Source organism: Micrasema longulum, unplaced genomic scaffold (genome assembly GCF_059751315.1).
Source record: "Micrasema longulum isolate JH-2025_06_02 unplaced genomic scaffold, ASM5975131v1 h1tg000348l, whole genome shotgun sequence".
Lineage (NCBI taxonomy): Eukaryota > Metazoa > Arthropoda > Insecta > Trichoptera > Brachycentridae > Micrasema > Micrasema longulum.
In genome coordinates this window covers 222,766-366,944 of record NW_028277551.1, presented here as the reverse complement: position 1 = coordinate 366,944, position 144,179 = coordinate 222,766, and the positions used below count along the sequence as shown (strand labels likewise).

General features: G+C 34.2%; 3 protein-coding genes and 1 long non-coding RNA gene across 5 annotated transcripts; 3 read left to right on the top strand and 1 right to left on the bottom strand.

Annotated features, from left to right (window-relative positions):
* The first annotated feature begins 4,634 nt into the window (after positions 1-4,634).
* On the top strand, positions 4,635-24,670 carry LOC148282262 (lysosome-associated membrane glycoprotein 5). Its single transcript, XM_088225370.1, has 6 exons — positions 4,635-4,932; positions 16,585-16,685; positions 17,732-17,887; positions 19,500-19,616; positions 21,141-21,343; positions 24,286-24,670. The coding sequence occupies exons 1-6, from the start codon at positions 4,878-4,880 to the stop codon at positions 24,527-24,529; spliced, it is 876 nt and encodes a 291-aa protein (XP_088081496.1). The 5' UTR covers positions 4,635-4,877; the 3' UTR covers positions 24,530-24,670.
* Positions 24,671-69,981: 45,311 nt separating this feature from the next.
* Positions 69,982-110,285, bottom strand: LOC148282261 (uncharacterized). Its single transcript, XM_088225365.1, has 10 exons — positions 110,079-110,285; positions 94,889-95,035; positions 87,324-87,659; positions 84,691-84,799; positions 83,130-83,346; positions 81,579-81,761; positions 79,750-79,975; positions 78,857-79,002; positions 74,999-75,259; positions 69,982-71,203 (listed from the first exon to the last, which is right to left on the bottom strand). The coding sequence occupies exons 2-10, from the start codon at positions 94,986-94,988 to the stop codon at positions 71,006-71,008; spliced, it is 1,776 nt and encodes a 591-aa protein (XP_088081491.1). The 5' UTR covers positions 94,989-95,035; positions 110,079-110,285; the 3' UTR covers positions 69,982-71,005.
* A 295-nt stretch (positions 110,286-110,580) lies between these two features.
* On the top strand, positions 110,581-132,747 carry hrg (poly(A) polymerase hiiragi). Its single transcript, XM_088225364.1, has 13 exons — positions 110,581-110,863; positions 113,917-114,152; positions 116,082-116,311; positions 118,144-118,363; positions 119,502-119,660; positions 120,406-120,617; positions 120,930-121,050; positions 121,897-122,073; positions 123,209-123,313; positions 124,478-124,596; positions 126,036-126,200; positions 127,438-127,614; positions 130,533-132,747. The coding sequence occupies exons 2-13, from the start codon at positions 114,035-114,037 to the stop codon at positions 130,836-130,838; spliced, it is 2,109 nt and encodes a 702-aa protein (XP_088081490.1). The 5' UTR covers positions 110,581-110,863; positions 113,917-114,034; the 3' UTR covers positions 130,839-132,747.
* Positions 132,748-138,640: 5,893 nt separating this feature from the next.
* On the top strand, positions 138,641-142,515 carry LOC148282259 (uncharacterized). Of its 2 annotated transcripts, none has more exons than XR_015822137.1 (3): positions 138,641-138,845; positions 139,216-139,306; positions 140,139-142,515. It is a non-coding gene; the product is annotated as an uncharacterized LOC148282259 (long non-coding RNA). The 2 variants fall into 2 exon arrangements; XR_015822138.1 differs by having other exon boundaries at positions 139,216-139,396.
* The last annotated feature ends 1,664 nt before the right edge of the window (positions 142,516-144,179 follow it).

Sequence of the window (144,179 nt, the reverse complement as noted above, 5' to 3'; positions counted from 1 at the left end):
ACTTACATAACATGTAAGTAATGTAATTAAAAATGACTATTTTTTTGTAATTCTGTGAAAATCAACTCAAACAACAATTATTATTAACCACGCGATAAACGCAGTTTTATTCTACACTATTTTAATACAATACTTGCACAAAAGTTTATTAACAAATACCACAACAATGACATTCCGCAGATATTTCCATTATGATCTGTCATTGACAGTACTGTCAAGACTTGAGCACTGGCCGCTTTCTTTTAAAATGAATAATGCCTAAAACGGCCACTGCGAACGCCATCTGTCCCATGTGATACATAATATGTCAACGGTATCCCATCGAAGAAAAATAGTCCTTCGGAAATAATGTTCGAAATACTAGTTTCCAAATAGAGAATCTTCTAAAAATATTTGTAATCTGCAAGTTTGTTTTAGTACTAAAAAAGCCGACTTGGGTTAAAGACGCAAAATACAGTGTACTTTTTTGTATGGAAGAATAAGCTGAGGTAATCGGCTATTTTCATCGTTCAGTAAGAATGGGCTGGGCGCGCTTCATAGATATTTTTTTGTAGAAAGATATAAACGGTGATTTATAATAAATGACAACTTTATTTTTTTGCCCGTAAACATGGTTACTATAATTTATTATTATTTAAAGTCAAATATAATGGTAAGCTGTGCATAATCGCTTACTTTGACGATTCGCCCCTGATATATATATTGCTCACTTGTTCGTCCTCTTTTAGAATAAGCCTCCGTGATCTGGTCTCCCTTCGATGTAGGCCGGATAAATCATATCGAATCGGTGCAACATCGTTTGCTAAGAAAAGTAGCATGGATGATTGGCCTCGAGAGGGGGGACTACACTTACGGAGAAATGGAGTCAATGTTAAAAATCTTAAGTCTTCAAAAACGTAGAAATAACATTTTTTTTTTGCATGTATTAAATTACATATTTTATACATTATATTTATTAAACATTAGAAGAGAAAAAGAGAAAAAATACATATTCTAAAATAAACATAGCCTTAAATTTGGAAAAAATGCCCACAAAGACTTAAACGTCTGAGCGTGGGCCATTCCTTTTTTATTGTTTTTGGTGAATTTTTTGGTATACAAACACAAATATGACAATGCCATTAAAAATCATACAGAAATAACAGGAAAATGACATAAACAATGTAATTAAGACATCAAAGTTTAGAATATGCTGTTGTACGACTCTTTCACAATAGGTGTATATCTGTATTTTCCATGCTGATCCAAGTCCTCAAAGCCGCTTTAAACTTTGGAAGGGATTCTATATTTTGTATTTCCTTGGGTAGGAGATTAAAAGATCTTGGACCAACATGGAAAGAGTGTCTCTGTGCGAACTTAGTTCTGCATCCTGGAACCGACAGTACACTTTCTGATCTGCTACTAGTCCTATTTAAATTATTGCCAAACAATTCCCTGTTTTTGTGTACATATTTTAAGCATTGTAATAAATATAACTTTTTTAAATTAAGGAGTCCGCTCTCTATGTATAATTCGTTACTAGGAAATAGTCCATGCTTTTTGTACATTATCTTAACTATACTCTTCTGTGCGATTTCTACAGGGTGACTATGTGCGTCCAAAACTCCACCCCATCCAATTATGCCGTATGTAACAGAAGACTGAATTAGAGCGTACATTGTACATTGACTCCATATTTATGTTTAATTTGCTGAATGGATTTATTGATGTACCATCGTTACTGGAACAGGTGGCATTCAATGTTCCGATCCGCCGTTGCGAAATAATAATGTGCTGTTCCTTTATCAACACAGCACAAACTATGGCTTGCATGCACCAATGTCCCGATTGTGTCGTATTGTAAACTCGAGATAAGAACTGGACTTTTTTTATGTAAGCCTTTATAGATGTAAAAAATCACTAAGATAGACCGGACCTTGTCTTGAAATAGTAATTTTTTGTCCAATGGTTAGTTTTATTTGATTAGTACCTGTATTTATTATAAGAAATTGTATTTACCATTGTTAGAATGGACTGCATAAGTCCGTCAATAAATAAATAATAAAAATACATGTTCAAGTAGCGTATCTGGGACTACTGATGTTTTTTTTTTGCATTAAAACAAAGTGGACATTAGATTTTTATTTCAACTTAAAAAAGCATTTTTATGACGTAAGTAGACTTCGGTGTTTTATTTCCGTATAAAATAGCTTGTTGCGATAATTTCTGCACTTTTAACTTCAAAGCGGTAAAAAGTGGACTCTGGAAAAAGTAACGAGAAAATGTTCAAAAAGGCTATAAAAAATGGATAATGGAGCTGAGAGAAGTAAAATGGATTGCCGCATTCGCTCAAACCAATATTCAATCAACTGCTCCACAAATGTTTATTTTATGTAAAGTTTTTGTTCTTTTATTGTGCGTTTTATAATATAAATAATAAAGGTATAAAGAAATTAAATATAAAAATAACTACGTAGTGTCGGAACATTTTGTTATTTCTCTCTGTATATTAAGTCTTCTTTGTATATTCTCACATGTAAAAATATTTTTAAAAAAAAGTATATTGTTAAGTGTCCTCAGCACGGGTAATCAGTAAGGTCGCATTTTTTTTTTTGAAATTTTTTTATGTGTAAAGTAAAATGAATGAATTAATAAATTCAATTGAAACTTTAATTTTTTTTAAATGTTTTGATTTTACATGAGTACTAATGTACCTTAGTTAAGTCTAAACTTCATGGGGCGTAATCTTTCTGCCCAAACGTAATTAAATTTTAGTTCTGTAAAACTTTTAAGTACCCATATTTTTTTTATCAGAAATACCTTAAAAAAGGTTTTATCAAAAATGTTTTTTGTTAATTGTGCAATTTTGAGAGACCGGCGTTTTAACCGGTCAAGTGCCAGAAGCGCATAAGCGCGTAAACGCGCTTTCCGTTCCCGCGCTCGGAGGGCCGGCCATACAAAAAGAGCGCGTAAAGGCTCGTGCGTTTGTATGCGCCTAACGCGTCACGGTCAAGAATTCCGAACGATTTTTGATATCGTACTTTCGGAGACATCCATTAGAAGCTTAATGAAACACTAGGACTCGAGAAATTATTAAAATTATAGGCCCGACAGCGCAACGGTTCAAATGAGAGTTTCTAAAAATTACCAAAAATTTCCAAATCTGATCGACCAAAGAAAGCCTCGCTTTCGGTTTAGGCGGAACTTTCCGCTTGGTCGGGATGTATCGGATTACGTTCGGCTATACTCGGGTGCATCTTTTGGGCCTTTTATTGAATTGTGTATTTAATTTAACATTTATTTCAATAAACTTGTAAGATTAACAACGAAAACGCCTAATTTCGAACGTTTTGTAGTGACCTTTAAACTTTTTTATTTTATTTTTTATTTTTTATTTAAACCCTTACGGGTTACATACATTTAACAAAATGTTTATATTAGCAAGTCTTTATTTAACATGAAAAAAAACATAAATAAATAAAAAATAACAATTTAGGTTGAAAAGCCAAAAAAGAGTTAGGCTTTAAAGTTGCATGTGTACAAAATAATATAAAAAGAAACAAAACGCTTTTTTTCTTCATTTTTTGACATTGTGTAATGGATAGAAAACTATAATTAGCCTATAGTTTTGGTTTATTTGTGAATATTAATTTTTTTGTTTTCTTTTAATAAATAAATAAAATAAAATAAAAATAAAATAAAAACGCATAACAAAGAAAAAAAAAATTAACAGATTACAACCGAGATGAAGAACATTTTAAAGAAGGAAATTTAGAAGTCTAGGCATCCACAAGGCTTATGACCTGTCATTGACTGGTTTAAGTGGACACTTTACACACTGTGTAACATTCACCATTCTGCCCATATTTGAACATCTATATTCCTCCAACCCTTTCATCTGTTGATGTTTGTGAAGTTAAAGAGCTGAAACCTGTATTTACGCGGGCATGTTTTATCTAATTGAATTATTTCACCTACATACTAGGCAACGCCTGTAATGATTTTTTTCAATTTATATTTTTCATCTTTAACTTTTTAACTTCACAAGCATCAACAGATGAAATAATTTAAGGAATATAGACGTTCAAATATGGGCAGAATAGTGACTGTTTCTAAGCCCTGTAGATGCCTGCAATCCCATATTACTTTCTCTAAAATGTTCTTCATCTCTGTTGCAATATGTTAATGTTAACGGCTCCCCAGGGAGTTAAATCCTGCCCTTGTCTACAAAAATTTGGACAAACTTAAAATATTGTTAAATAAAAAAACACTTAAATAAAATACATTTTTACCGTGTAAAGTGTACACTTATAAAATAAATTGTAAAAATATAACACTTAAAAAAAACAATTTAAATAAGTTGGCAAATCTAGCAGATATCAGAACAGTAGCTGAAATTCAGTTATATTTTTAACTGAAAATCTTTTTTCAGTCTTTAACAACTGATTTCCTAATTTTTATCAGACTACAGCCTTAAACCTGTCTAAAAATTCACTATAGCAATTTTACGATTAAAAGTGTTTAAAAAAACAATTTAAGTTCTATTTTTGTAGGTAAATACCGAAATCGAATGAAAATTACATTTTCACCACCCTTAAAATGAAAGGAAAAACCACCCGTGCGCGCGCCGCTAGGTTCGCTAGTGTACGGAAATCACTAGAAGGCTGCCGAGGAGTATTATCGCTGGCAGGCGAATTTTCGCGTGGGTTTTGCGAAAGCTTTGTCCAAGGAAATCTTGCAAAATATCGCAATCAAAAGCAAGAGGTTTTTCTCTCAACACACAATCCGAAATGCGCGTCGTTTAGTGATTTTTCCGCCGCGGTTCACACGATTGTCAAAAGATTGACAATTTAGGTCAATTAAAATAGTAACTATCGGATTTCTCTGATTTATTGAAAATGCTTGTTCAGAAATGTTCCGGGGTGCGGTGTATTATCAAATTCTTCCTGTGCGGTGAGTGTAAAATGCAATATTTATTTTTCATGGTAAACATATTCGGAATAAAAAATAACTATTTCGCCATCAGAGCGACATCCTTCAAGCGACAGCTTTTGACGTGTGAATACTGTAAATTATTTTATTTATTAATTAATACTTTTCGCTTACAAACTATAATTAATAATAAAAAAAATGTGACCTCACTTGGGTGTCCCGTGCCGAGGACACTTAACAATATATTTTTTTGACTACAATATTTGAGTTTGTCTACAAGTTCGTAGAAGAATTGAAGAAATATGGATGTTCAAACATAGGCAAAATGGTGAATGTTACACAGTGTGTAAAATGGCCACTTAAACCAGCCAATGACAGGTCATTAGCCCTGTAGATGCCTAGACTTCCATGTTCCCTTATTTAAAATATTCTCCATCCCTGTTGTAATTTGTTAATACTTCTTTGAGATTATATTTGAGAATAAACAAAGAAGACTAACTTAAAAAACAAACGTAATTAACAAATATTCAGACAGTTTAAAAAACAAGGTATTTATGTCTATCTACGAGTATATTATTTATATTACAAAACACACAATGAAAATAACAAAAACCTAACATAAGTTATACATTTGTGGAGCAGTTTTTATTTTTTTTTTTTTTTTAAAATTATTTCTTAAGTTAGCTTATATTAAAACTAATATAAACTAATATTTACATTTACATCATCTATATATATTTACATTTCTTTACAGTAACTTATACATTTATTTTAAAATTCTTTCAGACACTTTTCATTCTTCATACATTCAGGCATCTCATCATACATTTTTAAACCCTTATACATCAAACAATTTTGCGACTCAGCTCTTTTCAATAATGGTAGTCTTATTTTATCCTTTTGTCTAGTAGCATATTCATGACAATTTTTGTTTAAGACAACTTTATCCTTAAAATATTTTGGTAATTTATCGTGGAAAAATTTATTTATAAATATCAACATATTAAATTTAAGTCTCCTTCTTACAGATAACCATTTTAGTTCATCTCTCATTTTTTTTACATTGCTATATTTATTTTTCTTAAGAACTATTCTCATCGCTTTATTTTGTAAAATTGCTAGTTTATTTAAATTTCCTTTGTTTGCTAAAAATAATATTGTTGAGCAGTTGATTCAATATTGGTATGGGCGAATGAGACAATCCATTTTACTTCTACCTAGCTCCACTATCCACTTTTTTATAGCCTTTTTAAACATTTTCTCGTTACTAATTGTTTTAATACATAGTGAAAGTAGGTTATAGATTTTAATTGAATAATACTCAAAATCCCTTTGTCCGAAAGTGGTATTAGTTTGTATTTGTTTAAGTTGTTGTTTATAATTTACTTACACAATTTGTCTTGTCACTAGATTTCGTAAGTTCTATTACGTATTATACGTGTCTGTGTCCAGGCAAATGAAGAATACAATTCTGTGAGAAATGGTGAAAATTTTCAACCACTTCGTTATTATCATCAAAGCCTCTTAATTTTTTTTTGTTTAATTTTATTACAAAAATAATAACGTATCCCTTACTCTATGAGGCCAAGAGCCCTGTGTTGAGTTGGGATACAACATAATGGAATAAAGAGGCATGTATATTATTAAAGAATACAATAAATAGGCCTACAATAATGTTTGGATAATTCATATAGCGCCATTTTTGTGAAAATCACCTCAAGGGCGCTGTACAATAAATAAATATCCCAGCACGTCTTGCAGCTACAGAGCGCATGGACGGTTGGGATTCTAGTTCCTCGTCTCCAATCATGATATACAGGAGCTAGATAACAGCACGTCTTGCAGCTACAGAGCGCATGGGCAGTAAGAAATCTGGCCCCTATTTACATTTTTATTTTTAAAATTTTTATTTGACAATGAAGTTTAGAGTTTAGGAGTTACGAAATAAAAAACAAATTTATAAAATTAGAAGTTAGATAACAACAAGTCTTGCAGCTGCAGAGCGCATGGACGGTTGAAATTCTAGACCCCATTTACTAAATTTAGATATTTGATAGTTGATAATATTACACAAAAATAAAATATATAAGTTAGATACTTTACCTATTATTTTATTTTATTTTATTTTATTCAGAAAACATATAGTCATACATAATAGTATGCAAGAAAAGCGATTTGCTTATGATGAAAATATAACTAAATGTGAGATCAGTGTGAACGGAGATATTCTGAATCAGGTAGAAGAATTTGTGTATCTGGGAAGTATGCTTACTAGGGATGGAACGACCGAGAAAGATATTGAAAGGAGGGTGAGTGCCGGGAACAGGGTGAACGGTGCACTGAAATCTACTTTGGCAAACAAATGTTTATAGCAGGAGGCTAAACTAGCAACTCTAATGTATGGGAGCGAAGTATGGAATTTAAAAAATAACGATGATAAAAGCAGGTTGAATGCTGTCGGAATGCAATCCCTCAGGCGAATGTGTGGTAAAACGATGTATGATAGGCGCAAATGTCGAGATCCGTGTAGTGTGTAAGGCTGAGACATGCATAATAATTTAAATCACGCCTGAAGAAACATCTTCTTTCTCTTCCCTAATCTCTCCTTCTTTTCTTTTCCCTCTTTTTTCCTTTTTCCCATTGAGTAATAGTTTTGATTTAATGTAATTTATTAACAAATACGTTAAATTCTATTTTCTTATATCTTTAACTTTTTAATATTTTTTATCTATTAAATATGTTCTGTAACTTGAATTATAAAAGTAAAACTTTTATTTTATTGGTTGGTTGGAAGAAATTGCCGTTTGGCAATAAGCCCGCTAATGTACAAATAACATTATGCACAAAAAGTTGAATGAATAAATAAATTATCGACAGAATCAAGAAGGGGTGCTGCGTTGGTTTGGACATGTAGAGCGAATGGACAGCGAAAGAGCGGCTAAAAGGATCTACGATGCGAATGTTGATGGATGCAGAAAACGAGGAAGACCGAGAAAGACATGCCACGATAGAGTCCATCTAATACTTGAAGATGGAAATGTCAAAAGTAGGAATAATCGGAATGCGTGCATGATAAGATGTAGAGGAAGCGAGGTCTGTATGTCAAGACAATATGATGTGGCGTTATTTATTCTCTGCCTACCCCTACGGCGAAAGGTGTGACGGTTTATTTGTATAATGTTGTATTAAGTTAAATTTTAATTATGGGTTAGATTGCGTCTTCGCTAAAAAACTATAGGCTTTTCTATTTACATGTTTTGAAAACGCTAAAGAACAAAAAAGCAAAAATCCGGTTTATAATTAATTTGCAAACACATCATTATGTATGTCAAGATAGAGTGATATGGTCTATGCCTACCCCTACGGAGAAACGGCGTGATGGTTTGTTTGTTTTGTTTGTTTGTACTATAAATCAAAATGATTAATAAACATTCATTTTAAAAAACATCTGGGTCACGCTTACGACGTACTATTTTAATCCTCGTAAGCAAATAAAACAATACAGTACGGAATAATCGGATGGGGTGGTGCTTTTAAAACAAATATTCAACAGGTCAGAAAAATACAAAAATTAATTATAAAAGTTATTTTGAAAAAAAACATCTACTTTTCCCACTGTTCAATTATTAAAAAAAAAAAGGTTTTAGATATGAAATTGGGGCATAAAAAGAATTGTTTGGTTCAAATACATAAGGACAAAATAAATAGTAGCGTTTCTAGGTCACAAAACATTAGTACGCGACCTAGAACAGGTGGTAATATCTTAATTACCAAATTAAAAACAACTACAGCACAACATCGTTATACTTACAGAGGAATATTTTTATTTAATGAAATGAACAAAGATACTAAAAAGTACAGTCAGGAATACAATATATTTAAAAAAGAAGTGAAAAGGTACATTTATTATTCTTCTTTATGTAGCACTGATTAAAAACACCGTTTATATATTTTTTTGGAATTTATATATGTTATCCTAAATATATTTATTTATTTGAATGGGTGTTTTCACATTGGAATATTTAACACTGAAAACATAAAATAAAATATAAAAGAATTCATTAGTTAAGTAAACCTTGAGAAAGAAGCTTGTTTAGCTTTGAAACCGGCCGGTGGAGAAAAAAAAATAGTGCTTAAGAACAAAGTTGTTTTATTTATTTTATTATAAATTTTAATGTTTACATATTACAACAAAGACGGAGAACATTTTAGAGAAGGGAATATAAAATTATAGGCATTTACAGGGCTTATGATCTGTGATTGGCTGGTTTGAGTGGCCACTTTACACACTGTGTTACATTTACCGTCCTGTTTATGTTTGAACATTCTGGCATCGGACAAACTTAAAACATCGTTGATAGATGTTAATGTGTAAAGTAACGACTTAAACCAGCCAATGACAGGCCATAAGCCCTGTAAATGCCTGGACTTCTGTATTTCTTTCTCGGAAATGTTGCAATAAATTTAACATTATTATCATTTGTCGGCCTCGTGGTGTAATGGTCAGTGCATTTGCCTACCATGCAAGAGGTCTCGTGTTTGATTCCCGACATGGTTGATATGAAAAATTATTTAAAAGGGTGTTTTTACACTAGAACATTTCATAGTCCGAGGACTGGCACCTGAAGCGTAAGACTGATCATCTTACCTCCATGTAACAAAAAATGATCAAGATACGCTGCGATTGGTGTACCAATGCAGTGCCCTATGCACCATTAGGTGCGGAAAGGGAACGACGATGATGATGATGATGAAAAATATTTATAATTAAATTTTTAAAAAACCCTTGTAAGACGTCACTCCCCATTATGTACACAAGAATTGTTTATTTCTTTTACGTAATGGAAACTTTAATGTAACTATATGTATTTAATTCATGTAAATAATTGCATATAGTAATAATATTGTATTTTTATTTGTTATCTGAATAAAAAAAAGTGTGTAACTGAAAATCAAAACCAAAGTGGATACGATAACTTCTTACCTAGTCAGCGTACATTTTGGCAATACGCAACCGGCTCAAGTTTCAATATCATTCTTGAATCCTGATAATTCATATCATTTTAATTTGTGACCCATTTCAATTAAAATTCTTGTAAAAACCCAAATTAATATGAGCTTTTAAGAACGGTTTTTAATGATGTTATTCTACAGGGTTTATGACCTGTCATAGGCTGGTTTAAGTGGCCACTTTACGCACTGTGTAACATTCACCATTCTGCCCATATTTGAACATCTACATTCCTTCAATTCTTTCATCTGTTGATGTTTGTGAAGTTAAAGAGCAGAAACCTTTATTTATGCGGGTGAGATTCATCTAATTGAATTATTTCACCTACATACTAGGCAACGCCTGAAAATGTTATTTTTTTCAATTTCTATACTTCTTCATGGAGCAGGTGGATTTATCAACAATATTTTGAGTTTGTCCAAAAAGAAGTTCATGAAGAAGTATAGAAATTAAAAAATATTTTTTTCTCGATGAATCTCATCCGCATAAATAAAGGTTATTAAGTCAGTATAAATATAATCTTCACCAACAAGCTACAAAAAGTGGCTTGGTGGGATTTTAGTTTTAGTAAAAATATAACAAGTAATTTTTTTTTTTAAATTGTAAAAATGTATAATTATGCTATTAAATAAATAAATAAAAAATAAAAATAAAAAAATAAAAAAACTCATAACTTGAAAACTACGCAAAATCGCGGAACATACATGTGGGTGATTTGGATACCTTTCAACATGAGGCACCTACACTTTCCCTTTGGACGTCACATCTCTGGTCACCCTGTATATTATGATTAAAGATATAACGAATATTTGTATTCGTTATGTCTTTAATCTTCGCAAATTTGACCACATAACCGAGTGTCGCACGCAACTACACTGGCTCAGTATCAGGCATAGAAGAAACATTCACATTCTATCACTTCTTCACAATATTTTAAATAATCCCACTTCGCCTGTTTATCTGAGAGAGCTCATCCAACCTCTTTCACAACACGGACTATCTCTTCGTTCTAGTAACGAGAGAACCCTTTTAATACGCTGTCATCGCTCTAATTTTTTTGCCTCCTCTTTCACAGTAGTAGCCGCTCGATTGTGGAATAATCTACCCACTAATGTTAGAGACGCCCCTTCTTTATTTACATTTAAGTCAAGATTGAAATGTCACTATCTAAATATTTAAATTGTTCCTTTATCCTTCTTCTTTCCTTCCCATCCCCTCTCCTCTCCTCTCTTCATAGTATAGTGTTATTTTTTTTTATATTTATATTTATTTTTGTTAATCTTTGCTTTTAATTTTTGTATAAAATTGTAACTAACTAACTAACTAACTAACCATCACGCCATTTCCCCGGAGGGGTAGGCAGAGAGGATAGAACGCCACACCACTCTGTCCTGGCACACTTTCTTTGCTTCCTTCACATTCATACATCTTCTCATGCACGCACGTCGATTATTCCGACTTTTCACATGACCACTTTCAAGAATTTGTTGTACTTGATCATGCCATGTCTTTCTCGGCCTTCCTCGACTTCTACAACCAGACACATTCGCATCATAAATCTTTTTAGCCGTTCTTTCATCATTCATTCGCTCCACATGACCGAACCATCGCAAAAGACCTTTCTTAATTTTGTCGATAATGCTTAACTCAGCCTTGCATTCTGCTCTAATTTTGACATTAGGGCACCTATTATACATTGTTTTTCCGCACATTCGCCTGAGGGATCGCATTTCAACAGCATTCAGTCTACTTTCGACCATTTTTTTCCAACTCCAAGCTTCGCTTCCATACATTAGGGTTGGTACCAGAACTCCATTATGAACTGCTAATTTAGCTTCTTGCGATAGACACTTATTTGCTACGACAGACTTTAAGGCACCATTAACTCTGTTACCGGCACTAACCCTCCTTTCAATATCCTTGTCCATATTTCCATCTCTAGTAAACATACTACCCAGATATACAAGTTCTTCGACCTGTTTCAAACTATCTCCATTTACTACAATCTTACATTCAGTCATAGTTACATTTCTTTCAAAGACCATGACGTTCGACTTTTGCACATTCATTAGCAAATCACTCTCCTTGCACACTTCGTAAACCTTTGTAACCAAGGATTGCAGTTCCTCTTCGCTGTCAGCTAGGAGGACTGCGTCATCGGCGTACAGAAGGCAACTGACAGTTAGATTACTCATTTTCGCTCCCACATCCATACTTTTCAATTACTTTTCAAAATTGTAAGATTCAATATGTCCATGTATTTATAATTTTCTCAAACTGAACGGTTTGGGTAGGTAGGAAGAAATTGCCTTAAGGCAATATGCCCGCCCTTATATGTATATTTATTGTATATGTATATGAAGTGTCAAATAAATATATTCTACGTACAAAAAACACTCGAAAGTTTCACACTTTATTCACTGAACGGAGACCTACTTTCTCTGAATGTTATTAGTTCAAGTTAGCTAGTGGAGATTGTACGCGTGTATGTACAGAAATATAGGATCGAGCGACTATCCATATGGGTCATCTTAACAAACAGAAAAACTCGTTAAAATTTTATTATTTATGTTCAAAGCATTAACTTCGTGGTCAAACATTTTAATTAGTGTTAGTAAATGTTCGTATTAAACCACTACCGACTTTTTAAAAAAATAATCAAAAATCTTTTCAATATGGCCCACTATTTTTATTTAAATATTAACCAATCGTGTACCGTTCAACCCCTTAGCTTAAACCCCCACCCCAATAAACATATCGCTGAATATTATCAACTTAATTTTAGTGCAATTTAGTGAGGTGAAACAGGTAGAGAAATTTCCGTATCTGGGAAGTATGTTTACTAGGGATGGAAAGTCCGAGAAAGATATTGAAAGGAGGGTGAGAACCGGGAACAAAGTGAACGATGCACTGTAATCTACTTTGGCAAACAAATGTTTATCGCAGGAGGCAAAACTAGCAGTTCACAATGGAGTTCTAGTGCCAATCTAATGTATGGGAGCGCAGTATGAAATTGAGAAAATAATTATGAAAGTAGGTTAAATGCTGTTGAAATGCGATCCCCCCGGCGAATGTGTGGTAAAACGATGTATGATAGGTGCGCACACATGTCGAGATCCGTGAACTGTGTAAGGCTGGGATATGCATTATCGACAGAATCAAGAAAGGGGTGCTGCGTTGGTTTGGACATGTGGAGCGAATGGACAGCGGAAGAACGGCTAAAAATATTTACTATGCAACTGTTGATGGATGCAGAAAAGTATTGAACATCTGTTATTTCAGTGCCCATTTTTCAGTTTGCAACGCCATAATCTTGAAGCAGAATGCGGGAAAGATGGAATATCCTTAACAGATATCCACACTGTAGTTAAAAGTAGTTATCACGCGCCATTGTTCTTGAACTTTGCAACAATGGTGATTGGACTCATAAAGGTAATAAACCAAAATCAGTGATCGAACATTCCATTTCCAAGACAAACAAAAACTTTTTTTTCCGAGTACCTTAGCCTTGTACATGACACATAAGGCTACTAAATACAGGGGTCTAAATATATATTTTAAAAAATTTAAAAAACCCACGTTCAAATTTAAATTACGAGAAACTTTTAACTCTTTTTCATTTTAATTCTTTTACAAAACGCCGCGTTGTTTTCCATATAAAATTTCTATTTAAAATATTAAACTATAAAGTAGATACTAACCTCCTAAATAAAATACAAATAAATGCGGGATTGAGAACACTCAGACATCGGGAAATATTTAAACTGCCTTGGTTTTCAAATTGCTACATACCACACACCTATGGGCCGCATGTGTCGGCAATAAAATATTTTCTGCCGAAACAATAAAATTGTCATTTTTCATGATACTCTCTCGGCTTTTGCGAATATTATCTGAGGAATAAATCTTATTTAAAAAGTACACACGTACAACTTATTTTTTATTGCATTGTATCCTGTATAAAAAATTTAAAAAAATATTCAAAAATATGTATTACATCTTAATATATAAATCTATTTTGTGTAATTCTATAATTTAAGTTATATGCATGTAAAATTGTATCGATGAATGCTTTCAAATTGTATGTTTTCTAGCATGTATATTTGTTGAAATACCTAATCAAATAAAATAAAATAAATAAATCTGCGTGGTAGGTAGGTACATAAAAAATTATAAATAAATTCTGTTTATCTTAGTGTAATCTGTAATCTTAGTAATTGTTTGAATCTAGGAAGACTTGCACCAAAAAAATCCAGATCTCTCGAGTTTACAATGCGACACAATCGAGACATGCAAGCCATAGTTTGGGCTGTGCTGATCAAGGAACAGTACATTATTTATAAGGACGACAGAAATTTGCTCCTAAGCAAACAAACCAGCCAGAAGCCAGCTGTCTTAATTTAAAAACGACTTTTTCTGTGTAATGCTGATTACAGACAACTACGAGTACTTAAAAAATATAGACGTTGCCCGTTGTTAGGAGTTCCAGTAATCAAAAAATAAACTCGCCTGTTTGAATTTCGGTAGGTACGAGAGTAAAAAAATATGTGTATTTGAATGAACCGGGTCTGGGTAGTAAATTTAGTAGTCATAAATTAACGTAATTTTACTATGCGTTAGTAAGGTTTTTTTACTATTTCCGTTTCATTTCATATAAAATGTAATCATATTCTCATTACGGAGAAAATCCCCACACGCATTTAATAATAATGGAAATGTCTTCATGACGTATATGATATTAAGAATTATTATACACGAGGGTAGGTCCGAAAATTCGCGGAATGTAAGAGTTGCCAAGGGAGGGCGGTGATAAATATACCAAGTGTTGATATAAATGAGTTTATAGCTATTAATTCTAGTCTCAAAATTAGCCTTCAACACTCCTGGCTACCGTGCTCGTCACACATCTTTATATATAATTCCTCTGTACGTGTGATGTCACCGTAATCCTCCTAAACGGCCCAACCGATTTACGTGCGGTTTTCAAAGAAATATAGATCTTTGCGCTGTGCGTGTTCGTAGATATTAAAATCTTCAATCGAATATGTAAAAAAATAATAAAAAAGAAATATTTGCGTTCTTATGATTTACCCAAATATTTAATTTTGAGGGCCATTTTCAACGAGTTGTAAATAGCTCACTATTAGAAAATGGAATCAAGTTGGGGTAGAGTGGGATTCGAACCACAGACCTTTGGTCCGTGAGTCCGAGACACTAGCCACAGGACCACAACCCGATCGCATTTTAGGAGCATAAATACTTTATTCATCGATCTACCAGGGTTGCATTCGAGGAGAATGCATTTGCAAAAAAAATGGAAAGCTGTTGTTTTTTTGTGTATAAAAAAAAATTGTTTTTTAATGTTTACAAAGAGCATTTGTTTTTTGTGGATCCCAATCAGATTCTTTCCTTATTTTTTTAATAATTTCTACCCATTTATTTATTTTTATTGGATTTCTGGTAACACTAAAATAATGTTCAATTCAATACATTAAAAAAATCATGTTCCTACATAAGTACATTTCTTTGTTAGTGAGACGACCGGAGTTTGACGTTTGCAAAAAGAATACCATATTTGAAAAACATACTTAAACCAGCCAATGACAGGTCATAAACCCTGTAAATACCTAGACATCCATATTCCCTTCTCAATAATGTTTTACCTCTCCCTAGGGAGGAAATCCAACCAGTCTGCAAGCATTTGGACATACTCAAACATTGTTGTATTATATTATGATCACTTTGTGTCATAGAGGGCGGATTTTTGTATTTAACCATTAGAGTTGTTTTAATATTTTTAATGTTATTTTTTAATAAAGATTCCCTATGTAAATTTATTTATTCAATAAATTTATAAAATCAATCAATATTTCACATCCGCACTGCCAGCGATTGAACCCATGACGTCAGGGGTGGTATTCTGAACGCAAAAGCGCGCGTAGAAAACGCATTTTTAACGCGTATATACGTACTAAATACACGCTTAAGCTAGGGTTTCCTAGGACAGCGGTGCCCGTCTCTTTACGGCCGTAGTGAACGGTGATGCGATGGACAGCCGTCGTAGAGGTTGCTAGAGAGTGGTTTTATTTTTAAACGGTGTTATCAACACCGTTTTCCTAGGAAACAACTCTCTAGTCACCGTTACGACGGCTGTCCACCGCATCACCGTTCACTACGGTCGTAAAGATACGGGCACCGCTGTCCTAGGAAACCCTAGCTTAGGACAGCGGTGCCCGTATTTTAACGGCCGTAGTGAACGGTGATGCGGTGGACAGCCGTCGTAACGGTGACTAGACAGTGGTTTTATTTTTTAACGGGGTTATCAATACGATTTTCCTAGGAAACCACTTTCTAGTCACCTTTACGACGGCTGTCAACCGCATCACCGTTCACTGCGGCCGTTAAGATACGGCCACCGCTGTCCTAGGAAACCCTAGCTTTAACGGAGCGATCTCTTCACGCGCAATTCCATTCAGAATACCAGCTCTAGGGTGGTATTCTGAAAATATGTGAAAAAATAAGAGTAAAAGAATTCAGTTGAATCATCAATATTTTGAGTATGTTTGTATACAACAATCATCATTTAAAACAGAGATATCATTGCAAGAAAAGTAACGTTTTATACCGGATTAAATTAATTCGTTTTTGTGTTATTGTTTTAGTCCTGATGATGGGATCCGTGATGTGCCTCCAGCTAGAAGGACTATCCACCAAGAAGCCAAGAGTCACCAAGTACAGCCGGACAACTCCTCTACCTGGTGATGTAAGGCTTTAAATTTATTTATTTATTTTATAATGTAAACAATATTGAGGATGTGTGGTCAGACTTTTCTTCATACAAACGTATTCGTTCGTCCCCAGGTAGAATACTGTACTCCTATTTGGTCACCTTACTATAATGTAAGTATCAATAGACTAGAAAGGGTGCAACATTTTTTTTTTAAGCAGGTCGACTACCGGTTAAACATTAACTTCTCTAACCATGCCGAAAGTATGCAGTACCATGGAATAAACTCTCTTAAAAATCGAAGAATAATGTTAGACCAGTTATTTTTATTCAAATTAATAAATAATAAAATTGATTCTCCAAACCTACTTGAAAGACTTCCATTCCGTGTGCCATCTAGACCGGCAAGACAAAATCTTCTGTTTTACACAGAAAATGCGTCAACAAGCTATTTTAAACAATCTACAATGCCTAGAATATGCGCCCAATATAACAATATATTTACCGAGGCTGATATTTTTTGTGACAATGTATGTAAATTTAGGTCAAAAATTATAGAAATTTTGAGAGAAGCAGACATTTAACTTTATTATTATTAACAATATTTTGAGTTTGTCCAAATTTTTGTAGACAAGGGCTGGATTCAACTCCCTAGAGAGCTGAGCTTTATATTAACATGTACCGATCAAATCGATTTTTATCAGTTTTTTCATGCAAACATGAAACTCCGAAAATTGATAAGAAAAACGCAAAAACAAGCCTATTATAGTGTGTTGAATAAAATTATTCACCAAAAATAAGACATTTATACTTTTTTTTTTCGGGATATTGTTCTGAATAAATTTAAATGGCCGGGAACAAATAAACATGAATCGTGACGTACTAGGGGCGTGGCCAATAGAATGACCGTTTTTGCGGGAATACAAAATTACAAATTTAAAAATATTTTTTATGCCATCAGCATTTTTTTTTTTTACTGGACAGAATTTCATGGATCTTTATTACTTTTAAAATGTATAAAAAAAAGTGATATTTCCCTAATATAATTTAATCGAAAATATAATTTGTTTATCTTGTTCCAGGTATCTATAGCTGCGGGTAGTCTGGTGGGTCCTGCCCCCACACCGTCTAGCTCTGCCTTGTATCGGGTCAATAGTACTTCGGGAGCTACGTGCATTCTGCTGAAGACAGATGGACTCCTCAGTATCAAGTATAACAACAAACTCGGAGAGAGAGTGGTAAGTTTTTAAAAACTACAGCTGTGAGTGGTCTGGTTGGTCCAGTCCCTACATTGTCTAGCCAGGGCTGACTTTGTGTCGAGTCAACAATACTTTGGGAGCTACGTGCATTCTGTTGAAGACAGATGGACTTCTCAGTATCAAATACAACAGCAAACTTGGAGAGAGAGTGGTAAGCCTTTAACTACAGCCCGAGTAGTCTGGTAGGTCCAGCCCCCACACCGTCTAGCTCTGCCTTGTATCGGGTCAACAGTACTTCGAGAGCTACATGCATTCTACTGAAGACAGATGGACTCCTCAGTATCAAGTATAACAACAAACTCGGAGAGAGAGTGGTAAGTTTTTAACTACAGCTGCGGGTAGTCTGGTTGGTCCAGTCCCTACACTGCCTAGCCAGGACTGACCCTGTGTCGAGACAACAGTACTTCGGGAGCTACGTGCATTCTGCTGAAAACAGATGGACTTTTCAGTATCAAATACAACAGCAAACTTTGAGAGAGAGTGGTAAGCCTTTAACTACAGCCCGGGTAGTCTAGTTGGTCCAGTCCCTACACTGTCTAGCCAGGGCTGACCCTGTGTCGAGTCAACAGTTCTTCGGGAGCTACGTGCATTCTGCTGAAGATAGATTGCTCTCAAAGATAATATACGTCAAGAATAAGAGAACCTATCGCTGGAAGTTCTAGAGAGAGTGATGGAAAATGCCTTAAATCGGGCCCGTATCAACCGTATGACATTTCATGAACACGTAGAGACAATCAGTGGTGCTGCATTGAAGATGTTAGGATTTGTTCTGCGTACTGCCAGGGTTTTCGAAAATACCTGCGTACTGAGAACTCTTTACAACTCCTCGGTGCGAAGTAGACTCGAGAGTGGTTCGATTATTTGGGGTCCACATGAACTGAAGTACTCTCTTATGATAGAGAAAATCCAAAAGGAGTTTCTGAGATATCTCTACATGAGAGAGTGCGGGTATTATCCTCGGCTCTACCCGACCGAGTTTCTCCAGGGTATGCTCGGCTACAACGGTTTAGAGACTAGAAGGAATGTGTATTTGAACACACATTTTTATCGATTGTTGCGCGGTATGATCGATAATTCTGAGATTATAATGAGCATTGGTTTGTAGGTTCCTGATAATTACCTAAGACAGCGTCAGCATAGATTGTTTCATATTCCGATATTCAGGACCAATCTGCCTATGGTTATGCCTATTGGAAGGGCTACTGCTATGCCGAACAACATCGCTCTGGATATTGATCTGTTCCATGTATCCGAATGGGTTTTCCGGAGCTGGATTCTCCTACTACTTAGACATGAGTCTCTTTCGGGTATTTTTTTCTTTTTTAAATATGTACGAATTGAATATATGTTTGTAATGTATATGTTATATTTAAAATAAATGAATTGAATTGAATCAATCCTGGCGGTGGCCACTTGGTCGATATCATTTTCTCGACGTAATGGGAAAAAAACTAAGATATAAGATAAACACAATCCAAAAGCAGAGCCAAAATTTTTCATTCATAAAAAAAATACTGCCAAAGAACATCGGGTGACAACTTTTGCGCCGCCTCGTATATGACATTAATTTATGTGTTATCGATGATTTCAGGAAGCAGACCTGTTTGTACCGGACCAGACTACTGTTACTGGTAACTGCAGATACGAAGATACAGAATCTATGACCATGAGTTTTAAAGGATTCAGACTCATATGGAACTTTGCCAAGGTACGCACCAAACAGTAATTTATTATGATTTTAGAATCATATTGTATTGCGAAGCAATCAATCACTTTCCCGGAAATACAACTTCTTTGGTATTAACAATATTTTGAGTTTGCCACAATTTTTGTAGACAAGGACTGGATTCAACTCCCTGGGGAGCTGTTAACAATAACATATTACAACAGAGATGAAGAACATTTTAGAGAGGGTAATAAAGAAGTCTAGGCATCTACAGGGCTTATAACCTATCATGTCCTTGTCTACAAAAAATTCGACAAACTCAAAATATTGTTGATAAGTCCACCTGGTCCATGAAGAAGTATAGAAATTGAAAAAAAAAAATTCAGGCGTTGCCTAGTATGTAGGTGAAATAACTCAATTAGATGAGTCTTACCCGCATAAATAAAGGTTTCAGCTCTTTAACTTCACAAACATCAACAGATGAAATGATTGAAGGAATAAAGGTGTTTAAATATGGGTAGAATGGTGAGTTCAACAATGTTTGAGTATGTCCAAATGCTTGCAGACTGGCTGGATTTCCTCCCTAGGGAGTTATTCATATTAAAATTTATTTGAACAGAGAGGGAAAACATTTTTTCTGATTCTCAAAAATGTTTTCAAAAATGTTTCAAAAATTGAATTATTTCACCTACATACTAGGTAACGCCTGAAATGTTATTTTTTCCATTTCTATACTTCTTCATGGACCAGGTGGATTTATCAGCAATATTTTGAGTTTGTCCAAGTTTGTCCAAAACAGCAGATGAAAGAATTGAAGGAATATAAATGTTCAAATATGGGCAGAATGGTGAATGTTACACAGTGTGTAAAGTGGCCCCTAAACCAGCCCTGTAGATTCCTAGACTGCCATATTACCTTCTTTAAAATGTTCTTCATCTCTGTTGTAATATGCTATTCTTTGGTATTGTCATGACACCTATAATTTGTTTAATTTTATACCTTATGGCTACCATCTCATTTGCCCTTTTCTGGACTTTCTCGAATAACGGTATATCTATCTTAAATAGGGACTACAGATTTGGCAGTCAGACTCCAGGAGTAGACGTACATATCATGCGCGATCAGTCCATATATTGGATGGAGCCAGTTCTTCCCCTAAAAATTTGGAAAAATTAATAAAAATGAACTACTTTGCTAAGACACAGATTCATGTGATCACGTGTTTACAATAACCAATCAATTGCAGGGTTGTTATGTTGTTGTGGCAACCGGCAACAGATTTCCGGGGTAGCCATGTTTTCCGTTGTTTAGCGTCTTTTCGCTTTTAGCGGGTACAACTAATTCGTTTTTGAACTGAACGTGGTTTTAATTTTAAATGTCAGGAACATTCATCGACTTGAACTCATGATGAGGATGATTTTAAAAAATCCAAAAATTATTACGATGATAATACAATACGTAAAATTGTCATTTATTTTGGCTTTTTTGATGGTCCATTGACAATTCTTATTTTTTTTAAACACTGATCATCCTCAATCAAAATCTGGTTGTTTCTACTGTTTGCAGACTCCCGGCGGAGAGCGCTGGTACGTGTCTCGCGTCCAAATTCTGTACAACACCGACAACAAGCTGTTTGAGCACGTGGCCGTCTCGGGTGTGAAGGCAGAGCTCGGCACCATAGTCCCAGCTCTGCTGTTCCCCACTCCGGTGGGAAAGTCCTACGCCTGTTCACAGGAAACGGCCGTACCTTTGGAGAATCAAGACCCCCAGTAAGTTACTTATAATAATCGCGCTCAGCCACCGTCCGGGCTGGGCGTGAAATATAGTTCCTCTCCAACCGTAGCTTATAATCTTATAATAAATTTAAAAATAAGTTGTTATATGTTAGAAAACAATGAGTTAATGTTTATAAGTCGTTAGTGTGTAGTAGTGTAGTCATGTTGTAGACAAACAGTGGAAAAAAGAATACTATTTATTTAATAGCATTGTTTTATACTTTATTCTTAACAAAATATGTGACAAATAGTGAACAATAGAAACTTTCAAAAAATAGTGCGCCTGTAACCTTTAAATCATAAAATTTTATGTGAATCATTAAAACCGTTTAAGAATCCATCAGCTTTTGACGCGAAAGTACCTACATTTTGCTATTTGGAACACTACACCCATAATTAATAAATTACAACAGTGCTATTGAAAGTGAACTGACATTTATTGATAAATACATAAAATTTCAAATATCTGCCTTCTAATAATATACAAAATGATAAATCAAACTTCTATAACTAACTCATACAAAAAATATTCATTTAAAAATGTGAATTGAACAGGAATGTTGCGTCTCATAAAATGAAATAATACGGACCAAAATGGACACCGAGTCGTTGGAACAATAGGCATAATCCCCCAGTCTACACACGTGCGTTTCCAGAAATTCTCCAGCAGCCTAGTGGACCACATGGTGACGATATCTACCTACTGTCTACAAAAGATTCTCTTCGGACATCTATCTCCTTTTGTTAACCATGGAGTTGATACAGTGCTTTATTTATTTAGTTTTTTATCGCTTACTTCTTGGCATGAACACTTGACAAACCTACTACTATGCTCTATTTTTTATAAATTTATTGATATCATTCTAACTTTGCTGGAATTCCACTCGTCCATGCGCTTTGTAGCTGCACGATGATTGGTTATCTAGCTTTCATATACCAACTTAAAAATACCTAAATTTTATAAATGGGGTCTAGAATTCCAATCGTCTATGCGCTTAGTAGCTGCAAGACGTGTTGTAATCTTTCTCATTTTTATTATTCAAATTATTTTTTTATTTTTTTTAGTATCATTAATACACTAAATTTATTTGTCAATTTTTAAAATGTGTAAATGGGGGCTAAATTTCTAACTGTCTATGCGCTCTGTAGCTGCAAGACGTCCTGTAATCTAGCTCCTATCTGTTATATTTTTTTATTGATCTTAATTGAAAACGAGGAACTAGAATCCCAACCGTCCATGCGCTCTGTAGCTGCAAGACGTACTGGGATATTTATTAATTGTACAGCGCCCTTGAAGTGATTTTCACAAAAATGGCGCTTTATAAATTATCCAACTGTATATATATAATTATTGTTACCATATGGGTTTGAATTCTGGCCCCTCACTGAAACGCAAAACGCCAAATTTGAGAGTAAGCATTGTGGAGAATGTGAGGCTTAAGATTCTTCATTTTGATTTCATAATTAACATTGACAAATAGGAATGAGTTGGGCAGCTTTTGGAAAACTTAGGCACATACTTGAAAATAAAGAGATTCTGATTTGTCTGAAAAGTAAAACTTACGAATTATGCGTACTGCCAGTGACTACATATGCATTAGAGACCACGGCCCTCACACAAAGAAATGTAGAAAAGCTTAAACGCACACAGCGATCCATGGAAAGATCTATGCTCGGTATAAGCCTAAAATACAAAATAAGAAATAAAGAAATTAGGAACAGAACCAGAATAACGGATATCATGGATCGCGGAGCAGGACTGAAGTGGCAATGGGTGGGACATGTTGCGAGACAAGACCCCACAAGACGGACCCACAAAATTTTAAGATAGAGACCTTGGGAGAAAAGGCGAGGCGTCGGAAGACCTCAGAAAAGATGGTCCAATGACATAGCTGCTGTAGAGGGTGAAACCTGGCTGCAAGTAGCAACCGACCGAGAAAAATAAAAGAAGAAACTAGCATTGAAGTCCGAGGATGGACCCAGCAGCCTCCGATAACGAGCGTTTTGGGGGTGCGGTGGTGCACCTGGCTTGGACATGTGCTGTGGATGCCTCAAGAGAGCCCCCGAGAGCCAGAGAGACCGTCAATGACGATCTTTCAGCTATCGGTACCTGAAGAGGTGTATTTAAATTATTTTTATGGTCGATTTTTGAGCGTACCCGACAGATTTCACTATTTATTTGCTAGTACCCCCCCCCCCTCCCCCCCACTTTATTATATTTACATTGTTATTTCACCTCCCGTATTACTTCACAAGTCAACAGATGGAAGAGTTAAGGAAATGTGAATGTCTTAACATATGCAGAACGGTGAATGTTACACAGTGTGTAAAGTAAAACGTAAAACGACGTTTACCAGTGTATACTATTTTTGTAAAATGAATGTATTAATCCGTAAGGGCTAATAAATAAATTTTCAAAAAAAAAACGTTACGTAATAAATAATTCTGTTGCAATAAATTTAAACATGAATAACTCCTTAGGGAGGAAATCCAGCCAGTCTGCAAGCATTTGGACATAATCAAATATTGTTGTATTAACCACCTGGTAAAAGAAGACGCATTAAAATTGGAAAATCGTTTTCAGGCGTCGCCTAGTAGGTGATTTGGTTCAGCCGGATGAATCTCACCCACATAATAAAGGTTTCAGCTCCTTTACTTCACAAAAGTTAACAGATGGAAGAGTTGAGGAAATGTGGATGTTCAAACATGGACAGAATGGTGAATGTTACACGTTGTGTAAAGCGGCCACTTAAACCAGTTAATGACAGGTCATAAGCCCTGTAAATGCCTAGACTGCCATATTCCCTTCTCTGTACTGTTTTCCCTCTCTGTTGCAATAAATTTAAACATGAATAACTCCCTAGGGAAGAAATCCAGCCAGCCTGCAAGCATTTGGACATACTGAAACATTGTTGAATTTTATGCTTTTTTTCTAGCTCTTCCCTCGACCACGAAGCTACGCTGTACCTCCGCGACTTCCAACTTCAAGCCTTCATGTACAAGGCCAAGAACGCCTTCGGCACGCCGTTCCAGTGCGCCATCGGGGGGTCGTTGCGGGACGAAACTGCCCCCATCGCCGTGGGGGCGACTCTCAGCATAGCAGTTCTGTGCACGGTAACGGGCTACGGCATATTCAGATACCTCAAGGTGAAGAAGGTGCAGTACGATACGATGGAATGAGTGATTGAAAATTGTTAAGCCGATCTTTGAAATTGCACGGGTCAGATGAGATTTTGTCTGTTAAATTCTTGCGTTTTGTTTTACATCCCTCCCCGAAGAATTAAGCTTTCAAGAAAAGAAAAGTTTTATAAAAAAAACAAACCCTCGATGCAGTTTCTCCGTAGCGATGAGCAGAGATTATAGAACGCCATATAACCCTGATTTTGCACCAGAACTCGCTTCCTCTACGTTCATTCACCTTCTCATGCACACACGCCGATTATTCCGACATTTGACTTGTCCATCTTCGAGCATTTGTCAGATTATGGTACCATCTCTTCTCGGCCGTAAATTCTGTCAGCCGTTCTTTCTCTGTCCATTCGCTCTGCATGTCCAAACCAACGCAGCGCTCTTTTTTCGATTTTCTCGATAATGCTAGTCTCAGCCTTACATAATGCACGAATCTTGACATTTGTGGACCTATCATACATAGTTTTACCACATATGTGCCTGAGAGAATGCATTTAGACAGCATTTAGCCTACTTTCATAATTGTTTTTCCTATTTCATACTTCGTTCACATACATAAGGGTTGGCACCAGGACACCACTTATTTCGCTCGTATATATAAATATTTCTTCAACAAATTTCAAATTGAGAAATAAGAGATAATTTACCTGCATTACCTTTAAGCGACTACAGTATGATATTTTGCAATTAGTTACTTTTGTTCAATGGTGTTCCACAGGGAACTATCCTTGTACCACTTTTAAATACTAAAACAAATCATTTATTCCATTTTCATGTGGCGTTCGATTGTCCATGATTTTTTTTTACATTCCCAATTAAGTTTTATATATTTTTTTATATATTTAATTTTCAAAAATCTTATCTGACCTACCCATATTATTTATATATATATTTTGAATTTATATTGGAAATTGAATGGTTTTCGTGAGAATTGTACTGTTACATTGTATTATGTGTTTTCGTGTCATAAATAATTTTAAAACAAAACAAAATTTCGAGATTTTTAAAACATTTTAAAAACTAATTTACTAAAATTTAAAACAATTGAAAGGTGATTATCATTTCTACAGTTTTACTGGTTTAAATTAATAATAAAAAAATACTATTCAGTTATGTTTTTGTAAAATCTTCAGGATAACTTAAGTTGTGATTTTTTATTGTTGTTTTTGATTCTTGCGCGCACACAAAAAATAAATACTTATTATATATTAATAATTATTTTGAATGATTGTTTATTGTTTGAATTAAATGCGCGTATGAGTCAGAATGATTAATAATTTTACTTACTCATTTCTAAATATTAACTGTCAAAAGGAAATTCAAAGCGAGATTTTGCCATTGAAAGAATATAATTTTTCGAATGAATATTGCTATGTCAAATGAAAATTTTGGTAAGATGTTAAAAACTGTTTGTGAATAAAAGATTGAAATTTTAAAACGACAGAAGGTAATTTCAAACATATCATTCATTTTCAAATGAATGTTTATAGTAAGGAACATATCTTTTAAAATTGTGACAAAATACTTAGGGATTACTGAATATTTTTAGAATTGTAAAACACCTTTTTGCTAGTGACTTTTATTTGGATTGTATCTATTTTAAATTGGAAACATTATTTTAGTGACTAAGATTTTTCTGATGAAATTTTTATATCAGTATTTTTAATTCAAAATTTGGATATTTTTTTTAAATACAGAATAATGTAGTGGAAGTGTTTGTTTTCCTGCTTTTAAAATTCAAAATATATATTTTTTAAGCTAAATTTTAAATTGAAAACACATTTATTTTGAACTGAGAATTCATTATTTGGCATAAGTAATTATTTAAAAATCATTTTTTTTTAAATAGTTTTTAAAATATCAATTTGCATAAATTTATGCTGAAAAAGCAATATATGGTAACATATCAATTTAACTTGTAAGAACTAATAACATCATATTCTTCAATTATATAAAATTGTTTACAGTAAACATATCATATAATTTAGAATTTTTTTTTTTTTTTTGTTTTAAAAAAAGAAATATTTGCGTTCTTATGATTTACCCAAATATTTAATTTTGAGGGCCATTTTCAACGAGTTGTAAATAACTCATTATTAGAAAATGGAATCAAGTTGGGGTAGAGTGGGATTCGAACCACAGACCTTTGGTCCGTGAGTCCGAGACACTAGCCACAGGACCACAACCCGATCATAAAATCCAAACCACAAAACAAATTGTTGAAATAAAACGTCATATTGCTGTTTCTAATTGAGAACACTATTTACTTGAGACTTAGGTTTATTGGCAACACTCAAATCTGAGTCTGAGTTTAATAAATTTCAGTAATTTTGCCTATGACTCAGATTTCAGTTTAAGTATATCAAGTCGGTAACTTTGCGTTGCTAGTGATTCCAATATAAACGTAATCAACATAATTCTAGTCGGTAACACTCTGAGAGTTTTATGTATTTCAAAAGGGTAAAATTACCTTGCTAGTGATTTCAATTTTAATTAAATATAATTCGAGTCGGCAACACTACCTTCGCAATGACTCAGATCTGAGTTTTATGTATATAAATTGTGAATTACATAGATTTGAGGTTAAATATATCATAATTACTATCAACCGCATACTAAGATCAATTGAATTCAATTTGTGATTGTGATTTTTATAAACAAAAAAAATGATTGAGAGTTTTATGTATTCAAAGGGGTAAAACTACCTTTCTAATGACTCAGATCTGAGTCGAATGTATTTCAAATTGGTACCTAACACTACTTTGCTAGTGATTTCAATTTGAATTAAATATAATTCTAGTCGGCAACCATACCTTGCCAATGACTCAAATCTGAGTTTTATGTATTTAAAATTGTGAATGACATAGATTTGAGGTTAAATATATCATAATTACTATCAACCGCATACTAAAATCAATTGAACCCATTTTGTAATTGTGATTTTTATCAACAAAAAAATGTTCAAAATGACTTGTTTATCAAATTTATTGTACTATATCATAAAAAAGTTAAATCATCAAATTATTTACAATTACTAGATTAAAATTATATACAAACATATCCAAAATGTAACGGTATCTTCCAAAGTTCATATCATTGTGTCGTTTACTTGCAAATATTATAAATTTGTGCTATATATTGTGAAAATGTCTAATATATGTTGTAACCACAAGTCAGACAATTTAAGAAGATACTTTTGACAGATTACAATCGTGTTGTGAGAGACTTTCTCATTTCGATTTTCGATATCGATATCGATATCGATTTTTCAATATCGAATAATTTGCCGTCAGGTAGGGTAAATAGAAACGGGTTGTCATATTTAGGACTAAATATATTTTTTAAATTTATTTTAAAAGGAATATCAGGTGGGAAAAGGGGAATATGGAGGAGGTTGTAAAAAATACCTCAAAACACCCAGACCAAATGAGAAGAAAATCTTTCTTGATTTTTTTCTCGCAACTGGTGGGAATCGAACCTGCGGCGCCAGTTTCACAGTCAGCCGTCTAACCAACTAAGCTGCGGCGCCTTCAGATATAGGTACTCAATGAAAAAAATTAGCTTATTTATTTTATCCCCTTCAAAAAATTCGCCATTCGAGGCAATAAACAAATGCCAACGTTTTTTTTCAATCTTTATAGCACGTTCCGAAGGCCGATTTCGGAATGGCTTTCAGTTCCCTCTGCGAATTTTCTTTTTTCACCTGAATCAAGTCAAAATGCTTTCCACAAACTGGTAATTTGAGTTTAGGGAACAGGAACAGTCGGATTCTTTTTCTTGCAACTGGCGAGAATCGAACCTGCGGCGCCAGTTTCCCAGTTGGCCATTTAACCAACTACGCCACGGTGCCTGTCTTATTACTAAAAATAAAATCGTTTAGTAAAAAAAACATTAAAGCAGTTATTTTGTTTAATTTGGTCAATCAACAGAAATACATAAATCAAAGTAAGACAAAATAATACAAGAGAAAAAGTTATAATATGCATCCCACAAAAAATGGAACGTAGTTATGCAGAAAATAGCCGTGCAGTAAGGTGAATTCAATGTTTTGCTAAAAACAGCGTAACCGCTTTCAGACAAAAAAACTGTAATAATCACCTTCTGAAAATAGTGTCGATCACAAAAACGGCATTTCACAAATTGCAAAAAACACTTACAGCATAGCGAAAATCTGACGGTACTTTAAAACTGGTCAAATACATAGTTAGATTCTTGTTTGCAATATAAAAAAAAACTAATGAATTTTTCGTTTATCATTTGCCAAAGTCAAAACCATTCCAATTGTTGTGTAGATTTGATTATTCACTCGTTTCGCAAAGGTGTTATTTACTCGGTTTCACTTTTCTACGGCTGCCTACTTTCTGCATATCTACGTTCAATTATAGTATGAAAAAGATAACAACAGAAATAGCTTTTATAATAATAGTTAATTTTTTTTTTTTAGTTTAACTATTTTTAATTGGCACATAAATAAGGTCGGCGTCAAAATCATCGTCGATGGAATTGAATTAATCGTATTGCGAAATTCTTAAATTAACACGCACAATAATATTCGATATGAAGTCGATATTGTCGATCGATAATGAAGTTTTCCGGCGGTACGTCACTATTGCCGCCGATGATGCCGTACGGCATTTGTTTCTTACACTTGGCTGTCAATATTTACAGAACTTCATGAGCGAGTAAACGTCAAGTCTCTTCTTAAATTGCCTGTAGAATAAGTCGAACAAAATGAAATCCATAGTCCTTAAAATGTAGCTTGATTAGAATGACAGCTGTCAAACTAATTTCATTACTGAGGAGAAATTACTGATCACTGATCAAATCGATTTTATCAGTTATTTCATGCAACCATTAAACTCTGTTTCCGAAAATTGATATAAAAAACGGAAAAACAAGACTATTATTGTGTGTTTAACACAACTATTCACCAAATAATTAGACGTTTATACTTTTTTCATGAACAACATCAAATTAATTATTTTTTTATTAGATCAATTTGTCCCATCTCTAACGTTTTTGCAAAATGATGTAACCTTGTAAGAACGTCGTTAATAATTAGGTTTATTTTAGTTTTAAAGCTGGTTTTATATATTAATATTGATTTATGTTTCAAGCATTGTATTAAAAAAATAAATTAACACGCCAGATACAAATGATTTTTCGTGTGTCAATATAAATAACTCCTTTGACGTTACTACAAAGTTATGTCGTCACTTTTTCTGACAACTGTCATTCTAATCATGTTACATTTTTAAGGACTATAGTTTATCGTGATGCATGAAACAAACTTTAATTTTACTATGGATATTATTATATGATTAATAATTTTTCGTTTACTTCAATTTTTTTGTTCGGAAATGAAAAAATATATTGTTGTAACAGGCAGCTCTGAAATATGTATGTTATATTGTAATAAAAATGAAATGTTTAAAACATTTTTAGTTTTAAATCGTGCCAATTTTTATTTAGTGCTTTTGTATATCAAATACAGCACAGAATATCCAGGCTTAAGTAAAATTACATTTCATTACCGTGATCTCTGAACTTCAGTGCCTGAGGCAAATGTCTTTTATAATGGCCGTTTTAAACTCTCGCATAGGAATTAAGTATTTTAACACAATAGATAAGGGTTGAAAAAGACGCAAACTTAGAAATCTCCATGGAGCATATGGTGTCCACAAAGATCCTCCAAGCATCTCAGTCGGCTGCCAGCTCCTGTGCATCCTCCCAAGTCAGGTTCGCGTCTCACAGTTCTGACACGAACTGCCGATCAGTGGACGTGCAGGACATCGAGAACCTGATGCCTTGTAAAGTAGGCAAGCGTGTTAAGGCTCTCAGGAGGCATCCGCAGCACATGGCCAAGCCAACCGTATCGCCTCCGCTTGACGATAATTGTCAACGGAGTTTGCTGCGTACGTTCTCTTATTACTTCGTTCCTCACAGAGTCAAACGACCGCACACCCAACATTCTTCTGAGACACGTATTCTCAAAATGTAGAATTATGCTGTTTTGGGCCCTAGTGAGATGCCACGATTCGCATCCGTAGAGGAGAATATGTGTTATGCATGCGTTATATAGGCGGTATTTGGTTTTCACTGAGTAAATATCCGATCTCCAAATATAGTTATTTTTTAAAAGCTGCCAGTTTCCGTAACATATACTCCCAGTAGCTCATTCACAAATGACTATCGACGTGCTTAAAAGTTAACGTGCTAAGCATTTGAGCGATCACAATGAACAATAATGAGCATGCTTTAGTTATCGCAGTCAATCTTTAAGTCAAAGCTCGTGTCGGTTTGTTTTTTGTTTTCCTCGTAAATAAATTCAATTTACTGGCAAAAATTGGCGTTTACTATAAAAAATAATACAATACATTGCATTTGCAAAATAGTAAGGAGTATCTAATACAAAAAAGTGAAAATTAAATTACAAATACTATGGCGACTGCTTTTCTTGACATTTGGCTTGCCAACCGCCAGCTAAATGCAATAAAAAGCGTGATAAATAATAAATAAATAAATAAAAATAGCAGTTTTGGAATATTTTCCATATTTACACCGGTGAAATTCAAATATGTGATTGCGCAGCAGGATTATACGTCGTGAAACGTAAATATTTTGACATTTAATATTAGGTGTTCACGGATGTTGCATTGTGAACGCGAATACGATAAACAACCATGGTGACAAATTGTTATCACGTCGCTTATTAGCACGTCGGTTGTTATTTGTGATTGAGCAACTGGTATTCGAAACTCTCGACCCTTTCGACGACTTGGTTTGACAGTCAGGGGATTGTTTGGCAGCGGCGTCAAGTAGTATAATTGAAAACTGCTTTTGCAAGATTTAGAGACGGTTTTGAATTACGCTATTATTTCGGTAGGTAAATTTTTATGTATTTTATTTTGGCATCAATAACTATTTTTTTGTATCTGGTGGAGATTTCTAAGTATGCTTATAATCATATAAAAAAGTATTTTTTAAATACCACAATTACATTGAGTAAATATATTTCTCAGAGTAATAATTCACGAGAGAAGGCCCTTAGCTCTTTTGCATAGAAAAAAAGCGTAACAAATTTTTAGTTCAATAAGCGTGTAACGGACGGTTTCGGTTTGCGCTTGCAATTCTCGACCCGAGTACCTACGGCCCGCTGTAAACTGTAGCTAACTTCGTGATTGATCTTCATAGAGCGGTTTTTGTCCGTACGGGCGACTCTATTAGCCAGTGGAGTACAATTACTCTAAGCACAGGGATTTGACCTTAAAAGACACATAATAACACGTACTTGCATTTCATTTGCTTGCCAAGATGTTGGACAAATCGCAAATGTTTGCGTTGCCAAAAATGTGTCGAAATTTTCAAAAATAGAAAGCGTACAACTTAATATTATTTAAATTTAAGATAACCTAACATGTTTTTTAATTTTTTATGAAGTTTTCTTAATTTAATATTATTTATCACTAATGCGTACTTAACACTTGTGTTTTTAAAAATTATATCCATAGAATTAAGAATAGTCCAGAAGGAGCGTAGAATCATATTTGAACACATCGGACTGTGTTCGAAAAACCTCCCACAATCGCCGCGCGCATGCGTTAAGTTGCCACGTAATGTTGCCAGATCGCGAAACATATAATCATAACACAAATGGAAGACAATCAAATATATATATATTTTTTTAAATTGTTGATTTCTCTAAAAAAATATTGTACACGCGGAAACATTGATTGACACAACAGAGTAGATAAGTAAAGGATTATTAAATAAATTTAATCTATGAACTTTGAACTAAAATAAATAAAATTAAAATAATTTTATTTTACATAAAACAGATATTTTTATGTCATGTCAAATAATATTTGATGTTTTAAAGATAATGTCGGTCAAATGTCCACCACGGCGTTGTTTAATCCGAGAGGTTCAATTTTCATTAATTCCCTCATTACATAAGCAAAGTAGCGCAAAAAATTTACTACCCTAGCAACACTAACAAAATATCCATTTTGTTTACTTTGACAATCTGATAGGTGGAAAAATAATTCAATTTTTAAGTAATGCATTTGCTACTTACACACGCATTTGCTTTTTACACGTGAAATGTTATCCCATCTTGTTTCTTCAGCAGTATGTCTACGCTTTAAAATGACACAACACGGCATAGTTGAATTCAAATCGGCAGTTGCGTACTGAGCTACGTCTACAAAAAAAACTAACGGGTCAAAACATAAAACAACTCATTTAAGAGTAGTTTAGTCGCCTTCTGTTTGATGCGCGTATGCGGTTTCTGGATTATTCGTAATTCTATGATTGTATCATTTACAATTATTACCAAAAATGTTATACTGTGTTAGCGCTGAGTAAAAAAAAATATTTACATTTAGAATACCTTATTGACTAATTTGTTCTCTTGTTTTCATTTCATAAGGAAAAAAACGTAAACACCCATGCTTAAGGCAAACATTTTATAGTTAAACTTTCAATACCGACCCCGATAATTCTCCTTCATTATATTACAATAAATTAGTCAATCATGTATTCTCCTTATTTGTTTTCTCCTTTATTCCCTCGGTTGAACGCGAACAGAAGGGTGTCGAAAATGCTCACTTTCGTTTGCTTGAATTCCATTTTGAAGGCTTCTAATAAAATAATACGTAAAACCAAACAAAGTATTATGTAGAGCAAACAATTGTCTTTCGAATGACGTGGGGGAGCGGAGGGTAATACCGTACAGTGGTCAATTCCGTACAGCAGTTTTAAGTTGGAAGAAAGCAATGTATATATATGTTAGTACTTCGGTAGTCAGATGGCAGAAGAGACCATTTGCAATATTCAAAAATGTTCAGAAGAACTGGATTATTACTCAATTTTTGAGCCTCGAAATGAATGTACGAAATCACAAGAATGACGTACGGAATGACACTTACGTTTTGGGTAATTCCGTACTTCCCACATATAAATAAGCATTGGTCATATGAAATTTAACTAAATTACGGGTAAATTGGTACATACAAGTTAGCTTTGTAACGTATGGATCCCAAAAAATTAAACTTTAAAGTTAGGTGAACGACATTACCCTCCGCTCCCCTATTACATTTTCCATTTTGTTTACCTTTAGTGCTCATTTTAAATTGAAGAAAATGAACACAACTTATGTTAACATCGGAGTAATCATGCAATTTGTTTCAATAAATTAAAATTGAAATTTTAATTACTATTTTTTCTGGTTTTGAAAAATACGGCTTTGTCTTAAAATTTTATGTGACATGGTATTATTTATGCATATAAATAATGATTATTGTAACACTAAACTTGTTGAAAAATACTCATATTTTTATTGTATCACTAATATAGAGATTCGAATCAATTATAAAGATAATTTCTAGATGCTTAATCTTTCCTTGCTTAAATTTATAAAATATACACTATGCGTATATTTTTGATGCATTGAAAACGTTAAATTATAATATTATCGCCGCCACAATTGAGGGGGACATTTCAATTTGAGTTATGCCAAAATTTATCATTAATATTTTGTGGGAAAACGAATTCCCACGCAGATGCGGGGCGAGAAATAGCAAGGGGCGAAGCCCTAGAGCTTCTACGATGTTATTTAGCGGAGTGGCCTGTATTTTAAATTTCATAAAAATAAATTAATATCCTTCTATGCGGTGTGCAGTTTCAATCAGTCACAACCCCAACAAATGAAATGAATCAGGAATGGAAGCCACCAACCTGGTTCATTCTTGATGGAATTGCTCGGGTCTGGCGGTCACTCGCGAGCAGCACCAGCACTAGAGCAAACAAACACCAATCATCAGCTCAAGTGGTTGGTGGAAACAATGAGTTTGTGATGCGGCACATGTTCAACAAAATAAACGCGCAATTCACTACACGAGGTCGTTGTGTGGATGATCAAAGGATACTGAAGGCGGGAAGTGAACAGATTTTATGGGTACAAAGGATGTAGAAATTGTGACAATAATTGACAAGTGCATACCCACATAATTCGCAACCAATATTTAAAGCATTAATTTTGCAACCGAACATTTTACAGAAGGTAATATAGAAGTCTAGGCATCCACCTGTCGTTGGCTGGTTTAAGTGGCTACTTTACACACTGTGTAACATTCACCATTCTGCCTAGATTTGAACACTTATATTCCTTCGATTCTGATGAGGTTCTAACTGAATTATTTCACCCACATAAAAATTTGGTAAACTCAATAATTCACAGTTCTTTACGTTCATTTATATCATTATATTATGAGAAAAAAATTGTAAACTAAATTGATTTCCCTTCTCACTAGGATAACCTGTTCTGATGTGGATTATAGTGCTTAATTTTTCCTTTGGTCCTCTCCTTTACTTTTCTTCTTTCCATTGAAGACTAAGTCATTGAAATGTTTCAAAAGAGTCGAAAAACATTTTAGAGAAGCAAATACAGAAGTCTAGGCATTTACAAGGTTTATGACCTGTCATTAGCTGGTTTGACTGGTCACAGTGTGTAAAATGGCCACATAAATCAGCCAATGGCAACTCATTAACTCTGTAAATCACCCTTTATTTTTTAAATTATATTTTAATTAAGAAATGTCCCGCTTCGTTCCAGCATAATATTAATTTTTTTAGAGCATATGTGTATTAAAGAATGTAAAATTATACGTCTTAAAATTGTGAGAGTATGCATCAGAAATTTCAAGAGTGTATCTAAAAATTTTAATAGTCTGCATAAATATTTTTAAGCGAAATAAAAATTTTAAGAATGCATCCAAAAATTTAAGTGTGTCAAAAAAAATTTAGATTTGGCATATCCAAAATTTTAAGAGTGCAAGTGTTGACCTAAAAATTTTAAGAGTTGCACCAAAATTCCAAGTGTCTATTTAAACACGGTAAATGTTGCATTGAGTTTTATGTCTGTATCTTGAAATTTTAAGAGCAATGCATAAAGAATTTTTAAAGTTTTCATATGCGTCAACAATTTTGAGTGTGCAATTAAAAATTATAATAGTACGTATAAACCAATTTTAAGAGCATGTATCGAAAAATTTTAAGAGTGTGTATCTCAAAAGATATGTGAGCCATTCGTCCTGTCTTCCATAAAATAATATGTATTCAATATTGTACTAAATAAGCAAAATATATTATTATTAATAATTATTAGATTCTGTGTTAACAAACTTAGCTTGTGATTGTTTCCAGTTCTGATAAAATTAACTCGGGAAAAATCGACCAAATTTTCGTTGCCACGTTTATTTGTTTTAATTGAAGGCCTTGTTTTATCGACGCCGACTGCGCAATTTTTTCCATTTAATTTTTTTATCATCATCATTCTCCTCGTCGTACCCAATGGTGCATAGGGCACTGCATGCAAAATGCAGTGTATTTCAATAATTGACGGAGTCCGTGGTGTAGTGGTAAAGACACTTGAGTCACGCACGCAAGGTTTTGGATTCGATTCTCGGTGAGAACACAAACATCAAATATGATTTTTCTCAAGCGTTGGTGTTCAATACTGTAATTCACCACTACTTCTGGCCTGTTGTGGTGCAAAAAAATAAAAGCGATCAGACTTTTTCTTTTTTAAAGAAATATTTGCGTTCTTGTGATTAACACAAATATTTACATTTTACTATTTAATGGCCATTTTCAAAGAGAAGTAAATAACTCACTATTGTAAAATGGGAATAACGTTTTTGAGTTCGAACCTCGGATCTCTGATCCGTGAGTCCGCGACACAATTAGCCACTGGACCACAACCCGATTCAAACTCACGCCACAGGTATACAGGAAGGTGAAATATTACAGTTCAAACAATATTTAATATCAATATTTTGCACCTTTAGGACGAAAACGACAACTGAAAAAAGCTTAAAATGAGTTAGGATGATAAAACGACTTCAACGAACATTATCCATCTATCCGCATTTAAAAAAACGCAACATTTGGCTGGAAACAGGACAAAACTATTATATCAGTCTCTCTGTTACTCGGAGAATTTAGAATCCGTGTCAATACGGAAGCGATGCAACTATAGTCCTTAAAATGTAACATGATTAGAATGACAGTTGTCAGAAAAAGTGACGACATAACTTTGTAGTAACGTCAAAGGAGTTATTTATATTGACACACGAAAATCATTCGTATCTGGCGTGTTCATTTATTTTTTTAATACAATGCTTGAAACATAAATCAACATTAATATATAAAATCAGCTTTAAAACTAAAATAAACCTAATTATTAACCACGTTCTTACAAGGTTACATCATTTTGCATAAACGTTAGAGATTGGACAAATTGATCAATGTAAATTGATCGAATAAAAAAATTATTCGTTTGATGTTGTTCATGAAAAAAGTATAAATGTCTTATTTTTTGGCAAATAGTTGTCTTAAACACATTATGTTGCGTTTGTATATTAATTTTCGGAAATAAAGTTTCATGTTTGCATAAAAAACTGATAAAATCGATTTGGTCGGTACATGCTCAGTGATCAGTAATTTCCCATCACTATTGACATTAGTTTGGCAGCCAGGCATTTTAATCAAGCTATATTTTAAGGACTATAGGCTCGGCAATTTATTCCAGTCTGAAACTACCCTGCTAGAAAATAAGTTTTTCTTGATATTGAAGTGGAATTGAGAACGATAGAGCCTCCAGTTATGACCCCATAAATTGGTGCTTGGATTGAATTGTTACAGTCAGAGTAATCATTTAGTATGTACGATTCTATCAAGGCCCCTCTCTTCCATCGTTCTTCCAATGATGTTAAGTCCTAGCGCTTTTAATCTACCGTGGCTGGGCATCCTTACCGCACATCTTTGGAGTTTTCCAGCAGCTCAACGTCTTTAGTGAAATAGAGACTCCGTACTCCAATAGAGGTCTTACATAGGCCTTGTATATTCTCTGGAGTGATATTTTGGATTGCTTTTCTTATCAAATGAAATGTGTATTTATTTTGCTTCATTTTCCCGAGGTTTTATCAGAAACTGCAAATTAGTTTGAAAACATTACGTTACAAAATGAATGTACCACTTAGCTTAAAAAGTAATTTTAAAATGCTTATAAAGGAATTATTTACTTACTGCATCTATTAAATATTCTAAAAACATTTAAGTATATATAATGTTAGAACAAACATTAATTTATTCTACTGTTTGAAAGTTAATATAAAGTTAATGTCAAGTTGTATAATGAATGTTGGGAAGTTGAACTGTTGTTTTACTAAGGGATAGGTTTACATTTATTTTAGAATATCGGCTATGTTTGATACAGCATAACTATATTCTCTAAGAAATGTTTATTTAATCATTATGTATACAAGATATGCTTGATTATAATATCAATATTCAATAAAATAATGCGTTAAATGGGTGTTTTCTTATTTATTTATTTTTATTTTAAAACTTCAAGTACATGGATAAGTACTTTGGCGGACCGGACCAATTTCTGAAAGATATTTCATTGATTCCAAACTTTCAAAATTTTCCTTCTTTTTAAAAAACATGCACTATCCTGGATTCAAACTAAAGATATGAACTCTTTTTTTCTATGATTTATTTTGTTGCCTTATGTCCAAATGCTTGCAGACTGGCTGGATTTCCTCCCTAGGGAGTTGTTCGTATTTAAATTTATTTCAACAGAGAGGGAAAAAGTTTTCGAGAAGGGAATATGGAAGTCTAGGCATTTACAGGGCTTATGACCTGTCATTGGCTGGTTTAAGTGGCCACTTTACACACTGTGTAACATTCATAAGCCCTGTAAATGCCTAGACTTCCATATTCCCTTCTCGAAAACTTTTTCCCTCTGTTGAAATAAATTTAAATATTTTGTTGCCCTTTAATAATAAGGAATATTTTAGTGTTTTTTAAAAATATTTTTTATTTCCTTTTTTAATTACTATAAAAAAAATACCATATAATCTTTTGTGGAATATTTTATTTTTTCTTATTTATGTTACACAAAAGTATTATAACTGTCCATTATTTATTATAGGAGCAAAAATTCATTAATATTTTCTTGTATACCCACGAACAGGCCATGCATTTGTAGGATTTTTTTGTTTACTATTTTTACTATTAATATGTATTTCATTGCTTTATTTTTTTAATACTCTGTTTTATCACTTATGTTTATTGTAAAAAAACAAAAAATAATCATTTTAAAAAATCAATATCTTCCAGCCAACCAAAAAACACACTGTAAATCAATCACAAATAACTATCGACATGCTAATAAGCGACGTGATAACAATATCTCGCCATGGCTGTTTATCGTATTCACAATCACAATGGAACTGGGATCTGGGCGTTAAATTTGTGAGCACCCTGACATTTCATGAACACATAGAGACAATCAGCGGCAATGCATTGAAGATGTTGGGATTTGTTCTGCGTACTGCCAGGGTTTTCGAAAATTCCAGCGTACTGAGAACTCTTTACAACTCCTCGTTGCGAAGTAGACTCGAGAGTGGCTCGATGATTTGGGGGCCACATGAACTGAAGTGCTCTCTTATGATAGAGAAAATCCAAAAGGAGTTTCTGAGATATCTCTACATGAGAGAGTGGGGGTATTATCCTCGGCTTAACCCGACCGAGTTTCTCCAGGGTATGCTCGGCTACAACCGTTTAGAGACTAGAAGGAATGTGTATTTGACTACACATATTTATCGATTGTTGCGCGGTATGATCGATGATTCTGAGATTATGATGAGCATTGGTTTGTATGTTCCTGATAATTACCTAAGACAGCGTCAGCATAGATTGTTTCATATTCCGATATTCAGGACCAATCTGCCTATGGTTATGCCTGTTGGAAGGGCTACCGCTATGCTGAACAACATCGCACTGGATATTGATCTGTTCCATGTATCCGAAGGGGTTTTCCGGAGCAGGATTCTCCTACTACTTTGACATGAATCTCTTTCATGTATTTTTTTCTTTTTATAATATGTACGTATTGAATATATGTTTGTAATGTATATGTTACATTTGAAATAAATTAATTGGATTGAATTGGATGGAACATCCGTGATCGCCTAACATTAAATGCCAAAATATTTACGTTTCGCAATACATAATCCTGCTGCGCAATCACATATTTGAATTTCACCGGTGTAAATATGGAAAAAATTCCAAAACTGCTATTTTCATTTATTTATTTATTATTTATCATGCTATTTATTGCATTTAGCCGGCGGCGGCAGTTGGCAAGCCAAATGTCAAGAAAAGCAGTCGCCATTGTAATTGTAATTTAATTTTCGCTAGCTATTTTGCAAATGCAATATTTTGTACTATTTTCTATAGTAAACGCTGATTTTTTGCCAGTAAACTGTATTTATTTACGAGGAAAACAAAAAACAAACCGACACGAGCGTTGACTTAGAGATTACACACGCGTTGACTTATGACTGCGATAGCTTAAGCATGTTCATTATTTTAATTTATTTCAACAGAGAGAGAAAACATTATTGAGAAGGGAATATGGACGTCTAGGCATTTACAGGGCTTATGACCTGTCATTGGCTGGTTTAAGTGGCCACTTTACACACAGTGTGTAAAATGGCCACTTGAAATACACACGTAAAATGCCTAGACGTCCAAATTCCCCTCTCAGTCCCTCTCTGTTGAAATAAATTAAAATATGAATAACTCCCTCGGGAGGAAATCCAGCCAGTCTACAAGCATTTGGACATACTCAAACATTGTTAAAAGTTTATTGTGATCGCTCAAATGCTTTTAAGCATGTGTTTAACCACGTCGATAGTTATTTATGATCGAGCTACTGGTCAAAACTTTGTACTAATAAACGAAAATATATACATGAAAAAAACCCAATTAATTAAAAGCAACAGCTGTTTTTTAATTGGGAGAAGGTTGGCACATATTGGCTTTAAAAAAAGTACCTACATTTTAATTTAATTTTTATATTTCAGTAAAATGGCTAGCGCAGAGCAAATTGTACCATATAAAACATAATTATCTAATAAATGTTATATTTGAAGCACTTATGGTGGTCTCAGCATATCTTGCCATCGCTCGAACAGGGGTGAATGGATCCACCCTGCAGTGGCTTGGAGAAGCGCGTTGTTGGAGCTTTTCCGGCGTTCCCATAGGCTCCAGGCTCTTTGGCGAAGTAAGGCAGCGAAGGTGTTTACCCGTCCAGCTGTGAACATTTCGGAGGCACTGCAGTACCTAGGCAGTCCGAATAATTGCCTGTATGAATTATTATACGTGACCCTTAATTTATTCCACGCTGCTTGCGTATAATTGTCCCATAGTTCCGCTGTATACATGGACGTCAAATACGATGTAAAGATGATTTTCTCCACTTCGTCACCGCACTGAAAGAAGCGTCTTGCTAGCATAGAGGCCCTGACATTGATGGCTCTTCGTCTCTCAATGTCCTGCTCATATTTACAATCATCAGTCAGTGTGTGCCCTAGATACTTACATCCAGGAATACAGGTGGTGATGGGTGTAAGAATTCAAGAAATTACCTCATGTGTTTAAATATAAGCACAGCAGATTTTTGGCATTACATATCAAATTGCGGTCGTTTGCATATTTTTCGCAAATATTGAGCAACAATCGTATATCTACTATTAATATATGGGGTCAATAATACCATATCATCTGCGTAACTGAAATTGTTAGCACAGACGCCGTTTACATGATGTCCGACTTTGGTTGAATTAAGGAGCACGGTAAGATTATGTTTTACACATTAAAGGATTAAGAATGTGGAATGAGATAACGAGTTTGGAAGGAGAGAGAAATTGGAACCAAGGAAAGAAAAAGGATAAAAGTACACATTAAAAAAAAACATCGAAATACAGGGAGTTCAGGATTCTGGGGATATAAAGTAATGTTTCAGGCGTTTCTTGAGGGTAGCTAGAGAAGGTGCATTTTTATATGAAGAGGTAGCTCATTCCAAAGTCTAGCACCTTGAACGGAAAAGGAATAGCTGAAAAATAATGTGCTATGTCGAGGAATGAAAAATGTTCTCCTGAGAAGAACGAAGCAAAATACCATGATCAGAAAGGTAAATAAAGTTCTCAGCAAGATATTTTGGAGCGCGAGGGCTGTGAAGAATATTATAAAGAAGTGACATAGATTGAAAGTTTATGCGCTGATAAAGGCGAAGCCACTTGAGTTCGGAGCAAAGGGTGATACATGGTCATACTTTTTGAGATTGAAAATAAAGCGAATGCTTTTATTCTGCAAACGGTTCAGACGATCTATGACTTCCGTATTGGCGTCAAGGTAGCAAATAAAAGCATAGCACAGGGAGACAGATATTTTTTTATTGTGTTGGGAAGAAAATTCTAGTATTTTCAGTGAATGGAGAGTGCAATAAAACTTCTTCCTATCTTCTTATTCTTAAATATATAATACATTCTTCTTTATCTTTGTCCGCCCCTTAGCGTATTTATTATGCAGCTGATGGATTGGCGAAGCTGGGAGCTAAGAAAACCTTGGAGCCAATAATTAGAAATTTTACGTAGGAAAAATGCGTCTCAAAACAACAAAAAAAAAAGCCAAAATTGACAAGAAGCGGATAGATCCCAACACCAGGTACCAATACCAACACTACTTACACACATGTGCATCTACTGTCTCCCAGGAAGCAAGCAACTGACAACTGAAATTAAACGTCATATTGTTGTTTCTAATTGAGAACACCATTTACTTGAGACTTAGGTTTATTGGCAACACTCAAATCTGAGTCTGAGTTTAATAAATTTCAGTAATTTTGCCTATGACTCAGATTTCAGTTTAAGTTTATCAAGTCGATAACTTTGCGTTGCTAGTAATTCCAAAATGAACGTAATCAACATAATTCTAGTCGGTAACACTCTGAGAGTTTTATGTATTTCAAAGGGGTAAAACTACCTTGCTAGTGATTTCAATTTTAATTAAATATAATTCGAGTCGGCAACACTACCTTCGCAATGACTCAAATCTGAGTTTTATGTATTTCAAATTGTGAATTACATAGATTTGAGGTTAAATATATCATAATTACTATCAACTGCATACTAAAATCAACTGAACCCATTTTGTAATTGTGATTTTTATCAACAAAAAAATGTTCAAAATGACTTGTTTATCAAATTTATTGTACTATATCATAAAAAAGTTAAATCATCAAATTATTTACAATTGCTAGATTAAAATTATATACAAACATATCCAAAATGTAACGGTATCTTCCAAAGTTCATATCATTGTGTCGTTTACTTGCAAATATTATAAATTTGTGCTATATATTGTGAAAATGTCTAATATATGTTGTAACCGCAAGTCAGACAATTTAAGAAGATACTTTTGACAGATTACAATAGTGTTGTAGAGACTTTCTCATTTCGATTTTCGATATCGATATCGATTTTTCAATATCGAATAATTTGCCGTCAGATAGGGTGAATAGAAACGGGTTGTCATATTTAGGACTAAATATATTTTTTAAATTTATTTTAAAAGGAATATCAGGTGGGAAAAGGGGAATATGGAGGAGGTTGTAAAAAATACCTCAAAACACCCAGACCAAATGAGAAAAAAATCTTTCTTGATTTTTTTCTCGCAACTGGTGGGAATCGAAACTGCGGCGCCAGTTTCACAGTCAGCCGTCTAACCAACTAAGCTGCGGCGCCTTCAGATATAGGTACTCAATGAAAAAAATTAGCTTATTTATTTTATCCCCTTCAAAAATTCGCCATTCGAGGCAATAAACAAATGCCAACGTTTTTTTTCAATCTTTATAGCACGTTCCGAAGGCCGATTTCGGAATGGCTTTCAGTTCCCTCTGCGAATTTTCTTTTTTCACCTGAATCAAGTCAAAATGCTCTCCACAAACTGGTAATTTGAGTTTAGGGAACAGGAACAGTCACACGGATTCTTTTTCTTGCAACTGGCGAGAATCGAACCTGCGGCGCCAGTTTCCCAGTTGGCCATTTAACCAACTACGCCACGGTGCCTGTCTTATTACTAAAAATAAAATCGTTTAGTAAAAAAAACATTAAAGCAGTTAGCTTATTTGTTTAATTTGGTCAATCAACAGAAATACATAAATCAAAGTAAGACAAAATAATACAAGAGAAAAAGTTATAATATGCATCCCACAAAAAATGGAACGTAGTTATGCAGAAAATAGCCGTGCAGTAAGGTGAATTCAATGTTCTGCTAAAAACAGCGAAACCGCTTTCAGACAAAAAAACTGTAATAATTACCTTCTGAAAATAGTGTCGATCACAAAAATGGCATTTCACAAATTGCAAAAAACACTTACAGCATAGCGAAAATCTGACGGTACTTTAAAACTGGTCAAACACATAGTTAGATTCTTGTTTGCAATATAAAAAAAACTAATGAATTTTTTGTTTATCATTTGCCAAAGTCAAAACCATTCCAATTGTTGTGTAGATTTGATTATTCACTCGTTTCGCAAAGGTGTTATTTACTCGGTTTCACTTTTCTACGGCTGCCTGCTTTCTGCATATCTACGTTCAATTATAGGATGAAAAAGATAACTACAGAAATAGCAGAAATATTTTTAATTGGCGCATAAATAAGGTCAGCGTCAAAATTATCGTCGATGGAATTGAATTAATCGTATTGCGAAATTCTTAAATGAACACGCACAATAATATTCGATATGAAGTCGATATTGTCGATCGATAATGAAGTTTTCCGGCGGTACGTAACTATTGCCGCGACTTCATGATGCCGTACGGCATTTGTTTCTTACACTTGGCTGTCAATATTTACAGAACTTCATGAGCGAGTAAATGTCAAGTCTCTTCTTAAATTGCCTGTAGAATAAGTCGAACAAAATGAAATCCATAGTCCTTAAAATGTAGCTTGATTAGAATGATAGCTGTCAAACTAATTTCATTAGTGAGGAGAAATTACTGATCACTGATCAAATCGATTTTATCAGTTATTTCATGCAACCATTAAATTCTGTTTCCGAAAATTGATATAAAAAACGGAAAAACAAGCCTATTATAGTGTGTTTAACACAATTATTCACCAAAAAATTAAACGTTTGTACTTTTTTCATGAACAACATCAAATTAATTATTTTTTTATTAGATCAATTTGTCCCATCTCTAACGTTTTTGCAAAATGATGTAACCTTGTAAGAACGTCGTTAATAATTAGGTTTATTTTAGTTTTAAAGCTGGTTTTATATATTAATATTGATTTATGTTTCAAGCATTGTATTAAAAAAATAAATTAACACGCCAGATACAAATGATTTTTCGTGTGTCAATATAAATAACTCCTTTGACGTTACTACAAAGTTATGTCGTCACTTTTTCTGACAACTGTCATTCTAATCATGTTACATTTTAAGGACTATAGTTTATCGTGATGCATGAAACAAACTTTAATTTTACTATGGATATTATTATATGATTAATAATTTTTCGTTTACTTCCATTTTTTTGTTCGGAAATGAAAAAATATATTGTTGTAACAGGCAGCTCTGAAATATGTATGTTATATTGTAATAAAAATGAAATGTTTAAAACATTTTTAGTTTTAAATCGTGCCAATTTTTATTTAGTGCTTTTGTATATCAAATACAGCACAGAATATCCAGGCTTAAGTAAAATTACATTTCATTACCGTGATCTCTGAACTTCAGTGCCTGAGGCAAATGTCTTTTATAATGGCCGTTTTAAACTCTCGCATAGGAATTAAGTATTTTAACACAATAGATAAGGGTTGAAGAAGACGCAAACTTAGAAATCTCCATGGAGTATATGGTGTCCACAAAGATCCTCCAAGCATCTCAGTCGGCTGCCAGCTCCTGTGCATCCTCCCAAGTCAGGTTCGCGTCCCACAGTTCTGACACGAACTGCCGATCAGTGGACGTCCAAGACGTCGAGAACCTGATGCCTTGTAAAGTAGGCAAACGTGTTAAGGCTCTCAGGAGGCATCCGCAGCACATGGCCAAGCCAACCGTATCGCCTCCGCTTGACGATAATTGTCAACGGAGTTTGCTGCGCACGTTCTCTTATTACTTCGTTCCTCACAGAGTCAAACGACCGCACACCCAAGATTCTTCTGAGACACGTATTCTCAAAATGTAGAATTATGCTGTTTTGGGCGCTAGTGAGATGCCACGATTCGCATCCGTAGAGGAGAATAGGTGTTATGCAGGCGTTATATAGGCGGTATTTGGTTTTCACTGAGTAAATATCCGATCTCCAAATATAGTTATTTTTGAAAGCTGCCAGTTTCCGTAACATATACTCCCAGTAGCTCATTCACAAATGACTATCGACGTGCTTAAAAACCTGCTAAGCATTTGAGCGATCACAATGAACAATAATGAGCATGCTTTAGTTATCGCAGTCAATCTCTAAGTCAAAGCTCGTGTCGGTTTGTTTTTTGTTTTCCTCGTAAATAAATTCAATTTACTGGCAAAAATTGGCGTTTACTATAAAAAATAATACAATACATTGCATTTGCAAAATAGTAAGGAGTATCTAATACAAAAAAGTGAAAATTAAATTACAAATACTATGGCGACTGCTTTTCTTGACATTTGGCTTGCCAACCGCCAGCTAAATGCAATAAAAAGCGTGATAAATAATAAATAAATAAATAAAAATAGCAGTTTTGGAATATTTTCCATATTTACACCGGTGAAATTCAAATATGTGATTGCGCAGCAGGATTATACGTCGTGAAACGTAAATATTTTGACATTTAATATTAGGTGTTCACGGATGTTGCATTGTGAACGTGAATACGATAAACAACCATGGTGACAAATTGTTATCACGTCGCTTATTAGCACGTCGGTTGTTATTTGTGATTGAGCAACTGGTATTCGAAACTCTCGACCCTTTCGACGACTTGGTTTGACAGTCAGGGGATTGTTTGGCAGCGGTGTCAAGTAGTATAATTGAAATCTGCTTTTGCAAGATTTAGAGACGGTTTTGAATTACGCTATTATTTCGGTAGGTAATTTTTTATGTATTTTATTTTGGCATCAATAACTATTTTTTTGTATCTGGTGGAGATTTCTAAGTATGCTTATAATCATATAAAAAAGTATTTTTTAAATACCACAATTACATTGAGTAAATATATTTCTCAGAGTAATAATTCACGAGAGAAGGCCCTTAGCTCTTTTGCATAGAAAAAAAGCGTAACAAATTTTTAGTTCAATAAGCGTGTAACGGACGGTTTCGGTTTGCGCTTGCAATTCTCGACCCGAGTACCTACGGCCCGCTGTAAACTGTAGCTAACTTCGTGATTGATCTTCATAGAGCGGCTTTTGTCCGTACGGGCGACTATTAGCCAGTGGAGTACAATTACTCTAAGCACAGGGATTTGACCTTTAAAGACACATAATAACACGTACTTGCATTTCATTTGCTTGCCAAGATGTTGGACAAATCGCAAATGTTTGCGTTGCCAAAAATGTGTCGAAATTTTCAAAAATAGAAAGCGTACAACTTAATATTATTTAAATTTAAGATAACCTAACATGTTTTTTAATTTTTCATGAAGTTTTCTTAATTTAATATTATTTATTACTAATGTGTACTTAACACTTGTGTTTTTAAAAATTATATCCATAGAATTAAGAATAGTCCAGAAGGAGCGTAGAATCATATTTGAACACATCGGACTGTGTTCGAAAAACCTCCCACTATCGCCGCGCGCATGCGTTAAGTTGCCACGTAATGTTGCCAGATCGCGAAACATATAATCATAACACAAATGGAAGACAATCAAATATATATATATATTTTTTAAATTGTTGATTTCTCTAAAAAAATATTGTACACGCGGAAACATTGATTGACACAACAGAGTAGATAAGTAAAGGATTATTAAATAAATTTAATCAATGAACTTTGAACTTAAATAAATAAAATTAAACTAATTTTATTTTACATAAAACAGATATTTTTATGTCATGTTAAATAATATTTGATGTTTAAGATAATGTCGGTCAAATGTCCACCACGGCGTTGTTTAATCCGAGAGGTCCAATTTTCATTAATTCCCTCATTACATAAGCGAAGTAGAGTAAAAAATTGACTACCCTAGCAACACTAACAAAATATCCATTTTGTTTTCTTTGACAATCTGATAGGTGGAAAAATAATTCAATTTTTAAGTAATGCATTTGCTACTTACACACGCATTTGCTTTTTACACGTGAAATGTTATCCCATCTTGTTTCTTCAGCAGTATGTCTACGCTTTAAAATGACACAACACGGCCTAGTTGAATTCAAATCGGCAGTTGCGTACTGAGCTACGTCTACAAAAAAAACTAACGGGCCAAAACGTAAAACTACTCATTTAAGAGTAGTTTAGTCGCCTTCTGTTTGATGCGCGTATGCGGTTTCTGGATTATTCGTAATTCTATGATTGTATCATTTACAATTATTACCAAAAATGTTATACTGTGTTAGCGCTGAGTAAAAAAAAATATTTACGTTTAGAATACCTTATTGACTAATTTGTTCTCTTGTTTTCATTTCACAAGGAAAAAAACGTAAACACCCAAGCTTAAGGCAAACATTTTAAAGTTAAACTTTCAATACCGACCCCGATAATTCTCCTTCATTATATTTCAATAAATTAGTCAATCATGTATTCTCCTTATTTGTTTTCTCCTTTATTCCCTCGGTTGAACGCGAACAGAAGGGTGTCGAAAATGCTCACTTTCGTTTACTTGAATTCCATTTTGGAGGCTTCTAATAAAATAATAAGTAAAACAAAATATTATGTAGAGCAAACAATTGTCTTTCGAATGACGTGGGGGAGCGGAGGGTAATACCGCACAGTGGTCAATTCCGTACAGCAGTTTTAAGTTGGAAGAGAGCAATGTATATATATGTTAGTACTTCGGTAGTCAGATGGCAGAAGATACCATCTGCAATATTCGAAAATGTTCAGAAGAACTGAATTATCACTCAATTTTTGAGCCTCGAAATGAATATACGAAATCACAAGAATGACGTACGGAATGACACTTACGTTTTGAGTAATTCCGTACTTCCCACTTTTTAAAATTCTTTATTTTTTAGAGTTCCGCGGTAGTCGCATATAAATTAGCATTGTTCATATAAAATTTAACTAAATTACGGGTAAATTGGTACATACAAGTTAGCTTTGTACCGAATGGATCCCAAGAAAATAAAATTCAAAGTTAGGTGAACGACATTACCCTCCGCTCCCTTATTACATTTCCCATTTTGTTTACCTTTAGTGCTCATTTTAAATTGAAGAAAATGAACACAACTTATGTTAACATTGGAGTAATCATGCAATTTATTTCAATAAATTAAAATTAAAATTTTAATGACTATTTTTTCTGGTTTTGAAAAATACGGCTTTGTCTTAAAATTTTATGTGACATGGTATTATTTATGCATATAAATAATGATTATTGTAATACTAAACTTGTTGAAAAATACTCATATTTTTATTGTATCACTAATATAGAGATTCGAATCAATTATAAAGATAATTTCTAGATGCTTAATCTTTCCTTGCTTAAATTTATAAAATATACACTATGCGTATATTTTTGATGCATTGAAAACGTTAAATTGTAATATTATCGCCGCCACAATGAAGGGGGACATTTCAATTTGAGTTATGCCAAAATTTATAAATAATATTTTGTGGGAAAACGAATTCCCACGCAGATGCGGGGCGAGAAATAGCAAGGGGCGAAGCCCTAGAGCTTCTACGATGTTATTTAGCGGAGTGCCTGTATTTTAAATTTCATAAAAATAAATTAATATCCTTCTATGCGGTATGCAGTTTCAATCAGTCACAACCCCAACAAATGAAATGAATCAGGAATGGAAGCCACCAACCTGGTTCATTCTTGATGGAATTGCTCGGGTCTGGCGGTCACTCGCGAGCAGCACCAGCACTAGAGCAAACAAACACCAATCATCAGCTCAAGTGGTTGGTGGAAACAATGAGTTTGTGATGCGGCACATGTTCAACAAAATAAACGCGCAATTCACTACACGAGGTCGTTGTGTGGATGATCAAAGGATACTGAAGGCGGGAAGTGAACAGATTTTATGGGTACAAAGGATGTAGAAATTGTGACAATAATTGACAAGTGCATACCCACATAATTCGCAACCAATATTTAAAGCATTAATTTTGCAACCGAACATTTTACAGAAGGTAATATAGAAGTCTAGGCATCCACCTGTCGTTGGCTGGTTTAAGTGGCTACTTTACACACTGTGTAACATTCACCATTCTGCCTAGATTTGAACACTTATATTCCTTCGATTCTGATGAGGTTCTAACTGAATTATTTCACCCACATAAAAATTTGGTAAACTCAATAATTCACAGTTCTTTACGTTCATTTATATCATTATATTATGAGAAAAAAATTGTAAACTAAATTGATTTCCCTTCTCACTAGGATAACCTGTTCTGATGTGGATTATAGTGCTTAATTTTTCCTTTGGTCCTCTCCTTTACTTTTCTTCTTTCCATTGAAGACTAAGTCATTGAAATGTTTCAAAAGAGTCGAAAAACATTTTAGAGAAGCAAATACAGAAGTCTAGGCATTTACAAGGTTTATGACCTGTCATTAGCTGGTTTGACTGGTCACAGTGTGTAAAATGGCCACATAAATCAGCCAATGGCAACTCATTAACTCTGTAAATCACCCTTTATTTTTTAAATTATATTTTAATTAAGAAATGTCCCGCTTCGTTCCAGCATAATATTAATTTTTTTAGAGCATATGTGTATTAAAGAATGTAAAATTATACGTCTTAAAATTGTGAGAGTATGCATCAGAAATTTCAAGAGTGTATCTAAAAATTTTAATAGTCTGCATAAATATTTTTAAGCGAAATAAAAATTTTAAGAATGCATCCAAAAATTTAAGTGTGTCAAAAAAAATTTAGATTTGGCATATCCAAAATTTTAAGAGTGCAAGTGTTGACCTAAAAATTTTAAGAGTTGCACCAAAATTCCAAGTGTCTATTTAAACACGGTAAATGTTGCATTGAGTTTTATGTCTGTATCTTGAAATTTTAAGAGCAATGCATAAAGAATTTTTAAAGTTTTCATATGCGTCAACAATTTTGAGTGTGCAATTAAAAATTATAATAGTACGTATAAACCAATTTTAAGAGCATGTATCGAAAAATTTTAAGAGTGTGTATCTCAAAAGATATGTGAGCCATTCGTCCTGTCTTCCATAAAATAATATGTATTCAATATTGTACTAAATAAGCAAAATATATTATTATTAATAATTATTAGATTCTGTGTTAACAAACTTAGCTTGTGATTGTTTCCAGTTCTGATAAAATTAACTCGGGAAAAATCGACCAAATTTTCGTTGCCACGTTTATTTGTTTTAATTGAAGGCCTTGTTTTATCGACGCCGACTGCGCAATTTTTTCCATTTAATTTTTTTATCATCATCATTCTCCTCGTCGTACCCAATGGTGCATAGGGCACTGCATGCAAAATGCAGTGTATTTCAATAATTGACGGAGTCCGTGGTGTAGTGGTAAAGACACTTGAGTCACGCACGCAAGGTTTTGGATTCGATTCTCGGTGAGAACACAAACATCAAATATGATTTTTCTCAAGCGTTGGTGTTCAATACTGTAATTCACCACTACTTCTGGCCTGTTGTGGTGCAAAAAAATAAAAGCGATCAGACTTTTTCTTTTTTAAAGAAATATTTGCGTTCTTGTGATTAACACAAATATTTACATTTTACTATTTAATGGCCATTTTCAAAGAGAAGTAAATAACTCACTATTGTAAAATGGGAATAACGTTTTTGAGTTCGAACCTCGGATCTCTGATCCGTGAGTCCGCGACACAATTAGCCACTGGACCACAACCCGATTCAAACTCACGCCACAGGTATACAGGAAGGTGAAATATTACAGTTCAAACAATATTTAATATCAACATTTTGCACCTTTAGGACGAAAACGACAACTGAAAAAAGCTTAAAATGAGTTAGGATCATAAAACGACTTTATCGATCTATCCGCATTTAAAAAAACGCAACATTTGGCTGGAAACAGGACAAAACTATTATATCAGTCTCTCTGTTGCTCGGAGAATTTAGAATCCGTGTCAATACAGAAGCGATGCAACTATAGTCCTTAAAATGTAACATGATTAGAATGACAGTCGTCAGAAAAAGTGACGACATAACTTTGTAGTAACGTCAAAGGAGTTATTTATATTGACACACGAAAATCATTCGTATCTGGCGTGTTCATTTATTTTTTTAATACAATGCTTGAAACATAAATCAACATTAATATATAAAATCAGCTTTAAAACTAAAATAAACCTAATTATTAACCACGTTCTTACAAGGTTACATCATTTTGCATAAACGTTAGAGATTGGACAAATTGATCAATGTAAATTGATCGAATAAAAAAATTATTCGTTTGATGTTGTTCATGAAAAAAGTATAAATGTCTTATTTTTTGGCAAATAGTTGTCTTAAACACATTATGTTGCGTTTGTATATTAATTTTCGGAAATAAAGTTTCATGTTTGCATAAAAAACTGATAAAATCGATTTGGTCGGTACATGCTCAGTGATCAGTAATTTCCCATCACTATTGACATTAGTTTGGCAGCCAGGCATTTTAATCAAGCTATATTTTAAGGACTATAGGCTCGGCAATTTATTCCAGTCTGAAACTACCCTGCTAGAAAATAAGTTTTTCTTGATATTGAAGTGGAATTGAGAACGATAGAGCCTCCAGTTATGACCCCATAAATTGGTGCTTGGATTGAATTGTTACAGTCAGAGTAATCATTTAGTATGTACGATTCTATCAAGGCCCCTCTCTTCCATCGTTCTTCCAATGATGTTAAGTCCTAGCGCTTTTAATCTACCGTGGCTGGGCATCCTTACCGCACATCTTTGGAGTTTTCCAGCAGCTCAACGTCTTTAGTGAAATAGAGACTCCGTACTCCAATAGAGGTCTTACATAGGCCTTGTATATTCTCTGGAGTGATATTTTGGATTGCTTTTCTTATCAAATGAAATGTGTATTTATTTTGCTTCATTTTCCCGAGGTTTTATCAGAAACTGCAAATTAGTTTGAAAACATTACGTTACAAAATGAATGTACCACTTAGCTTAAAAAGTAATTTTAAAATGCTTATAAAGGAATTATTTACTTACTGCATCTATTAAATATTCTAAAAACATTTAAGTATATATAATGTTAGAACAAACATTAATTTATTCTACTGTTTGAAAGTTAATATAAAGTTAATGTCAAGTTGTATAATGAATGTTGGGAAGTTGAACTGTTGTTTTACTAAGGGATAGGTTTACATTTATTTTAGAATATCGGCTATGTTTGATACAGCATAACTATATTCTCTAAGAAATGTTTATTTAATCATTATGTATACAAGATATGCTTGATTATAATATCAATATTCAATAAAATAATGCGTTAAATGGGTGTTTTCTTATTTATTTATTTTTATTTTAAAACTTCAAGTACATGGATAAGTACTTTGGCGGACCGGACCAATTTCTGAAAGATATTTCATTGATTCCAAACTTTCAAAATTTTCCTTCTTTTTAAAAAACATGCACTATCCGGGATTCAAACTAAAGATATGAACTCTTTTTTTCTATGATTTATTTTGTTGCCTTATGTCCAAATGCTTGCAGACTGGCTGGATTTCCTCCCTAGGGAGTTGTTCGTATTTAAATTTATTTCAACAGAGAGGGAAAAAGTTTTCGAGAAGGGAATATGGAAGTCTAGGCATTTACAGGGCTTATGACCTGTCATTGGCTGGTTTAAGTGGCCACTTTACACACTGTGTAACATTCATAAGCCCTGTAAATGCCTAGACTTCCATATTCCCTTCTCGAAAACTTTTTCCCTCTGTTGAAATAAATTTAAATATTTTGTTGCCCTTTAATAATAAGGAATATTTTAGTGTTTTTTAAAAATATTTTTTATTTCCTTTTTTAATTACTATAAAAAAAATACCATATAATCTTTTGTGGAATATTTTATTTTTTCTTATTTATGTTACACAAAAGTATTATAACTGTCCATTATTTATTATAGGAGCAAAAATTCATTAATATTTTCTTGTATACCCACGAACAGGCCATGCATTTGTAGGATTTTTTTGTTTACTATTTTTACTATTAATATGTATTTCATTGCTTTATTTTTTTAATACTCTGTTTTATCACTTATGTTTATTGTAAAAAAACAAAAAATAATCATTTTAAAAAATCAATATCTTCCAGCCAACCAAAAAACACACTGTAAATCAATCACAAATAACTATCGACATGCTAATAAGCGACGTGATAACAATATCTCGCCATGGCTGTTTATCGTATTCAAAATCACAATGGAACTGGGGTCTGGGCGTTAAATTTGTGAGCACCCTGACATTTCATGAACACATAGAGACAATCAGCGGCAATGCATTGAAGATGTTGGGATTTGTTCTGCGTACTGCCAGGGTTTTCGAAAATACCCGCGTACTGAGAACTCTTTACAACTCCTCGTTGCGAAGTAGACTCGAGAGTGGCTCGATGATTTGGGGGCCACATGAACTGAAGTGCTCTCTTATGATAGAGAAAATCCAAAAGGAGTTTCTGAGATATCTCTACATGAGAGAGTGGGGGTATTATCCTCGGCTTAACCCGACCGAGTTTCTCCAGGGTATGCTCGGCTACAACCGTTTAGAGACTAGAAGGAATGTGTATTTGACTACACATATTTATCGATTGTTGCGCGGTATGATCGATGATTCTGAGATTATGATGAGCATTGGTTTGTATGTTCCTGATAATTACCTAAGACAGCGTCAGCATAGATTGTTTCATATTCCGATATTCAGGACCAATCTGCATATGGTTATGCCTGTTGGAAGGGCTACCGCTATGCTGAACAACATCGCACTGGATATTGATCTGTTCCATGTATCCGAAGGGGTTTTCCGGAGCAGGATTCTCCTACTACTTTGACATGAGTCTCTATCATGTATTTTTTTCTTTTTTATAATATGTAAGTATTGAATATATGTTTGTAATGTATATGTTATAATTGAAATAAATTAATTGAATTGAATTGGATGGAACATCCGTGATCGCCTAACATTAAATGCCAAAATATTTACGTTTCGCAATACATAATCCTGCTGCGCAATCATATATTTGAATTTCACCGGAGCTTTTCAGGCGTTTCCATAGGCTCCAGGCTCTTTGGCGAAGTAAGGCAGCGAAGGTGTTTACCCGTCCAGCTGGGAACATTTCGGAGGCACTGCAGTACCTAGGCAGTCCGAATAATTGCCTGTATGAATTATTATACGTGACCCTTAATTTATTCCACACTGCTTGCGTATAATTGTTCCATAGTTCCGCTGTATACATGGACGTCAAATACGATGTAAAGATGATTTTCTCCACTTCGTCACCGCCCTGAAAGAAGCGTCTTGCTAGTATAGAGGCCCTGACATTGATGGCTCTTCGTCTCTCAATGTCCTGCTCATCTTTACAATCATCAGTCAGTATGTGCCCTAGATACTTGACTTTTGCAGTTACCGTTAAACTGTCGTTGTCCAGGAATACAGGTGGTGATGGGTGTAAGAATTCAAGAAATTACCTCATGTGTTTAAATATAAGCACAGCAGATTTTTGGCATTACATATCAAATTGCGGTCGTTTGCATATTTTTCGCAAATATTGAGCAACAATCGTATATCTACTATTAATATATGGGGTCAATAATACTATATCATCTGCATAACTGAAATTGTTAGCACAGACGCCGTTTACATGATGTCCGACTTTGGTTGAATTAAGGAGCACGGTAAGATTATGTTTTACACATTAGAGGATTAAGAATGTTGAATGAGATAACGAGTTTGGAAGGAGAGAGAAATTGGAACCAAGGAAAGAAAAAGGATAAAAATGCACATTAAAAAAAAACATCGAAATACAGGGAGTTCAGGATTCTGAGGATATAACGTAATGTTTCAGGCCTTTCTTGAGGGTAGCTAGAGAAGGTGCATTTTTTATAGAGAAGAGGTAGCTCATTCCAAAGTCTAGCACCTTGAACGGAAAAGGAATTGTTCTCCTTAGAAGAACGAAGCAAAAGACCACGATCAGAAAGATAAATAAAGTTCTCAGCGAGATATTTGGAGCGCGAGGGCTGTGAAGGATATTATAAAGAAGTGACAAAGTACATTATGTAAGGCTGAGACAAGCATTATCGACAAAATCAAGAAAGGAGCTCTGCGCTGGTTTGGACATGTAGAACGAATGGACAGCGAGAGAACGGCTAAGAATATTTACAATGCGAATGTTGATGGATGCAGAAATAGAGGAAGACCGAGAAAGACATGGCATGACCAAATCCAACAAATACTTAAAGATGGACATGTCAAAAGTCGGAATAATCGGCGCGCGTGCATGAGAAGATGTATGAATGTAGAGGAAGCGAGATCTGTATGCAAAGATAGAGTGTTGTGGCGTTCTATCCTCTCTGCCTACCCTTACGGGGAAACGGCGTGATGGTTTGTTTTTTTGTTAAATTGAAAGTTTATGCGCTGATAAAGGCGAAGCCACTTGAGTTCGGAGCAAAGGGTGATACATGGTCATACTTTTTGAGATTGAAAATAAAGCGAATGCTTTTATTCTGCAAACGGTTCAGACGATCTATGAGTTCCGTATTGGCGCCAAGATAGCAAATATAAGCATAGCACAGGGAAGACAATAGAATAGATTGGGACAGATTTTTTTTATTGTGTTCGGAAAAAAATCTAGTATTTTCAGTGAATGGAGAGTGCAATAAAACTTTTTCCTATCTTCTTATTCTTAAATATATAATACATTCTTCTTTATCTTTGTCCGCCTCTTAGCGTATTTATTATGCAGCTGATGGATTGGCGAAGCTGGGAGCTAAGAAAACCTTGGAGCCAATAATTAGAAATTTTACGTAGGAAAAATGCGTCTCATAACAACAAACAAAAAACCAAAATTGACAAGAAGCGGATAGATCCCAACACCAGGTACCAATACCAACACTACTTACACACATGTGCATCTACTGTCTCCCAGGAAGCAAGCAACTGACAAGACAAATTTACGTCCACTTTTGATTGCCCAAAAAACCATTGCTAAAATTATACTTAAAAGCCTTACCCTTTAATTTATTTTTTAAATAACTACACATACCTTCAATCAATGACATCTTTAAAATAGCATCTATTATACAAATTCCCACTAACTTACAAAAGTCTCGAGACCCTAGATTTCCAAATAATTTAATTTTACAAAGATGTCGTGTGATGAAATTTATGATTTGATGTCTGTTACGACATTGTGAAACACGTCGGCTACCAGAACTATCGGGAAAGGTCGGCAGTCTCCGGTTTCCGTTTGGCAGCTGCTGGTCGCATGTTGAGTTTGTTAGTGTGGACAGCCTGGCATCGATGAACTTCGTTTGGTGTTGCCAGGTTGTCCTTATTACCAAGAATTGCCGGCCTTATTTGTTGCTAGCAAGAACCACAGTAGAAACAAAAAAATCCGTATTTACCCACTAACTTACAAAAGTCTCGAAACCCTAGATTTCCGAATAATTTAATTTTACAAAGATGTCGTGTGATAAAATTTATGATTCGATGTCTGTTACGGCATTGTAAAACACGTTGGCTACCAGATCTGATCAGGAAAGGTCAGCAGTCTCCGGTTTCCGTTTGGCAGCGGCTGGTCGCGTGTTGAATTTGTTAGTGTGGACACCCTGGCATTGATGAACTTCGTTTGGTGTTGCCAGGTTGTTCGTATTACTAAGAATTGAAGGCTTTCTTTGTTGCTAGCGAGAACCACGGAAGAAGCAAAAAATCCATATTTGTTTTTTATATTACTTTTTTAATATGGGAACAATATAAAATGAATACAGGTCAGTACAACTTATTAAAGCATTGAGTTTGTAACAATAATACTAACTTATAATACAATAAAATTTAATTAAAATTAACAACATTTAACTGTTAATAGAAGTCGCGTAAATATTTTAAATTCGGGTTTCCTAAAAGTAATTTTAAAAAATCATTGTCCAAATGTTTTTTTATGATATTGATATACTGAAGATATCGTCACTGTCACATAATATGGGGGTTGATTTATATCTTCCACCTCTGACCTGTTTCAAGTTGAACAGAAGAGTACATAAATGCCAAAACGCGCAATAGTGACCAAAGGCAAAGGCGACTAACGACTCACACGAGAGTAGATAAGATATGATATTTCACTCACTGCACCCAGCCTCTTACATTATCTACAAAGCACCATAAAAACCAGACTCAACAACGACTCACTGTTTGAATGAATTAATGTCAAAAAATTCCCTCAAGGTCACACTCTGACGTCCGGCTAGTACCTACGATTTCTTTTTATCGTTTGAGGCTCTCTTTCTTGGAGCTTTTCCGATGTTAATGTACTCCGAATTCATCCAAGTTTAAAAATCAATACTGCAAAAATCCATGTACTGTTAAGGGCCCTGGTCAAGATGTTGCAATGCCTACCTTGGGGTACCAATTATTGTTGTGGCCCCATAATAACAACTGAACTGATCGTGTATGCATGCGCTTTTGATATTCTCACCGCGATCGCGAGTAATTTATTTTTGCGATCAACAACTCATTTTATCCACTGTATCGTGTATTAATATAATAATAATAATAATCAAGGAACCACGTCAAGTGCCCCTCCTTCCTAAACACAGGATCTGATCTGATCTGATCCTGACTGCCGCGAGAGAAGTTCCAAACAATAAGGTGTCAGAACCCCAGTACAAGGTAGGTGATTGCATTAATTACATTAGGGTTCGGTGGCAAAGTAGATAAATATAACGCATCCCACGAACCAGACCAATTTCGAGCGATCATCTGCCAACAGGCAAGTGGAGCGATCATTTTTCGGATTGATGCTCGAAATTCCTGGACTTTGTCAAATCAAATCATCAAAAGGGTCGAGAGTTTCAAGGCAGGTTTCAGAAAGAACTAGCAGGCACCACATTTAACAGTATGAAGGCTGTCGGGAGATCTCCGTGGTGTAGTGGTCAAGACGCTTGACCCGCGCACGGAAGGTTCCGGGTTCGATTCCCGGTGAGAACACAAAAATTAAAATGTGATTTTTCTCAAGCCTGGTTATTCTGTAATGTAATTCACCACTGTAATTGGGCCTCCTGGCCTGTTGTGGTGCATAAAAATGAAATGAAATGAAATCTGATATTTACTCAGTGAAAATCAAATGCCGCCTATATCACGCCTATACAAAACCTGTTCTCCTCTACGGATGCGAATCGTGGCACCTCTCTAGGGCCCAAAACAGCAAAATGCCGAGTTTTGAGAATAGGTGTCTAAGAAGAATCTTGGGTGTGCGGTGGTTTGACTTTGTAAGGAATGAAGTAATAAGAGAACGGACGCAGAAAACTCCGGTGACAACTGTCATCAAGCGGAGACGATACGGTTGGCTAGGCCATATACTGCGGATGCCTCCTAAAAGACCTTAACCACGCTTGCCTATTTTACGAGGCATCAGGTTCTCGACGTCCTGGACGTCCGCCGCTGACTGTTCGTCGGCAGTTTATGTCAGAACTACGGGACGCGAACCTGATATGGGAGGGCACGCAGAAGCTGGCAGCCGATAGAGATTCTGGAGGCTCTTAGTGGATATAAGAGATAGAGATGAAATTCATCCTTATGTACATTAAAATACACATGTTTTTTGTTGTCTAAAGGACTGCGACTCCATTGCAAAAAAAATGTATTTTGGACAACGGAATACGATTGTTTTTACGACGAAATATTTTTACATCAAAGATTTTTTAATCTGCAAAACCGCCCTTGGTTACAACAGGCCACTGACCAGTTCAAAATGCTGGATAATGCTCCAGCACACAAGGCGTAAGTGTCAATGGCTGCTATTCGTAAAGCTGGGTTTGAATCTGTTGAACGTCCTTCATATTCACCTGATATAGCCCCCAGCGACTACCGGCTATTTTCAAAACTCGTGGAAATAAATTTTTGGACGAGGATGAGGACATGTGCTGTGCAGATAAGTGGTTGGCAGGGGCTGGACAAATTATCTACCAGAAGGCTATAGAAGTGAAGCATCGCTGGAAGAAGTGCATATAGGTCCGGTGGAACATATCAGTCAACCCTCGTATTTCTTGATAAAACATTTCAAATAACTTTTTTGACTGAACGGGATATTGCTGTGAAATAATTACACCGATCCTTAGACTAATTACACGGCATATGGTCATTGTATAATCAAGATACGTCAGCATCAATCCAATAGCGATGTCACGAATACAAGAAAAATAAATTTCACTAATTGTAGTTTTTCCTACACACTTTTTTTAAGGAAACCCTGCTAAACAATGAATGATGCTACAAACTACAATATTATTCGAAGTAGAATATTCAAATAAACATAATATCTTTTTTTATCACTTTTATCAAATATTCATATTAATTTAGATTAAGTATAAAATTAATGCTGATTCCATTTGTGCATGCTTATTATTTCAAGAAAATTACTATTATCAATAAAATTACTGGCTATATCGATAAAATGACTAGTTCTTCATAACACTATTCATTATTTTCATAATTTGACTGATTTTTTTCACCACGTTACTGGTTTGTCTCATGGCTTCAATGGCTATTCCTTTTTTAACATTAGGTAGGTACTGGTTGTTTCCATTACTTGACTAGATAGTTCAATAACATTACTGGTTTCTCCCACGTCATTGGTTAGTTCGATAACGTTACAGGTAAGTTCAGTAACATTACTGGTTAGTATAATAACATAACTGGTTAGTTGAATAACATTACTGGTTTTTCCCACAACGATACAGGTTAGTTCAATTACATTACTGATTAGTTTAAAAACATAACTAGTTAGTTCAATAACATTACTGGTTTTTCCCACAATGTTACAGGTTAGTTCAATTACATTACTGATTAGTTTAAAAACATAACTGGTTAGTTTAAAAGCATAACTGGTTAGTTTAATAACATTACCCGTTTCTCCCACAATGTTACTGGTTAGTTTAATAACATAACTGGTTAGTTGAATAACATTACTGGTTTTCCCACAAAGTTACAGGTTAGTTTAATTACATTACTGATTAGTTTAAAAACATAACTAGTTAGTTTAATAACATTACTGGTTTTTCCCACAATGTTACTGGTTAGTTCAATTACATTACTGATTAGTTTAAAAACAGAACTGGTTAGTTTAAAAACATAACTAGTTAGTTTAATAACATTACCGGTTTCTCCCATAATGTTACTGGTTAGTTTAATAACATAACTGGTTAGTTGAATAACATTACTGGTTTTCCCACAAAGTTACAGGTTAGTTTAATTACATGACTGATTAGTTTAAAAACATAACTAGTTAGTTTAAAAACATTACTGGTTTTTCCCACAATGTTACTGGTTAGTTCAATTACATTACTGATTAGTTTAAAAACAGAACTGGTTAGTTTAAAAACAAAACTAGTTAGTTAAATAACATTACCGGTTTCTCCCACAATGTTACTGGTTAGTTTAATAACATAACTGGTTAGTTAAATAACATTACTGGTTTTCCCACAAAGTTACAGGTTAGTTTAATTACATTACTAATTAGTTTAAAAACATAACTGGTTAGTTTAATAACATTACCGGTTTCTCCCACAATGTTACTGATTAGTTGAATAACATTAGTGATTTTTCCCACAACGTCACGGGTTAGTTCAATTACATTACTGATTAGTTTAATAACATAACTGGTTAGTTGAATAACATTACTAGTTTCTCCCACAATGTTACTGGTTGGTTGAATAACATGACTTGTTTTTCCCACAACGTCACGGGTTAGTTCAATTACATTACTGATTAGTTTAATAACATAAATGGTTAGTTTAATAACATTACTAGTTTTCCCACAAAGTTACAGGTTATTTAAATTTCATTACTAATTAGTTTAAAAACGTAACTGGTTAGTTTAATAAAATTACTGGTTTTTCCCGCAATGTTACTGGTTAGTTCAATTACATTACTGATAAGTTTAATAATATAACTGGTTAGTCAAATAGAATTACTGGTTTTTCCCATAATGTTACTGATTAATCAAAAAACATTATTGGTATTTCCCACAACATGACTGTTTTTTCCTTAAACGCTACCGGTTAGTTCAATTACATTACTTTGTTTAATAACATAACTGGTCAGTTTAAAAACATTACTGGTTTTTCTCATAACATGATTGGTTAGTTCAAACACGTTACTGGTTAGTTTAAAAACATAACTGGTTATTTTAATAAAATAAGTGGTTAGGTGAATAGTATTGGTGGTTTTTAAATTTTACTGGTTAGTTCAATAACATTACTGGTTTTTCTCACAACATTACTAGTTAGTTCATTAAAATTACTGGGCATTACCATAACATTACTGGTAATCACTATAACTGGTTATTACCATCAAATTAATGGTAATTTATTTCCAATAACATTACTGTTACATGATTATTTCCTTATCATCAATGTTTTATTTCATAACATCACAAAATATTCCCATGCAATGGTTACTTCGCTATCAAACCTTTCAAAGTGTAATATTAATAATAAATATGTACATAGATAGATTCTCTATATAAATATATTGACATTTCTCTACAATAAACTTTTTTATTAATAAGGCTTTTCATTAGAGATTCTGATAGTATAAACAAAACTACAATGAGGAACTTCAGCCCTACGGGAAATTGGATACAAAAACGAACAGTAAAAATTTAAGCATTAAATTATACACAAAAGGTTTTTGGAAAATGTACAAAAAAAAAAATTTTTTTTTCAGTAAAAATGAACTATTTTTAACGACGTCACTAGTTCATATGAATCAACTAATGACAAGAGTTGTGGAAGATTTCCGGTTTGCTTACCAACAATGGACCGATCGGCAGAACTGACCGAGAAAAAGCGGAAGAGAACTTGAGACGTCACACGCGGGGTAATTTCAGAAATACAAAACTATAAAAAATCATAGTACATAAAAAATTAAAAATATTTTTTTTTATCTTAGTTTAATAGTCTATTACATTTTTTATTTCTAAAAAGACTGAATTTCCTCATCAAATATAATAATACATATTATATTGAGTTTAGTGTACTTCGATAAGTGAATATTGAAAGTAAATATTGAAAGTCGTAAAATTCATAAACGGTAGAACAAATTGACAATATTTGAAGCAAATTTATTGTAATAGGTATATATTATTTAAATAAATAAATTATTAAAATAAACACGAATTATCGAGTTTCAAGAATAGGTCTCAACGGACCAATCGGCAGAACTGACCGAGAAAAGGTGGAAGAGAACTTGAGGCATCACACGCGGAGTAATTTCAGAAATACAAAACTATAAAACATCATAGAACACAAAAAAAAAATTTTTTGGCTTAGTTGAATAGTCTATAAATTTATTTTTTTTTAATAAAAAAAACAATGAACTACCTCATAAAATATAATAATGAGTTCACTGTACTTCGGCAAGTGAGAAATATCTATAAGTATTGACAGTCGTAAAATTCACAAACGGTAGAACGGGACTTCGGGACTCATGTAAATTTTCACCCGCGAGTAGAAACTAAATAAATAAAACAAAAAAAAAAAAATAATAATAAATAAGTATCCGTCCACCCTAATTTTACTGGACCGAGTGGATTGGCGCGATATGTGTGAAACGGGCCCGTACATGACAGACCCAATCAATAATTTTTAGACTATTAATAATATAGATATTTACTATTTAAATAAACACAAATTATTGAGTTTTGAGAATAGGTGTCTCAGTAAAAATTTAAGTGTTCAGTAACATTGCTTTGTTAGGAATGTAAAAATGACTTATTTTTACAGACGCAGAAATTTGGCACGGTCATGGGCTGCGGACGCCTCCCAAGAGACGTATCCTCGCTTGCCTATGCCCATTTACAGGACATCAGGTTCTTCAGTCTTGGACATCCGCTGTTGAGAGGCAGTGCCTTCTGTATCTCGGTATAAATCATTGTAATATTATAATTTTAACACTTCGAAATTAACAAATGTTAATTTTTTGGCAATCCATCCTCATAAGAACAATTCGTGCTATATTGGTATAATTTGTAAAACTATTTCTCGGATTAAAAAATGTATCAATCTGAATAATAAACTTTTAAATATGCCAAATAAAAATATTTTGAGCATGTCCAATTGTTTGCAGACTGACTGGATTTCCCCCCTAGGGAGTAATTAAGATCTTAATTTGATGCAACAGAAAGGGAAAAAAATGAGAAGGGAACATGGATGTCTAGGCATTAACAGGACTTATGACCTGTCTTTGACTGGAATAAGTGGCCATTTTATACACTGTAACCTTTACGATATTGTTTCCATGCGTTGCCTAGAGGGTGAATTGGTTCAGCCGGATGAATCTTACCCCCGTGATAAAGGTTTCGGCTCTTTTATTTCTTTTTGAAACCAACCAAGTCATAGTTATAAACAATACATAAAGAATAACAACAAATAAGTAGACCAATTATCTAGGAACAAATGATATAAAAAACAAAACGTACAGTTCGCTAGGGGTGAAAGGAAATGGGATGGGAAAATATGGAAGGAGGAGAAGAAGAAGAAATAGTAAGTCAATAACATAACTTGTTAGTTCAAAAACATTACTGGTTAGTTTAAAAACAAACAGGTTATTTTAATAACATAACCGGTTAGTTGAAAAACATTACTGGGTTTTCCCACAACGTAACTGGACATAACTAAATAATTTAATAACATAACTGGTTGGTTTAAAAACATTATTGGTATTTCCCAAAACATGACTGGTTAGTTCAATTACATTACTGGTTTTTCCCACAATGTTACTGGTTAGTTCAATTACATTACTAAATAATTTAATTACTTAACTAGTTAGTTTTAAAACATTATTGGTTTCTCCCACAACATGACTAGTTAGTTCAAATACATTACTAAATAATTTAATAACATAACTGGTTAGTTTAAACCATTCTTGGTATTTCCCAAAACACGACTGGTTAGTTCAATTACATTACTGGTTTTTCCCACAATGTTACTGGTTAGTTCAATTACATTACTAAATAATTTAATAACATAACTAGTTAGTTTAAAAACATTATTGGTTTCTCCCACAACATGACTAGTTAGTTCAATTACATTACTAAATAATTTAATAACATAACTAGTTAGTTTAAAAACATTATTGGTTTCTCCCACAGCATGACTGGTTAGTTCAATTACATAACTAAATAATCTCATAACATAACTGGTTAGTTTAAAAACATTATTGGTATTTCCCACAACATGACTGGTTAGTTCAATTACATAACTGGTTTTTCCCACAATGTTACCGGTTAGTACAATAACAATACCAAATTATTTTAAAACATAACTGGTTAGTTTAAAAACATTATTGGTATTTCCCACAACATGACTGGTTAGTTCAATTACATTACTGGTTTTTCCTAAAACGTTACTGGGTTAGTTCAATTACATTACTATGTTTAATAACATAACTGGGCACCGACTACAATGGGAAGTTTACATTTATCTTCAATTTTATCTACAAGTAAAATTAAGTTTTCTGTATGAAAAACAGAATATGCATACATTTTTTTCTTCTAAACATGTTCAATTATAGGTTACCTAGGTTACTGAGGAAGATACGTTAAATGTTTACGCAAATATACTCATTTTCGTGCACAAATATCGGTTTTTCTTTATAGACAGTCGAAGACAACTCTGTTAACTTCCCATTGTAATCGAGGCCTTGGTCAGTTTAACAACATAAATAGTTTTTCTCATAACATGATTGGTTAGTTCAATAACACTACTGGTTAGTTTAAAAACATAATAATTTTAAAGGTCAAAATTAAACCGAATCATGACGTATTCAGGGCGTGGCCAATACAATGAACCGTTTTCGCAGAATTTAAAAACATAAATTTAAAAATATTTTTTTTATTTTTTAATAAACGCAAAAAAAAAATTTTTACTCCACAGTATTTTAAAGACCATTATTTGTTTTTAATTGTAAAAAAAAAAGTAATATTTCCTTATTCCGAGAGCCACGGCATCCTTTGCCATTTCACCCGCGATTTCATTACTTAATATTCCCCAGCGGGATGGAAGTGGTAAGATTCTATTAAAAATATTACTTACATACTATGATATTATTTTCGTGGAAAATGTATTCTACTGCTTTAATTTCAATACTTACTAATTGTTAAAAATACCCCATCATAAAAGATGCCTCGAGTCATATATTAGACAAAAGCAAATATTATTAATTTTAATATGTGAACAAATTGTTATTGATTTTTTGTACGCTAATTAATTATGCTTTCTATATTTCTAAAAGAAGTGAAAAATCAGATTCGGGTGTACCATAGGTAGGTAAAGTTGGCACAAGAAACCAGACACTCGCTTACAAGGGAGCGGGCAATAATACGCTTGTATTCATTTACAAAGGTGCATGTTCCCGTCCCTTTTCAGAACGGGTATTGTTTTAAGAGAGTGTTGCCGTCACCATGCGGCCGTCATGTTGCTGTGGATGGCGTCATCGAAACGTCCGTACAAACCAGATGGCGCAGGTTTCCAAGAGAGTGCTGATCGTCGATTGGGTGCTGTCGTTTTCAGGAAATTTCGGAACATCTTTTCTCATGTAGCGGTGAACATTATTGTCTCTGAAGATGGGAGTGAAAACGTACATTTTTTTAATTGATTTTGAAAGAAAAATTTTGAATTTTTCACTAAACTTTGAAATGCACAATCTGTGGCCTAATTTTTAAGCATTTTACTCTCCTCCAAATAAATCTTCAAATAATTGTGTATAAATAGGTGCGAAGGTTTTCACGGTCACTGTTATCAATATTATGTATCTTTTTTGGGTGATACCGTGTATGTTGGATTTGATCCGACGTTTCGGCTACCATTGCAGGAGCCATCTTCAGGGAAAACTGTGTGTTTTATAGAGAAATGTATGTGTTTATGTACTAGTAATTTGTACCGTGTCACAGTCAGCAGTAGGCACATTTCTAGTTTTGTAGGAAAGAATAATTATGTTTATGTACTAGTAATTTGTACCGTGTCGCAGCCGGCAGTAGGCACATTTCTATTCGTTTTTGTCATATGTAGTGCTGGGAACCATGTTGAATTTAATTTAACACTTTATAGACACAGGACATTTTTTCGCCTTTGAACCAAAAATTCTACATAAACCTAGTAATTATAGTGCACGAATAATAAAAGAGGCAATTGAAATACACAGACATCCAAATAATATAAACAAAGACGACGGGCTTAAATTAAATTCAACAGTTTTCCCTGAAGATGGCTCCTGCAATGGTAGCCGAAACGTCGGATCAAATCCAACATACACGGTATCACCCAAAAAAGATACATAATATGAATTGTGTATACATTATTTTTTCGTTACAGTCGAACATCATTTTTACGAGGAAGACAAGACTGACTAAATTTGCTTGTTATAAGCATTATTATTACTACTGGAGAAAGGTTTTTTTAAATCCAATCACCATTGCATATTGTTACTATTATCATATATAAACTTAGAATCAGTCATGAATTTTTAAATTACAATTTTTTAGTAAAAACATTAAATTTGTTAAAACTTAAAAACGCAAAAACAATATTTTCAAAGCTCGAGTCCATATAAATGGATCGCTAAAAAGACTAGACAGGAAGCTGAGGAATATGTTTCATATATAAGAATATAATTTTAGTTTCTTGAAAATCCTTTTTCGTTTTATTGGATAGGTATGTTTTAATTTTTTCATTTCTTTTGAATTTTTACATAATTGATGTGAAATTATGTACAAATACAGTAGGGCCAATTGAATAGGTCACATTTGACACTTCATCAAAATTCAACAACATAACCTTGTAAAGGCGGTAGTAAAATATTGGTTTTTTTTCGAATTTAGAACTGCACAATTGCTTAACTTTTTTCAGTTACGATTACATATTTATTGTAATACTGACAAAAGAAGGTAATTTTATGATTTACTTTCACTAATAAACCATTCTAAACATAATAAACTTTTTCTGTTCTGTCGTTACAATGTTGCATCAGTGAACCCTTTTTCTTTTTAAACACTAGGGATGTTACCCAGAAAAATCGAATGTTGATCGTTTTGTTAAATTATGTACATATCTTATTTTGTTCCTTAAATTTAAGATAGAAAATAATAATGGGACAGGGATTTGACTTATGATTTTGAAAATAAAATTACAGTACCTATAAGTACTTTTTCATAGCAACTGAATTCAATTGACATATATTATGTTTGAAGTCCGAATCGATTCATACACTTTAATCGATGTTTTTAAGCAGTTTACCTCACTATGAAGCTAAAACCGACAAATGTCAAATGTGACCTATTCAATTGGCCCTACTGTAATTGTACATAATTTCACATCAATTGTGTAAAAATTCAAAAGAAATGAAAAAATTAAAACATACCTAACCAATAAAACGAAAAAGGATTTTCAAGAAACTAAAATTATATTCTTATATATGAAACATATTCCTCGGCTTCTTGTCTAGTCTTTTTAGCGATCCATTTATGGACTCGAGCTTTGAAAATATTGTTTTTTGCGTTTTTAAGTTTTAACAAATTTAATGTTTTTAGTAAAAAATCATAATTTAAAAATTCATGACTGATTCTAAGTTTATATATGATAATAGTGACAATATGCAATGGCGATTGGATTTTAAAAAACCTTTCTCCAGTAGTAATAATAATGCTTATAACAAGCAAATTTAGCCGGTCTTGTCTTCCTCGTAAAAATCATGTTCGACTGTAACGAAAAAATAATGTATACACAATTAATATTATGTATCTTTTTTGGGTGATACTGTGTATGTTGGATTTGATCCGACGTTTCGGCTACCATTGCAGGAGCCATCTTCAGGGAAAACTGTGTGTTTTATAGAGAAATGTATGTGTTTATGTCATTTGTACCGTGTCACAGTCAGCAGTAGGCACATTTCTAGTTTTGTAGGAAAGAATAATTATGTTTATGTACTAGTAATTTGTACTGTGTCGCAGCCGGCAGTAGGCACATTTCTATTCGTTTTTGTCGTATGTAGTGCTGGGAACCATGTATAAATAAATAATACACTGACACCCTGGAACAGCCTGGCCAGTGGAGTAGCTACCTACATCCATAAATAAAAATATATTGAATGTACCGTACCTATTGTAAAAACATTTTTTTAAACTATGTATTTGTATTTCATATTGGATTAAATAAACAAATAAAAATAAATAATGACATTAGTTTGACAGCTATCGTTCTAATCAAGCTGTATTTTATGGACTATGATGTTTCCTCATTACATATATCGTTATAACCGAATTCCACTGTAAGTTAATAAAATTAGTTGATCAATCAATAAAATAAGGTGATGTCGACCGCTAGATATTGGTACTGCTCTTTTAAATTGACATCTCTAGTCACCGTTAGAACGGTCGTATTGTTACGCCCACCGCATCACAGCATATCACGACCGCTAGATATCGGCACCGCTCTCTTTAAGTCGACAACTCTGGTCGCCGTTAGGACGTCCATCACGGCACATCGTGACCGCTAGATAACCGCACCTCTTTAGATCTGGCGCTATAAAAAAATGAGTATTCAGTATGGGGTCTATAACTTAAAAACCGGAATATGACACTAGATGTCAAAACTTGTGTATGCGCGTAGCAAATCATTGACATGCGTGTCATTTTGAAGCTCTATTTATAAGCTGTCAAAATCAGTCAACAATGTTTGATTTGCTTGTGCGGATCATATTTTTTTAAATCATGGAAAATTGGGAAAAAAAACTAAATTGGCGGGAAGTTTTTTTGAGTAATGAATAATTTTTGAGAGTCAAAGACATCAAAAATTGGCTCGATTCGTTCTTTGATTCAAAAGACCAGTTTTTTTGGATGGCGTCCACAAATTGCCAGCAAGTTGTAGTAATGTTATTTAATATTTAACTTTTGTACATAATGTTATTTGCACATTGATTGGCGAGCTTATTGCCAAATGGCAATTTCTTCCAACCAACCAATAAAATAATAATTTTATTTTTATAATTCAAGTTACAGAACATATTCAATAGAAAATAAAGATTAAAAAGCTTATATGTGAAAATAGAAATAAACGCATTTGTTTATAAGTTACCTTAAATCAAAACTATTACTCAATGGGAAAAGGGAAGAAAGAGGAAAGAGGAAAGGAGGAGAGATTAAGGAAGAGAAAGGAGATGCTTCTTTAGATGCAATTTAAACAGAGATAATGTAGTAATATCTTTAATGGTGGATGAGAGATGATTCCACAGTGCAGCCGCATGGACACTATATGAGTTAGAGAAGAGAGAGGAATTGTGGATGGGTATCAAGAGAGTACCTTGAGAATTAGAACGAAGAGGTAAACCGGTAAGTAGGTTATAATGTCCGATGGGCAATACTTTGAATAGCAGAATTGTACAAATTTCCTAAAAAAATTCCAGTTTTTAAGTTATAGACCTAACATATTATACACGGAATACTTTGTCTAAATATTCAAATATTAGAGTTCAAATTTGATCGAATAAGTAATGACTTCGGTAGGATTTTTGCTACAAGTTTCATTTAATTACAGCGTAGCAAAATGGGCCTTAATCTCATTTAAATCATCTAATCATTTACACGGTGATCGCCTATAGCCACCACACACGTAAATCATGAGTTTGATTTCTGACAAAGTAAACACGAACCATAATGTACTTTCAAAGCAATTTCCCTCAGGGTCTAAACTGACCAACTTGCCTTTGAGATACGCATCGATTAGCGTACAAATTCAGTGAGTGCCCTTTGCACCATTTGACGCGATATCTACAAATACAATGTTATATTTTCATTGTAATATTTTATCTCATCATCTATTTATTTCATTGTGAAATTTTAAAATTTCCCTCGACATGGAAATCGATCACGTTGTCTTCGAGGCGCGCAGCAATCAGTGTACAAATACAGTGCCTCATGCACCATCTGATACGCGTAGGAACAATAATATTAGACAGATTAAATTTTAATAACATTATATTAAAATTTGAATCGGTTCCGTCCCAGTTGGGCGCCATTTTATATCTGTCTATTTTGTCCTATAAACCATCTGATTACGAAGCAATCGGCGTGCGAATTCTGTGCCCCATGCACCATCCGCGCGCACGAACAATAATATTATACTGATTAAATTTTAATAACACGATATTAAAATTATAATCGGTTTGTCCCCCAGTCGGGCGCCATTTTGTATCCAATCGCCGTCCATTTTGTTTAGTGGCTGATTGTGCTGATGGACGGCGGGGATTCGACCTTGGTGACGAGCAGCGGTATGGTGTCGGTGGACTTGCTCGGCTGCTGGGTGCTGTCGGCTATACTGCTGGGGTTGTCGGTGGCTCCGGACCACGCGGTGTCGGCCTCGAAGGGAATGTACGGCATCACCCGGGTCAGGCGGAAGTATATAAACGAATGCTGGAAAGAATAAAATCTCATTTATCAAGACCAACATATTCTATAACACAAAAAAGTAGCCAGAAATTAAATGCACGCAATGATCCATGGAAAGAAAGATGCTCGGTGTATGTCTAAGAGTCAGAGTAAGAAATTAAGAAATAAGGCGCCGAACCACAGTCGTGGATATCATGGATCGTGCAGCGAAATTGAAATGGCAGTGGGCAGGACACTTGGCGAGGAAAAATGATGGCAGGTGGACACCCAGAATAATAAAGTTGAGACCGTGGGCAAACAAAAGAAGTGTTGGAAGGCCACAGAAAAGATGGGTTGACGACATTGCCTCCATTGCCGGTAAAACGTGGATGATGAAAGCGGGTGATAGGAAGAGATGGAAACGTTTGGAAGAGGCCGCCATCCAGCAGTGGAGAGAATAAGGCTGAAGAAGAAGAAGAATAGCATATTCATTTATTTATTTAATAAACGCCCAAAGAACTCTTACAATACAAAGTTAAAAGTACATAAAGTATTATAGAAAACTAGCGAACCCGACAGACGTTGTTCTGCCCGAACGTTGGCTTGCCTGCTTTTAGCTTAAAAAAATACTTTTCATTGATAAATAGATACCTAGGTACTGGTTTATGAATGAATTCCAAAACTCAAAATTATTAATATTCAAATGTTTAATTATTTTTGCAAATGTCAAACTCGGCTCTTCTCACCAACGGGGGTACACTTTATTCATAAATGTAATTTTTTTAAATGTATTATATGTCAGTTAATATTATTTAAGTATTACCAAAAATCCATAAAAAAATAAATGGGAAGAAATTATTAGGAATGTAAGGAAAGAATCTGATTGGGATCTATAAAAAGCTAATGTTGTTTGTAAACATTCAAAAACAAACTTTTTTAAACACAAAAAAAACAACATCCTTCCATTTTTTAGTATATGCATTCTCGTCGACCGTAACTTCTAACTTTTTTTAAACAGATTCAATTGAAATTATTTATATCTACGAACACGCGCAGCGCAAAGATCTACATTTCGCTGAAAACCGCACGTAAATCGGTAAAGCCGTTTAGGAGGAGTTCAGTGACATCACACGTACAGAAGAATCATATATATATAAAGATAACAAAAATAAAATCATAACTATTACACTCAACACATAATTCATTCTAAAAAAAAAAAGAAAAAGGAAATAAAGTTAGAAATTGAGGGGATGGCCATTCCATGGATATTTTTTTTTTATATGTTAGTTGCATTATTCTTTTACCTTGCTTGTAATGTACAAGGTTTATATTTACTTCAGAGCGATAGTTATTTATTTGTTTATTTAAAAAAAAAATATATATATATTAAATTTACTTCAATGAAAAACTTTATTTAGTTATTTTATGTAAGGATCGGTTAGATGTTACGGCTGTGACCTGTTTCAAAAGCTTCTCCGCATTTGCTCCAGTGACGAGGAAACCACAGAAAACTCGTCAGGAGAAGGCGGACCGTTGTAATTCATCAACAGATCTTCCGATCCACTTGGAGAGTGTTCGGCATTTGGTGTCCTGCTATCATTGATACCTTTTATTGCCATCACCATATCTGTCATATATATTGAACCATACTCTGACATCTCTCCAATCCTCGATAAGCTGAGACATCTCAAGACTAACGATATTCTTATTGGAGGAGACCTCAACGCTAAAAACGTTTGGTGGGGTTGTACGAGAACAGATCGAAGAGGGTAGGAAGTTACAGATTTTTTCTCGGAACTAAATCTGCATACCTTAAATAATGGCAATCAGCCTACTTTCAATAACTACCGTGGAAACCGTCACTTAAAGAGCGTTATTGACTTGACATTCTGTTCCACTAGCTTATTAGACAGTGTTGATAAATGGAAGGTGGAACCCAACTTTAATCAACTCAGTGACCACAATCCTATTTCTCTCGAAATTTCTGCTAGAACATGGAATCCTACGGATTCAAAAACCGCCATTTACAATACCAAAAAAGCTATTTGGGAGAAATTTTCTAAAGACATAAAATGCCAACATAGGAATCGAAAAATAACAAAGGAATCATTTTCCGAATGTAAAAACACGCTTGACTTGGAAACAAAAATTGCCAATTTGATGGACATATTAAGTGAATCGTGCAAGGCAAGCATACCAATTAGAAAACTTTATAAAAGGAAACCCTGCCCATGACGGAGCGTCGAACTTGACAAGCTTAAAAAAATTGCGATAAAATGTAAACACAAGCTCCGGAACTCAGGAAGAATAAGAAGAGAGACAATAACACTTCCTGAGTATTTAAAAGCAAAACAAGATTACAAGAACGCTAGAAAATGCCAAAACCGAGTCATGGAAAAGACAGGGAAACCGCTTGGACTGCAATTCACATTAATTAATCAGCTATCCTATCCATCGACGGCCATTCGATGGATAGGATAGCTAATTAGATAGCAGCAGGAGTGGTGTGGCTCAGCTAAATTATTAGCTGATCTGTGGATGCCCACTAGGGGAGGGGAGAATGGTGGGTGAAGCTTGTCCTGTTGTACTCCCACTGGAACATGTGTCGGAGTCCGGTGGTCCTCGTGGGTACACGAAAGTTTACCAGGGACGGTAATTTTGGGCAATCTATTATGGTGCATATCACTTTGCGCATTAGAGTGAGGTCAGCAATTGTCCTTCTGGTGGAGAGCAATGGCAACCTCAACTCGGACATCAAAGTTTGGTGGCAAATTTCGTTTATAGGTTTACCCTTTTTGAACTGTATGTAGTTTAAAACTTCCGCTGAACTCTTCGAGGTTAAAAGAGTCGCAGTTGTACAAAGGGCTCTGGACTGACGATTTATATTCCGGTTGTGATTGGGCCAGAGCACAATACAAAGATTTTAGTGAATTGATGCTACTAAAATTTGTTGTATTCTGGACAATGAAGCCCAGCATCTGCATAGAATTATTAGCAATTGTCATTTTATGGTGGGTAAAGGTTAGCTTTTCATCAAAAGTTACCCGTCATAGTCTCATAACAGAGATGGAGAACATTTTAGAGGTGGAATATGGTAGTCTAGGAATTTGGAAGGCTGATGACCTGTCTTTAGTTGGTTTAAGTGGCCACATTTACACAGTTTGATGCGGGTGAGATTCATCTGATCATTTTGTAATTTTTACACTTCTTCTTGGACCAGTTGGTTTGATCGACAATAATATGTAGAGTATGTTAAAATGTTTGTCAATGAGCTAAAACCTTTATTGATGTGTTGATCTAGAAATAAAATAAGGTAATTTATCGTCGTCCTGTAAAAAGAGCAAAAATGACTTTTTTAAGTAAGTTACTCCTGGCTGACCTAACCTCGACTCCAATCCCAAGAGATGGCGTTTGTATGCAGTAATGTGAACCAATCATAAAAAGCTTCATTCTTCATTAGACGCATGTCAAAATTTCAGCCATTTTTGTTTACGCATTTACAAGTCACAGCGGTGAGAAGCAACCGACCTTCGTGTTTTTTTTTAATGGAAAAATCTGAGGTTTCTCTGCCTCCGTATTTGTCAGACCTGGCCCCCAACTCATAGCTGAAACTGAGGCCTTTTTTGGAGAGCTTCCGAAGAGCTGCTTTTTGGATAGAATGAAAAAGTTATAAAATCATTGGACTCTCCGTATCGACTTTAAAGGAATGTATGTTGATAATTAAACTGAATTTGGCCAAAAAAAACATGTTCTTGTTTAGCATTTGATCCACCTAAAAGTGTTCCAGCATTGCATATTTTGCGAGTGCACGCCTTAATATTCCCAATCTGAATATCTTACCATGCTGCACCACAGGAAGGCAAAGACAAAGGGAGGCAAGGGCTGGTTGGCGTTCTCCAGCGCCACGACCCCCATGAACCAGAACACGCAGAACAGCGGCTGCAGCAGCAGCGCCGAGTTCAGGCACTTCCGCATGTCCCCGATGCCCTCGGGCTCCGCAGACTTCCACGAGAGGTTGTCCATGGACAGGGTGGAGAGGTCCATCTTCAGGCTGTCGTTCCGGTACAGAGAAGGCTCGCGATGCTCCAAAGTCTCGAGGATCTGTGAAAACATCATTTTAATATAAATCCATTTAGACATAAGATTTTTTATCGAGTAAATACTCTCCTTTAACTCTACTCTGCCATTTCGCCTTTATATCTTCACTGGAGCTTTCTTGGAGGACCTAGCAGAATATAGAAGCGGATTTACAACCCGCTAGTCACCATTGCAATGGCATCACTAAAAAAACTGTCATATAGATCGCGGCAAAATTGTTCCCACTTTTATAACCACTTTTTAAACTATCTTTTTATAACTTTAAATTTTTCTATTGTTATGTTTTAAACATCGCAATTTAATGATATTAAAATTTTATTGTTTCTAAACGTTTGTCAACTGCGTATCATGATTTGTACAAGTCAATATGACGTTTTTATTCCAATGAAAACTAAGACTAACCCTAAAGGAAGACACTTAAACAAAAAGGTCAATTACACTGCACCTGCTTTGAATTTAGGTTAAAACAATAATTTATCCTTTATTAGTTGTTTACCTGTTTATATTCTTCATTCGCGTGATACACGCGGTGGCGCGCGGACCGCGGTATTATTACGACATAATTTTGGCTTTTTTGACACATCAAATGAATTCCGAAATTTTTTAAGCGTAAAACCGGGGTGATGAAAAATGTAAAAAACGTTAATTGGGGGGAATATTTGTATGAGGATGTATGAAGAAATAAAGGTCCTGAACATTTCAGTGTAAAAAGCGGGAAAACGCAAAATTGAGGAACATAAAAACGAGGTTTTACTGTAAATGCCTTCCTACAAAACGCACCACTTGCTTAGTTTAGAAGATCGCCGTCTATATATATATAGTTGGATAATTTATATATCGCCATTTTTGTGAAAATCACCTCAAGGGCGCTGTACAATTAATAAATATCCGAGTACGTCTTGCAGCCACAGAGCGCATGGACGGTTGGGATTCTAGTTCCTCGTTTTCAATTAACACTTTGTATCCCGGAGCCGTGTAAACATGTGATTATATAACCACGCGTTGTGTCCCGGTCCCGTGTTTTCACGTAGTTTACCAGCTGTCTAAAAACGTGCATTTTATTGGCATCTAGTGACTTTTATTAGTTCCTTTTTTGCTGCTGTAAACTGCGTGAAAACACGGGACCAGCACACAACGCGTGGTTACAACCAAGTGTTTACATGGCTCCGGGATACAAAGCACAAAAAAAGGAGTGAGACCCTGTATATGTGCGAACATTGCAATGTGGCTCTCCATAAAGGCTAATGTTGGCAAAACTATTATACAAAAATGACTAATTAAATTGTCTCAAATAAATATGAGAAGTTTCAATTGATTTAACTCAGAATTTTCATAATTATGACACTTTTAAGAAACCTTTCACAAAGCATCAAATTTCACAAAAATGGGCCGGGCACAGGGTAAATTCTATGTGTATTCGGCCGGTACTCAAAGTGTTAAGATCAATCAAAAATTATAACAGATAGGAGCTAGATAACAGAACGTCTTGCAGCTACAGAGCGCATAGACAGTTAGAAATTTAGCCCCCATTTACACATTTTAAAAATCGACAAATAAATTTAGTGTTTTAATGATACTAAAAAAAATAATAATAATATGAATAATAAAAAAGAGTAAGATAACAACACGTCTTGCAGCTACTAAGCGCATAGACGATTGGAATTCTTTTAGACCCCATTTACAAAATTTAGGTATTTTAAAGTTGATTTATGAAAGCTAGATAACCAATCATCGTGCAGCTACAAAGCGCATGGACGAGTGGAATTCCAGCAAAGTTAGAATGATATCAATAAATTTACAAAAAATAGAGCATAGTAGTAAGTTTGTCAAGTGTTCATGCCAAGAAGTAAGCGATAAAAAACTAAATAAATAAAGCACTGTATCAACTCCATGGTTAACAAAGGGAGATAGATGTCCGAAGAGAATCTTTTGTAGACAGCAGGTAGATACCGTCACCATGTGGCCCACTGGCTGCGGGAGAATTTCTGGAAACGCACGTGTGTAGACTGGGGGGCTATGCCTATTGTTCCAACGACTTGGTGTCCATTTTGGTCAGTATTATTTCATTTTATGAGACGCAACATTCCTGTTCAATTCACTTTTTACATGAATATTACACAAACGCGTGTATGGTCTACTATTAGATATGAAGGTCCTTCATGACATGCTTAGTGGACGCCTCGATAGCCCGGCTCTTATGTTGGAGTTATCATAAAATGCCCCCAAATACCGCAACCACCACACGTCGAGCTCTCTATTTCATATGCCAGCAGTTCGTACGAACTATGCCCAGAACTCTCCTCTTATACGTTTAGCTCGTGAGTATAATTTGAACTTTCCCCCTATGGATCCCTTTGATTGTGATAAATTAACATTTAAAATGCGCATTTTAAAACACACATTTTTCTCTCACACTTAGAAGTTTCTCTATTTCATATTAATAAAATGTTTTACAGCTAATTTTTCGTGTTTTATATATTTTTGACACTTGTGCAATAATATGATAATAAAGTCTTTTATATCTGGCATTAGGTGACTAAATATTTATATACAATAATATTGCATTCCTTTTTATCAAAAAAGGTTGTTACATGTGGAAACATGGCGAAGGTGTATAGTAGGATTTGCATGTTAGTAATTAGTGTCCTGTCATAGAAAAGTCGGTAACAACAAAAAGTCACAACGCTGCAGGAACGGCGAGAAAGGGTTGACCTGATAGAGACATACGAGATACTCAACAGCCACTATAGCTGCCCAAATTTGGGTCCCATGTTCGAGCTTAAACAAGATGCTCGTCTTCGAAGCCACAGTCTCAGACTGGAGAAAATGAGATTCAATCTAAATCCACGGAAGCATTTCCTGAGCAATGGGGTTGTTGATGGATGGAATAAGCAGCCACACGAGCTGATTTCAATGTGTCGTCTCAATGGGTTTGTAAAAATAGGTTGTTGAGGATTGGTTGGAGTTCCTACCCCAGTTAGAGATTGACAGAGAAGACACAAGATTGCTGTTTGATGCGTATTTATTACATGGCGAATAAGATACAGCACTTGGTTGTGTAGCGCGAGCGTAGCGGCGATGATGGGTTGAAGAGACTGCGCTTGAACTACACGCTGGAACTGTGTGATTTCGTCGACCTGGACTGAAGTGAATTGAACTTGTTGGGCTGACTGACTGGCGTTGCGTCCTGTGGTCTCTTTATAGACCACATTCTTTTATAGTTCATTTCTTCATGGTAGAGACGATGTGAATGTACTGCAGAACAATGCCCCCGGTTTAACGTGCAATACTGCAAGAGTTGCATTAAACGTATGTATTGGGTTCTATGAACCCCACAGATTCAAAAATGGACTAGATTTGTTTTGGAAAAGTTAAAGTGCGCCAACAACTAGCTTTCGTTAAAATAGATTTAAGCATATCAGCTTTAAGACATATCAAAAGTCAGAATGAATGTAGAGTAAGCGAGGTATGTATGCAAATACAAAGTGATGCTTCATTCTAACCTCTCTGCCTAACCCTGCGGAGAAACAGGGTGGTAATTTGTTTGCTTATTGTTAAAAAGGGATTCAATTATCGTGTATGTTTGAGTGCATAATTTACCTGTCCCGCTGAGCAGCTCCTCATCCAAGAGCTTCCCTCCGCAGTAGCCTGGTCCTCGAAGGTGCGAGACTTATTGTCGGCCGTCCCCTCCCGGCGGGAGTCCACGCTTGCCAGGGAGTTGGAGCTTGTGTATTTGCTGGCATTCCCTAAAATAGATGATAAATATATTCATTAACATTTATTAGGACACAAGTTGACATTGTTTGACACCATCGGATAAGTTCTTAGAAATGACAAACAGTTTATTCCTGTTTCTGACATTTAAAAGTTAAACCTCGTACAATGAGGAATTTCAGCACTACGGGAAATAAGATAAGTATAATAAGAACAATTCATCAAAATAAAAAGATTACAATAGTTATCCCAAAAAAGATTCATAATACCACTCCGGAAGGCAGACGAAGCAGAGGCAGACCGAAATTAAGATGGCTGGATATTGCGGAAAGTGACATTAGAGCAATTGACCTGACGAGCTGGAGAAGAGCCGCAGGGTGCAGGGAGGAATGGAGACAGGTTCTGGAGGAAGCCAGGACCCACAACGGGCTGTAGCGCCACTGATGATGATGATGAGCTTTGTTAAATTCTATGAATATTATGACAATAAATAATACTAACAGGTAGTGATATTGATAGTCTTGTGATTGATTTCGGTTTACGGGAAGCCATCCCACCAATCAGCAGAACTCACCGAAGTGACATCACAGATGGAGTAATTTCAAAATCAGAAAACTTTGTTTGATAATCTATTAACAAATACATATAATAATTGAAAAAACCACAGAAATTCCTCATTATAATTCGAACCTGATAAATGTTGAAAACATGGCTACCTCGGAAACCCAAACTCTGTTGCCGGTTGCCACAACAATTCATTAGCCGGAATCAATGCTCACCCTGCGTCTGAGCGGCCTTCCCCAGTCCGATCCTGGCGCGCAGCGACGACGCCACGCCCTCGCGCCTCTTGCGGCTGACGGCCTTGAGGCCGACCATGGCGATGAGCGTGTTGGCGACGATGAGCGCCGTGCCGGGCGCCATGAGCCCCAGCAGCATGCCCTTCTCCAGGGACATCCAGCAGTAGTCCTTCGTCTCGTAGCTCTCCATGGATATGGCGTAGAAGAACTGACAAAACATTCATTAGTAAATAAAAAAATAATCATTAGTAAAATAAACAGCCTCATCCTCGGGGGGCCGCTGGTTAAACCTGAGGATGTTAAAGAGCTCGCCCCCTACCTAAAAGCCCGATCCTTTACCGATCTGGGCTTGGAGGGGGAGATTTGACAAAATTTAAACTCTCGCCTTCCACACAGTAGCCTGGCTCTTTATAGACCTGGGCTCGGAGGGCGAGAAATATTCACGGTGACCCGTCACAATAGATCTTCACAGGTCTCAGTGACGTCAAGAGCTTGCATAGCACTGACCCCCCCCTCTAAGAATATAAGCTAACATTATTACATATTATTAACATTGGCGGCCTCCATGGTGTAATGGTCAAGACAAGGTTCCGAGTTCGATTCCCGGTGAGAACACAAAAATTTAAGGTGATTTTTCTCAAGCCTGGGTGTTTTGTGATGTAATTCACCACTGTAATTGGGCCTCCTGGCCTGTTGTGGTGCAAAAATAAAATAAAATAAATAAATTATATACTTTTAAGAAATTAGGTTTACATTCCTTAGCCAACAAATTTACTTGTGATATAAACATTTTTAATACAAAGATTATTAATTTTAAAACGTTCTTAAATGCATTGTTTAAAACTAATAATTAAAGTCGTAATTAAACTTTATTTTTCATGAAATTTTTTCTCAAATATTTTTTTGTACCATATATTATATTATTATCTTATATATACTTACTGTAAACTAATTTTTATTATTTGTTTAATTTATTAGTATAATTTTTTTTTGCTCATTAATATCAAGTTATTTCCAATTTGCTTTTCAATTCTACGATTTTCTTGTTTCCATTTTTTCTTTTCTTTTTTACTATGCGAAGTTTCACTTTTTATTTTTATCATCATCATCATTCCCTTTCCGCACCTAATGGTGCATAGGTAACTGCATTGGTACACCAATCGCAGCGTTTCTTGATCATTTTTGTTACATGAAGGTAAGGTGATCAGTCTTACGCTTCAGTTACCAGTCCAGGGACTATGAAATATTCTAGTGTGAGAACACCCTCTTTAAATGAATACTTCATATCAACCATGTTCGGAATCGAACCCGAGACCTCTTGCATGGCAGGCTAACGCGCTGACCATTACACCACGAGGCCGACAATTTATAGTGTTGTTTATTTTTAAAATTATTACTTACTGTGTTTGTACTTACCTGTATAATTTTTGTAAATGCCCCTTGGGCGTATTGTAAAATTAAATAAATAAAATTATACATTATATTTCATGATTTGTTTGTAGGGATTCTAAGGTTAATTTAGATTTAATCTCAATCGAGCTCAGTGCTTTTAGAGCTGCCTGACTGTCTAAGAGAATAAAAATACTTTTGATATTTTATTTGCGCAAGTTTCTTTTGGCAAATAAATTATTCCTTTAAAAATGTATCCTTTATCAATTAAAAATATAAATTTTTCCGAAATCTCCAGGTCTGCCGTTTTCGAAAGGCGCTAGCCCTTTCAAAAATGTATACAGATCCTCCAAATGCACATTTCGTACCAACTTACGATGTTTTCGTTGTACCCAGGATAAATATATCAACAAGTCTCTTACCAGTACGAGAACGGCCGGAACTCCATACGCGAACAGGTAGTTGTATCGCAAGTTTGGCACGCAACCTTTGGTCACGTTGTCGGATATGACGTAGCAGTAGACCGTGATCCACGACGCACACACGAGGTGCATGTAATGCAGAAGCAGAGCGATCACTTCACATCTCGTCTGGACGGCAGTGTCCTGAAAATCACAGAAATATAACGATTTGCAAATTTATATATTGTCAGGGGTAATTTAAAATTCTGTATATGCATGTCGTAGCCGGATTGTCAAGCTGAATATAAAAAGTGAAATGTATTTATTTATTTAGCCGAAACCCTCACAATAATGCTGTAGTGCGACTGAATGGTCAAACAATCGAGAGAGTGACTAACTTCAAATACGTCGGCAGTCAAATCACTTCTGATCTGGACCCAGATAGGAAGCAGAATGGAGATAGCGAGATCAACATTCAATGGCATGAAATCATTTCCCTGCAGTGAAAGTCTTAGTTTAAAACTGAGACAGAGGACGGTCAAGTGCTATGTGTGGTCAATACTGCTCTACGGGTGGTTGCGCGAGTGGTTGATGGGATTGAATGGTTTGTGGCTGGATGGACCGCCAGTGGATGAAGGTCCACCTATCCTACCCATCCTGTGATCTCCCAACTTACAATGTTTGTTATTCTCCTCGTCTCTATGGCCATAGATAGCTACGGTTGCTTTGGGAACAATTTTCCATATCCATAGCAACCAAAATTAACAATCACATTTTTTCTTCTTTTTGATAATCTCTGTCAACTACCGCATGTTCATAATTTTATCTGCTCGTCCTATAATCATCTGCCCACATCTGAACATTTTTACATCATCTGACCGCCTGATCTGATTCATCTTTATATTTTGCAAATAACTATAGTGAAAGTGCCATGTTCACAAAAAAAGAAAAAACTACACAGAAGCCAGGACTTGGAGATAACATCCGGATTCCCGTCCCTGATTCCCTTTTCTGTCTTCCTAAAGGTAGGATTTATGTCTGCTAAAGTTTGTTTGGCCGCATACTGTTCTTTTGCGCATTTCCATCTCTGCGCAACGCATCTTTTATTTCCCCGCAAAATTTTACACAGATCAACGATTCAGTCAAATAATACGCAAAATTATAATCGCCACCCCAATGGGTTTAAAACATGGACTCTCAAGGTAAACTCCATGAACCAATTAGAGGCTTTTGAAATGTAGCTTAACCGGAGAGTGCTGAGAATCCCGTGGACATATTTAATGACCAATGTGGAGGTGCTGAGACAAGCCAGTGCCGAAAAAGAACTACTGTCCACAATAAGACGGAGAAAACTCGAATATCTGGGCCATATCATGCGCGGAAGCAAATATGCGCTTCTACAGCTAATCATGATGGGGAAGATCGAGGGAAAGCGTGGAGTCGGAAGGCGAAGTGTGCGGGGTTGAGGTTGTTCTAGTTGGCGCAGGACTGGAATTCCTACTCTAGAGTGATCGCAAACATCGGGGAGACCTGATATGGCACAGAAAGAAGAAGTTAATTAAGTACGCTCACCTGTACGCCTACTAGTAGAGTCACATTCGTGACGAGCAGCGAGCAGATCATGTTCATTTCCACGGGGAACATCTTGCTGGCTCTGAAGCCCTTTCTCTTGAGGAGCGTGTAGGCCGTGGCCAGGAGTATGAGAGCGCTTACTCCAGCCCCGCCTACTACCGGTGAATTCCATCGTCCTGAACTGGTAGACCCACCGCGAGAGCCGTAGTAAACGTACCTTAGAGAAGAGTAAAAAAATAATTACTATTAATATTTAAAGCATTAACTTGGTGGTCAAACATTTTACTAAATGCTATTAAATATTTGCATATAACCACTTACCGACTTTTCTATGTCTACCGGTTTTGAGACGTACCCTTTCTCTTCATCAGGACACCAATCAAACCAACATGCAAAACCCACTATACACCTTCACCATAAACCTATTAAGCTCACCCCCCTTCCTCCATCCCCTCTACCTTTTTCCAACTATTTCTCAAACAACATTCATAATCTAATCAGTGCATGTGCTTATTAAAATGAATGTCGTGGTGGTTTTATATTTTTGTGCAACAACTATGGTGAAGGTGTATAGTGGGTTTTGCATGTTGGTTTAATTGGTGTCCTGACGAAGAAAAAGGTACGTCTCGAAACTGGTAGACATAGAAAAGTCCGTAAGTGGTTATACACAAATATTTAATAACATTTTTTACTGATTTTACTATGTTTTTTGTTGTATTTCACTAACTTTTACAATGTTTTTTTACTGTATTTTTACCACGTATTTTTAATTTGCTTTTTAATGTATTTTATTGTGTTTTTTACCATATTTTTTACTGTATTTTAATATCGTTTTTCATTAAATTTTTTGAAATTTTTCTACTATTTTTTAGTATGTTTTTTACTATATTTTACTGTTTTTTACTATGTTTTTTTACTGTATTTTACTTTGTTTTTTGTTGTATTTCAATAATTTTTACAATGTTTTATACTGTATTTTACTATGTTTTTTACCATATTTTTTACTGTATTTTACTATGGTTTTTTATTAAATTTTTAGGTTTGTTTTTTACTATTTTTTAGTATGTTTTTTAAACTATATTTTACTGTTTTTTACTGTGTTTTTTTACTGTATTTTACTATGTTTTTTACTGTATTTTACTATGTTATCAACTACATTTTACTATGTTTTTAGTTATATTTAACTAATTTTTACAACGTTTTTAACTGTATTTTTACCATGTTTTTTTGGTATGTTTTTGATTTTATTTTATTCATACATTTTTCACTATTTTTAACATGTTTACTTCCTTTTTCTAAAAATATTGCTTTTAATCATTTGTATTGAGTATTGTTTTTATATTTTGACTGTCTTAGAACAGAGTAAATAACCCTAGTTAGACAGTCAAAGCAACTTTGTGTAAATGAATACTTTTCTGTTAATAATATGATATGATGATAAATATACAAAAAAAAAATTGCTATCTATCTATATCTAAAAATCTAGACAGCAAAATATATAATTAGTGTAAAGGAAGAGAAATGCTATAAATGAGTAATATTTGGAATCTGCGATACATACTCGACGCTGTCGATGCGGTCGCGTTCACGCAAGTCGCTGTCTGACAACCAGTTGCTCGGGAGGTCCACCTCTGGCAGGATGTCGGGAGAAGAGGACTGAGTTATATCGTCTGGAAATATCGTTTGCTTATTTAATTACAGTGAAATAGATGGCTGAAGGAGTAGAATCAATTTTGAAGATTGATTTATTTTTACAGTACAATCACATAGTTGTTTAGTAAACAAAATTAGACTTAATTCTAATGGACCAGTGAAGTTTCCATTTATTTTTTTATTTTTTAATTAATAAATTTTATAAAAGGTACATGTTTTTTTTAAATTCCATACATATCTATTTTTACACATCTAGTAAATATTATCACTGTAACTTTCCAAAAAAAGAGACTAACTCGTGCTTGGAGAGTGACTTACGCTATTGTAGTTTATTTATTGTGTATGCGGACAATTGGTAGAATTCCATATTTAATTTGGTAATGTATCCAAAATAAAACAAGTTTATTGGATTATAATTCTACTTTATTTTTAATAAAATATACAAACTTGTTTGTTTGAAAATGCCCTAACAAGACGAAACGCGTCACAATATACCCTTTGTATATTTTATAAAAAATAAAGTAGAATTATAATCCAATAAACTTGTTTTGATATTTTGAGTTTGTCCAAATTTTTGCAGACAAGAACTGGATTCAACTCCCTGGGGAGCCGTTTATATTAACATATTACAACAGAGATGAAGAACATTTTCACTTCACTTCAACTTCACAAACATCAACAGATGAAAGAATTGAAGGAATATTGATGTTCAAATATAGGCAGAATGGTGAATGTTACACAGTGTGTAAAGTGGCCACTTAAACCAGCCATTGACAGGTCATAAGCCCTGTAGATGCCTAGACTTCTATATTACCTTCTCTTAAATGTTCTTCATCTCTGTTGTAATATGTTAATATAAACAGCTCCCCAGGGAGTTGAATCCAGTTCTTGTCTACAAAAATTTGGACAAACTCAAAATGTTGTTGATAAATTACCTGGTCCATGAAGAAGTATAGAAATTAAAAAAATAATATTTTCAGGCGTTGCCTAGTATGTAGGTGAAATAATTCAATTGGATGAATCTCATCCGCATAAATAAAGGTTTCAGCTCTTTAACTTCACAAACATCAACAGATGAAAGAATTGAAGGAATATTGATGTTCAAATATAGGCAGAATGGTGAATGTTACACAGTGTGTAAAGTGGCCACTTAAACCAGCCATTGACAGGTCATAAGCCCTGTAGATGCCTAGACTTCTATATTACCTTCTCTTAAACTTGATTTATTTTGGATACAATACCAAACTATTGTAGTTGTTTATTTATAAGCGTTTATATAATTTTGAATATATGAGTATATGAGAAAAAAAAAACCCAGAATATATAAAGAAAAATTTGTAAATTTGTATAATGGAATCTAAAGAATTTTTTTTGAACACGTGTAAACACTGCATTTAATTTTTATTTAAATCCCTACAGAGATGAGGTAGAATTTTTTCAAATTCAGGATTATGGATATTCGAGCGTTTACAGGGCTTATGACCTGTCATTGGCTGGGTTAAGTGGCCACTTTAAGTACTACAACATTCCCCATTCTGTGGGGATATAAATAAAAATATATACCTACTCCCCCTTGGGAGAAAATCCAGATTTGTGTGTGTACAAGTACACGTACCAAAAATAACGTACTGCATTTAATGTTAATTAGTATGGATGTGTTATTATTTTATGTTTTTTTCTTTCAATATTCTGTGGTTTTTTTTCTCATATACTCGTATATTTAAAATTATATAAACTCTTATAAATAAACAACTACAACAGTGTAAGTCACTCTCCAAGAACAAGAGTTAGTCTCTATTTTTGGAGAGTTACAGTGATAACATTTACTAGATGTGTAAAAGTAGATATGTATAGAATTTTTTAAAAACATGTACCTTTTATGAAATTTGTTAATAAAAAAAAAAAATAAAAAACATTAAGCATAATAGTAAATTTGTAAAGTGTTTATGCTAAAAAGTGGTTAGGATATATAGGAGCTAGATTACAGCACGTCTTGCCATATTATATTACGTGCTAAGGTCCCGTCACAATAGACCTTCACAGGTCGCAGTGACGTCAGGAGCTTGAATTAAGAGGTCCTCCAGGCGAATTGAGAGGACCTCCTGTTGAATTTAGAGGACCTCCAGTTGAATTTAGAGGACCTCCAGTTGAATTTAGAGGACCTCCAGTTGAATTTAGAGGACCTCCAGTTGAATTTAGAGGACCTCCAGTTGAATTTAGAGGACCTCCAGTTGAATTTAGAGGACCTCCAGTTGAATTTAGAAGACCTCCAGTTGAATTTAGAGGACCTGCAGGTGATGTAAGAGGACCTCCTGGAGAATTAAGAGGACCTCCTGGAGAATTCAGAGGACTTCCACCTGAATTAAGGGGACCTCCGACATTTAGAGGACATCCAGGCGAATTGAGAGGACCTCCAGGAGAACTGAGAGGGCCTCCGGGAGAACTGCGGGGACCTTTGGGAGAATTAAGGGGACCTCCAGGAGAATTGAGCACCTAAGAATAAAGACCCCCACCTCTAAGAATAAAAATTAGAATAAATACCATTCTTGTCGGATTCGAAGACCATCATTTCTGGATTGGGGAAGATTGCCGCGTTCTCCTCGTCATTGTCATAGATCAAAGAGCTGAAGTTGCTCCTGGCTTGCTGCAGGGAGTAGTCGGAGTCGTAAGACGCGAAGTAGTCTTCACTGCGGGAGGTGATGTCTTCGGGGGGGTAAACGTTCTCCGGATTGGACCTGAGTATGTGGGACTTCTTCACTTTTGGCCTGAGGACGGCCGCGGCACTTTTCCTGGCGCCGACAGCGCCAGAGCGCTTTACTTGCTCAGGGTGGGTGACGGGAATCTCCGACTGAGGGAGGGGTTTGTTCGTGCTCGCTCCTGAAAAGACAAATTGACAGTAAAGAAAAATAGTTGATGGCAAAAGTGGATAAAAAAAATTTTTGATCCTCAACACAAAGACAACTTAAACAAATATAAACATTATTTAATATTTCTCTTCAGGCTGGAAATTCCAAATTCCCTGAACTGTGGAAAATAAGCCACTCAACACCTTTATTTAAATCTGGTGGCAAGTGTTGTGTATTAAATTACAGACCCATTTGTATATTATCTGCCATTCCCAAACTATTTGAGAGTATGGTATTGGATAAAATCATTGTAAATTTCAAGCATTATATCCATTGACATGGATTTATGTCAGGACGATCAACTACAACCAATCTTTTACTATATGAAGACAATATATGTTGAGCCTTTGAATCTTATGCACAAGTTGATTCAATATATACTGACTTCTCAAAAGCTTCCGACAAAGTTAATCATAAAATGTTATCTGCAAAATAAAAATCTCTTGGAATTGAAGGAAAATTTTTGAATTGGTTGAACATGAACAACTCCCTAGGGAGGAAATCCAGCCAGTCTGCAAGCATTTGGACATACTCAAACATAGTTGAATTACTACCTGGTTAAAGAAGAAGCATAAAAATTGGAAAATTGTTTTCAGGCGTTGCCTAGTAGGTGATTTGGTTCAGCCGGATGAATCTCACCCACATGATAAAGGTTTCAGCTCTTTTACTTCACAAAAGTCAACAGATGGAAGAGTTGAGGAAATGTGGATGTTCAAACATGGGCAGAATGATGAATGTACACAGTGTGTAAAGTGGCCACTTAAACCAGCCAATGACAGGTCATAAGCCCTGTAAACGCCTAGACTTCCATATTCCCTTATTTAAGGTATTCTCCATCCCTGTTGTAATTTGTTAACAATTTGTTATATTTAGATATTGTTTATCAGTTGTATGTGAACACTACATGCACAAATAAGTAAAAGAAGTTATATTATATATAGTTAAATAAATGCGTTAGATTTGTAAGCACTCTGACATTTCATGAACACATAACACATGGCCTACTACTCGGTTAAAGTGTGCAATCTACTTCCATTATCCATAAGGACAATAAGTAAGTACTCACAATATAAAATTGCTATTAAGAAATGGATAGTGGAGGTGGGTTGCGCACAGATCGATGAGTGGATCAAGCCAATATTATTATGCTAACTTTGTTAAAAAACTAATTTAAGGCATATTTCACATTTCGTAAAATGTTTCCCTCGGCACGGGACACCCCAGTGAGGGAACATTATTCTGTATAAAAAAAAGAATACAAACAATTTATTAATTTAATAAATTTATTTGACAGAAACAAACAATCGACAATGATATAATAACATAGAAAATATATGATTTAAAGACAGACCAGCGAAGTTTCTAAATAAAAATCATACATATTAAATTGTGGTACAGCAAAAGGGTGTGTTTGTGTGTATTTGTATGAGAGTAAGTGTAAAGGTGAGCGTGTGTGTATTTGTGTGGGAGTAAGTGTTCAGGTGCGTGTAAGCGTGAGCATCATTAATGGCAAGTGGGAGCGTATCGCAGCCAGAAATAATGAGTCTTAATTTATTTTTAAATAAATTAAGGGGCATGTTAAATATATCAGTAGATGAAAAAAAAGCATTATAGTTTGAGCAAGAGCGATAGAGGAAAGAGTGTTGTGCATAGTTAGTGCTACAGACTGGCAGATGGAATAAATACTTATTTTTTGTCACGCGAAAGATTAATTTTGGAGGTAGGTGTAAAGAGTCTACTTTATTATTTGATAATTTATATAAATAGCATAATTTAGATATAGTGTGTCTATTTTTATGGTTAAAAATTCATTTTCTTTTGCAAAACAGCTGTAAGTGCAAAGCGTTTTTTTTTTTTTTTTTCGTTAAACATTGTCAATCCTTTCAATGTTTGTTATGTATCTTTTATGGAAGATAAGGTGATCAGTCTTATGCTCAAGGCACCAGTCGAGGGACAGTGAATTATTGCAGTGTTAAACCACCATTAAAAAAAATCACACCCACCCTGCCAAGAGTTGAACCTGGGACCTCAAAAATGGTAGTTGAACGCGTCAACCGCTATGCGCCGAGGCCGACTTATCCCGACTCGATTTCGTTTTTCAGGATTTTTACCCGAGAGTAACCATCGAGTCGAAAACGCTTGAACAGGGTTCTATTTCACACACAGAACTGTATTCTTCATCTGCCTGGACACGGACTTACAAATAGGCATATACATTAATCATTTTTGATAAACTCCACAAGGAGAAAAACCCAGTTTTAGTCAACAGTCAACAGACACGTTTCGTTTGTGAAGTTAAAGAGAAACACCAACAGATGGAAGAATCGAAGGAATATAGATGTTCAAATACAGGCAGAATGGTAAATGTAACACCGAATGTAAAGTGGCCACTTTTGTTGCTCTTTCATAATAAGGAATATTTTTACATATTTTTATATTTTAATTTCCCTTTTTAATTGCAATAAAAAAAAGAAAATACCTTACAATCTTTTGCAGAATATTTTCTTTTCTCTTTCTTATGTAACACAAAAATACTATAACTGTCTATTTATCATCATCATCATTCCCTTTCCGCACCTAATGGTGCATAGGGCACTGCATTGGTACACCAATCGCAGCGTATCTTGATAATTTATTTGTTACATGAAGGTAAGATGATAAATCTTACGCTTCAGGTACCAGTCCAGGGGCTATGAAATATTCTAGTGTGAAAACACCCTTTTTAAATAAATATTTCATATCAACCACGTCGGGAATCGAACCCGAGACCTCTTGCGTGGCAGGCTAACGCTCTGACCATTACACGACGAGGCCGACTCTATTTACTATAGGAGCAAAAATTCATAAACATTTCTTGTATATCCACAAACAGACCATGCCTTTGTGGGATTTTTGTTTACTCTTTTTACTGTCAATATGTATTTCATTGCTATGTAATTATCCTTTATTATTTTAATACTCTGTTTTACCTCTTATGTATATTGTAAAAAAAACAATTTAAAAACCAGCAAAAGACAGGGCATAAGTCCCGTGGATGCCTAGACTTTTATATTCCGTCTGAAAATATCTTCATCTCGGTTGTTATAGGTTAATATTAACAGCTCCCTAGGGGGCTAATTCCAGTCCTTGTCTACAAGAATTTTGACAAACTCAAAACATTGTTGAAAAATAATATTCTTTTAAAACTAATATTTTTAAAGAGGAAATAGAAAAATGAATAAAATTAGTACAAATTCAATATCTTTATGGCTTTTGAAAATATATATTCTAGGAATATCTTGGCTTTGTAATTTTCGAGTGTGTGTGTCATTGAAAACAATTAAAAAGCACTTATAGGCCTTAAAATATAGCTTGATTAAAATGACAGCTGCCAAACTAATGTCATTAGTGATGGGAAATTAATGATCACTGATTAAATCGACTTTATCAGTTTTTTCATGCAAACATGAAACTCTGTTTCCGAAAATTGATATAAAAACGCAAAAACAAGCCTATTATAGTGTGTTCAAGACAATTATTCACAAAAAAATAAGACATTTATATTTTTTTCATGAACAACATCAAAAGAATTATTTTTTTATTCGATCAATTTACATTGATCAATTTGTCCCATCTCTAACGTTTTTGCAAAATGATTTAAAGTTTATTTTTGTTTTTTTTTAGTTTTAAAGCAGATTTTATATATTTATGTCGACATATTACAACAGAGATGAAGACCATTTTAAAGAAGGCAATATAGAAGTCTAGGCATCTACAGGACTTATGACCTGTCATTGGCTGGTATAAGTGGCCACTTTACACACTGTGTAAAATTCACCATTCTGCCCATATTTCTATATTGCCTTCATTAAAATGTTCTTCATTTCTGTCGTAATATGTTTATGTTAATAGCTCTCCGGGGAGTTGAATCCAGTCCTTGTCTACAAAAATTTGGACAAACTCAAAATATTGCCGATATTTATGTTGATTTATATGTCAAGCATTGTATTAAAAAAAAAAAAATAACATGCTAGATGCTAATGATTTTTCGTGTGTCTATACAGGGTGTTCTTTAAATCCTGTCACATCCGATACCACGATGATCAGTAGGGGCAAGAAGACATATAAGCATATTTAGAACGCAGAATGGTTTTAAAAATAAAAGATTTAAAAAAACAAATGGTTGCTTACTTCTGCAGGGGAGAAGCGAGGGGGGCATGGCCATGTGGTTGACGATGTATCAGACTCCCGTCTCCCCTCTCCTCGCTTCTCCGTGGCAGAAATAAGAAAATATTTGTTTTTTTTATTTTTCTTATTTTTGTAAATTTTATTCGTTCTAAAAAAAATGTTTTATGTGCCAATATGTCTTCTTGGTCATACTGATCATCGTGGTTTCAGATGTGACAGGGTTTTAAGAACACCCTGTATAAATCACTCCTTAGACGTAACTACAAAGACATGTCGTCACTTTTGCTGACAACTGTCATTCTAATCAAGCTATATTTAAAGGACTATGGGAATACCTTTGCTTTGTAATTTTCGAGTGTGCGTGTCTTTGAAAACCAATTAAAAAGCGGTTAGTCACCGTCAATTGTAATAACTAATTATATTGTAAAATTTCCCTAATTTGATAATTCCAACTTTAACCCTTAGACTGCTAAACAAGATAATAAATCGTTGTTGTTAATCCGGGCAATAAAAGTCTAACAGGGTTGTTGCTGACGTCATAATCCCCTGAATAATGAAACGAAATATTTTTCTTGGAATTCGTTATATGTTTTTAAAACGTAGTATGTTTGGAAAACAACGTATTCTTTACAATAAAAATTAATATAAACTATAGCATTCCGGATTAAATTCTTGAAAAACTGCTGAGCAGCTAAAAGGTTTTTTTTTTTTTTTAGAAAAAGAAATATTTGCGTTCTTATGATTTACCCAAATATTTAATTTTGAGGGCCATTTTCAACGAGTTGTAAATAACTCACTATTAGAAAATGGAATCAAGTTGGGGTAGAGTGGGATTCGAACCACGGACCTTTGGTCTATGAGTCCGAGACACTAGCCACGGGACCACAACCCCGTTAAATACTGAAATAAGTTAAGTTGTGATGCCGTGCTTCTTGCTAGCAGCAAAGAAGACCCGCAATTCTTGGTAACAAAAGTCTACGAGGTATGCAAGAAAAGCGATTTGCTTATGAATGTTGATAAATCAAAAGTGATGGTTTTTGCAAGGGATGAAAATATAATTAAATGTGAGATCAGTGTGAACGGAAATATTCTGAATCAGGGCCTCGATTATCATGGGAAGATAAAGACGTCATACCTTCACCTTGACGGTATAGTTGAAGATAAATTCCCTCTAGCGATTATAAAGATATACTACCGACCCCCCCACCTTTAAGTTTTAGGTAGGTACATCGATATGAATCAAGGGGAAGCGTACGCCACAATACACATATCTACGCTCTAAAATGACATAGCTTCAGTATGACGTCATAGTTGAAGATAAGCGGCTGTTGAAGATAAGATTGGCGGCCTCCGTGGTGTAGTGGTCAAGACGCTTGACTCACGCACGGAAGGTTCCGGGTTCGATTCCCGGTGAGAACACTAAAATTAAAATGTGATTTTTCTCAAGCCTGGGTGTTCTGTGATGTAATTCACCACTGTAATTGGGCTTCCTGGCCTGTTGTGGTGCAAAAATAAAAAAAATATATAAAAAATATAAAAATATAATATAAAAGTCTCCCGATCGACTACAAAGGTATGTTACCAATACCCCCACCATCAAGTTTTGATGTAAGTACATCATTTTATACCGACGAGTCTAAGTACCTCTCGATATGTTTATGTACGCATTAAAAGTGTCAAAAATTTTGTTCCACCCAGCAATTTTTCTTTTAATTATGATTTATTGAAAATTTTAATCGTTTTGAGGTTGACACTTTTTTTCTTAAAAGCCTATTAATAATATGAGAAAGAAATAAGTCAGTTTTGAAGTCGAATTAAATTCCGACATAACTGTCACTTTAATAAAACGAACCCCTAGATTCTAGTTCTACACAAATTTCATTGGCAGGAACAAATAAACATGAATCGTGACGTATTAGGGACGTGGCCAATGCAACGACCGTTTTTGCAGGAATGAAGAACTTCAGCCCTACGGGAAATTGGATACGAAAAATGTTCTCTTGCGCGGGGTAAAAATTAAAGCATTAAATTGTAAGGCAAAGATTCTCGAAAATGTACGGAAAAAATAATAAAAAATATTTTAATAAAAACGCACTACTTTGAATGACGTCACTTATTCATATTAATCAACCTATCTGAGAGCTAGGGAAGATTTCCGGTCTGCTTGTCGTTTCTGGACCAATGGGAAGAATTGAATGAGAATAAGCGGAAATAAACCTCTGACGTCACACGCGGAGTTATTTCCGAAATACAAAACTTCAAATAATCGTCGCGCTGATAATACCATATATAAAAAATTTTAAAAAAATGTTTTGGCTTAGTTTAATAGTCTATTGACAAATTAAAAAAAAAATAAAAACCACTGAACTTCCTTAATCAAAATTACAAATTTAAAAATATTTTTTATGCTACTAATAATTAGCTATTTTTTTTTTACTGGACGGTAAGAGCCGGTACTGGTAAAAGAAAAATATTAAATCTAACATTGGCCCTTCTAGATCCAAGCCACAGAGAAAAATAAATCAACTAAAAGAATTTGAGATGAATAAGTTACTCAGATACCAACATAATATTGAAATTCCTAAATTCCACACAAGCCATGGTCAAAATAGCTTTGTCTTCAAAGGTGTAAAAAATTATAAAAATCTTCCCAATGAACTAAAAACTATTAAAAATAATATATCAATAAATAAATTTAAATTAATCTAAAGAAAATTTTTGAACACATGTAAAAACAACATTAAAGTTTCATTTGTATGAATGTATTATTGTTTTATGTTTTTGCTTTATATATCCTATGTTTTTATTTTTCTTTCTCATGTACTCGTATTTAAAATTATATAAACTACTATAAATAAAAAACTAAAACAGTGTAAGTCACTCTCCAAGCACATGAGTTAGTCTCTTTTTCTGGAGAGTTACAGTGATAACATTTACTAGATGTGTTAAAGTAGATAGATATGTTTAGAATTTTACAAAAACATGTACTTTTTATAAAATTAAATAATATATATTTTTTTTTTTTAAACTTACCAGTGACAGAATAATCGTGATGGATGAAGATTGGCACCAACAAACAAAATAATATTTTGATTCTGAATTTGAATTTGAAATAATTTGCCATGTGTTCCATTCTTTCTTTGAATTTGAATTCCTCCGGTGTTAGATGTTGCTATGCTCCTGCAAAAAGAAAAACGTTTATTTAATACGCGCCTAAATACAAAACATGGCTTCAATGCAGCAGCTAGGCTTATTACGGGAGTAAAAATATATTCTCACATCTCACAACATCTTCGAGATTTGCACTGGTTAAAAAGCCCGGAGAGAATAAAATACCAGCTTTGCTGGACAGTAGTCAAATCCATTCATGAAATGGCTCCGAGATACCTATCGGTCCTCTGTATTATGGAAAATACGTGTCAAAGAACGGAGCAAAAACCGAGGAAATACGTGTCAAAGAACGGAGCAAGAACCGCTCAGATATAAAGTGCCGGAGCGGCGCTCCGGCACTTTATATCTGAGCGGAGCGGCGCTCCGACTCTGGCCAGAAACAAATATTACGTTTCAAAAAATATCTACTTGAGTCTCTTCAAACAATTCGAAATAACAACCGTATTTACTGGCAAAAGTCTACACATTTTTTTTTTTAAAGTAAAACACAACATGTGTCCCCCCCCTCCCCTCTCCCCTTCACTAGGGCCTAAAAAAGCAAAATTCTGAGTTTTGAGAATAGGTGTCTCGGAAGAATCTTGGGTGTGCGGTGGTTTGACTTTGTGAGGAATGAAGTTATAAGAGAACGGACGCAGCAAAGCACAGCTTTCATTAAGCGGAGGTGATATAATTGGCTTGGCTATGTGCTGCGGATGCCTCCTGAGAGTTTTAACCACGCTTGCCTACTTTACAAGGCATCGTATTCTCGACGTCCTGGACGTCCACTGCCGACTGTTCGTCGGCAGTTCGCGTCAGAACTACGGGACGCGAACCTGACTTGAGAGGATGCACAGGAGCTGACAGCCGACAGAGATGCTTGAAGGATCTTTGTGGACACAATACACTCCAACTAGGGAGCGGACGTGGAATAATTCAATTAAATTAATAAAGAAGAAAATAAAGTCTTGTAAAGTTTGAATTATTTTGCAACTGAATTATTTTGCACCAATACCCTCATTTGCGGCTTTTTTTCTAAAAAAAAACGCTTTTTAAAAAATACAAAAGATTAATTGTAAGTAAATCACGAACACGAAGTTTAATTACTAAAGTAATTAGAAAAGCATAATACAAACAATTTCAAATTATAACTCGGCTATATTTTGAGTTTGTCCAAATTTTTGTAGACAAGAACTGGATTCAACTCCCCGGGGAGCCGTTTATATTAACATATTACAACAGAGATGAAGAACATAAGATAGTATGCAGGTGAAATAATTCAATTAGATGAATCTCACTCGCATTAATAAAGGTTTCAGCTCTTTAACTTCACAAACATCAACAGATGAAAGAATTGAAGGAATATAGATGTTCAAATATAGGCAGAATGGTGAATGTTACACAGTGTGTAAAGTGGCCACTTAAACCAGCCATTGACAGGTCATAAGCCCTGTAGATGCCTAGACTTCTATATTACCTTCTCTTAAATGTTCTTCATCTCTGTTGTTATATGTTAATATAACTCAACTTATAGCGGGTACTGTTTATTTTTCATTGCCTCTTGACTGGGCAAATAAATAATAAAATTCTATGAAAAACATTATTTTATAAAACATAAATATCACTTTTTGATTTGTTTACATTATTGTATATTTTTTTTATTTAAATAATATAATTATAAATGTTTACAATTTTTTTTAAATTTCAATTGTTATATTTTTACTAAAACTAAAATCCCACCAAGCCACTTTCTGTAGCTTGTTGGTGGAGATTATATTTATACTAACTTATTCGACAATATTTTGAGTTTGTCCAAATTTTTGTAGACAAGGACTGGATTCAGGGACCCCAGGGAGTTGAATCCAGTCCTTGTAAATTTGGACAAACTCAAAATATTGTTGATAAATTACCTGGTCCATGAAGAAGTATAGAAATTGAAAAAATAACATTTTCAGACGTTGCCTAGTATGTAGGTGAAATAATTCAATTAGATGAATCTCACCCGCATAAATAAAGGTTTCAGCTTTTTAACTTCACAAACATCAACAGATGAAAGAATAGAAGGAATATAGGCAGAATGGTGAATGTTACACGGTGTGTAAAGTGGCCACTTAAACCAGCCATTGACAGTTCATAAGCCCTGTAGATGCCTAGACTTCTACATTACCTTCTCTTAAATGTTCTTCATCTCTGTTGTTATATGTTAATAACTTATTTAATATAGCCGGAAATATAAAATATAAATTCATTTTTAAAATACAAGAAAATGTATGAAAAATAAAAATATTTACACGTAAGCTACTATTCATATGATCGAGTTGCCACTCTCTTATTTTGCTCTTGTTACAATGTGAGTTAAATTTAAGTTCTTTCGACAATAAATTAAACATGCTAGGTACTAAATATTTACACCTAAGCTACTATTCATATATAAACTCTTGATCGAGTAGCCACTCTCTTATTTTGCTCTTGTTACAATGTTTGTTAAATTTAAGTTCTTTCGGCAATAATTTAAACATGCTAGGTACTAAATATTTACACCTAATCTACTATTCATATATAAACTCTTGATCGAGTAGCCACTCTCTTATTTTGCTCTTGTTACAATGTTAGTTAAATTTAAGTTCTTTCGGCAATAAATTAAACATGCTAGGTACTAAATATTTACACCTAAGCTACTATTCATATATAAACTCTTGATCGAGTAGCCACTCTCTTATTTTGCTTTTGTTACAATGTGAGTTAAATTTAAGTTCTTTCGGCAATAAATTAAAAATGCTAGGTACTAAGTATTTGAGAGTTCTATTTCCATACTTATTGCATACTTTTGGTACTACCAAACCATCATTATACGTGAAGCGTGTGTTATGGTTATGTTTGAGAGGAAACTTGAATGTATTACTATTAAATTGTTCCAAAATGATGCAAAGCCACAGTAATCCTCGAACCAGCAGGATTCCTTATTTATCCTTTTTTATTTATTTGAATAAACCAACAGCCATTATAACAAAAATATACAATATTTACAAATAACCTAAAATCATAGGCCAATTACAACCAAATAAGTAAAAATTTGTGTACTGTTTATGAAATTTGGTCAACAGGTCCATATTAATTTATGCTTTTTAAGATTATTTTAGTTTATATTGCTTATTATTTTATTTTTTATTAAGTAAATAAATATTTGCGTTCATATAATTTACGCAAATATTTAATTTTGAGGGCCATTTTCAACGAGTTGTAAATAACTCACTATTAGAAAATGGGCATCAAGTTGAGGTAGAGTGGGATTCGAACCACGGACCTTTCATCCGTGAGTCCGAGACACTAGCCACGGGACCATAACCCGGTTCATTAGATAATTACGTTTTTATTTTATTATTGTGTTTACTATGTTAAATAACTAATTTAAGGCATGTTTCACTTATTGTAAAATATTTCCCTCGGCACGGGACACCCCAGTGAGGGAACATTAGTCTGTATAAAAAAAGAATACAAACAATGTAAAAGTATAAATAAAAATATAGTCACATCGGGAAACAAAATACGTAATAAAAATATTCATATCAAGAAACACAATAGAGATAAGTTATTTAATAATACATGGTGTAGAAAAGTCAGCGCGTTTGCCTACCATGCAAGACGTCTCGGGTTCGATTCCCGATATGGTTGATATGAAATATTTATTTAATAGAGTGTTTTCACACTAGAATATTTCATAGTCCCTAGACTAGTACCTAAAGCCTGATCATCTTACCTTCATGTAACAAAAAAATGATCAAGATACGCTTCGACTGATGTACCAATTTAATACCCTGTGCACAATTGGGTGTGAAAGGGAATAATGATGAAATAAATAATTTAAATAACATTTGTGTTCTAATTTTAGCACTTTTTATAAAAAAAATATATCTATCTTACTCAAATAATATGTACTCAAAATTCGTGCTAAAATATTTTCGAGACTGTAACCCCTAAGTACTACTTTTCTATACTTTTAATATTTATTAAAGTTATGTTGTTTTACCTAATACAAAATTTAAAAAAAAATAGGTTTACGTGTTTTTATATTTTTTACTCATGGCGTTCTCGCAATTACATAATTTAAATAATACCAATTCATACATGACGCTTTTATGTGCAATAAATTACTACGATTAAACGTAGTTATGCAGAAAGCAGCCCACAATTTAGAAAAAATGTGATATTGTTTTTATGGGTGCAGTAAAGTCAATTCCATGTTCTGCTAAAAACAGCAGGAGCTCAATCACAAATAACTATCGACGTGCTAATAAGCGACGTGTTAACAATTTCTCACCATGGTTTTTTTTATCTTATTCGCGACCACAGTGGAACATCAGTGAGCACCTAATATTAAATGTCAAATTATTTACGTTTCGCGACGTATAATCCTGCTGCGCAATCACATATTTGAATTTCACCGGAGTAAATATGGAAAATATTCCAAAACTGCTATTTTTATTTATTTATTTATTATGGCCATGCCTTTGTGCGATTTTTGTTTACTATTTTTACTGTTAATATGTATTTCATTGCTATGTAACTATCCTTTATTTTTTTAATACTCTGTTTTACCTCTTATGTATTTTGTAAAAAAAAAAATTAAATCCGCCATTTCAAAATAGTTGGACTCTAAAAAAAAATACATTTAAGTTTGTAAGTGAAAATTCTTGATGGAAGTTCATTGTAATTTATTATATAAATAAAAGACGAGTGATACTTTAATCCACAAATTTGGAATATCCAGTGACCGGTTTCATCGCTTTCGCGACATCTTCGAAACTGGTATCTTTACTAAGGAATTCAATGTGTTTGTACAACACAGAGGTAAGGATAGATAATTCAAAGTTATATGAAAGAAAATAAAATGAAGTTATTTTTATCTTAAGGATCATTATCAATTTTTAATTGTTAACTAATGAGTTGATATAATGCTATTTTAATGAGTTTAAGTATTTTATTATATATTTAGTCCCATCCTTTGTGGGTGTAATTTTTGTAAATTATGATTTCTGAAAAACAAAGGGTAAAAAGTCATTAGTAAAAATATATTACAATGGGTAAAGTAATGGAGAATGCACGTGTGTTATCTGTTCATTAAGTTATTCTACGACGGGTTTATCTTTTAATCTATTAATTTCGAGAATTTCTAATTTGTCAAGTTTATGGCCTTTAGGTGCAATTTGAATTATTTTTGCATTATTTTTTAGTTCAAAGGAATGTTTATTTTCTATTAAATGATTGGTAAAATTTGAATTATCTTTATTATTAGACCATGATTGTATGTGCTCTTTTATGCGTGTTTTAAAGGCTCTACCAGTTTGGCCTACGTGGCGTGTATGTAGTAGAGCACATACATACAATCATCAACTCATTAGTTAACCCGAAAAAAAAATTGATAATGATCCTTAAGATAAAAATAACTTCATTTAATTTACTTTCATATAACTTTGAATTATCTATCCTTACCTCTGTGTTGTACAAACACATTGAACTCCTTAGTAAAGATACCAGTCTCGAAGATGTCGCAAAAGCGATGAAACCGGGCACTGGATATTCCAAATTTGTGGATTAAAGTATCACTCGTCTTTTATTTATATAATAAATTACAATGAACTTCTATCAAGAATTATCACTGACAAACTTGTAAGTGAAAATTCTTTTTTCTTGAAAAAAGCTTGTCCAAATGTTTGCAGACAAAAGACTAGATTTTACCCCCTAGGGTGTCATTAACATTTAAAAATTCCAACAGAGATGGAGAACACTTTAGAGAAGGGAATATGGAAGTCTAGGCATTTACAGAGATTATGACCTGTAGTTGGCTGGTTTAAGTGGCCACATTACAAACTGCGTAACATTCACAATTTTGCGTACATTTAATCATCCATATTTCTTCAATTCTTCCATTTCTTCTTGGTGAAATCCAATATTTTGGATACAAACATTTGGACAAACTCAAAATATTGAAGTTTAAAAATTGTTTTCAGGCCTAGCATGTGAAATAATTAAATGAAAATGGTGAATGTTACACAGTGCGTAAGGAAGCCACTTAAACCAGCTAAAGACAGGTCATAAGTTCGGTAAATGCCTAGATTTCCTCATTTCCTTCTCTAAAATGTCCTCCGTTCCTTTTGTAATTTGTTAATCTTATTACTGACTCCCTAAGTTGTGAAATACAGTATTTCGTCTACAAACATTTGGACAAACTCAAAATATTGTAATGAAACCAACTGGTCCAAGAAGTATAAAAATTTTCAAATCGTTTTTAGGCGTTGCCTAGTATGTGAAATAATTCGATCAAATTAATCTCTTCACAACAATAAAGGTTTCAGCTCTTTAACTTCATTTAAATCGACAGATGGAACAATTGAAGAAAGGCGGCCTCCGTGGTGTAGTGGTCAAGACGCTTGACTCACACACGGAATGTTCCAGGTTCGATTCCCGGTGAGAACACAAAAATGAAGTGTGATTTTTCTCAAGCCTGGGTGTTCTGTGATGTAATTTACCACTGTTATTGGGCCTCCTGGCCTGTTGTGGTGAAAAAAATAAATAGTCTGTTGCTGGAAAACAAACTATCAAATGCATAAAAACAGTCCAGTGGTATTAACGTACACTCCGGGAGATCTAAGGTTCGAACGCTCCTCTACCACAACTTGTTTCCCATTTTCACAAAAAAAGAAATATGGATGGTTAAATATAGGCGAAATGGTGAATGTTACACAGTGCGTAAAGTGGCCTCTTAATCCAGTCAACGACAGGTCATAAGCCCTGTAAATGCCTAGACTTCCATATTCCCTTCTCTAAAATGTTCTGCGTCTCTGTTGTAATTTGTAAATAAATAATGAAAATGTTTAAAAAGGCTATAAAAAAATGGATAGCGGAGCTAGGTAGAAGTAATTAACTGCTCCACTAGTGTATAGCTTATGTTATGTTTTCGTTCTTTCATTGTTCGTTTTGTAATATAAATAATATAGATGTACAAAAATTAATTGTAAACATAAATACGTAGTGTCAACTGTTTGAAATTCTGTTAATTATCTCTGTTTATTGAGTTAGTCTTCTGTGTTTATTCTCAAATGTAAAAATATTTTTAAAAAAGTATTTGTTAAGTGTCTTCGGCACGGGTAACCCCAGTGACGTCACATTATTTTTATTATTAATACAGTGGAAAAAAATATAAATAAATCAATTTTTATGCATATATGTATATAAATAAATTAAGCATTTCTGTTAAAAAAGATAACTTAAAAATTTTATTAAACTAAAATATAATTATTTTTCGAGCTGTATGTGCGTAACAACACCTCTTAAAATCGATACTAAACATAGGAACAGTACATCTAAATATTTAATATATTTTTCTTTTGTGCGTAAAAATAAGTTTTCATATTGAAAACTTTCGATACACTGTGCAATGTAGGTTTTACAGTATGGGTTTTTTCCAGTACCACGTCGTAGTAAATACTCGTACATTACAAATAAAAAAAATTGCTTATATTTCACAAAATTACTGGGCAAATTCAAAACACATTGTTCAAATAAAAGCTAATTGCTGTAATAATTATCCGCAGCTTATTTTGAAGTAGACTTGAATTATTACGGGAATGTTTTATCTGACTAAAGCTTTTTCTTAGAATTCGGTTAGCACCCGAGCCTGGTAATTATACATATTAAATAGGAATTACCGGGGTTAATTATTATGAGTGCAATATTCGAAGCGAATAAAAACTTCCAAGGTAAATTATTTCCATTAAATGTATTTCTATAAGCTTTCCGGGAAGCAGATATTTCGTATTGTAAATATTTAAACAATTAAAAAGTTCTGCCCTACGGGAATTGGATATATATTTTTTTCTTATGCGCGGTAAAATTTAGAGCAATAAATTGTATGGCAAAGTTTCTTCAAAAAAAATCATAAAATAATATTTTGACTAAAACCAAACATATTACAACAGAGATGAAGAACATTATAGAGATGGTAATATAGAAATCTAGGCATCTACAGGGCTTATGACCTGTCACTGGCGGGTTTAATTAGTCACTTTACACACTGTGTAACATCACAATTTTGCCCATATTTGAACATCTTTATTCCTTCAATTTTTAATCTGTTGATATACGCAAAGTTAAAGAGCTGAAACCTTTATTTATGCGAGATTCATATAATTGAATTATTTCACCTACATACTGGGCAACGAATGAAAATATTTTTTAATTTTTATACTTCGTCTTGGACCAGGTGGATTTATTAACAATTTTTTGAGTTTGTCCAAATTTTTGCAGACAAGGACTGGATTCAACTCTCGGGGGAGCTGTTAACATTAACATATTACAACAGAGATTAATGCAGTAGAGGAAAGTAAATGATAATATGAAGGTGAAATAATTCAATTACATGAATCTCATCCACATAAATAAAGGTTTCAGATATTTAACTTCGCGAACATAAACAGATGAAAGAATTGAAGGAATATAGATGTTCAAATATGGGCAGAATGGTGAATGTTACACAGTGTGTAACGTGGCCACTTAAACCAGCCAATGACAGATCATAAGCCTGGTAGATGCCTAGAATCCATATTACCTTCTCTAAAATGTTGTTCATCTCAGTTGTAATATTTTAATATTAACAGCTCCCCAGGGAGTTGAATCCAGTCCTTGTCTACAGAAATTTAGACAAACTTAAAATATTGTTGATAAATCCACCTGGTCCATGAAGAAGTATAGAAATTGAAAAAAAATAAAAAAATTCAGGCGTTGCCTAGTATGTAGGTGAAATAATTCAACTAGATGAATCTCACCCGCACAAATACAGGAATTAAAATTGAAGGAATAAAGATGCTCAAATATGGGCAGAATGGTGAATGTTACAGTGCGTAAAGTGGCCACTTAAACCAGCCAGTGAGAGGTCATAAGCCCTGACAAGACCGAGAAAGACACGGCATGACCAAATCCAAACAAATACTCGAGACGGAATAATCGGCGCGCGTGCATGATAGGTAGGTATGAATGTAAAGGAAGGGAGGTCTGTATGCAAAGACGGAGTGATATGGCGTTCTATCCTCTGCCTTCTTCTACGGAAAACGGCGTAATGGTTTGTTTGTTTGAAATAATCTTGGCATTAAAATAGTATTTTTTAATTAAAGCAATCAACAATGATCATAAACAATATTTTGAGTTAATCCAATTTTTTTAGACGAGGACTGAATTCAACTTCCTGGGAAGCTGTAAATATTAACATATTACAACAGAGATGAAGAACATTTTATAGAAGTTAATATTTTTTTTCAATTTCTCTTCTTCTTCATGGACCTAGTGGATTCATCAACAATATTTTGAGTTTGCTTCACAAACATCAACAGATGAAAGAATTTAAGGAATATAGATGTTCAAATGTGGGCAGAATGGTGAATATTACACAGTGTATAAGGTGGCCACTTAAACCAGCCAATGACAGGTCATAAGCCCTGTAGATGCCTAGACTTCTGTATTACCTTCTCTTAAATGTTCTTCACCTCTGTTGTAATATTTTAATATAAAAAGCTCCCCGGGGAGTTGAATCCAGTTCTTGTCTACAAAAATTTGGACAAACTCAAAATATTGTTGATAAATTACCTGGTCCATGAAGAAGTATAGAAATTGAAAAAATAATATTTTCAGGCGTTGCCTAGTATGTAGGTGAAATAATTCAATTGGATGAATCTCGTCCGCATAAATAAAGGTTTCAGCTCTTTAACTTCACAAACATCAACAGATGAAAAAATTGAAGGAATATAGATGTTCAAATATAGGCAGAATGGTGAATGTTACACAGTGTGTAAAGTGGCCACTTAAACCAGCCATTGACAGGTCATAATCCCTGTAGATGCCTAGACTTCTATATTACCTTCTCTAAAATGTTCTTCATCTCTGTTGTAATATGTTAATAATGATTATTTTTAACTAAGTGCTAGAGACATAAAAGTAAAACATTGAAAGCTAGATTTTTTAATTATTTACAAAATATGCACAAAACAATATTTTAGAGGTTTTTTTTGCAAATTATTTTTAGGTGCCTTTTAAAGAAATTTTGGTGTTTGTTTCGTATCCAGGCGGATGAAGAATACAGTTGTGTGTGGTTTGACATTAATAAAGGAGTCAAACGGGATGTGTGATGTCACCATGGCTGTTCAACGTGTATATCGATAACTGTATGGAAGAACTGAAAGGTTTAAGAATGGGAGCAAAAATGGGTGATTTAACTGTTAATTGTATGTCTTTCGTATGCTGATGATGCCGTGCTTCTTGCTAACAACAAAGAGGAACTGCAACTCTTGGTAACAAAAGCCTACGATGTATGCAAGGGAAGTGATTTTCTGATGAATGTCGATAAATCCAATGTGATGGTTTTTAAAATAAATGAAAGTATGACTAAATGTGAAATCACTGTGAATCAGGTTATACTAAAACAAGTAGAGGTATTTGTGTATCTGTAAAGTATGTTTAGTAGGGATAGAATGACTGAGAAAGATGTTGAAAGGAGGGTGAGTGCCGGGAACAGAGTGAACGGTGCACTTAAATCAACCTTGGCAAATAAATGTTTGTCGCGAGAGGCAAAATCAGCAGTTCACGATGGAGTCTCGGTCACGACCCTGATGTATGGGAGCGAAGTATGGACTTTGAAGAACAGGATAAAAGCAGGCTGAATGCTGTCGAAATGCGATCTCCCGGGCGAATGCGTGGTAAAACTACGCCCGATAAATACACGAATGTCGAGATCCGTACATTATGTAAGGCTGAGATAAGCATTATTGACAAAATCAAGAAAGGAGCTCTGCGCTGGTTTGGACACGTAGAGTTAATGGACGGCGAAAGAACGGCTGAGAATATTTACAATGCGAATGTTGATGGATGCAGAAATAGAGGAAGACAGAGAAAGACATGGCATTACTAAATCCAACAAATACTTGAAGATAAACATGTCAAAAGTAGGAATAATCGGCGCGCGTGCATTAGATGTATAAATGTAGAGGATGCGAGATCTGTATGCAAAGATAGACTGATGTGGCGTTCTATCCTCTTTGCCTACCCTTACGTGGAAACGGCGTGATGTTTGGAAATGGACCCAGAATCCTAGACGTGTTTCCGACTCGATAACTGCTCTCAGGTAAAAATCCCGAACAAGAAAATAGAGTGGAGATAATTCCATCTCGTTGTGCAGTAGTCGACGCGTTCGTCTACCATTATTTAGGTCCTGGGTTCGCTTCCTGGCAGGGTCAACGTGAAATTTGAGTTTGAAACGTGGTTTAACACTGCAGTATCTCACTGCCCGCGGACTGGTGGTACCTGAAGCGTAAGACAGATCGCCTTGCCTTCACGTAACAGATGATCAAGATACTAATTAATCCGTTTACTGAATTATATATTGTACCATATAAATGTATTACTATTATTATTTTAAACAAATTACAAATGGAATGGAGAACATTTTAGAGAAGGAATGTGGAAGGCTAGGCATTTACGGATCTATTGGATGGAAGAATTGAAGAAATATGGATGTTCAAACATTAGCAAAACGGTAAATGTTGCACAGTGTGTAAAGACGCCACTCAGAGCAGCCAACGAAAGGTCATAGTCCTGTAAATGCCTAGACTTCCATATTACCTTCTCTAAAATGTTTTCCACCCCTGTTGTAATTCGTTCATCTTAAAGACTCCCTAGGGGGTGAAATCCAGTATTTTGTATACAAACCTTTGGACAAACTCAAAATATTGTATTATTTTATTTTCAAAAAATCTTATTTAATTTTTTGAACATAATACATTGGCGGGCGTCTTGCCAAATGGCAATTTCTTCCAACCAACCAATAAAATAAACGTTTTATTTTTATAATTTACAGGGCTTATAACCTGTCGTTGACTGTTTTAACCAATTTACACACTGTGTAACCTTCACCATTTTGCCTATGATTGAACATCCACATTTCTTCAATTCTTCCATCTGTTGATTTTAGTGAAGTTAAAAATTTGAAACGTTTATTGTTGTGAAGAGATTCATCTGATCGAATTGTTTCACATGCTAGGCAACGCCTGAAAACAATTTTCCCATTTTTAAACTTCTTCTTGGACCAGTTGGTTTTATTACAATATTTTGAGTTTGTCCAAACGTCTGTAGACAAAAGACTGGACTTCACCGGCTAGGGGGTCAGTAAGATTAACAAATTACAACAGGAACGGAGGACATTTTAGAGAAGGAAATATGGAAATCTAGGCATTTACCGAACTTATGACCTGTCTTTAGCTGGTTTAAGTGGCTTCCTTACACACTGTGTAACATTCACCATTTTCATGGAATTATTTCACATACTAGGCCAGAAAACAATTTTTAAACTTCAATATTTTGAGTTTGTCCAAATTACTAAATTACTATTTATATCTATATATCTATAATTACTAAATTGAACTATAAATTTTATTTAAAAAAAAAAAAAACAATTTTTAAACATAATTAATAATACATTGGCGGACTTCTTGCCAAATGGAAATTTCTTCCAACCAACCAATAAAATAAACGTTTTATTTTTATAATTTACAGGGCTTATGACCTGTCGTTGGCTGGTTTCAGTGGCCACTTTACGCACTGTGTAACATTCACCATCCTGCCTATGTTTGAACATCCACATTTCCTCAACTCCACCGTCTGTTGACTTTTGTGAAGGAAAAGAGCTGAAACCTCCATCACGTGGGTGAGATTCTCTTTTCTTTTCTCTCCGACAGCAGTACAGATATGAAAACATGATCAAAGATTTAAATTTATTTCAACAGAGAGGGAAAACATTTTTGAGAAGGGAATATGGAAGTCTAGGCATTTACAGAGCTTATGACCTGTCGTTGACCGGTTTAATTGGCCACCTTGCACTCTGTGTAACATTCGCCATTTTGTCTATGTATGAACATACACATTTCTTCAATTCTTTCATATGTTGGTTTTAGTGAAGTTAAAGAGCAGAAACCTTTATTTATTTATTTATTTATTTCGACGGCTTACGCCTTTGACAAAGTATAAAATAATATTGAAAAACAATTATAATGAAACAAAATACCTGTACACAAGTATAGAAAATATAGATTCATGAAATAAAATCGGTAGGAAATATGTGTAAACATTATTTTTGTGAAGAGTCCTGTAAAATCCTAGACATCCATAAAACGGTTTGTATCTCTGTAGTTCTTTGTTAATCTTAATGACTCCCTAAGGGGTAAACTCCAGTATTTTGTCTACAAACATTTGGACAAACTCAAAATATTGTATGGTTTCGGTCGATCACTACTAAAAAATATATATATATACGCTTACGGAGGGCATAATGGAAACTTATCAACAAAACATAAATATTAATAAATATTTTATTATTTTTTTGTATCAAAACAAACAAACAAACCATCACGCCGTTTCTCCGTAAGGGTAGGCAGAGAGGATAGAACGCCACAACACTCTATCTTTGCATACAGATCTCGCTTCCTCTACATCCATACATCTTCTCATGCACGCGCGCCGATTATTCCGACTTTTGACATGTCCATCTTTAAGTATTTGTTGGATTTGGTCATGCCATGTCTTTCTCGGTCTTCCTCTATTTCTGCATCCATCAACATTCGCATTGTAAATATTCTTAGCCGTTCTCTCGCTGTCCATTCGTTCTACATGTCCAAACCAGCGCAGAGCTCCTTTCTTGATTTTGTCGATAATGCTTGTCTTAGCCTTACATAATGTACGGATCTCAACATTTGTGCATCTATCGTACATAGTTTTACCACACATTCGCCTGAGAGATCGCATTTCGACAGCATTCAGCTTACTTTCATCCCTGTTTTTCCAAGTCCATACTTCGCTCCCATACATCCCATACATTTTGTATCTAAATATGTTATTTATACAATACTGTGTTATATATAGTATTTATGTAACATAATACTTTTCCATTTAAGTTTGAAGTTTTTCACATTATATTGAAGTGTTTATATTATTTTTAATATGTATCTATTTAAAGTAAAAGGCACTGCGTGCCGTGTATATTAATAAATAAATATTTTTTGTTATAGAATGTATGTAGATAACAAAAGAATAAAATATTAGTATCACATTGTAAAACGAGGCTAGCAGAGACATGCATATTTTATAGGCCAAATTTTTTTTTATTATTTTTTTACTGATAATGTTTCATTGATCCCAAACTTTAAAAAATTTTCTTCTTTTAAAAAACACGCACTATCCTGGATTCAAACTAAAGATATTAACTCTTTTTTTCTATGATATATTTTGTTGCCCTTTTAATAAGGAATATTTTTTGTTTTTTTTTATATTCTTTATTTCCTTTTTTAATTATTATAAAAAAAACCTTATAATCTTTTAGAGAATATTTTCTTTTCTCTTATATGACACAAAAATATTATAACTGTCTATTTATTATAGGAGCTTTCTTGTATACCTACAAACAGGCCATGCCTTCGTGAGATTTTTTGTCTACTATTTTTACAGTTAATACGTATTTCATTATTGCTATGTAATTACCCTTTATTTTTTAATACTCTGCTTTACCTTTTATGTATATTGTAAAAAAAATATATTAAAAAATTGACAAAATTGCGAATATCAAAATCTTCAAAATCGTGTTCTCAGTTTGGCGCATTTAGAGTAACTTGTGGGACTAAAGACGGGAGAGGGAAATATGCATTTAAAAAAAATATTCTGTTTTTTATTTTCAAGTTATTTTTGGTGCCCTTTACCAATTAAGGTAATGGAATGTTTTAATAGACTGACATGTCATTAAAACCTTGTTCATTATTAAATACATTCGTAAAACATTATTGTTTATTTTAATTCTTTGAACAAAAACGTAATCCGGTCAATTTACAACTTAATTACGAGCAGACATTTTTGCACTGCAGACATTCCCATGAATTAGCATGAGTCAATATTCTCTGAATCCCGTCGATAAAAATATAATAGCATCGTGTGATATTTTGAAATCATTATATTTTTGTAATATTTTCAATTAAATAATTAAAATGATTACCTTTTGTAACAATATGCACCGTTGTCACAAACAAAACGCGATATTTATCCATGTAACGCTGCGTAAATGAAATTCGACACATTCACAGCATTATCTGGTAGGAAAATGCATGTTCTTTAGATATAATTTCTTTACTTATAAAATACAATGCGTAAACCACTGCACGGCAGATTTTAAAAACATTTCTATTTATTTCCACGGCGCGATAAATCGATAAAGTAAATTTTCCAGGTGTTCGTATATGGCTACAAAATATATTTCCCATTTCGTTAAAAAACGATAGGAAACCTAACAATATATGTAAAGTTCCTACCGCTGCACGAGTAGTTTTTGTTGAATAATATTCGTATGCACCTAAATAACATTAAAAAATAAAAATATTTATATACAGCTAACGTATTTACATGTCATAATTATTTGACTTTTTCATAAAACCGTCCAATATTGCATTTTTTACCCGTTCCACGTTTTTACAAATATGTCACGATTCATTGTTTTCTGCGTTGGTATTACCAATTCAAACATGGCTGTTCTGTTATTCGCTGGTGTGCTTGTTTAGAAATAGTTCTTTGTGTTTTGTTTTGTTATATCGCATATTTATATCGCGATACCTGAGTGAATCGATAAATTATTGTTTCTTCTAGGAGAGAGAGTGTTTCTGTTTTCCGCCGTAGCCGCTGGAAGATAAAATAGCTCAAACGGTTTTGTTTGACACAGCGATTCAGAGTCACAACCATGATTTTAACTTAGTTTACAATATAAACGGCGAATCGTTGGAATTATGTGTAAGTATTCTTGTTTAATCCATATATTAATGTAAGTTCTATGCAAACTTGTTGATTTTTCGTATCTGCGCACGCTATTTTTGCGAGAAGCGTCTTTGTTCTTGAATGTTTTGTGTTCCGGATTCGCCGAATCACCTCAGTAGCTTGTAAGTTCGATTTAGCCTTGTATTATCCGTAAAATGTTTGTTTACTTGTGTAAATTCACTACGCGCGCCCGCCCCGAGTGTCGGCGACCAATATAAGGGCTTGGAATTTGGGTTTTTCCGGAGAAATTGGCCCTTTTCTATAAAAGGAGAAAGTTGCGTACTGGCGAAACATTCCTGTGCAAACCTTCGGGGTGCGAACATCTTGTTAAAGTTGTGATTATTTTTCAAGCGAGAATCAGCTTAATAATTGTGGTAAGTATTTGATTATTTTTTAATATAATATTTGTTTTGAATTTGGCCTTCAAGGGTTGGGTCAAATTATAACATACATATAAATATTATCTTTATAAGTTGCCTCATTGCAGTGATTTGTTTAATCTTTTGATTTTTCACTTATTTTATATTGTTTTCTTAAAATATGTTGCAACTATATAAAAGTTTGTGTTCTTGTCCCCCTTGTGGTGTGATGGTCAGCGCGTTTGCCGACCACGCAAGAGGTCTCGGGTTCGATTCCCAACACCGTTGAAACGAGATATTTATTTGAAAACACTAGAATATTTCATAGTCCCCATATCGGCAACTGAAGCATAAGACTGATCATCTTACCTTCATGCAACTAAAATACTCTTTGGCTGTGCCAATGCAGTTCCCTGTTCACCAGTAATGTGCTTTAAGTGAAATCGTGATTAGATTAGATTATATTATTAGATTCATAATACATTTTCTGATTTCAAGGAATTATCGTGTACCAAGGTTCTAGAATCAATATTTATTTTATGTTCTAAATCAATTGCAACAGAGACATTTTTGAGAATGGAATATAGAAGTATAGGCATTTTCAGGGCTTATGACCTGTCATTGGCTGGTTTACGTGGCCAATTTACACACTGTAACATTCACCATTCTGTCTCTGTAAATTTCAAACATTTGGACATACCAAATGGTTGTATTTTATGTGTCCAAAATTTGACCTTTAAGGAACATTTTACCAAGTTTAAAGTAAAACGCCCCCTTTTTAATATGTTTAATCTATATATTATAATATACTTCATATCATCAAGGACTAGAATCAGTTATATGTTTAAATATTCTCAGATTTCCTATCATTTTGCAAATATGTTTATAGGAAAATCATCCCTATCATGAACACTTTGTTCTTGAATAATTCTATTCTATTTACTCGAGTCATTAAGGACAATAATCAATATTGGTTTTATATCCTAATCTTAACATTTAGGAATCATTTTGCTAAATGTATTCATAGGAAAATGACCGCTATTATTGTTATATAAATAAATTTTAAAAAATAGTGTACAAGGTCTAGAATCAATCACTTTTGTGTCCACCTTCACGAAGAACACAGTTCTGTGTGCGGAATAGAACCAGAACTCAGGATGAATATTTTTGACTTGATAGCTGCTCTCAAAAGTCCTGAATAAAGTAATCGAGATAAGTCCGCCTCGTTGGCACATTCGCTTACTGTTGGTTTAGATACCTTTTAGGGTGGTCGGATGTGAAGTATTGATTTCAAAGGTTGTTTAAACTGCAATATTTCATTGTTCCCGGGCTGGCATCTGAATTGTAGGACCTATAACCTTATCTTCATGTTACAAATGGAGTGCCCAATGTGTGGAATATGGAATGGTTTTGAAATGTAACGTTTTTTTCTCATACAAGGCTATTTTTTTAAATTATTATTATAATGAAACAAATTTAGTCCATTTTTGAAACCATTGAGACTACACATTGAGATCAACTCTTGTGGCAGCTTATTCCAACCATCGACAACCCTTTTGCTCAGGAAATGCTTCCGTGGAATTAGATTGAATCTTGTTTTCTCCAGCCCGAGACTGTGGCCTCGAAGACGAACATCTCGTTTAAGCTCGAACATAAGAAACAAATTTGGGCAGCTATAGTGGCTGTTGAGTATCTCGTATGTCTCTATCAGGTCACCCCTTTCTCGCGGTTCCGCAGCGTTGTGAGACCGAGAGTTTCCAGTTTCTCCACATATGGAAGCCGTTTTAGGCTCGGCGACAACTTTGTAGCTCGTCTTTGGACTCTTTCCAACAAATTGATATCCTTTTTTTAAATTTAAATTATTTATTGACAATTCTTGATAGAATTCCATTGTAATAATGTAATAACTTATATTTGCATATAAGTCATTAATTTAAAAATACTTCCACTTATTTATTTGACCAATTAGCGCTTTTACCCTCTAATGGGCATCTTGAGACTGGTGAATATTATACAGTGTAAGGATAATTTATATAAAACTAAATATTATCTTAAGTGTAGGTACTTTTGAAAATAAGTTGAAAAAAATACAACACGCAATATTTCAATAGAACAGAGTAGGACAAATTATTGAAACACGTGTTGGCGGTGTAAAGGACTCTATTCTATGAAAAACATTTATTGTTTTATTGCAATGTACAGGGTTCAACTAAGAGGGCTAATAGGGGTGATTTTTAAAATTCTATCGCTATTGTTTTTTATCCTATTTATTTCTAAAATTTCTATCTAACTTTTGACCTTTGTGTCCTACATGTAAAATTTTTATGTTTTTTCATTCGTCAAAATTATGTTTTAATTCATTTAAATGTGATGCATAGTTTGATATATATTGTTATTTAATCTATGTGAAGCTAAATGTTCTTTTAGTCTATATTTAATTGCCCTCCCGCTTTGTCGTATATATGAACCAGGACAAGTACATGTTGATTAAATTAAAAGGTTGATATCCTTAACAAAATAGGGATTCCACATTATCTGAAACCCATATTCGAGAATTATGTATGAAAATCATCAACGAATAGAATCGATTAACATTCTTTACAGAATTAAGGTTCAGAGGAAAACAAGCTATGTGTTTGCCTTTTTTTCTAACTTGATAATATTTTCCAGTGAAAGCAGCCAAGCAGAATAACGATAGCCATAGAATTGGGCAGACCAAGGTGGCCGGTTTCTTCGCAAGAACATTCCGGAGCTTCTTTTAAACGCGGGGAATCCAAAATCCGCCAACATGTGGCCCGGTTCGCAGTACAGCCACAGCAATGTGGCCACCATCACCACCGTCAGCAGGACTGACAATCAAAATACACCCAAGACTCTCGGAATGACGTCCGCCATCTCCACTGCGGGTGAGTGTCCTAATTGGAACTCAATTTGTTGCAACAGATAGAGAAACCATTTTGAGAAGCGAATATAAATATGGAAGTCTAGGCATTTACAGGGCTTGTGACCTGTCATTGAGTGGTTATTGACCTGTTATAGGGCAAATTAATTATATTAGAATTTGAATTTCAAATGTTGTATTTTAAAATACCTATTGCCCACATAAAATAAATTTGATAGAAAAATATTTTTTACACTTTCAGAAAAACGAAAGTTTTCATCTGTCAATATATTGACCAATGATTGTTTAGAGTCATGTTAGAATTTTTTTTTTTTAAATAAAAATACACAGATATTCTTACAAAATATTATTATAGAATATAAAAAATTACAAATACAAGTACAAATATCAGTAATTAAAAAAATTTACAATCGTTTTGACAACGGCATAAACACATGGATTTCTGGTTGGAACTATAACTTAACCAGCGACAGTTCTGGATAGCGTATTGAAATAATATAGTTAAATGGCGGCCCCCGTGGTGTAGTGGTCAAGACGCTTGACTCACGCAAGGAAGGTTCCGGGTTCGATTCCCGGTGAGAACACAAAAATTAAAAATGTGATTTTTCTCAAGCCTGGGTGCCCTGTGATGTAATTCACCATTGTAATTAGGCCTCCTGGCCCGTTGTGCAAAAAAAAAATGTAAAAAATAATAATAATAATAATAAATAAAATAGCTAAATTTCTAAAGGCGGTATTGGAAATATGACCCTTAAAGCAACTGGTTAATATATTAACCTTCACAAATATGAGCATAAAAGAGTTTGTTTAGCACATTTAAACTGGGTAAACAACAATGATAACAAAATGCTACTTTTCCATACTTCCATTAGACATATTTGAACATTTAAGATTTAAAGATTACAATATTTGAGTTTGTCCAAATGTTCGTAGACAAAAGACTGGATTTCACCCCCTCGGGAGTCATCGAGATTAACAAATTACAACAGGGATGGAGAATACCTTAAATAAGGGAATATGGATGTCTAGGTATTTACAGGGCTTATGACCTGTCATTGGCTGGTTTAAGTGCCCACTTTACACACTATGTAACATTCACCATTTTGCCTATGTTTGAACATCCATATTTCTTCAATTCTTCCATTTGTTGATTTTAGTGAAGTTAAAGAGCTGAAACCTTTATTGTTGCGAAGAGATTCATCTGACTGAATTATTTCACATACAAGAAAACACCCGAAAACAATTTTTCAATTTTTTTACTTCTTCTTGGACCAGTTGATTTCATTACAATATTTGATTTTGTCCAAATGTTCATAGACAAAAGACTGGATTTCACCCCCTCGGGAGTCATCGAGATTAACAAATTACAACAGGGATGGAGAATACCTTAAATAAGTTTAAATACTCAAATATTGTAATGAAACCAACTGGTCCAAGAAGAAGTTTAAAAATTAAAAAAATGTTTTCAGGCGTTGTCTAGTATGTGAAATAATTCAGTCAGATGAATCTCTTCGCAACAATAAAGGTTTCAGCTCTTTAACTTCACTAAAATCAACAAATGGAAGAATTGAAGAAATATGGATGTTCAAACATAGGCAAAATGGTGAATGTTACACAGTGTGTAAAGTGGCCACTTAAATACTCAGATAGGTCATAAGCCCTGTAAATGTCTAGACATCCATATTTCCTTATTAAGGTATTCTCCATTCCTGTTGTAATTTGTTAATTTAAAGATTACATTGGTTATACATTCTTCCTAAAGAAAAAATGATAAATCAATCCGAATACACATTAATGGATCTAGTGCGACAGTCAGAATGTAAAATAATAATACCACTTGCATGTTCCTTTTTTCAGTCTGAGTCTGTGGTCTCGAAGTCCTGTTTCAATTTGAACGTGGAATCCGAATTTAAATAGTGTTTTTTTCCCTCAGGTCCCAAACAGATAGACATTGACAGAACAAACGACTTGGAAGAGTGTCTCAATCCTTACGGAGTGTTTGAGACCGAATTTGAGCTTCACCATCGCATGGAGGTCCTCGGGAAGCTTCATACCCTCGTGAGAAAGTGGATCAAGGATCTCTCCCTGCAGAAGAATATGCCCAGCAGTGTGGCAGAGGCAGTTGGCGGGAACATATACACATTCGGCTCCTACAGGCTCGGGGTAAGTCACAAGAGGAACATTCCCCACAATTCTGTAAAAAAAAAACTGAATACTTGCACCATGTTTAATGAGTATTCAAAAATAACTCATTGCACTTTGTTTTTTAAACCGTGTAGAATATTTACCATATCATTTACTATCTCTAATGATTTTCCAATTAAGTTTAATCAATTCCAGAATCTTGCTAATCACTTAATAATCACAAAAATAAATTCTCATACAAATTAATATACAGTCAAACTTGGTTATTACGAGGAAGATAGGACCCACTGAATTTGCTTGTCATAAGCATTACACTTTACAGAGAGGTAGGTTTTTTAAAAATCCAATTGCAATTGTATATTTATTTATTTATTATGGAAATCATACAGTCTTTATATAAATACAATGCACTTTTGTGCAATTTTGTGTTCTTTTGAACTATTCAAAAAAGTAAGACCAATTACAGATTTCACATTAATTTATTATAAATACAGGAAAGAGAGGGAAAAAAATATTTATTTTTTATTTTCTTTTATTCAGGAAACATACAGTACAGTTACAAAGTTTAATATTTTACACAATTAGACTTTATTCTAATAGACCAGTGAAGTTTCCACATTAAAAAGCAATTATATGTAAGGTTAATTATGAAAGTATAAAAAAGAGAAGGAAAAAGAAAACATAAATGAAAGTTGTTTAAAAATTAAAATTTAAGTGAAAAAAAGATATTTTAAGGTTTGCAGTTTGTAGTGAGTATTTACAAATGGAAATAATATTAAAAATGAAGAAAATTTGTAAGAGTAATTAAAAATTAAGAATGGAAATAAAGAATGAAAAACATGCTCAGATGTAAAAATAAAATAGTAATACTCGTAACGTTATTTTTAAAAAAGGAAAAACATAAACACATATTTATTTTAAGGGATTCAAAGAAACGACGAGAAGAATCTTTAAGTAAAATATAAGACGATAAATTTAGGTCAATTTAAAAAACATCTTCAAAATTAATGACACATTATAGTAAGATATAGTAATTATATAAAAATATTAAATAAAAAGTACCTAAAAGGGAGAAGACATTGTATAGCTCTAACTCTACCTTCCTCCCCTCTCTCTGCTTCCATGAACATTTATATTTCTTAGTAAAAATTCACAACCAACAAAAATTAATTATATGCAGGTAGTAGATGAACATATAAATAAGTAAAAATTAAAAAAAATAAATTGAAACAAAATAAAACATTAAGCAGGAGATAAATTTAAAATGTCTAGCAGATCTGATAGAAATATGGTATTTACAGTGTAATATATCGATGTCACTAAAACTGCCATTATAGGTAATCTGTATTCTTCAAAGAGTGCTATTTTTCATATAATTAGTCATTGAGTTAGGAATGTCGAAGAGGATTGACGAGTTCTACGGACAGGGACTCGATATGAAATGCTTCTAACAATTTCTGGGCTATCAATAAGGTTATTAACAATTTAATTTTGTCACTAAGTAATAAAATAAATGTGTACTTATAATTTATACAGATAATCTAAAAAGGTAAAACTGTCAAGGAAAATTATAATAGTGGCTTACAATTACAAATATACCAGTTTCTAAATTTCCTCTTGTTAATAGACATATTTAATAGACAGTTAGTTTTATTCACCCACTCGTAATGTTTATTATGCATTGACCATAGAACATTGAAAACCACATCTTTTTATCTACCTCCATGAATGCTACAAAACTGTGGTTTTTAATTTACTTTAATCACCCCTCTATATTATGTTTGAAGGGAGGTGCTCGTTAACTGAGGTTCCACCGTAAATTAACTTAATTCAATAAATCCCTTCCGCAGGTGCATCACCGCGGCGCTGATATAGACGCGCTGTGCGTCGCCCCCCGGCACGTGGACCGTTCCGATTACTTCACATCATTCTATGAGGTCCTGCGTCAGCTGGAGAACGTGAAGAGCCTCCGTGCGGTGGAGGAGGCCTTCGTCCCCGTCATCAAGATGAACTTCGACGGAATCGAGATTGACATGCTCTTCGCCCGACTCGCACTGAAGGAAATACCAGGTAAGATAGGAAGCATCTTACTAATTAAGTTCCTTTTTATTGTAATCCCTGTGTGTCTGGGCGAATTAAGATGGGACAATCATATTAATATCACGGCTAGTAAACTCTTAAAGCTAAGATCACCTGGGCCCCCATTACAGTGGGAAGTTAACAGAGCTGTCTTCAACTGTCTATAAAGAAAAACCGATAATTGTGTACGAAAATGAGTATATTTGCATGTACATTTGAAATATCTTTGTCGGTAACCCATAATTGAACATGTTAAGAAGAAAAAAATTGTATGCATATTCTGGTATTCATACAGAAAACTTAATTTTACTCGGTAGATAAAATTTAAGATAAATGATAACTTCCCATTGTAATCGGGGCCCAGTAGCTCAATCACAAATAACTATCGACGTGCTAAAAAGCGACGTGATAACAATTTCTCACCATGGTTGTTAATCGTATTCACGATCACGATGCAACATCCGTGAACACCTAATATTTAATGTCAAAATATTTACGTTTCGCGACGTATAATCCTGCTGCGCAATCACATATTTGAATTTCGCCGGTGTAAATATGGAAAATATTCCAAAACTGCTATTTTTATTTATTTATTATTTATCATGCTATTTATTGCAGTTAACCGACAATTGGCAAGCCAAATGTCAAGAAAAGCAGTCGCCATAGTAATTGTAATTTAATTTTCGGTTTTTGGTGTTAGATACTCATAACTATTTTGCAAATGCAATATATTGTATTATTTTTTATAGTAAATGCCGATTTTTCGCGATTTAGTGAACTGTATTTATTTACGACTTTGAGATTACACACGCGTTGACTTATGACTGCGATAACTTAAGCATGTTCATTATTGTTCATTGTGATCGCTCAAATGCTTAGCATGTTTTTAAGCACGTTAATAGTATTTGTGATTGAGCTACTGATGTTCCCGCAAATATGTTCATTGCATTGGCCACGCCCCTAATACGTTATGATTCAGTTAAATTTTGTACTTTGTGACCGTTTAAATTTAAATAAAACAATAGACACCATATGCTTCAACTAGGGAGCAGACGCGGAATGATGATGTTGATATTCCCTTTAAAATTTAGCTTATTGCCAGGTTACTAATATTTTATTTTCGTTACAGACTCGTTTGATCTCGGAGATGATATTCTGCTCAAAAATTTGGACAAGAAGTGTGTTCGCAGTCTCAATGGCTGCCGTGTTACTGACGAGATACTTCGCCTTGTGCCCGACATGCAGCATTTCAGGATGGCCCTGCGCGCCATCAAACTGTGGGCCAAACGTAAGAACAATATTACAACTAATTATTTTCACAAAGTCATTCTTGAATCAGTTTTTGTGATGGCTATGTTGTCACATAAAATACAAATCTCTCTGATTTAAAAAAAATAATATGAAGTGTATCCAAAGAGTAAGTTTTCATTGAATTTCTTGCCATGGCGACGTTGCTATTGCAGTTTTGCATATTCGTGGTACCTGCATAGACCTTTTGAGGAGTTTATGCCATTATGAGTTGCCATCTGACTGCTGTATACGCTTCATGGTGCTTATTAATAATTTTTAAATAATATTTCAAATCCCGCCGCTTGTGAGAAGTCTGTAATTTGTTTTCTTCCATCTGTGATTTGACATTTCAAACAAGCACCATGAAGCATACACCATGTTGCTCACTCAACTCCTCAATTCAGGTTATGTACCACACATGCGCGAAAATGCAATATCAACATTGTGATAGCAATAGGATTTTACTTTCTGGATATACCTTTTAGTCATATTTTGCCATACATATTTTTATAAATTATGAAAAACAGATCTTATTATGGAAAGAGATCTGATTAATATTACATTTTTTTATTTCAAAATATCTCTTCATGTCAATTGCTTAGTGTAACGCAACTTTACAGCACCGTTAGCAAATGGATTTTTAGCACGAATTTGAGTTAATCATGAGTATAGGGTCCCGAGCAAGCTCCCCTGCATAACACCTCAGTGACTGTGTCTTACCAGCCTCTTGCCTCTTCTTCCAGGTCACGGAATCTACTCCAACGCGCTGGGCTACCTGGGCGGAGTATCCTGGGCCATGCTGGTCGCTCGCACGTGCCAGCTGTACCCCAACGCTCTGCCCGCCACCCTGGTACACAAGTTCTTCCTCGTCTTCTCGCAGTGGAAGTGGCCGCAGCCCGTTCTGCTGAAGCAGCCCGATAACGTCAACTTGGGATTCCCCGTCTGGGACCCCAGGGTAAGTTCAATATCAGATCATCTTCTACAGCTGGGTTGGCTATATAAAAATAGGAAAAAAAAATGGATTTGCTTAATAATCTATTAACAAATAAAAATATCCACTGAACTTCCTCTGGGAATTATCGCATAATACTAATCCCGATATAAATCTATGAAACGGATCAAGAAAGAATCATTATATTTTCAAAATCAATATGGATATTGTTTTCATTCATAATTTTAAAAATGAAATTGTTAAAAAGAAACCTTTAACAAAATTGCGACATGTTGTAATACAGAATCTTTCTAACGTTGTGATTTATCTTCACAGGTCAATGTGTCTGATCGTTACCACCTGATGCCAATTATTACTCCAGCATATCCCCAGCAGAACAGTACCTTCAATGTCTCCACATCCACGAGGACAGTCATCATGGAGGAATTCAGGCTTGGTAATTTTTTATTTTTAATAAAAAACGGTGAACAAAGCTTGTGTTTTTGTTTGTGTGGCTATGCACCCTATAATATTTTAAACGAAAACATCCTCGTCACGCATACATTAATAAAGGCAATTAAAGATTTGAATGCACCTACCAAATTTAAAAAGTGGCGATTTAAAAAAAAATTACCAGTATCCCTAAGAATGTTTTTTTCTTCTGCTTATGTTGGTAATCGGGATTACATAAAAAAGTTATATTTTTTTGCCTGGCTGGTTTGTCTGTTTTGGAGCAAATTCATTTAAGTTAATTACACCACTAATAAATATGACATTTGTTTATACAACACACTATTTAATTTTGACACATTTTTTATTAGTACAACATTAATACTAAATTAATATTTTGTAATAAAAAATTGTGATTATTGCATTTTATTATGAACCGAAATATACTTATTTATGTCATTGTTATGCATAAAGTTATTGTAATTCAGTTTTCATGTAAAAAAAATCACTTCAAAGGCAAACCGGCGAATCGCCAGCTTTGTGAGTCAGTGACAAATTGACTTTGGCCTGCTATTAGCCGGCTTTGTGTGCAATTGGTTAAAAACACATTTTTGAACCAATTTTTTTTTTTTAAAAAAAAAGCCCCTATTTACCGAAATATTTCATTTTTTTTGCTTTTTGTCGACCTCTTAATCCGAAGTCCGTGACACTACCTACAATACCACAACTCAACACAAAAGAAACATCAAATTATTTCTTAAGTATGAAAGATAAAAATACCAAGAATATTCAAATAATTCCTTTGTACGTATTTTTTCATTTGATAGTATTTTTTCAATTATTTATTCTCCAGGTCTGGCGATAACTGACGACATCATGTGCGGCAAGTGCAGCTGGGAGCGACTGTTTGAAATCCCGCCCTTCTTCACCCGCTATCGCCACTTCATCGTCCTCCTCGCCGGCAGCGCCAACTCCGAGGACCACCTGGAGTGGTGCGGTCTCGTCGAGAGCAAACTGCGCCACCTCATCGGTGAGAGATCATCCTTAACCCACTTGGAAATCCACAGAATTATCTTACACTTCAAGCTCCAAACATAGAATTTTAAACGCGAAATTCCATAAAAGCATTTTTTTTTCAATCATATTTTGCTTTAATACACCTAAATTTTATGTTTATTTTTATGCATTATTAGAAAAAATACATATGCAATTCATCATCATCATTTCCTTAATAATGCACATTATAATGCATAGGATACTGCATTGGTACGCCAATCGCAGCATACCTTGATCGTTACACGAAGGTAAGATGATCAGTCTTACGCTTCAGGTCCCAGTCTAAGGACTATTCTTTAGGGGAAAAAACAAAAGAATAAAATCAGTAGCAAATTCTAATTTTATTTATTTATGTTATCCAACACTTTGTCTCCTTGGGGAAACAAGGGTCTATGTAGGAGTCATATTTTTTTGAGACATGAAAGTTAAAAATGCAGATATTATTTTATCTAATATTGTTTATTAATATTATCTTAATAAACTTAATAATAATTAAGGATTGATATCGTCTTTAAATCTAGATACAATACGAGTTATTTATTTTATTGGGAAATCAACAGTTCTACATACATATTTATAGTAAACAAACAAATATAGTGTATAAACTCATAACTAATAACAGATTTCCACAAAGAATACAAAGTTAGTAAAGAAATTATATGTATTACATATCAAATATATACATATAAAAATGTTATTTTCATGTACTCATAAATATTTTTCAATAATCAAAGAATTTTTTTATAAAAATAGTTAAATTTAAAAAAACATGTTTGTTAGAACTTGTTGGATTTTGAAAAATATTCAACGTAAAACCTGGTGATGATAAAAGTTTAAAAAGGTTAAATTGAGACACACATTCGTCTAAGAGATCGCATTTCAACCGCGTTCACTTGGCTTTCATCCTTCCTCTGCCAGTTCCATGTTTCACTTCCATACATAAGTGTTGGGACTAAAACTCCGTTGTGCACTGCCAGTTTAGCTTCGATTGACAGTAGGACTACATTTAATAAAATCCCTCCTGCCATCTGACTGCCGATATAATCACCCAAAAAAGACGATATATTTGTATCATTTTTGTCAGCTAAATTTTTTACTTTATTTTCTAGGTAACTTGGAGCGTAACCCTCACATAATGATCGCCCATGTCAACCCCGAATGTTACAACACCGTACCACCAGCTGTTCAACAAAGGATGGATCAAAGTATTACTGGTGAGTTTGCTTTAAAAGCAGTTGACGCGTTTGAAGAATGATGTCTTTATATTGAGAAAGTGAGCATTTTCGAAACCCGCTTCTGTTCGCGTTCAATCGAGGAATAGAGGAGAAAATAAATTTACACGAGAATACACGATTTACTCGTTTGTTGTAAATATACATCCTTTTGTTCTCTTCATTTGGAAAAATACATGAAACAAGTTTCATTAGATGATGTTGTAAACAAACTAAATGTTTAAATTTGTTGCAACAGAGGAAAAGCATTTCTGAGAAAGGATATGGAAGTCTAGGCATTTACAGGGTTTATGACCTGTCATTGGCTCGTGTAAGAGGCCCTTTACACACTTTTTACTTCACAAAAGTCAACAGATGGAAGAGATGAGGAAATGTGGATTTTCAAACAAAGGCAGAATGGTGAATGTTACACAATGTGGAAAGTGGCCACTTATGACCAATGGCAGGTCATAAGCCCTGTAAATGCCTAGACTTCAATATTCTCTTTTCAATAATGTTTTCCCTCTGTTGCAACAAATTTAATTATGAATAAGGATAAAATAATAATAAAATAAATTTAATTCCCTAAGGAGGAAATCCACCCAGTCTGCAAGCATTTGGACATACATACACAAAAAATTGTTTAAACCAAATTTTAAATAAAATCTTAAAGTCTAGTCTCTTTTTTGGAAAGTAACAGTGCTTCGTTAAAAAATTATGAAAATATATTGTATAGAAAAAAAATATGTGTCAATAATGTACAATACATTAACTTTGCTTTAATTTTTGTATAAAATTGTAAGATTCAATATGTCCATGTATTTATAATTTTCTCAAACTGAACGGTTTGGGTAGGTAGGAAGAAATTGCCTTAAGGCAATATGCCCGCCCTTATATGTATATTTATTGTATATGTATATAAAGTGTCAATAAATAAATACATAAATCGATTTTAAAAAATTTACATTTAGATTGCTGCAATAATAATGCCTTACGATTTTTTTTTTCAATGAGTTTAAATTATAGAAATTATTATCCGGGCATTAAAAACATATGCATGAGAGGTTTTTGAACTGTTTTCGATGTCACCTCTTAAAATATACAGTTGTCAGCACAACTGTATACTTTACCATTTATGTATATATCTATATGTCGCGTTCTCTGCAGCTCCACCGACTAACCCCTCCGAAGTGATTGACTTGGACGCTGTGAAGCCTACAGAAACTCCCGCAGAAAATGGTCCAGAACAACCGACAGAAAATAGTGACAGCCAAAATACACAACAGGTTAGTTAAGTCATACATTTCATTTGTGTAATTAAAATGTTTTTTTTCAATCGTTTAAATCCAAATATTTCTTTAAATGTTAACTCGAAAAGCTTTTACCCAGTCAGCCGACATCTGGAAATAATTCTCTCTCTTTTTATCGCACTCGTAGAATGTAAAATTGTCATTTATTAAATGTAACTAAAAGAGATGACAATATATCTGCGCTATTTTTTAATGGTATTTTTATGACCATGTTTTGAAGCCGTTCTCATAATTAAGGCTGCCAGGGCTGTGCATTTACTTAAAACATTAAGTATTAATGTTATTTATTTATTTATTAACGGACATTGTTCATGTATACAATTTATAAGGTTTAAATATTACAATAAAAGAATAGTTTAAAACATTTTAAAAAAAGAAAAGAAGCATTGACAAACATAAGGGACATCGAGACAAGATCTGGACTATTTATTTAGTGCTCGTTTAAATCATTGTAAACTTAAACCAACAAAGTCCAGATCTTGTCTCGAGTTAACAATACGACAAAGACGGGTATTGGAGAATTAAGGCCATGGTTTGTTCTATGCTGATCGATGAACAGTACTTCATTGTTTCTCAATCTACGAGTCGGAATATTGAATTTTACTTGTCCCAGTAATGATGGAACATCGATTATACCATTTAAAATGCCGAACATATATATGGAGTCAATATTAGTTATACGTTTGTGTAGACTAGAAATATTTAAAATTGACTCTATTTCAGCATAAGAATAATTATCTCTCTCTAGTCCAAGCATCCACGCTATTTTTCGAAGCAAGCTATGTTGGACGGAGACCAGACCACGGAGGCACATTCTAGAAGAATTATTTATATGAACGTTGCGTTGAACATCTAAGAACATATGGAAGCAATATCCTGTATTATCAAACATCGGCGTTGCAAGCATTGTAAGGCGATTGCAGGCAATTGTTACACTATATAGACAAAAAACGGATTGGTATCTTTTATTGCGCATCCCTAATAAATATATTTCTCGACAAATTTCAAAAGGCAACAAAATTTTATGTTTCATTTACTGTCAGGTATCCCTAACGTTGGCAATCACTCTGGCCAAAGTCTCTCTGTGCAGAAAATCTGCTCCACAGTCCAGTCGTATATTTCGTAGCCAGGACATCTGTCTTCTTCCAGAATTCCTTCTTATGTTTCATAATACATTTAAATCATCCACTGAAATTGACCCACCCCTGAGTATATTATCACAAATATTATATAGACTCTGTAGTCAACCCGAAATTCTCTCGGTCTCGAGACTAAAGTCAGTGTCGAGTCTCCCATACCTATCTCGAGACCGCAAGTGCTCTCAAACAGACAAAGCCCTGAAACCAATCTCGAGACTCTCTCGAGATTTTATCTCAGCCTAACATTTGCCCTAACCAAATGGTAATTGGTTCCAGCCTTCTCAACCCCCCGGCTGCTGCTCCATGTGGTTCATCGGGCTGACCTTTGAGAAGACGGAGAACCTCAACGTCGACCTACGCTATGACATCAAGAGCTTCACCGAGCTGGTCAGCCGCCAGGCCATGCAGATCAAGATGATCAAGGAGGGGATGACCATCGAGGTACCGTCGCTCACTATTCCTCGTTTACTTGCCTCGCTTGATGTTTCGGGTTCAATTCCCGGCAAGGTTGACGGGGCGTGCTTGTGTTTTTTTACACCTTTTTTTTCCCATTTTATTTTGCAGTAATGTGCTGTAAATTCAGTCTGTTTTAAAATATTTTTGTCTTTAACTACATAATATCAGTATATAATATCAATAATAAATTTAATTAAAATTTCAGGACCTCAATTATTTATTTATTTATTTAATCCAATATATAATACAAATACATAGTTTACAAAAGAAAATGTTTATACAATAAGTACATTTAATATAATTTCATTTTTATTTATGGATGTAGCCACTCCACTGGCTCGCTGGTCTGGAGTGTCAGTGTATTATTTATTTTATACATAATAGTACATACTATCACAACAATTGTTGTGTAAAAATTCAAAAGAAATATGAAAAAATATTCTTACATTAACCTTTCCCTTACTGTCCTAAATACACCCGCGCGTTACGGTGCTGTGTAGTCACTACACATTAAAAAATTAAGAGATTTAAAAAGTTAAAAATTAAATATTTATAGAGAATGGCTTTAATTAACCATAATTTAATTCAAAGATGATAATATTTCAAATCTAACTGCTGAAAACATAAAAAAACCTTTGGGTATCGCTAACGACTCGGGCGAAACGTGCACCCGCGCCAACTTCCCGAGAGCTACTGATTAGCTATATAGTACTGGACTACGTGACTAGCTGAGAGTATACTATATGTAATTTATCCCCGATTTTCGATAACATTCTTTTTTGTGCCTAATAAGTACTTATTATTTAATAACAAATTATTTCAGTCGATATGTAAATGTGCAATCGCGGAATACTGAAAATCTAAACCCAATATTGATTATATTTATAAAGTTATTATAGTTATTAGACGCAATGTGTACTAGCCACGCATCACCAGGGAGGAGGGTTAATAAAATGAGTAAGAACTTTCTAGAAATTAAAATTATATTTTGATGTATGAAACATTCCTCAGCTTCCTGTCTAGTCTTTTTAGCAATCCATTTATGGACTATTAATAGTTACTGTTTCAAATATTTTTTCACTGTTATTTCATAATTATTAAAGATGGGTTTTTGGATTATACTGATGATATAAATGTAATATTAGCAATGAGCTGCAAATGTAATGTAACAAGAAGCTTCAGCATGAAAATATTTTTTTTCTATAATAATATTCTCTTGTAGGCTCGTCATGTCAAGCGCAAGCAGCTCCAACAGTACCTTCCTTCGTCTCTTCTCCGTCGGGAGCGCAAAACCTCATCCAGCAACACCAACCAGGCCGCTGCGCAAACCAAGAGGAAGTCTGACGCAGCCAGCGCATCCGCCAACGCCAACAAGAGAGTCAAACATGCATCAGAGAGCGTGAGTACACCTAAATCTGTTCCCAAAGTAGCGGAAGAGAACAAACCAGCCACCGAGCAATCGGCGATCCCAGTCGTCGATCCAAATATCCCAGTCGATCCCGCCATCGCAGTCGACCCCGCCATACCCATCAAACAAGAATCGGTCGCGTTCATCAAATCCGAGGTCAAAATGGAGGTTGACAGCGAGTCTCCCAACCCAGACTCCGGCAGCAGCTCTGCTGTCACGGTCGACGACAAATCGATCGATTGCGCGAGTGCAGTCAAGACGGTGGAACCGCAGAAACAGATTGCTTATCGCAGTCGCATGCGCTACATTTCGGCGAACAGCAAACACTTCAACGCCTACAACTCGCGCAGTTACGGCAATCTGCACTCGCATTTCAACCGGAATGTTTTCCGTGGCAAGGAGAACGCCATCAATACGAATAATCTCCGCGTGATAGTCGATTGCAAAGATGCCGAGTCTACCGCTGCTAATTCTTTGCACAGTTCGCGAAATTACTATGGGCCGACCAAAACGTATAATTACTATACGTTTGGCAGCAATACAGCGTACAATCATAATATCTACTATAATTATCGTAAGAATTAAATTTGACAGTTTATCGCGTATTTTCCAATGGAAAATTCTCTTGCAATTCTATTTCCCAAGGAAATAAGTGTGTAGTTTCTATGAAATTGAGTCCTTGAAACATTTTTGTTTTAAAAAGTGTTTTTTTTATTTTTTATTGTTGGTGTTCTATTTAACTAATACAAAAGCATTTTATATGCTCTCATTTACATATAAATCCTTATTCTATTTGATGCATGATTATCAAATTAAGATTTCTAAAGTCAAATATAATTTAATTGCATTGTGGTAAATGGGCCACGTTTCGGCAACCTTTTTCAATAGGAAAAATGCGAAACGGTGGTGTGTATTTGAAATGTGCACGAGCTCGTAACCCTACAATTTAACATTTGTTTTTACCACGCTAAGAAAACATTTTTAACTCCAATTTTAGATACATAACACGTTCTTATTGTTCTTGCCTTTATTCATAGAGAAAAAAAAATTCCATTGTATAATTTAATATTATTTTGCATGTATTTTCTGTACAAATTTTTTCATTTGACGACTTTGTAAACAATCGTAACATAATTCACGATCATAAAAATACCAATTGTGACTAAGCGGGTTAATTTTTTAAAAAATGTTTACTACGTCCTGACATGGTTGACTTTATATGAGAAGCAAACTTAGAGATCTCCACAAACGCCTCAATAATTTACCTGAGGCGCAAGACTGATCCTGTTACTTTCACGTAATAAAAACAATCTCAAATTGAGGCACCGCCATCGATACCTATACAAATGCAGTGCCCTATACGCCAGGGAAGGGGAGGCGATGACTATGATAATGATAAACACAATTAAAATATAACAGTCTTCCTCTTGAATTTTCTGTCATTTTTTCCCTTTGCAATCTGCCATTTTGAATTTAACTCTATTGTCAAAACTTGCATATAAATACAAAGTGTACTTTAATTTTTTTCTATTAAAAAAAATAAAAAATTCGTGCAGAACTTTGTGATATGGTCGCGTTAGTTCTTTTTGTCTAACAGACCATTTCAAACAAAATTCTGATAAAGCCTTTATTTATAATTTTTTTAATTGTTTTAAGGGTTTTTTTTTAACAAATTTGGTCCTTATTTATGCCTGTTTTGTAAAAATATCTTTGAAGCTCTATTCCTGCAAATTTTTGTTTTGGTCTGTTAGACAAAAACGAACTGAAGCGACGATATGTAGGACATATTTAACACTGCAGGTTTATTTTGTCACAATTTCATTTCGTAAGTTCGTTCGTTCGTCAAATATCCAATTAGTTACAGAAGAAGGTCACCGATTTGTGGGTTACGATTGTTTTCAAAATAAACAGTGTTAGCTTTAATTTCCTTTATATTGTAATTACTTTTTATAAAAATAAAAACCAAAAAAAAATATATGTTTTTCATTTGATCTATTATTGTATTCCAATTTTTATGCCATCTGATTCGCCCTATTTTTCGGTTATAATTTATGTAAAGTGCTATGTTTTTAATTTTTACTTTGTAAAAAGTACAAAATTGTGTGAAGTGTTCTGGTAAATGGTAATTTGGTACTATTGATCTATATCCAATGATGCTTAAGGAACGACATTGGATTAAGATCTCAAATTGATGTAATTTTCATATAAAACTCTTGAAAAAGTTGTGGTCTTATGATTTTTAATTATTGTTTCCCAATCTGCACTCAGTGGTGCATAGGGCATTGCGTTGGTACGCTAATGCACCGTGTCTCAATCATTTTTTTCGCGAAGGTAAGGTGATCGGTCTTACGCATCAAGTCATGACAAGAAGTCTCCAACAATAAAATAAATATGAAAAAAAAGGTTTTTTATTAGTGTATAATTTTTTGTGTTTTCATGCGTTGCTTAGTGGGTGAAATCATTCAGATAAATCTCACCCACATCCAAAAAGGTTTTGTCTGTTTCGGGAAGACATAGAAAGCAAGACCAAATTCAACGTCACAAATGCCGAGCATGCAAAATAATTGTCGAGCATGCAAAGACCGACTAAAGTGGCGTTCTCTCCTCTCTGCCTACCCCCACAGTGAAACGACGTGATTGTTTGCACTTCACAAAAATCAGTGCACAGAAAAAATATCAAAGCTTAAAACATGGGCAGAATCGTGAATTTTACAAAAATATTTAAATTTTTAGACTTTTAGCAACAAGGGACTGATATAAAACGAGAATCAGTTAGAGGGGGGTTCAAACCTTAAACCTCTAATTTTTGGGTTTAATTTTGATCTTCCATTTTCTCTTCTCCTTATATGTACATATTTTTTTTTCAATGAAATTATAAACAGAGAGATTAATTTGTGGTATTTTTTCAGACTGACGAGCCAATGTTGAACGACGATTCAAACTCATCCATGGGCGTCGACGTGTCATCGGCGTCTATAAACCCCGTCGACAACTCTACGTTCGTCGCCCTCGACACACCCCCCATACTGACAGACGACCCGCTGAAGTGCTTCGACACGCCGCCCGCTGACGCCGACAGCTCGCCGCCCAAGATCGACGAGTGTCCGACGACGAAGATGGACGCGGAGGTCGACGTCATCCGGGCGCCGACTCCCATCGACGAGAACATCGTCAAGAACGACGCGCCGAATGCTATACCGATCGTGACGACGTAGCTCTACGCAAGATATGCGCCGAGCATTCAGAACTCATATCGGTATTTCTATCGGAGTCCATTCAAACTAAGGCGATACCGATATTAAATTTCGTCAACGACCCATTTCAGACAATCGTTAAATTCCACACGGCACAATAAAATAACAAAGATTGGATTCATTTTTATAAAAATATTCTTTTTTATAGCCAGGTAGCCTTCGCTGTGCCTATATCTCGTGTACCGCTTTTTGTCCGCGTTCTTCCTTCAAGAAAGCATCCAAACTGTTTTTTTACTGCTTGACCGAAATGGAATGGACATCTGAGCTTGGCAATTTATTCCAGTCTGAAACCATCCTGCTGGAAAGGATAGTTGATATTAAGGTGAAATTGAGAATCGTGGTGCTTCCACTTATGACCCTGTAAATCTGGCGTTGAGATTGAAATTACACATCTCGATCAGCGGGCAGTAATAGAAATCAATTTGTAACTTTTAATATCTATCAAATCCCATCTCTTTCGTCGTTCTTCCAATGATTCATAGTGCATTCAATCTACCGTGGTATCGCAAATCCTTAGTACCAGTAATTTGGAGATTTGCATAGCGCATCTTTGGAAATTTTCTAGTAGCTCGATGTCTTAATTAAAATAGAGACTCCATACTCCGATAGAGGTGGTACATAGGCCATGCATATTTTAAGAAATATCTCGATTAATATTTTCAAATGCCTTCAAATCGGCTTGGCGAGCTTCCCATTTTGAATCCATTGATATGACTATGCAGAGATGTTTTGACGCTTTAAAAGTTTGACGCCATTTAAAAGATAAGTATGTGAAGGATAGTATAATTCATTAAAAATACTCCTGGAGTATGCCTACCAAATCTGGAGTCTCTATTTTAAAAAAGACATAGAGTTGTCGGAGAAAGTCCAGAGAAGAGCAATTAAAATGGTAGTTTCTCTAAGAACTAAACTTTCTTTTACAATTCATATTGAACTTGTTATCAATAAATCCTTAAAACTTCTTGGATATATTAACAGAAGCACAGCTGACTAAAAAAAATATCAATACCCTTAAAACTCTCTTCTGATCTCTAGTTCGCCCGCACCTAGAGTATTCCTCTGTTATCTGGTCTCCATATTATGATGTTCACATCAAGAATATTAAGTCAGTTCAACATCGATTTTTGAGAAAGATAGGCTGGAGGTTGGGCTTACCCAGAGACCTATATACGTATAATGAGTTAGAAACTAGCTTGAATATATCTTCTCTTCAAGACCGTTGAAATAAATCCGACCTTATAGTCCTATTTAAAATTCTCAACTCTTTGATGCGCCTGAACTACTGAGCTCGATAAAATCAAATATCCCAACTAGAAACTTCAGACAAAACTTACTACTTCATACCGATAACCATAGAACTAACTATGGTTTTCATTCCCCTATGCCCAGAATTATTAGGTCTGCCAACAAACATACCAGTCTTGATTTCTTTGATAACAAGTTGTCTTCTTTCAAACGATCACTGAATCCAATTCAATTATAAACACCTCTCTCCCGCTTCCACTCCCACAAAGTCTACTATAAACCATTGAGTCTTTCTAATTTTTTTATAATAATTTCCTACGTAAAAATGTGTCCATTAAAATGGCCATTGGGCGTACACTCGATCTTGGCTGAGCAATATAATGTACCAAGTTGAAATCAATGTTCACTATGAATGAAAACCGCCATCTCAGAGGTCATTCATTGAAACTCAACACTACCTGCTTCTCATCCAACCCCGGGAAGAACTTCCTGACGAACCGAGTTGTGGAGAAATGGAATGGCCTTCCCGAGAAAGTGATTGTTGCTAGTTCAGGTAATGTGTTCAAAAATCAATGTATAATGTTTAATAAACATGTACACTTGATATACACGCATCAGCTTAATAGCTGCTTGTGTTTTATTATAATAATAAAAATTTATCCATCCTAATTTTACCGTGCCGCGTGGATTTCTACGACCGGTGTGAAAGCGGTCTTTGGTTTTCGGCGATTAGTCCGCTTCGCAGCCTATCAATCAGCTCGTCTGCCTACCGTGCGCGATTGCCCGAGTTCAATCCTCTGACGGTCGACATGAAATATCTATTTAAAAAGCGAAATGCGGGACTGATCATATTATCTCCGATACGTTCCCGACTCACCGGAATATGTGCAGAGTATTTACTCTAACTAGGTAACCTCACAATCAGCATTTGTGAATTACCCTCTAAAAACACATTTTTTACCCTCCTCCATCCATGAATGCTACAAATAGACGAGTCTTATCATAATATAATTATTTTGATGAATAATTTATTAAGTGCCATCTTCGTAATATAATATTTCAAGGGCGCTTGCCAAGTAGTGATTCTATAGATAAATAAATTTAAGCAAAACAATTTATTTTGTTATCACATGCTACGGATTTATTCAAATGATTTAGAGAACAAGTGGGTTTTAAGTTTTTTCCAAAACATCACTTCACTCTCACAGCCTTGCATTCCATGCCATACGGGCAGCGACCGCAAATGCCTGTTTACCGGATTTAGTGCGCTGTTTGCGTAGAGGTAACATAATAATTGAGCGTATTTGTATTCCACCCTCTGTGGAAAATGTAGCCAGTGTACTTCCCGAAGTAGTGAAGTGATATGACTGTACGTAGAGGTTTCGAAAATAAGTCTCTGTATGATTTGAATATGAATAAATCAAGTCTCGTCTATTTGTAGCATTCATGGGGAAGATAGAAATATGTGTTCTTAGCTCACAAATTCAAATTTTAATCGCAATTTGACCTCCGTTTGTTTTTGAGAAATTGGCACATTTGTGAAAATCTTTTTGGCACACCTGTTTAAGAAATAACTTATGATGGTGGTACGCTGCGATTTGCCTGGCAATGTAGTGCATTCGGTTCAGGTGAGCGATTTTGCTTTAGAAAATTGGTCAGAATTTTTTTGACCATTCAATACAAGACCACGAGATGATCGGTCTCCCGCTTCAACTCGGGGACTATTAATATTACGTTGAAAACCACTGTTTGAACTGCGTATTTCATGTCGATCTGATCGGGAATCGATCCTTCCGCGTAAACACCGTCGGCAAAACTTCTAACCAACCGATTCACACTCGATTTTCATTTTCAGGAATTTCGACTGAGACAGTAGCCATCGAGGCAAAAATACTCATCCAGAGTTCTGGCAACATTTCACACACAGAACTGTATTCTTCATTATTAGGATAAATACTACGGACAGTGTTGTATCTAACTTTTTTTCAGTGTTTTCGAGTGAAAATTAAATATCATAAACTAAAGGATAATTGTTGAATCTTGTGTTGGGTGTGGCATTGTATACTTTACAATTCTGTATTGACTGAGAATTTTTTAATATGAATTCTAGATTTCTGTGGACTTTTCGAGATGTTTTTAACTGGACATATTCGTATCGGGAGTGAGTTTTATAGGACTTTATTGGTTAAGAATTCAATGTTATCTCTTAGTATTATATATAAACAAAGACATTAAGGTTATTTTTGTGGACATGTATAGTCGTATCGGCGGCAAAAAGGTTGTTATGTGACTGACTTCAATTTCAATTTATTTATTTAAATAATATACAGTATAGTCCCTACAATCCAAACGAAAACTGAGCCTGTTCGGTTTAATGAATTTTCAGATTACTGGAATCTTTACGAAACAAATGGCAAGTTGTACATCAATAGGATTTTTTTAAACAGTAATATACACGTCATGTTATAATGCATAATATTTATTGAGGACTAGAATAAGCTCTCGCTGTTTTTTATTATCGATTGCCAACAATTACTTTCTCCCATCTTTCTGGCAGTATACGAATACCATCTCGAAAAAACGACTCATCGTTTGAGGTTAAGTTCGCCAGGCCACGAGTCATCGAACAAAACAAGTCTTAATCGAAGGGAGCGATGTCCTGTGAATACGGCCGGTGGGGTAGGACTAGGTATGAAACGATACCACTCAGGTATGCTCATTATAAGCATTACTCGTTATACCAGAGTATATAATCAAGGTATATTAAAAACACCAATTAGGTACTTACACACTAACCTAGTGTCATAAATGCCATCCGCATCAGTCCTAGGTTAGTCGCCTGTTTAAATTTTATTAGGTTCTTATTTCGAAAATTATGTTTTTAACAGTTTTTACTCTGACAATATTTTTGTTTGGCATGTCCGAGAAGTGGCTAAAAGTCAATAAATGTATGGAGAAAACCATAAACTTAAAATGCCAACAAATGTTTCCTCATTACATCCGAGATCGTTTTTGCTGTCATTTCAAGCCTAATGGTGAGCTTCACAATGAAGTTGGCTATAGTATTGCCCGATGTAAAAAGTTAAAAAAGTAAAAATCTGTCGGGAAACAGCGAAAGCTTATTCAAGTCCTATTAATTATAAAATTGATGTATGTAAAATTACACATAAGTACATTATAATATCTTTGAAAACTGTTAAAATAGTGAGAGAATCTTGCATCGAAAACCTCCCTCAGAGATCTGAAAAATATCAATGTCGGAAGTAATATTGTTTAACGTAGAGGTAGCTCTTCCATCGGCAGGTTGGTCCTGTACATTTTAACGTGGTTGACGCATATAAACTAATGCTCCTCATAATTTTGCGCAAGCTCAGAAATTGAGTTATGTATACCACACCTTTTTTAAAGAATTTTAAGTTGTGTCGTATGAGCTGACACCCATGGATATCGGAAGTAAATGTTGTATTTTGCGTCAAAAATACCATGTTTCGATTAAACAATTACTAAATCAAGTTGCAACGTACGCCTTACCACATGTTGTGCGCTGGTTCGTCACCGGCCATCTACCGCAGTCAGGCTTCCCGTCGTAAACGGCAGGGGCAGACTGCGCCGACCACGAGTCAACCTCAACAGCCCTAAAAAGGACTTTTCACCCAAGGCGGTTGGCGGGCAGAGAGGTGAAGAGCGGGAGAACGGAGATCACCCAGTGGCGCTTAGGGCACCACATCGCTACCGCAAATCCAGCTTATCTGGATCATTTGTTACATGAAGTTGAGGTGATCAGTCTTACGCTTCAGGTGCCGGTCCCGGGATACTGAAATATTGCAATGTAGAGCCGCCTTTAAAATTAATATTTTATGTCGACTCTACCTGGAATCGAACCCGGGGCCTCAAACATGGCAGGCAAATGTGCCAACCGCACTACGAGGCGGACTTCTCCACTCGATTTTGTCGACAATGATTTTGACAAAATCAAAAAAGGAGTTTAAAAGTCAAATTATACTCATTTATGAGTTCCTAATTCCCACTAAAATGTTTAGCATAGACTATAAGATAAAAATAACCACAAACAATATTGTAAGCAAGATTTTTTTTTCAACTAAAATATTTATACAAAGTATTGTACATATATGTTTTTAGGTCTTCAATCTGTAAATATTGAATGTTTAGTAAAATACTTACAGTAATATTATACATGTCCAATTATATAACAAAAATATATATAAAAAGAACAAAAAACAAAAAAAGATACTCGAAAAAAATGAGAGAAAAAAAAGCACAACTAATCGTTTGTTTATTTTTTCATTTATTTTTTATTGTATTCTTATCCGCTAGGTTTAAAATGTGGCGAGCGTCGAATTCGTAGATTCTCCGCCACCGTAGACATTGTAATGGGGAGTGTTTTGTGATTATTATATCACATAATATATAAACATAAAAAAAACAAAACATTACTATTAATGATTCTAAATAAATTAAATGGGGTATTTTTTGTTAGTGGTGATTTAAAGCATATTAGAATTTATAAAATGATTTGACAACTGTAATGAGTCCCTACCTACACGTAGTAATTCTTAAAACAACTTTAAAAATAGAATAGTTTGCAAGAAAACCACATTCGAATTTTCTATGCAAAAACAAAAGATGTGTGATTTTTCCTGTCAATGTCAAATCTGTATAGGATTTCCCGCCGTTTTATTGTTGGTTAGAAAATTTATGTTCATTTGTTTTTTTTAAATATTTTAAATTAGATAGTATTTTTAAATAACAGTCAATATTATTTTAATTTTCAACGAATATATCTGTAATTATGACTGTTCTACATCTGGTACATATTTTTCTATCTCAATTTGTCTATTCTTAATTTAAAGGTGTCTTTTCACTTTAGGTGGGAATATAACTAACTTTAAGAATATCGTCTTTGTTAGGGTGTACTATGCATTATTATATCGAATAATATATGGAGTGATAGCGAGTCTTTGTTATTTACAGATTTGTAATAACTGGAAATTGTGAGATGGCTGCGACAAGCCGAGGTATGTATATTGTCTTTATTCTGGAAATAAATGGAAACAGATTCAAAACAGAACAGTCTTATTTGTAACCGATCCTTATTTAACACAGTAATAATGAAGAAAGCACTTCCTCCACACACCTAAACTGTTATAAAGACTGGGGGTCTTTCTATCGGTTTCGCTTATACTTAAGACCAGCGCATAGAATTAAGAATAGTCCAGAAGGAGCATAGAATCATATTTGAATACATCGGACTGTGTCCAATAATTCCCCCACTTAGACACACTTTCGCCGCGCGCATACTTTAAGTCTGGCGTAATATTGCCAGATCGCGAAGAATTTAACTATAACACAAATGTAAGGTAAAAAAAAAACTATTTGTAATTTTTTTAAAAAATTTATTGTGCACTCGGAAACATTGATTGACACAACAGAGTAGATAAGTAAAGGGTCATTTAATAAGAGTAATTGAATTAATGAACTTTGAACTTAAAATATAAAACAAATTTTATTTGACATAAAACGGATATTTTTATATCATGTTAAATAGTATTTGTTGTTTTAAAGATAATGTCGGTCAAATGTCCCCCACGGCGTTGTTTAATCTGAGGTCTAATTTTCATTAATTATTTTATTAGATGAGCAAAGAAGGGTAAAAAAATTTACTACCCAGGCAACACTAACGAAATTTCCATTTTGTTTCTTCGACAATCTGACAGATGGAAAAATAATTCATTTGCTATCTGAGGTCTAATTTTCATTAATTATTTTATTAGATGAGCAAAGAAGGGTAAAAAAAATTACTACCCAGGCAACACTAACGAAATTTCCATTTTGTTTCTTCGACAATCTGACAGATGGAAAAATAATTCAATTTTTAAGTAATTCATTTGCTACTTAAACATTCGTTTGTTAATTACACATGAAATGTGATGCCATCCTGTTTCTTTATGATCCTAGCAGTATTTCTACACTTTAAAAGGACACAACACGGCATAGTTGAATTCAAATCAGGAGTTGCGTACTGAGCGACGTCTATAATGAAATTAATGGGGCAAAACGTAAACCTACTCATTTATGAGTAGTTGAGTCGCCTTCTGTTTGATGTGCGTATGTGGTTTATGGACTATTCTTAATTCTATTGACCAGCGTTTTCCAACCTTTTTAAGCCTGCAGACCGGCGAAAATAGGTGAAAAATTGCAGACCCGTAACGCAGGTGAAAAAACTTTTGTTTATTGGTTTTTAATATTACAAGTAACCCCGTTATTATGCGATATTTTTCCCAATGTCGTTCTTATTCTTAGAGGTAGGGGTTAAGCTATGGTTTCCTAAGACAGCGGTACCGTCACAAAGCGGCCGTCACGGGACGGCGGATGACGTCATTAAAACGTTGACTATGTAAATCAATGGCGCTGGTTTCCTAGAGAGCGTTGACCGTGAACGTAACGTCGAAGCAACGGTGCCGCCATTTGCAGGACGGCCGTCACAGCGGTGTGAACTGTTTTCGAACGGTTTTTGTCGCGAAGCGGTGACCGTTTAGCTGTCAAAATGAGTGCAAACGTGGTGCGGAATGTTGAAAATGACGAAATATTGATTAATTTTGTAAAAATCATGACGATTTATGTAATGGAAGGGCAAAGACTATTAAAAAGTCGAGTTGAAACAAAGTTCGTGAAGAAATATCGGGACAACGCTTGAAATATCAGGTATGTACTAAAATGTAAATAACAATAGAATCATATAAAAATAACAGAGCAAATGTTTATAAGCTACAAGAAAAAAGCTAAGCATCTATCATAATGTAATTTTTCTAATTCAAAACATTTATTATAACATTGTTTATACGTAATAGATTCCAAGGTAATTGGTTGAATTCTATATTAAAATTTCGTAAGGTATCCAAAGTAAAATGCTTTTATTGGATTCAATTATCCTTTTATTTTTTTATTTACAAGGGTGTAAAATGTGACGCATTTTGTCTTGTAAGGATATTATCAAACTTTTTATTAGGTTACCTTACCAAATCCTAACCTATTTTGAAGTTGACATTTTATGAAATAACACACAACATTTCAGATTAAAAGTCACATGGGTGTGATTTAAAATAAGGAGTTCTCCATGAATATTAAAGAGCCAAGAAAAATGCCTGGAACATAATCTTAACAGAGTTAGTTTGATGAATTTTAAATAAAATATGCCCTTTGAACATGAAATGAATACAACAAATTTGTCGATGGATACAAATAAGTATACCAATGTAATTCTTGTATAAACATTACTATAATATTTTTTCTGCATTAATTATTACATTTATACGAACACAAAAAAAGCTACAAACACCAAAGAGTAGTCACCAATATAAACAATTTTTGTTACAACTGAGAGGGAAAACATTTTTGAGAAGGGAATACTGAATTTGCGTCGTAGGTGAATTGGTTCAGGCGAATAAATCTCACCCAAATGATAAAAGTTTCAGCCCTTTTACTTCACAAAAGAAAACAGATGGAAGGGTTGAGGAAATGTGATGTTAAAACATAGGCAGAATGGAGAATGTTACAATGTGTAAAATGCCTACTTAAACCAGCCTATGACAGAGCATAAGCCCTGTAAGTGCCTAGACTTCCATATTCCCTTCTCGAAAATGTTTTCCCTCTCTGTTGCAACAAATTTAGAACTAGATAACTCCCTAGGGAGGAAATCCAGCCTGTCTGCAAACATTTGGACATACTCAAAACATTGTTTTTAACGAGTAAACTTATGGCACAGAAAAACGATTAAATGTAGACATACTTGGGACTTATTAATACATTTGTTCCAGGATTCTTATCACCGAATTCAATTAAATAATATGGTATGTAAATGAGCTCCCATTTATATTTGAGACAAGTTCAAACTAGTTTTATAGTAACTCCATAAACACCAGTAATAAGTTCTTATTTAGATACATAAGGTAGGTTGCAATAACTTTCCTGTATATTCATTGTGAATTTTATTTTCAGAATAAGTACATACTACAAAATTATTTTCACCCAAGTGCAGATCAAGATACGAGTAGTGAGAGGGTAGATACTCTCCCGATTACTACTCGATTTGCTGTGCGAGTCGAACTCAAATGTTTGCCAGCAGAAATTACTAGGCTCCCGAGCGATTTCTTCCACTGCCTCAACATGCAAGGACAAGGGGACATTCGTCAACGACCTACGACTCAGACTCGCAGACATCAGACAAACACCAGGCATCCACCACAGTCCAAAGAAAACCTTTATCCACAAAGAACTTCTCAACACGAGCCACGTATTTATATTTACTGACTGCCACAGAAGACCATTCCAGAACGCCATACAATGTAGAACAGACGGGAGACAAGACTTTCTGAAATCTACCTTCACCCACAGCAGTACTTACTTCGGACTCACCAGATCCACCTCCAGGAAGGCAGACACTCCCCTGAAATGAACACTTCCCAGAATAATACTGATCATAAAAACAAAAATGTACTAATAAATATGAGCAAACTATTTTTACCTGGATGCAAATTATGTTTTAAATACCTCTTATGAATGTACACATTATTGTAATTCCATTTTGTATTATAATTTTATATGTATTTTTCTCCGTTTTTTAGATCATGAGAAATCTAGTTTATACTCACATAATATATTTTCTATTACATAATATTTATGTAAATTTAGGATTATAATGAAAAATCCTCAAGTATGCTATACTATAATAATTTCGTGTTTATCATTAGGTCTTATACTCATATATATACATATAACTCATAAAATATTAGTTCTTTATACAAATATGAACCAAACTTTTCTTCTTTAAATATCTCTTTGTAAAAAGAGATATTTAAAGAAAAAAAAACAATAAATTTAAGTTAATTTAAAAAAACATCATAAAAAAATAATAACATATTATGGTAAAAAAAGGAATATATTATTTTTAAATGCTATTCTAAAAGTAATTCAAATAAGTTTAAAAATATAAAACCAGCAGTGAAAAAAGAAAGAATAAAAGTCTTTCAAGTGAAATGTAAAAGAGCATCAGAAATTCAAATATATTAAAAAATTATTTTGTACTTTCTCCAGCCTGTCAATATAAGTAATGTATTGTGGATTCCAAATTACGGATGCAAATTCTAGGTGAGTACTTACATAGCTATAATAGAGTAATAATGAATTGATTACAATGTCTGCTTTGTAATGACAAATGTATTCTTTATGTTTGTTGTTACTATGTAAAATACTATATTATATTTTGACAGACTAATAAAATGAATTTAATTATGATTCAAAGAGGTTGGACATATACTTGTATGATAGGGAGCAGATGATATTCCTAAAGAGTTAAAAGTTATACAATACTGTGTTGTGGGGTACATAAATTATTAGTTAAACGCTGAAGACATTTTGGTTTCGAACTTACAGTTTGTAGTTTATTTATTTATTTTATTTTATTAAATATTTGGGTAAATCATAAGAACGCAAATATTTCTTTTTTTTTTTAAATAAAAAATAAGTATTGAAAACAACAATTTTTTAACATAAAAAGACCAATTAAGTTTTCATAAATTAAAAAGATATAAACATTAAATGTGACAAAAAAATAAAAAATAGATAAGAATTTTAAGTGAGAAAAGAATAATTAGTTATGTATATTATTACATATGAAAGTTATAAGTATATATTATGGTGTCTGTAAGAAGTAAGTGTATAATGATTGTAATTTTTCAGAAGAAATCTGTAGAGTTTATATATAGTAAGCAATATTAAGTTCTGATGTTCCAGTATAAATTGTTACTATAATATTTACAAGTTCATAAATGAATATTAAAGAAAACATAAAGTAAAGTGAATTCTGGTTCTTTTGTTTTACAAAGAGATATTTAAAGAAGAAAAGTTTGGTTCATATTTGTATAAAAGTTCAAATATTATATGAGTTACATATATATGGGTATAAGACCTAATGCTAAACAAGAAATCGTTTTAGTATCGTTATCATTTGAGAATTTTTCATTATGATCTTAAATTTACATAAATATTATGCAATAGAGAATATATTATGTGAGTATAAACTCCATTTTATGATTTACAAAAAGGAGAAGAATACATATAAAATTATAATAAAAAATGGAATAACAATAATGTGTATATTCATAAGAGGTATTAAAAACATAATTTACATAAAATTTAGCATACTATAAAACTATGTAATAGTACTTAATGTTTCCTAAATAAAAGAAAAAAATATTTCTTTCTCTTATTTCTGTTTACAGGATATCATGATTTGTTCACCAAAACACTAGAAATTGGCCTTGTGAAGGAATATAACGCACCAAGATCAGTTACAAATAAAAATGTAGTTATTGCATGTATTATTTTTATTTAATCAAAAATATACACCTTTTATTTTATAAATTATTATGTAATGTATTTTTCAAAATTATTTGAGTATGATCTTCTTCTTCTCTGGTCTCAATCCTGGGATTGGCTGGCAGCAATTCCTTTCATTCTTCTCCTCCATTCCTCCCTGTCTTGTGCGGCTCATTTAAAGTCAACATATGATGAGCAGCGCACGTCCTCTAATAGGTCCTCCAGGTACTCTCGGCGTGGGCATCCCCTAGAATTTGTTCCCTCGGTCATCCCCTCCATTGCACATGCAGGCCTTCTTGACGTATTACATGACCGATCCATCTCGCTCGCCTTTCGGACAAGGTCCTGAGCAGGTGCCTTCCACCTTCGATTCTTTGGAGAACTTCCTCATTTGTAATGTGGTCTCTCCAGGAAATTCCTAGTAGTCTTCTATAGGACCACATCTCAAAAGCCTCTAGTCTCCGTTTATCTCTTTCGGATAGGCACCATGTCTCGCAGCCATACATCAAGATACTCCATAAATAGGTCTTGATTAGGAGTATTCTTAGTTTTAGGTCTATATTAGTTGATTCTTTTATTTTGGACCTATTATTAAATGCAAGTCTAGCTTGATGTATACGGCTGTTGACCTCGCTCTTAGACCAACCGTCCCATGTTATTTTGCTCCCGAGGTAGAGAAACTCCTTGGTGTTCTTTAGTGGTATTCCCGACATCACTACTCTCATCTGGTGTTGCATTCGGCCTACAGTCAGTAGCTTTGTTTTGTCTTTATTTATCTTCATACTGTAGTTATTTTGAAGAATACTTTCCATAGTTGTAAGGGCTCTTGCAGTTCTTCTTCACTTTCAGCAACCATAGCAATATCGTCAGCAAACCTTATCATATCCCATTTAGTATGATATTAATAACAATAATTACAGGATTAAATAAACTAAAATTAGTTATTATATAGATGTGATTAAGGGTAATTATGATATTTTACAAATTGCAAATATTTATTTATAAATCCAGCATACTCAAGGAATACTATTTAAAAGTTTAACATATAACATCAAATCAGAGAGACTAAACATATATTATATAAACTATAAATCATATATTTGTTTTTACATTATAAATTTAAGATGTTTCTATCCACTTGTATCAAACACACACTCACCCTTTCCACAAACCCACCCTCACACTCATATACACTAACTCTCATATTCACATACCTACCAAAACCTCACTCCACGCCAGCAATATTACAGCACATTTAAATCAAAGCTTTCTCTCACTCTCTAAGACTTGCAAATAAATAATACAATAATAAGCTCCACTCGTTTGACGATAACAGCCGAACCTCGCTTCTAAGTTATCGTTTTGAAATTTACTCAAGAGTAAATATTCTACTTTATGCATGGAAAATATATATAGGATCATCATTGAAAACGCATCCAATGTAGTAATGGGGGATTTAAATTTTTGTACACCTAGAGACTAACTCTCAGGTATTGAGAGTCTCCAAGTTTTTAACCAAAGGGACATGTTTCTTAGAAATTTTTTATGATCTACACTATCTTCTCTAATGGGTTCCTTGTGAAGATTGTTGAATCTCTGAAATTCAAATACACTTTACCCATTTACAATCTTCCACCATCTACAAAATATACTTTTAAAATC

Excerpts from the sequence above, each read along its gene's own strand:
- LOC148282262 (XM_088225370.1), top strand. The coding sequence starts at position 4,878 with ATGCTTGTTCAGAAATGTTCCGGGGTGCGGTGTATTATCAAATTCTTC. Across the intron at positions 4,933-16,584 it reads TATCAAATTCTTCCTGTGCG|TCCTGATGATGGGATCCGTG; the intron begins GTGAGTGTAAAA and ends TTATTGTTTTAG. Across the intron at positions 16,686-17,731 it reads CAACTCCTCTACCTGGTGAT|GTATCTATAGCTGCGGGTAG; the intron begins GTAAGGCTTTAA and ends ATCTTGTTCCAG.
- LOC148282261 (XM_088225365.1), bottom strand. The coding sequence starts at position 94,988 with ATGGAACACATGGCAAATTATTTCAAATTCAAATTCAGAATCAAAATA. Across the intron at positions 87,660-94,888 it reads TCACGATTATTCTGTCACTG|GAGCGAGCACGAACAAACCC; the intron begins GTAAGTTTAAAA and ends TTGTCTTTTCAG. Across the intron at positions 83,347-84,690 it reads GACCGCATCGACAGCGTCGA|GTACGTTTACTACGGCTCTC; the intron begins GTATGTATCGCA and ends CTCTTCTCTAAG.
- hrg (XM_088225364.1), top strand. The coding sequence starts at position 114,035 with ATGTGGCCCGGTTCGCAGTACAGCCACAGCAATGTGGCCACCATCACC. Across the intron at positions 120,618-120,929 it reads TCCCCGTCTGGGACCCCAGG|GTCAATGTGTCTGATCGTTA; the intron begins GTAAGTTCAATA and ends TTATCTTCACAG. Across the intron at positions 122,074-123,208 it reads CAAACTGCGCCACCTCATCG|GTAACTTGGAGCGTAACCCT; the intron begins GTGAGAGATCAT and ends TTTATTTTCTAG.